Below are 144,179 nucleotides of genomic sequence, written 5' to 3' on the forward strand. Positions count from 1 at the left end.
GCAGTACTCAAGTTCCATACTACCAAGTGACTAAGAGACTATAATTTGGGTCAAAATTAATTGTCACATGGTAGGATATGAATGAAATACAAAATGGATTTGTTAAAGACAAATATTGTCTGACAAAATGTATTGAACTCTGATGAAATAATAGAGAGGGTTGATGAGGGCAGCTTCATTGTGGTTTTATATTTAAATGAACAAAAGGCATTTGTTAAATTGACACATATTATTAGCAAAATTGAAGACCAAGCTGAAGGGGCAATGGATTTGGAAGTGACAAACAAAGGAACTTCCATGTATAATCTAAGGCCACAGCCAATGGTTCTGCCACACAGTTTGCCAACTGTACAGTTCATGTTAGCAGCCAGTATCCTTAAAGCAAGTAACAGAGTTCTACTGTGACAGCCTTTGACCTCGAAGCAATAACACTAAGGAAAATTTGTAATTATTTTAAAATGTTTGGGAATCTGTAAATGTTTTTATAAATGTTTGAAAATGGCTTTTAAGAGGTAGGCTCAATTGTAAAGGGGATCAATTACAATTTTTGGATAATGAGTACAGGTCCTTGTGACCTGGTGACCCTTGACCTGGAAGTAGTACCCACAGTAAGGAAGTTACAATATAGAGGCCATTTGGCAGATAGACAATGAGGAAATGGGAGAGCAGGAGAGAGAAGGCATTCAGCAGGCCATGTCAATGAGCTGGATTCCTGAGGGGATGGAAAACACAATTAGGACTGCTGCCACTGTTTCTTTCACTTCAGGTGATTCAATGCCCAGAATTGGCTATGTCGTGTGTGAAGGTAAAAATGGTTCTGGTAGATCCATGCTACCATGACCAATGGGAGCTGAGAATTGAGAAGGTTTTAGAAAGAAGTGTGCCATTGTGTAGGGGATTACATGGACAGAACTTTACGGAATGCGAAAACTGCTGCCTGCAGAGAATTGGCTAAGTCCTTGAAGGAAAGGGATTGGAATTCTGTTTGAGGAGGATCCGAGTTGGGAAGAAGTTTGTGACTGAAATTAGTGTCATACAGATGGAGCGGGCTGCCGAGTAACACCATGAGATATCTTTGTTGTATCTGCTATTCCATAGGTAACTTATTGCTCATACCAACCATGTTTTCATGATAATTTATGTTTAATTTAGGTGATGAGGTGATGGGATGTTATTTTTTATTTTTAGAAATTTCTTTCTTCAATTTTTTGATGCAAGGTGATGGCGGGCGGGTGAATGAAAGCCTGCTCGCCATGGAAACGGCGTGTTTCCCAGGAGTGCATAAATAATGTGGCAGGTTTGGGATGATACGGCATGAAAACCCGCCATCGTGGCCAGCAGATAAAATGTTGTTTTATCCGCCCGCTACCGCACTTAGTGAAAAGCTTGGAAAATTCCACTCAGTGATTCTGATTCATGTTAAAGTTACAAAAAGTGAAATACTGTTTGGTAGTTTCTTCATTTGAGTATTGTTTGGTTAATTTTGTTCTTTTGGTTTATGGATCATCATGGGTATCGCAACCTCACATCTGGCTTTGAGATCTGGGAAAGCAATACCCCACAGCTATTGACAGATAGGTATAATAATGCCTGTAAGTATGAGGAATGCAGCCAATTGGGCTTCTCTGTCTGGTGATCCTCCAGAATGCCAAAACTTACATAGTACCATGGGATGCTTTAGAAGAATCGTCCAGTATAATGTTTAAACATAGTGCCACATATGTCTGTGTAAACGGAACTGCTGTCAGATCTAACATTATGAGTAAGGATGCCTGCCTACATTGATCATGTGCTACAAAGAGAGGTTTAGTCACCACCTCTGTATGCAAAACTAGGTGTGCGGGTACCAAAAGATGGCCTACTCATCATCTTCTCAGCACCACCCATCAGGAGATTCCCTTTGAGCAACCCATCAATGCTAGTTGCTGAAGAACAAAAGACCAATTAATATAAATACTTGTGTGGATTTGTTGGTACCTGTGAGTGGGCACAAATATCATCTCATGTGACCTAACCTGACTCGTGTGCCTTCATTAGCCCTATTCTTTTTGCAAAACCCTAAAAAAAAGGAAGATTTCCATTGGGGAAACCCTTTGTAGGTAGCAATGATGCTGGACAAGAGATAATGGTCTCGGCTTTGCAGTTGTAATGAAAACAAAACTGTCAGTGGTCACCATCATTACTCTGTGAAACTGACATAGGAACGTAGGAAATATGAGCAGGTGTAGGCCATTTGGCCCCTCGAGCCTGTTACGCCATTAAACAAAATCAGTTCTGATCTTCTACCTCAACACTATTTTTCTGCACTATCCCCATAACCCTTGATGTTTTTACTAGAAATCTATTGATCTTTGTCTTGAACATACGCAATGCTTAAGCCTCCATAGCCCTTTGAGGTAGAGAATTCCAAAGATTCGCCACCCTCTGAGTGAAAAAATTCCTTCTCATCCAAGTGCTAAATGATCTACTCCTTACTCTGAGACTGTGTCCCTTGGTTCTAGACCCTACAACCAGGGGAAGCATCATTTTCTCCATCTACCCTGTCAAACCCTGCAAGAATGTTTCATGTTTCAAAGAGATCACCTATCATTCTTTTAAACTCTAGAGATTGCAGGCCTGGTCTCCTCACTCCCTCTGACAGCAACTGCTGGTGTCTGTACGCACACAGTATAATAGACAATATGGAAGTTGCTGTCAGGGGGTTCCTGCTCTTCCACTGGATGTGCTGTTGCAGACTTCATAGATGCAATCAGCAGAAAAGTCAATGACTTGATAGGAACTTCAACCTTTTATGCACTATTCTCATTATGTAAAGCATTGAAAATGTTGCGTCCTGTTGAATGAGGTGTACCTGAGTTTATTTCAGTGTACTAAGTGATAATTAAATTGAACAGCTTTTCTGGCTCTGAAAACTAATTTTATAAATCTGGAGTCTCATTCCCTCATTCCATTATTTAAGAAATGCGCAGATTTTTAAAATAATCAAAAATATTTTAAAGAAGTTATATTTCAGCTTCTTAATCACATGTCTAAGTCCCAATATTCAGCTAGCTGTAAAAATTGTTCTCAAGTTAATTTTCAGTGCTTTTTACTACTGCATTGCTGTGTGTGAGAATTCTTCAACCTGATTGGCCGCTCAGACTGCTTAATGGCTTCACTGTTCCTGAACAAGTGAAATACTCCATAACTGGAGCCAGAATGAAATTGATATTGTAGTAAAGGAAATTGTTGTCATAAAACTTACTAGATCTATGTGTGCAGCTCTCTTTGAGGTCAATAGCATGCTGGTTGTGAAATCTAGGCCATGAATGTATACTTAGTACAAAGGCTGAAAAGAACCCAAACGCAGGCTGTCCTTTCAGTTGCAGGAAATGAGAGCAGAAAATAGAGCAGTGACTAAAATGGGAGGGTGTTCAGCACCATAAATCCCCACCCCATTTCCTTGAAGCTGACTGTCAAATAGTTACCAAAACTGAATGACTGCCAGTGGAAAATCTGAGCATCTTTTCACTACCAAAAGAAAAAGGTATTTTTTGAGCAGGAGGAGAATTAATGTAATAATGGAACAAAAAGTTACAGGACATTTTACAGAATAAGGTCACAAAACCAAAATGACTAACAACTGAAAGGAACAGTTGCAATTGATTGCTGTAGATAGATTCCAGGGCCCAGCCTGCAATCTGCTCTCGACTTTGATTACGATCATCTAAAAAGCTGTTTCAAGGCTTGAATTGGGATCCTGTTGCTTTGGAGATAAGATTGCCAAGTAAAAAAACAATCCATAAATTCTTCCATAAGGCATCTGTGTACATTTGACATATGTCAACTTATGAGCATGAAATGGGCATAGAGTTAAACATATTATTTAGAGTTGGGCTCTTATTCTCATAAAATAAGGCAACCTGCAAAAGTATGGACAAACTTGCTTTCTTCTTTCAGAAGTTTAAGCCCTGCATTTTTAAAATACAAATTGTTTCATAGCGGAATCCTCTCCTGTATAACATGCTGAGATAACTAAAATTGCTTATAAATCAAACTTTTGTGCATATCAGAAAATAACCTAAGCCAGTACTGACCTTGCCAGGAGCAAACAGGCACTTGAATGGTTTCATTATACACATGTACAGAAGAATTATGCTACAGTGAAAAAGATTATATTTCAGTAAAACACAGTGTCAGCTGATTCTACTATAGTTCCATGCCAGTGTCATAATCTTGCAATTCCCCAACCCTTCCTGTCATGTGATCCAAATCACCATGGCAAGGCCTAATAATCTTAATTTCAGTAATCAGTAAGCAAAAAAATGTCAATAACAAAAATTGTAAATTTTAAATGTAAGCAATGAAAGACTACACAAGTTATACAATTGGAGTTGAAATAATTATAAGAACTTCAAACTGATTGAATGCATTAGATTGTATATTTGCTGTATGCTGGTGCTAGCGCAATTCAGGCCTCGCTGGAGAGAAGGTGGGGAGCTGTAGGACCAAAACCTAGTTTAGCATTTTAGGTGGCCTAATAACTGAGCTAACACAATTAAAATAGATCACACAAACTTGTAAGTCGCAGTTAAGGAGTGCAAAAGGTAATTTTAACTGTAATAGAAGACTTTCACTCAGCAAGCAATCATTCTAGCAGGCCCAGGCTACGCTCAAATTGGAGAGTGTTTTGAGAAACTGTGTCGATATTTTTTAGGATACGCGAGGAAAATAACCAAAATGGTCAGCCCATCATTATGATGCTTATCTCTGTTCATGGTTTACTCTGAAGCTCATGTGACCTCACTTTCAAGTTGGTTGTCGCATTGCACACCCAGAACCAAATGTTATTCTCGATATGATAGAAATGAGATAATGCCTATCATGTTTAAATATTCACAGGAAGGCGGGTGAATTGGAGTGGGTGAATTCAATGTAAAACCAGGTACAGAGAGAAGGACCATAAGACATAGGAGCAGTAGTAGGCTATTCGGTCCATCGAGCCTGCTATGCCATTCAATGAGATCATGGCTGATCTGATAACCCTCAACTCCATTTTCTTGCCTCTTCCCCGTAACACTTGATTCCTTTACTGCTTAAAAATCTGTCTATCTCCGCCTTGAATATACTTAACAACCCAGCTTCTACAGCCTCCTGTGGTAAAGAATTCCACAGATTAACTACCCTTTGAGAGAAGAAATTCCTCAAATAAACAGAGGGAAAGAAAAATTGATTAAGTGTAAAAAGGTACAGAAGGAAAAATTTAAAAATATAAAAAAAATTAAAGTTCTACAGTTGTAAAATCTCCTAAAACCCTTCACAATCTGAAGAAATGAGACTCCACAATTATAATTGTTCACTTTCTGGGTAAGAGATGTTGATTTGCAGTCATTAACAATGATCACAATGTTAAAAGGGTACTTACTCTATGTAATACTTTCTGTGCTGAGTTTAATAAGCAATTAGTGTGAAAATGCAGCAACTTCATGAAATTCACAGGGCAGTTAAGCATGAGATCCATTTTCACAAAGTTAATAGTAAGGCAGTGTAAATTGGTCAACAAATTGTGGCAATTTGTAATTCACAGGGTACAGGTTGCTGGCTTATTTGCACCTTAATAATGACATACATTGTTCAGATGCAATTTTTTTTAAGGAAAATCTGATGCAAATATAAATAGAGCTACTGCGGTTGTACAGATTGGAATGGATTGCAGCAATATCCTTTTTGAACCAGCGCAAAAGGTTACAGAAACCCAATTTGCATTGGATATAACTTGCACTTGAAATTCTTCCATCCTTTGTATTAGTTTAGTCGATCTTGGTCAAATTGCCCTGATAATACTTCTACAGTCCAATGGAAACTCTAGGCCTTTTTGATTAATTATCAAATGCTAATCTCTCAAATACAAGACTTGATTCATATTAATTTTTGTCTTCCAACATCAAAAAACTGTAGTTTAAGGAACAATTCCTGAAATGGAATAGTAACTATTCTCTTCATAATGAAAGCTGCTAACAGTAACATAAGGGTAAATACACAAAATGTGCACTAGTGTTAAACTAAACCTATCAAGGATGAGAGAAAATGTGAATGAAGCGGGGAAAATAAACAGAAAGCTTCCAATATATAGTTTCTAACACAGTCACCCCAGCTAGGATTTCAAAGGGTCACAGGGTCAGGAGCCAGTATGAGAGGCCTTTGGAGGTCACATCAGGATCCTGATGCCTCTAATATGGTCTTGAATTTTAAATGGGCCGCTAGGGATGCGGGGGGAGCATGGGGAAGGCACTTGCCTCCAATTAACGGCACCTTAAGCTCCTTAAAGAGCCTGTTAAAGGGCCCGTTGTAAAAGGAATGAGATTTTGAAATATTTTCCTGGCAAGCCCAAACACTTTTGTACACACCAGTGCACAGCTGTTGGGTTAGCTGCATGGTTCATATTACTTGCTAGGCACAATTTTTAAAATCTAATCGGTGGGTCCAATAGGCGCCAGCACAAGCACTGCTCTTACCTGTCTCAACCACAACCACTTGCAACTGTGTTCAACCTTGAGGAACTCATCTTATTGGCAAGGCAGCAGCAGCCCACACTATGGCTGAGTCCTGCCTTTGCCGCTGGTGCCGGCAGGGAGCCCCAACCTCTTTGAGAGGTCCAGTGCCTCTAATTGGGCATCCTGACCAATTAGTCTATTTGCATTTGAAAACCCCTTTGCAATCATGACATAGCTCAGTCACAGGGTCTGAAAGCAGAATTTATCCAGGTGTCAAATTCCCAACTCCGCATTGAAAACTGAGCTCCCCAACATCACAATCCTTAATATAATCCTTCAACTTAATACAATATTTAACACAACCCATCTAGCATAATATAATGCCATCACAGTCACCCCAAGATCAAATAATTCTTAATACAATCACTCCAACATCGTGCAATCTTTTAACACAATTATCCCTAGGTTATTATAGCCCTAAATACAGCCACTGCAACATCATCCAATGTACAACTTCATCTAATCCTTAACCGGATCATTACATTGTACAATTCTTGACACAGCCGTTAAAACATCTTAGTAGAGTCACTCCAAAGTTATCCAGTCTTAATAACCATTCCAAGATTATACAATCCTAAACAGAATCACTCCAATATAATAATGCCATAGACTTAAAGAATGTTTACACATATTTGTTTATAATGTTGCTAACTCAGAAAGTGACCTCCTTGGCTGACTCTTGCCATTTTACACCCTTTGAGAATCAGTTTTTTTAAGTGTGTTGGGCTCCTTTGTATGTCCTGGAGGTGAGAATGTAAACATTTGGGACCAGAAACCTGTTAGCTCTTTAGAGGAAGCCATAACACAATGGCAAATTCATAGAACACATTTTCACAAATATATACAGATGTCAGTTCCTGAATGTCAGGTTGTTGACGCCATGGACTGCAGCCAATGGAGGAAGCAACATGTATCTACAATTGGCAACAATTCAAAGATGCAAAAACATTGATAATTATATCAACACCAAACTGCACTTAACACAATTACTCCAGCATTAGACTAACATTATTACAGAGACATAAAAGGCGTTCACGGAACTTTTAATGAATAGCACTTTAAATCCATGATTGTAAACAATTGCATCATTATTCTGTACTGCTTGTTGAATTAACCCAAATGATTGCTGTGTAGCATTATATTTATTTCATGTTTCAAAGTTTTGCTGACTAATTTAAGCACGTATAAACTACTACAGTGTGGATAGAATAATAATGTATTACAGTTTTTATTGACAATAAACTGCTTCAACAATGTGAGAAAAATACAACATCCATTTGTTCATAATGTCTTATTTTTAAAAAAGTCGTTTCCCCAATTTTTCACCTTGATCTGCTGTTTTCTTTTTCAATCTAAAAAAGTTAAATTTGGTAGCTTAAAATAAGGGTTGGCTTAAATAGTTTATCTGACCAAAAATCAAAAAAAGGAGTGATTCTGTATAATATAAAAGAGCTGACTAATAGTAGAATCTCCACTCAAAGATGTGATAGGTTCTTGGGATTCGAATGGTGCAATTAACCATGGGAGCCTTGCTCTGTAGACTGTTGGATATCCAACAGAACATATCAATATGTTACGGCCGTTAAATACACTACCACTTCTCATTAGTTTTACTTCAATCATACCAGGAATTGCTAGAAACTTATATCATATTTACATATGTGGGTTTGATGGGGTAACTTTATTCCTAAGAAAACATCATCTTCCCGAGTGATCGTGAAAAAAGACATCACGAGAGGGATCCATAGATTATATGAATTAAATAAAGGAAAACAATCTTTTCTGCTGTCTACCAGTGGAATTGCTGGTTCCTCTTGGGATCCAGATCAATTACTCATGATGAGAAAATACCCAAGAAGTAGCTCAAAATGGTTTGTCTTCTTCGAGGGAGAAAAACCTGTTAAATGTTTAAATTTCCTTTTGACTTTAAGTGTTATAGATCAGTTTTCTTAATTTCTCTTTTGGTGTGGCTTTAATCAGTCATGGAAATGAAAGAAGAGGCTACAGATAAATAGACACTTGGGATTATTGATATTGCAGGTTGCTAAATCATCCCTTTACTGGATACCATCACTTGAGAAAGAAAAAAAGGAGTACATTTCTTTTTATTTAGAATTTTCGAAAGAGTACAGTAAACACATTTGCAAGTAACACTGTGTATAAACTACAGAACGTTGTTGAACTGAGGAGCTCTGATAACTGTGGGTCTGCAGCTCATCACTAGAAAGACCTAGTAGTGTGCGTGAAGGACACAGTCACAGTCTTGAAAACTTGTCGCAATTTGGGAACACTCCATCACAAAAAAATAGAAAAAACAGTCACATCTAAAACAGTGATATTGCATCTGTAATGCACATCTGATTGGTTTCTGTACAGTTGGCTTCTTTTGGTGCCGATCTGTGGCGGTCGGTGATTAAAGAAAAGAGCTATGAGCTCAGTAAAAGTTTTTGAGTGCTGTAAACAGGCACACACAGGTCTTGGAAGTGACCAGACCAGTCACTACCAAAAGGTCTCCAAATCGCATCATTCTCAGACCTGCTGAGAGCATTCGATTCCATTATTAGCACGATTGTCTCCAATATTATAGGAATCGACTACATTACGCACAACGCGATGGCCAGGATGACGGACTGGAAAGTTGATTTTTTTTTTCTTTTAAGTCGTTGGCTTGTGCAAAATCATGCTGCAACAACAGAAGGGACTAGCAAATTCTCTTCCGTGCTGTGGAGAGAAACAGACAGAAGCAATAAGTTAGCCTTAGAGCTGACAATTATCAACATATCATTTCTACCACTGCCAAAATGTACCTCACTCTTAATTAATACTCCTAAGTTTATGTAATATTTTAATGTCTTGCTATTTTTCCCTCAGTCACTGTGGCAATTTTATTTCATACCATCACCTTCTCAGGGTTAAACATTTGTTGCTGGCCTCTTCCCTTCAACCCTGCTCAAACTTCACCTATCTTAGAATTCTGCAGTCCATGTCTTCTCCCGCACAAAGTTCCACATACCCATTGCTCCTTCTCTTACCAAGCTGCATGCGCCAGAGTGAACGAACTTTCATGATCCTTATTTTCTAATTCTTCAATGATCTCCCTGCATATGTGTTCCTATCATAACCTGTGTTCCAGTGACACCTGATGAGTGCCTGTTCACCACTCCAGCATTGGAGGCCCATATTTCAGTCACTTCACTGTTGTACTGCACCTCCACAACTTTAATAGTCTCCAAAAAACTTTTCTCTTTGATCTTGCCACACTATACATCCTAGCATTGACCTTTCCAGAGTTGAGAATTCAGATGTTTATTTTCACAGGAGAACTCTATATTAATGCATATTTATTACCATTGTTGTTCTCATCATTCCCCTACCCTAACTAATAGTTCCTTAGTTAAGAGGACATGCAGCCAACTCTTCGGCCTTTGTTCACAACTCTCTTGTACTGGCCAATAAGAGGTGTGCAAGAGCAATGAGGGTTGACTTGTCCTCCAAGTGTCCTTCCCTGAAAGAAAGCACCTCCCAAAAAGTCTGACATCGGATTAGAGAATTCAGACTTTGGCAGAAATGAAATTTGGGGGCCTGTGCTGCGACATGTGATGATGCACCCAGTGGCACTGTGTCCACAGACCACTTTGTTATCCTTTCTCAGTGTACCAATTTCAGTAAGATACAAACATGATACATTACAGGCAAACATGAAATTGGTTAGAAACAATCAAAGCAGGGAAACATTCTGTGATATGCTTGGTGATTCCATGAAGATAATTTACTTCAACACGAACACCCAGGTTACTTCAAATGCATTTTGAAATTCATTTATTTCCCTTTTAGTATCAGGTTACAGGGCAGCTTTTGCTAATGTGAATGATTTGATGAATAACTTCAGTTTTCCATGTTGAAATTAGGATGAATTGATCTGAACAGCATTTGTTGTTTTCTTTCTGTCCCATTACATGATCTTTAAAAACATCGCAAATAATTTAAGCATGTTAGGATTCTATTTTGTTCAATGTTGGGGAAAGAAAATCTTCTTTAAAATGTGTAATAAAGTATCATGTATCATGGTATTCTGATCTCATTACATTCAGATTTGCTTCAGAGCAGTAAGATCATTATGAACTACAAAATTGCTAGGCAAACATAGAGATGGAGAGGCTGAATGTGCTTGATGCATGCCTAATATGTGTAGCATTCACTGAGACATAAACCTGAGAATTTACACCAATATCTGCAGTTAGTGTCAGCGAGGCAGGTTACCCAATCCAACAACAGATGCACCAAAACATTCCCATTTACTCATACAGAATTTCTACCACCTAGAAGGACAAGGGCAGCAGATAGATGGAAACACCACCACCTGGAAGTTCCCCTCCAAGTCACTAACCATCCTGACTTAGAAATATATCGCCGTTCTTTCACTGTCACTGGGTCAAAATCCTGGAACTCCCTTTCTAACAGCACTGTGGCAGCACCTATACCACATGAACTGCCCTGGTTCAAAAAGGCAGCTCACCACCACCTTCTCAAGGGAAACTAGGGATGGGCAATAAATGCTGGCCCAGCCAGCGAGACCCACATCCCATGAATGAATAGAAAAAGAACTATTTCCATTCATTCGAATGCACCAACTCATTTCCCATTGACTCCTATTATATAGAATTCCAATGAACAAAGCCACTTCCAATGAAACCTAATTAATTTTTAAAAATTCTCACCAAGCTTTATTTTCCAGCCTTCTCTTTTTCTTTCCTCTCTGAAGGGAAAGGAAATTTACATGTATCATCAGAGCACCGGAAATATTGTAAAATATGGCGCATTGGAGTGTGGGGGATAGATGTTGACATTGTATGGCTGTGTAAAACGTATGATAATGCATTGCTAACCCATTTTACATTTCTCCCAAGTATTATTTCCATTGCTCTCAGTGGTGATAATAATTGGGAGATGGAAAATGGGCTGTCGACTCACTAACCTTCGTGCTACCCTGTTGCGCACAATCAAAATGACTGGCTAGGCTTCTAAAGGAACTTGCATCACTTTCCTTTCATTTAAATTAAAGAATGGAAAATTCAAAAGGTTCCGTTATAGGTGTGCACTCAAACTAGCCTGATCTTCTGATATTCCCCGGAAACAAACTAAAGAAAACAAGTCCTTTCTTCGGGACATCCTCCAGCACTTTGCCAAAGTGGCCACTACTCATGTTTAAATCTCGACTGCAACTGTCGAAGGTCATTCAACCACAAGGGCTTTCTTAGCTGAACCCAACACTTCCCTCACAGGATATCATCACACATTTCTGGGAGAGGGATCCCCTCCCACCCCCATAATTTGGGCTGTTAGAACAAATTGTAGCATCTCTCAGCTGAGATGAGCTACCTCTGTACAGAATCAAGATCAAAGTTGGGACCTTTAACATATTATACTCCTTTTATTAAATATAGCCAGACCAGCAGTAATTTTCATCACGAGTCATCAATATGTTTCACAGAAATAATTACTTCTGTGCAAAAATATATTTTTGTTTACTGCTTTGCTTTCAAATGATTTATTGGAATGAGTGATTAATTGGGCTTTTGGTCCAAATTTGCTGATTAGCTTTTTTCATTAACAATTTGTGGAAGTACAAGTCCAAACAAAACAATTTCCCCACTACCCCTCGGAAGCAAAGCTGCTTCACGATGGCCCACCCTGCACACGTAACACACCACGGAAGTAGACCTCGCACTCCGGAGCTGCTGGCCAAACCGATTTCCTGCTGCTCCATCAATCCCGGTAGTTAGTGGTCATTGCTGGTGAGTTATAGGTGTGCATATAACTCACAAGAGGAAGAAGACCCGATGGACCCACTGAACTTGTCAGTATGGGGTCTTGGGCAGGGAGGGGGTTGGGCAGGGAGGGTTTTAGTTGATCAGGGAGGGGTTGGGGAGGTGGGGTTTGGGTTCAAGGCTGAGGGGAGTTAGGAAGTGTTTGGGGGAAATTAAAAATGCTAAAAGAGAATACAGTAAGAATTTACTGAAAAACCCCTAAAATCTCCAGGCAGACATGGCTGCTAAACATATTAAGAGTTGAAGATTTCCAGATGAACATTGCACAGCCTTGAGAGCTAGACTGGAGATAAAACATGGCATAAAATTAGATTAAGTATGCTCAACCCTCAGACAAGGGGAGGACAAATGGTTTTAGCTTAGATTTGGGAAGATGAACAATGGACAAAGAGGGGGTTTTGATGAAACACAAACAGTCTTGAGTTGTAAGAACCAAGGTCCTTGTGTATGTGTTTTAATTTTGATTGGATAATATAATTATGTATACATGCTTTAGAATAATTGGTTAGCAAAATCACATGTTTCTGTACTCAATCGGATAGAGTTAGCATGGAACTGCTGTGTCGGTTACCGATTGGATGTATTCAAATGTACTCAAATGTATTATGATAAGAAAAAGTACAAAAGTAGTTAAATGTAATCAATCAGGGAGCTGGATCTTCATTCTTAGGAATGATTGCGGCTCCCTTGCGTATGCTTGAATAAAACCAGTTAAAAGGAAGCCTGAGTCTCTGTGGTCGTTGCGGGATCGGAGAGTGTAACTTCTCTTCAGGAGTAAGGCGGGGTTCAATCTTAGGGGGACTGACCCTTCCCCCCAACTCCGGATCCGCAAAGGGCAGCACCCGCAGATCAAACGCTCTTTCCTTCCCACCCTTTGAAGAGATTATTTTTTAAAATTGGGCTGCCCAGCTGCCCACACCAAGGGCAGAATTTTACGAGTTGACGAGTGGGGGCAGGGCGGAGCTCCCGACGTCACCCCGCTCCATTTAAATTTTCAGGAAGGCGGGGGCGCAGCAAAATCAGCTGCGCGCTCGCCGACCTCTCAATAGCCAATTGAGGTCATTGACAGATTAATTAAAGTCATTAGTGGACCTGCCCGTCCAACCTTAAGGCTGGCGGGCAGGCCAGGAGCCCCGGCGGGAAGTAGAAAAAACATGAAACCTCATCCATGGGCGGGATGAGGTTTCATGAAGGGTTTTAAAAATTTTTAATAGAGTTTTTTTGGAAATTATGAACATGTCCCAACTCATGTGACATTGTCACATGAGGGGACATGTAAGGGAAATTTTTTTTTTCTATTTTTAATATTTTTGAAAGTAGAGGCGATCTCCCTGAGGCAGCACTTAGCCTCAGGGAGATCTGTGCACTCTTTTGTGCGCATGCATGAAAGAGCGCACTCTCAATTTTAGGTGTTTCCCCCCCCCCGCCACCGCCCGCACAGGGAGCGCGTAGCACTTCCCTGCGGACGTCACGTAAAATAGTGCCATGCCTCCGATTGGGGGCGCCGATAGGAAGCGCGCCTGCACGCACCCGTCCAACAACTTCCCCCCCAAGGGGGGGAAAATTCAGCCCCAAATGTTTTATGATGTGGGCAGAGTATTACAGGCGTCAATTCCCTGATTGACCCTTGATTGCCTATTTGAATGCGGCGGGTGGGCTGCCGATTTTGGCGTCCGCCCGACCTCATTATTATGAGGGTGAGCTTAGGGGTAGGTGGGAAAGTAGTGGAATGGGCAGCCACCCTATTTTGCATGTCCCCCCTGCCGGAAACACACCCACGGGGGCATGTAAAATGCATCCAGTTCAAGGCAGTACGGGCAATGCTTGAGCAAGGATGACATTTCTCCCCCTCCAAATTATGGTGTGAATAAACGTGGTGGAGAACTTATTAATTTAGAAAGAAAATGGGTGGAATGGGCACTGGCTATATATATGATACTATATGATATAGTTGACACCTTCAGCTGCCTAGACCCTAAGATCTAGATTTCTTTTTGTAAACCTCTCCGACTTGCTATCTCCCCTTCCTTGTTTAAAATGCTCCTTTAGATTTGCCTTTTTTGACCAAGCTTTTGATCACATCTTCTAATATCTCCTTCTACAGCTCAGTATCACATTTTGTGTGATAATGCTCCTATAAAGCGCGTTGGGACATTTTGTAATGTTACAGGCACTATATAAATGCATTGATGTCATTGTTAACATTATCGGAATGGGTAGAACTAGGAAAGGGTAGCAATGGAAGGAAGAGAGGCAAATAGAAAGAGGAAAATGCCAACAAGAGATGAATGGGAAAGCGAGAGGAAGGGTACATGTTGAAAGGGAAAAAGAGATAAAAAGAAAAAAGTGAAGGAGTAGGGATAATTTTAATCTAACCTGGCCAACTGGAAACTGTCAGGAATACATCAATTGTCCGTTTCACACCATGCCCTGATTTTACTTTGCAATGACTTCATGTAAAACGGGCAGGTTATGTATCAGTTTTCCCCTAATTAAGTTAAAATTATCCCCAGGTTAGTGAGGGACCTAAAGGGGTGGAACTTTAATGGTTAGGGCATTGAGCTGTCAACCAAGAAGTCATTAGTTCAAATCCCACTATTTTGGGCTATAAAGTTTCAAATTTTGTGTATCTGCCTATTATAGGGCAGAAAGGCAGCTTATAGCTTTATGCATCATCCTCTCTATAAGAAGTTCCAAGTCTCATTCAACAGTTGCATTGAATACCAATGAGGAAATGACCAGTTTATCTATCAACTTCTTAAGGGGGAATCGTCCCAGATTTGCACTATGTTCGGTAGCGGGCGTGGCAAAGGACAGATTACCCGCTGGCCGCAATGGCGGGTTTTCGCGCCGTATCGTCCCATTCCTGCCTCATAAATTATGCAGTCATGGGAAACATGCCAGATTGCTGGCAGCAGACCTCCGATTGGACCGCCACGCCATTACCTCGCCGCTTCCTCACGCAGGGTGCCATATTTAAAATGCAGCTGTGCACACTCTTCTCAATGCTTGCAACAAAGGACTGCGCCACTGAAGATGTGGCCCCAAAAGCCAGGAAGATTGCAGCCACCCTGATTCATCCCTGGGACAACTTCTGGATGGCGTAGAGGCCCGCCATGATGTCCTCTATTCCCGGTTCTGGCCACAGCAGGCCCATCAGTCTCACCGCTCCGGCTTGGGAGGCGATGGCAGAGGTGGTCAGTGCCAATGCTGCACACCAGAGGTCAGCCATCCAGTGCAGAAAACAGAGGAATGATCTCATCCGTGTCACCAGGGTAAGTCAACCAGCTCATCAATCTCAGCTCACAAGGCCATCACACATTCACTGGCATCTCACTCATTGCCAGCTCAAGGGACATCGCCATCACTCTCTCACACACACCCCCACGTCTCCATCTGGCCTCATCTATTTCCAGAGACTGCCTTCTCATCCTGTCTATGGCTCCACTCAACACACACACACACACACACACACGCCTAGCATCCTTTTCATTTGGCCTGGCATGCACCTTGTTCACACTCTCTCCATCTGTCTTTATGCAGGGCAAGATCGCGCACAATCACTGGGAGGGGTCCCAGACCAGGGGTCGAGTGCCGGACATCAAGGTCCTCACCCCGTTTGAGAGTTGACCATTGGAGCTGGCCGGAGAGGACATTGACTGTTCCTGCAGCGACGGTGAGGTCAGCAGTGAACAGCTATGTGAGGATCCTGCACCACATCATCCCTCTCTCAACGTTACTCTGAGTCCAGTGCTCTGTAATCAATGTGGCTGTCAAGCATGAATAATCTACACTTTCTGTCCTCAGCACATCTGACATGTCGCCCTCAGGCTACCTTGAGTCCAAACCCAGCACCAAGAGCACCTCAGATGAGGACCTTGAGGGCAGCACTGTTGAAGACCCACCATGGTTTTCACCCACACCCTCCACCAGTGCAGCGACACACACCTCACTGGGACCTAGATGTAGAGTAGCCTCGGGATCACAATCTGCTGAGCACACCAAACAATCTGTTCCACAGAAGGTGGAAGGAGGAACATCCTTAGTAGCCTGGAGGACTGCTGGAGGCAAGGAATCTGCTGAGTCCGAGTCAGATGATCAGCCTCTGGACTCCGTCCTCAATCAGTTGGTGGAGCTGCAAAGACAATCACAGGAACATCAGGAAGGGATGTCTGGCACACTCCTCAGATTGCAAGGGATGACGGAGGAGTCTGTCCGAGGTGATGGCACTGGTGTGCCGACACACCGAGGTCAACACTGGCAGGATGGCGGCCGTCATGGAGGCCTTGATCCAGGACATCGATCCTGCACTGCTGCTCGGGCTGAACTCCATCGCTGATGCCATAGTTGGCCTCCAATGTTGTCAATGCAAGAGGGGTGTGGGGCAGCTCAATCTCACCCCAGCTTCACCTTTTCCCCAAGGAGTCAGCCAGGGGCTGTTAGGCACCAATAAGAAGGAGGACCTGTAGTTCCACACCTCAGGACCATCCATCCAGGGGAGTCTGGGAACATCCAGCCGATCCAAATCCCCCTCTTCCTGTGACCCCCACATCTCTAGTTCTACGGGCGGAGGAGAGTGCAGCTGGTCCACAGCAGGATACCCAAAGCAGGCCAGGGCCCCTCCGGGGGGAGGCAATGGTGTAGCGTTATTGTTGCTAGACTAGTAATTCAGAGATCCAGGGTTCTGCTCTGGGGACCTGGGTTCGAATCCTGCCGCGGCAGATGGTAGAATTTGAATTTGATAAAAATCTGGAATTTTTAAAAAATGTCTAATGATGACCATGAAACTATTGTCAACTGTCGTAAAAAAAAAAAATCTGCTTAACTAATGTCCTTTAGGGGAGGAAATCTGTCGTCCTTACCTGGTCTGGCCTACATGTGATTCCAGACCCACAGCAATGTGGTTGGCTCTAAGTGCCCTCTGAACAAGGGCAATTAAGGATGGGCAATAAATGTTGGCCTAGTCAGTGATGCCCACATCCCATGAATGAATTAAAAAATGATGTCCGTCAAGGTCATCACAGACAGGGCGTAGCAGTCAGCAGGCTGCCTCCACATTCACTATGGATGTTGGGAAGCACAAAAACGTAGCGGCAGGGTTAGGAAGGTTAAGAAGATGTAACTCTTTTGAGTCAAAACAATAAACTAAATTAACAAAAACAAGGGAGAAATCAAGCACAGCCCCTAAGTCAGGTCAGCTGTAAAATCAAGGGAAAACTTTAAAGGAACCTTACAAACATCAAACTAAGATGTGATTAAAGGGGTCAACAAAACACCCCAGTCCCCGCGGTGCCCACCGGGCACGGAAGGCCTCGATGGTGCCGGCGGACACCGCGTGCTCCCTCTCCAGGGACATCCGGCCGCGAACATAGCCGCGGAAGAGGGACAAACAATCGGGCGGGAGGTTAAGAAGATGTAGTTGCACAGCCTGGGCATGGGTGTTAATCACTTGTACATACTGTTCACTATTGTAAATAAACTCCCAAGAATGTGTCCTTGCCTGTGGCTCCTTGCAGCTATGAGGGCCTCCCAAATGTGCCTGCCTCATCTGGCCAGTGTGATGGCCTCATCGCCAGCATCCTCACCTTCGAGGACCTCATCACCGTCATCCCCTTTGATGTCTTCCTCATCAGAGGAGATGTGCAGCTCTTCCATCTCCTACTCAGCCAGGTCTTTCTCCCGTTGCTGTAGCAGGATTTGTAGTGCGCAGCAAGCTACAACAATGCGCAACACCCTCTGTAGGCTGTATTGCAGTGCTCCACTGAACCTGTCAAGACATCGGAACCTCATTTTCAAGATGCCTATCATTTGCTCCACCAAAGTCCGTGACACAGCATGAGCCTCGTAATACCGTTGCTCTGCTGCAGTCTGAGGCTGCCTCACGGGCGTCATCACCACATCCTCTGTGGGTAACCTTTGTCCCTGAGGAGCCATCCCTGCAGCCTCTGTGGACCCTGGAAGATGTCAGGGATCTGAGACCTGCTAAGGATGCAGGAATCGTGGACACTCCCTGGGAATCGTACACAGAGTGTAGGAGGTGTTTGTGGTGGTGGCACACCAGCAGAACATTCAGCAAGTGGAAGCCCTTGTGGTTGACATAGTTGACTGCTTGTTGCCACGGAGATCTCAGCGTCACGTGAGTGCAGTCGATGGCACCCTGCGCCTGTGGAAAACCAGAGATCCGCGCAAATCCCTTGCTTCCTCACTTTCCTGATCCCAGTCGAAGTGTACAAAGTTCTGTGCCTGCATGAAGATGGTGTCCATGACCTCCTGGATACACTTGTGCCTGGAGGCTTGTGAGATCCCACACAGGTCACTTGTGCAGCCCTGAAAGGAGTCACTGGCGTAAGAATGGAGCGCCGCAGTCACTTTCATGGCAATGGCAGTGGATATCCTCCATGTCCCTGTGGTACCAAACCCTGCAGCAAGTGGCACATATGACCAACCAGTTCCCTAGACATGCGCAGTCTTCAGTGACACTGGTTCTCAGTCATCTGCAGAAATGACAAGCGCCATCTATAGAACTGGTCTAGTGAAGTGCCTCCGAGCGACAGCTCTCTGTGGATCTTCAGCTGCGTGTGCAGCTGGCCCTGCTGCCCCTTCATCAGAAGGGAGGTGCTCCTTCTTTTGCCAAGCCAGGCACCTCCGCCACACTCTTGGTCTTTGCTCCCTTTAAGCCATGAGGCATACCACTAAATCACCAGGCTCCATGATCCTGATGTTCTCCTCCTGCAGGATCAAAGAGAGAGACGTGTGGGTTGGCATATGTTTCCTAAGAACCTATCTTGGTTTAGTCTGAAGGCCTCTTCACGCATGCAGGAGAGTGCTGGCCACCACTTGGAGGGCCAGTGTGTAGTGTGCTTCATGGCTGCCCGAAATCCCACCTACCTCTGTCTCACTCCACTTGACCAATTGGTGACAGCTTCGCCCACTGGACTGCATGCTGTGCACTCAGCTCAGGCGAAGGCATTCTCCTAACCCACACTGCAAGGCTACACTGTTAGCTTCAACCATGAGGGATACTGGTCCAAACCTTAATAACGACAGTGCAAGGGGCTGTGAGCGCCTCCGCCAATGACTGCGCCATGGCCAACTTTTGCAAGGGGATTCTACAACTTGACCAGTCAGACAATTGCTCTCCTGCCCCTGAAAACACGCATTGATTTGCAGTCTGCGCCTGAGGGGTGAAAATTTCTGGAGCATTTGGTGGCACTTCCATGCTTTTGTGTTGCTTGAGTGGGCAGAAGAGCTTCAGAGGCCCGATTCCAAGCATGTCAATAGAGCTGCAGCTCAATGGTCTCAACTGTGAAAGAATGCTCACTTTTGACAAGCTTTACCAAGTGCTTGGCCATTTCCCTCACCCCCCCTCCTCCCCCACCCCCCCCACACCTGGCATGTGCTTGTGTACTTCCTTCAGTCTGTGCTGCCTTGCCCCCGCCACCACCCCCAGCCTCACCCACACTGGAACCCTTGCCCCAGCACTGCACTGCAAGCCAGCCGGGAAAAAGCAGCTTGCCTGTGCCCCCCGCCCCCCCACCCACTATGCCCCAATGCGGCGCCTCTTTCTTGATGTCCTATGGACGAAGCTTGCGAGGGCTGCGCAAAAATGTGCGCACTCACCTCCGAGTTCCCCTCGAAGTTCAGCTCGCCAGGTTCACGTTTGTTAAAAGCAGTTGTGAAGCACACCGTACTGAAGTCACGCCGAGGTGGATGGTAAATTTGACAATGGGGGGGAGATTCCGGTAAGTGGGGCTTATAATGAGATGCCAAAGTATTGAAGTTATGGTTCTAATGTGCAGCAGTGGGAAGCGCAGCCCGCCAATGACAGGTGGAGCAGATGATTGCAAACTAGTTTCACAACGGCCTTCTCACCATGACGCCCGCCGCCAATGGGACTGGACAATTCCGCCCTTAGCTACAGAATTGTACATTACATGAGGGTATCCAAACAAAAAAATGAGAAAAATCATTCCAAAGGGAGCCTTCATTCACAAAATGTGTTTGGGAAAGAAAAGGTATAATTTCAACCTAATGGGATTATCAGCAAGTGAAGCTATGAAATCTCTCAACATGGTTACATAATTACATTGTGTTCTGGTACTCAATTGGAAAAAGGTTTTCCTGACTTTTTACACAGATGGTGCCTCTTTTAAATCTGAAAGATGGAGCACAAACAAAGTTTGAAATCAATCATGCAGAATGGAATCAATCTATTTTTACTGCTAAGTGCACCATCTTTAATTCAGTTTGGCAGGGGAAGAGAGAAATGGGAAAATACTGTAGATGCTGGACACTGGAGAAGAGACTGAAAGAGCAAGTAACGATAAAGAGAGATGGTAGATAAAAAAAGGGAAACAGGAAAAGAGAAATACTTTAACACTGAGAACTAGAGTAGGAAAACAGAACACTAAAGATCATGTAATATTCAGACAAAACCATTTCCACAAAATCACAAAGATAGCTTTCAATGAAGGAAGACCTCAGACTATTTAGAATCACAGAAAACACAATACAAAAGAAACTACTCAGTTCATTCCACCTATGCCAGTACTAGGTGATCAACTCCTCTCTAATAGGTCTTTGCCCTTTTTCTGTTCTCCATTCACAAGTTCCCTTTTAAGTCCTTATTCAACTCCCCTTTAAATAATGTGTTAACAGCCATATATGTAAAAGCATTTGATTTCATTCTTCCAGAATACCAACCCTACACTCTCCTTATTGCAGCATTTAGACTAGTGTCCTGTCTCAACCATCTTCCTGATAACCTTCTGCTGTAAAAAAAATACTTCCTGACATCTGTCCTAAACTTGACCTCACAACGTTGAATGAATGTCCTCTTGTCCTGCTGCCACGGTTTACCGGAAGATATTGTTTCATGTTTACATTCTCTACTCCATTAAGTATCTTAAATAGCTCTACAAGGTAACTCTGGATGTCTCTTTCTCAAATTTAGCCCAGCTAATCTAATTATTTCTCACAACTTGGGTAGACCACATTTAGAGTACTGTATGCAGTTCTGGTCACTATATTATGAAAAGGATATCGAGGCACTGGAGAGAGCGTAAAGAAGACTTACAAGGATGATCCCAGAAATGCATGGGTATACATAGTAGGAAAGAATTGATAGGCTGGGTCTCTTTCCTCTTGATAAAAGAAAGCTAAGGGGTGACCGAATAGAGGTACTTTAAAATTGTGGAAGGTTTTGATAGAATCTATGCAGTGAGAATGTTTCTTCTTGTACAGAAGAACATCACTAGAGGCCACCAACATAAAATAGTCACCAAGAAGTCCAACAGGAAATTCATAAGAAACTTCTTTAGCCAAAGAATGGTGTGAATGTGGGAACTTGCTATCACAGGGAGTAATCAAAGCAAATAGTATAGCTGCATTTAAGGGGAAGCTAGGCAAGCCCCATACCATAGTATTCTGGTCTTACTGCCTATTGCTGCCTTATACAGTTTGGGCATGATGAGGAGAGAGCCAAATATTACACCTAGATCTCTTTCATTCTATCCACACAAACTTTACTCAGCTGCTGGAGTAACTGTATTTGACTCTACATAACTTAATTTGCCACTGATCAGCCAGAAGCAAATCTGACAGTAATTTTAAAAGTCTGTACTGTGGATAAAGTGTCTTGGTTGGTGCCAGTGCATACTGGGAAATCAAGTGCACATTTCATGTGATTTTTCATTCATTATACAGCTGAAAAGCTAATGATTGGAGAACTATAGGCAGTGTGAAGTGAGCTCAAATTTCCAATATATGTTGTCAGTAGGCAAAGTTTCTTACTGGCAGCGCAGGCTTGTAAAAGTACCCCTTCTGTCTTTTTAAGGTCTTGACTGTCTCCTCTAAGCATACAAACAAATACCAACCCAGATCGTTTATGTATTACAAGATCAGAAGGTATCCTGCAAAGGCCCAAGGCCAGAATTTTTAAATTATTTTTATTAGGGTGTGGAAGTTGCTGACAAGGCCATCATATATTGCTCATCCCTAATTGCCCTTGAACTGAGTGGCTTGTGAGGCACTTAAGAGTCAACAATATTGCTATAAGTCTGGAGACACATATAGAACAGGTAAGGATAGCAGATTTCCTTCCCTAAAGGGCAAAGTGAACCAAATGGGTTTTACAACAATCAATGATACTTTTATGGCACCATTACTGAAATTAGCTTTCAATGCCAGATTTTAAGTGAATTTATTAATTAATTAAATTAATTTTTGCAGTTCAGCCACTATGTTAGGATTTGAACCCATGTTCTCAGGGCCTAGGTCTTTAAATTGCTAACGTAGTAACGTTACCATGAAACCATCATCACCCCTTGCTTTTCCATTTGCCTGAACTCCAGTTACAACTATCCTCTGCTTTCTTTCCCTCAACCAGCTAATTATCTATATGCATGTCCTGTTCTAGACCCACTGAGTTGGTTGATAAAGCAGTCTCTTATGCAGTATTTAATTATAAAAAGGCCTTTAGGAAACTTGGGTGCACTATGTCACATGTCTTTCGCCATCAGCGTCAGATGTTGCCTCCTGAAAATATCTGGAAGATTTATTGGAGCTCAACCCCTTTGGGAGCCATGTTGGCTGGCATTTATTTGGCAATTTTCATACAAGTGCACTCCATTTGTTCCTGATTATTGATTTCATTTGTTTTCTGATCATAGATATCAGGCTAATGGATGTTCAGTTGCCAAGCATGAATGTTGCCATCTTCTTAAATGTTGGAGCAACAATTGTCTGCTTTCAGTCTGTTTACCTTCCCCAGCATTCCACTTGTTCAGTATCACCCTCAGTGCTTTGCCAGAATATAATCCATTCATCCCAGGGAATATATTGGGTTTTCAACTCATTGAAGGTCATTTAACATTTGGCAATACTGCAATATGCACAATATTAGCTCAGCTAGTTTTTAAATACTGTTCCTGTGTTTTTGTTTCCATTGTCCAAAGTCAAAATTTTGAGCCTAATAGAATCTCTGTTTCATGTTCATCAAAGCCCTGAAGCAGGCATATGACACAAAATGTGCTTAATTTTGGATAGTATAATGTTATTGACATCATTTTATTAAAAAACCTTCCAGAAACAAATTATTCTTTTATTTCTATTTGTTCTTGGGATGTGGACATCATTGGCACGGCCAGCATTTATTGCTCTAACTGTATGCTTATCATATAATATTCATCCTCATGGACAACATCACACAGTTCCTTTGGGTTTTAACTTATTTTCTCGTTTTCCATTTACCTTATGGCACTGAAAGAATGGTTGCAGCTTTCCTTCTCAATTACTTTTAAATCTGCTCCAATATGTTGTCATGTATTTGGTGCAATAGTCAACTGTTTCTTCTATCTATAATCTTTGTACCTCTTTATATTTCTTTCTAAATCTCTCTCTTAATTTCACAGATCATATTTTTTAGTTTACTTGTTCATTTTGTCTCATCAGTATCAAAACATTTGAACATCTCATATGCAAACGTGTAAGAAAAAGAGAGTGGAGAAGTAGCCAATGTTTTTGAATAATGGCTAGAATCCAGCTTATGCTGATAATGGAAAGTGTTTTATGGATTTCTATCAATGTGCATCTAAAGATTGCATTGCCCATAAGAAGCCATCAGTTTGGACATAGAGATAATAAATCAGGCCTCCAAAATCTAGTGGACAATGGCTACAAGCCAAATATAATTTATGTGGATTTTCAGAAAGCAATAATAATGTTCTCTAGGCTAGGCTTTTAAAAAGAGGTGAGTTAAGGGCAATCTAGCTTGCTGTCTTGAACATTTATTTTAGATAGAATTACATTAAAATTACACCTTGGAAACAGAGCATTCAGCCCAACAAGTTTGTGTTAGTGATTTTCATCTTCACATCAACAGTGGTCCAATCCCATGTGCTTGCTTTGTTCCCTTATTCCTTTATTCCCCCTTTCCTTCAACTACTTCTCTATACTGTTCTTAACAGGTCTCTGTTTCAGTCATTAATTTTGATGGTACATTCTACAGCCTCATAACCCTCTGTGTGAAAAGGTTTCTCCTATTCTCAGTCCTAAATCTCTCAGATTTTACCTTATGTCTATGTCCCCTCATTCTAAATCCCTCAGTCACTGGAAACAGTCTGTCTCTATACACTCTATCCCATCACAAAGTAATTAAAACATAGATGCTAGTTGGTGATAATTGGAAGAAGTTCTTACTGAGGAGTAGTCATTTTTGGAGTTCCATAAAGATCTGTAAGGAATAGTACCCAGGTATGACCTTTATGGTAATTAATAATAACAACTTCCATTTGTATAGCACATTTAAATTTGTAAAATGGCCCAAGCAACTTCATAGTAGCGTTATCAAACAATATCTAACACTCCATTGAAAGATATCTGGACAAATCAAACAGATTAGCTAAGAAATGACAGATATGCTTTAACAAAATTATAATTACAAATATAATAAAGAAATTCGCAAACTAACAGTGGTACAGAATAAATGAGTATCCAGAACCAAATGGTGGAAAGGAATAGCATTTGCTGTGATTACAGGTCATTTACTGAAATATCCAATACTCAAAGATGTATAAGTCAAATCCCATATAACTCCTTGCTAAGACTACACTGTATGCTGTTTGGAATGTTACAAAGAAACAATGATGCATTGGAGAGTTTAATAAACAACAAGGCAGATTGTTAAACTCTGATGCTCAACTTGTTTCCATTAGAGAAAAGAACATTGGGGGAATAATATGATTGAGTTTAAAGTTATAAGAAATAAAGGTCATGTAGACTTGAGCAAGTTATGTAGCCCAGGCTGTGATCACACCAATAAAAAACATGTGCACACTATTAGCAAGCCTCAAATGAAACAAGAGATTAGAAGATTATTTTTCAGTAACTGCACTAGATATTTGGAATAGATACTCATAAAAAGCAGATATGACTGCATGATTAACCCCTTCAAAAGAGTTAGATAGATTTCTGGTTAACAATGGAATTGAAGATTATAATGATATGTATAGACTTTGTATTAAAGATTTGGTGGAACACAATGGTCCCTTTGTTGTACTGAGTCATCTTTGGAAAGGAACAGCTCAGAGTTGAATAGTGCAAATTGTAAGAGTGGATTAATATCTTGAAGTTTGATTTGGTTTACAAATGGAGCTATGAGAAATTTTAGAGTTTGATAGTCTTCCCCAAGAAACAATGGGAAGAATTTTTAACTAATGGTCACAGCCAAAGCAGTGGGCCCTGTAGTGGGCTGGGATCTCATTCACAGACCCAACAAATTTTGTTGTGGCTCTTTAACTGAGCCACAGCATTATGAATCCCACCTCCAGGCTCACAGAACAATTAGGCCAGTTGACACACTGGATTTGTCAAAGGAAGTATTTCTAATTGAAGAGACACCAGCAAGGGTTGCAATGGCTGCCCTGCACAAGATTGTTTGAGGCTGCAACAACCACAAGAACAGCTAGGAGATCTGGGAAGTCTGCCCCCAACCCGCCAGGTCTCTCACTCGCACCTGGAGGTCTTGCTGCAGGATCTGAGGGGCTGCAGTGAGGTGATCTTTCCCTAAGGACATAAAGAAGAGGCCAGCCTTTCCGGGCAATGCATGGAACAAGCCAAGGAAGTCAGCAGCAAGAGGGTCTAACACAGAGACAGTGCGCCAAGAGGATCCAGGACCTCAGGAGGGTGGGAAAAGTGAGTGGCATACCACTTGGTGCCAAGCCCAGACTCAGGACATTCCCAATATTTCCTGCACAACACTCCCCAGTGCAACACACCTTGCAGTTGCACTCATTTCCCTCTCTCCAGGCACCTCTTCACATCCCCATCTAAACAGCCAACACTTTCACTCATCCTCATCCAATTTCCCTCTCACACCCATGCCTTACAGTCACCCTCTGCAAATAGTTCTTTCCCCACTCCGCAAAAAACATTTCTAACACTCGAAACTTCTTGCAGGAGAAGAGCGGGCATAACTTCAGGGAGAGGTAAAGATCTGGGTGGGGAGGGGTGGGGTGGTAGTGATGAGTTGGTCCTCTAATGATAGCCACCTTGACAATCACTGGCAATACATGCGCACATGGTCCAGTGGGAAAGAGGTCTTGTTCTCAGAGGACGCAGATGTCAGCAACAACCTGGCCTGAGTCTCCTGAAGCACTGATGCTCTGTCATGTCAAGAGAGCTGATCCTTTGCCTGTAGGCATTTTATTATGGGTCTCCCCTTATTGGAGCTGCATCTCTGTGTCCATCCCCTCTGCTCTGTGGAATGGTATGTGGCTGAGAAGGCAACTGGTGCTGTCGTTGGTGTTGCTCCTCCTGCTGCTGGTACTGTTGGTGTTGGTGTTGCTGTTGCTGCTCCTTTTGTGCCTTATCAGAGATCCATGGCAGAGCTACAAAGGCTGTTCCCATGTCATGGTGAAGGCTGGAAGCAGAAAAGTGCAGCTGATGGTGAGTGAGGACCAAGGCAGGTGAACTAACTTCCAAGAATTTGGCAATCACCTTTTCAAGCAGCACTTTGATAAGAAGCACTGTGAGCACCATCCTCTCACCTGGCTATAGCTAGAGCTCTTTGTTTTCGCTGTTAGAAGAGTTTCAAGCCTGATGGTTTCACTGAGGAAGCACTCCCCGGAGTACACTCACCTCAGTGACAATAGCAAGTTGCTGACAGCTCAGGAAATAGGTGCACTGGTTGTTAAAGCCAGAATGGTTGTTTAAAACAGCTAATGAGTATTCAAATGTTGTAATGGCTTACCTGATCGCTCCAAAGGGATTCCCCACTTGGTTGCGAACCTGCTCAGGTGAAACCCAAAAGTGAGCAGAATAATGTCAGGATCCAAACCTGATGGAACTTGTTGGGCATTTAACTCCCTACACACACCCAACCCCAGCAAACCACCCCCACCTCCCCCCCAACCCCTCCTCTGCCCATAAAAAAATTCCCTAGGAGTGGCTATGCATATTTCATGACATACTTCTTCTGTGTAGTGAACAGGATTAATCTGCTGAATGCCTATTTCATGTTCCATACTTTCCTTACCCATTTTGGGGGTATCTTGACTTTGGATAATAATGTGAAATGGGTGATATTAATTCAACTGTCTCCAGACTTTCATTTCAATTGAAAGCCAAGATTATCTCTTTCTGTTTGTACCAGAAGCAGCACTAATTGCAATCCAAAGGAATACTGGAAGACAATTTTTAAGAAGTGGTTTGGAAAGTGATCGAGTGATCCAGTGAATTGTAGCACAACTGTTCCTTCATCTCTGAGGGCAGACTTTAAACCTGACCTATGAGTTGATTTCTTTTGTATTTGTAGGAGTTCAACATAAAATTATTTGCCAAGCCTCAATTTAGTTGCGAGTAAGACTGTGCCAAATGCACAAAAATGCCCAGATTTCAAACGAAATAACCTTTCTCAGAAAGACAAGGCATGGAAGTTGAAAATTTGCATTGCTGTACTTTGGGATGCTTTTCTGAGTTTGTTGGAACAAAATATAAGGATCTCTATTTAGGCTATAATATTTGTCAATGGAGTTCTTGGTGCAGTCATTTGATCCCCAAAGTGAACAACAATTCCATTCATTACATTAGCAGCCTTAACCCAATGACCAAAAGAAAGAGCAAGAGAGAGAAAGAGAGAGAGAGAGAGAGGGAGGGGTGGGGTTGGCAGGAGGAGGAGGTCAGGAAAGAAGGAAGGAATCATAACTACTTAGGGAGAAAATGTTGTCCTGCTGAAAATACATTTACTTTTATGTACAGACACTTTGTTTTATAGCTTAGCTTCCATTCTTCACAGAATCGCAGAATTTTTACAGTGCAGAAGAAGGCCTTTCAGCTCTCCAAATGAACAGTTCACTTGGTGCCATTCTCCTGCCCTCTCCCCATAACCCTGAACATTGTTCCTTTTCAAATAACGGTTCAATTTCCTTTTGAATGCTGCAATTGAACCTGCCTCTGCCACACCCTCAAGCAGTGCATTCTAGATTTTAACCACTCACTGCGAGAACAAGCTCTTTCTCATATCGCTTTTGCTTCCTTTGCGAATTACTTTAAATCTGTGCTCTTTTGTTCTTTATTCTTTCACAAGTGGGAACAGTTTTCCCCTATCTACTCTGTCCAGACTCCTCAGGATTTTGAATACCTCTATCAAATCTCCTCTCAGCCTTCTCTTCTCTAAGGAAAACAGTCCTAACTTCTCCAATCCATCTACATAACTGAAGTTCCTCTTCCGTGGAACCATTCTCACAAATTTTTTCTGCACTCTTTCCAATGCCTTCACACCCTTCCTAAAGTGCAGCGCCCAAAACTAGACGCAATACTCCAGCTGAGGCTGAATTATTATCTTACACAAGTTCAGCATAACCTCCTTGCTCTTGTACTCTATTCTTAAACAATCTTTCATTCACAAATTTACACACCTCCAAATAAATACCTTGCTGTATTACCAATCACCAAGCCAGTGACTGACTGCACTACTATTTCCAATTTCTCCGAGCATGTACATTTCTGTGTAAGTTTGTTGGAAGATTATAGGATTGCAGGAAGATAGGAACAGAAGTTGGCCATTCAGCCCCTTGAATCTGTTCTGCCATTCATTTTGATTGTAGCTGATCAATACATCAACTCCATTTTTCTGTTGTTACAGAATCCCTTGACACCCTCACCTAATAAAAATCTATCGATCTTAGTATCTAGAGCCTTTTAGCAGTGAGTGTTGAATAGTTGCACTACCCTTTGTGTGAAAACATGCTCTCAACTTTACTCCTAATTGGCTGAGCTATAATTTTAAGATTATGCCCGTTGCCCTTGATTTCTCCATAACAGGAAATAACTTTCTGTACCTACCCAATCAAATCCTTTTATCATTTTAAATAACTAGATTAGATCATCTCTGAACCTTCTAAACTCAAGGGAATATAAACAGAGGGCTGGACTTTACAGATGGCGGACTGCTCGGCCACTCCCCTCTCCCACCCATTGCAAGAGTCGGCCGGCAGCCAACGCACAGAAAAGGAGCCTGCCTCGCAGCCACAACGTGCAGCCGGCAGGCTAAACAGGCCAAGAGTGGGACTTCCGCCCCTCAGAGAGAGGAAGTCACACCCTCGAAAGCTGCCGGCTAATCTGATTGGGGGTTCTAATATCTTGGAGGGGGGTGCCCCCGATGCGCAAGCGCTACCCTTCCGCTAATGTGCTCCCCCTTTCTTCCCATCTTTATATGTTTTTTTTAAAAAACAGACTGCCCACTCCCACCTGCCTGCCCACACCAGCCATTTTTGGCAATAGGCAGCGTATTATAAGTCTTAATTGGTTTGTTAATGTAGTAATTATGGTTTTATTAAGTGTGTAATGTACCTTTGCGAATAATACTTGTTCAGCAAGATCACATGATCTGTAGTAACCAATAGGAGAGTAGCTCAGGCTACCTCTTCAGTCACTGTAGAGATAGAGTTGGAGTTGAAAGCACACGTGTAGTTGCTGCTGAGTATATTGTAAATAAGCATAATTTTTCCACCCAAGAAGTGTCTGCAGATCAACTCTATCACTAGTAGTGCAACTCGACCACCCTACAACAAACTGGCAAAGAGGATAAAACAGGATTTAACCAAAGAAATCATGTTAGAAAGAAATCAGCACTGTACCTCGCCCAGTGATTGTAAGGAACAAGCTCTGTTGGAATTGAAGAAGTTATCCTCTCTCAAACTGCCACAATTTGGGAGAATTGATCCTTTTGAACCAGAAGATTGATCTCAATACCTAGAACACCTCACGTTCATTTTTCAAGCGAACAAGATTACAGCAGAAGGGAACAAAGCCTACAGTCTGATTCAAAGTTTGATGGAACCCAGTGCCCCAGATTCAAAGAATGTCAATGAATTGGTGGATCTTGTGAAGGGTCACTTTCAACCCAAGCCCTCAGTCATGATGAAGAGGTTCAGGTTTAATTTGTGAAACAGAGCCCTGGGTGAGACAATTGCGTGCTGTGTGGCAAATCTAAAGCAGCTAATGGAACATTGTGAGTTTGGTATGGCTCTGAATGGCATGCTCAGAGATTGTTTAGTGTGTGGTGTGAAAGAGGACTCTGTTCAGAAAAGATTATTGTCTTAAGTGAATCTGGATTTCAAGGAGGAACTAGAGATAGCGCTGGCCATGGAAAGTGCAATAAGAGATTCAAAAGCAATACAGGGTGCACAAAATGGCACCTTCCTCCACACCGGGCGGGAAACCTCAACCGAAAGAGGCGCGAAAAAGCGGGACTCTGCTGAGAAGCAGGAAACAGTCCCCGCTAGCCAAAGAATAAAGAAAAATAACTTAAACAATCAGCCTTTTAATGAATGGCAGTTTAAAACAATCGAATGCTACTATTGTCACAGAAATGGACATATAATGAGGCAATGCAAGGAAAGTTTCAAGCAGGTTTGTAAACAAAAGAAGAAGCCCAATGAAATCTACAATGTAGAAGAGCCTGAAGCAACAAATTCAGACATTTACTTGTTGTTTAACCTGAAAGTTGGAAAGACAGAACCAATATTTGCTACAGTGAAAGTAAATGGCAAACCTGTTAGAATGGAAGTCAACATGGGAGCTTTCACTACAGTAATTAGGGAACATACCTTCAGCTATTTGAATAATGGTGAACATCAGCTAAGTTTAGAAGAAACAGCCGCCAAGCTAAAAACATACACAGTGAAAACATTCAAGCAAAAGGCATAAGCAGAGTAACTGTCCATTATGGAAGCTCATCGGCAGAACTACCAGTGTTAGTATTGAGAGACAGAGGACCAAGCCTTCTAGGGAAAAATTGGCTAAGGGAAATCAACCTTGATTGACCACTGAGATTTCCAAAAGGAAGCTAGAAGCATTTGTGTTTTGAAAAAGGAGTGTGTAAGGACTCAGTAACCTGAAGAAATGCAAGCAGTCCTGAGCCAAAACCTGGAAGAACAGCAGAAGGAACTCGAAGAGACCCTGCTTGATGACAGAGTTCGAGACGAGGTGAGCAACCTTCGAAGGGAAAAAGAAAACCTGTTGAAAGACCTTCACACACTACAAGATTCCCTCAGGTCAAAGTTTGTACATCTGGAAAAGTATGAAGAGAAACAGAAAGAATTTGTCACCTCTCTGAATATACTGAAGAATGCTTTGGCAGAGAAGACACAGCAATGCTCAATTTTTCAGGAGACAGCAAACAAATACTAAAAAGAGGCAGAAGAGCTGAAGAATCAGCTAAATGAAGCCAAAGAGGCTTTGGAAGCAAAAGTCGCAGAATTTCCCAAGAAACAGACAGATAATGAAATTTTGGGAGACTCAGCCACTGAACTCAGACAAGTTGAGCTTGCATCTGAGAGAAGTCTAGCCAACAGTGAAGCCAAAAAGAAGGCTGAGATTAAAGTCTGTGCCAGAAAGAAGGAGGTACATAGAAAGAAGATACAGAAATACTAATAGGGATTTAATTCTCGCAACATACGGATGCACTTTCGTAATAGGACAGGATTTTACCATCGGTGAACGGGCCCCGCCCCCGCTTGCCGACGTGTAAAATAACGCACGGTGACGCCGGGCGGAATTCCCGGCGTCAGCGTGCCCCATTTAAATTTTCGGGAAGGCAGGGGCATAGCAAAATCAGCTGTGTGCCTGCCGACCTGTCAATGGCCAATTGAGGCCATTGACAGAGTCAATTAAGTAATTAAAGGACCTGCCTGTCCAACCTTAAGGTTGGCGGGCAGGCCAGGAGCCCCGGCGGAAATTAGAAAAAGCATGAATCCTCATCCACGGGCAAGATGAGGTTTCATGTAGGGTTTTAAAAATTTTTAATAAAGTTTTTGTAAAAACTATGGACATGTCCCAACTTATGTGACAGTGTCATATGAGGGGACATGTTAGGGAAATTTTATCATTCTATTTTTAGCTTTTTTACATTTAGAGCCGATCTCCCTGAGGCAGCACTTAGCCTCAGGGAGATGAGTGCGCTCTTTCATGCGCATGCGCGAAAGAGTGCACTCTCGATTTTGGGATTCACCACCTCCCCCCACCGCCCGCACAGGGACCGCACAGCGCTTCTTCTGTGCAGACATCATGTTGGGTGGGCCAATGAAGGCCCGCCCACATAAAATGGCACCGTGCCCCCCAATCGGGGGCGCCGATCAGGAGAGAGAGAGCCTGTGTGCGCCCACCCTTCAACTTCGCCCCCGACGGGGGGAAAATCCTGCCCATAGGTCTGGCAATCAAATCGCAAATGCCAATGCCCTTAGTTGTTTGCCTTTACAAGAAAATGATGAGCACGTCCCAGTTCCACAGGAACTTGTTTTACTGTTAATTTTCTTAGATTCCTCACCAGTATGTGCTCAAAAGATCAGAGATTGGACAAGTCGGGACCCAGTCCTATCTCAAGTACGAGAAGAAGTGCAACATGGTTGGTCACAGGAGCCTGTATCTGACTAAATGAAACCGTACTTCGACAGAAGACACGAAATAACCAGCCAGGATGGCATCTTATAGTGGGGAGCACAAGTAACAGTCCCTCCAAGGGGAAGGGAGCCACTTTTAATTGAACTACACAGTGCCCATCCAGAAATTTCCCAAATGAAGACCAAAGCATGCAGCTATCGATGGTGGCCTGGGATGGATGGTGAAATAGAGAGTTTAGTAAAGCACTGTGGGCAATGTCAGGAACTGAAAAAGTTGCCAGTGACAGCTCCATTACACCCATGGGAGTGGCCAGGTAGACCCTGGGTGTGGTTACACATTGACTACATTGGACCTTTCCTGGAAACAACGTTTCTGCTCATTGTGACACCCATTCAAAATGGTTGGATGTATATGAGGTGAAGTCACCAACATCGGCCACTACAATTAAGAAACTACATCAGAGTTTTGCCATTCACGGACTACCAAAAGTAGTAATTTCTGATAACAGCACGGCATTTACAAGTGCTGAGTTTCAACAGTTTATTAGCCTCAACGGTATCACTCATGTGAAAACTGCACCGTACCACCCTTCCTTAAATGGACTGGTTGAAAGGGTGGTTCAAATGTTCAAGGCGGGCATGAGAAAACTATTTGGAGTTACAGGACTACCCTTCATACAACAACAGGTATCACACCTGTGGATTTATTGTTGAAACGCCTTATCAGGATGAGATTGAGCTAAATAATGCTGGATTTAGAGGGGAATGTGGACAGGAGTCAGGGAAGCCAGGAAACCCGATACAACTGGCATAGTCGCGTAGAGAAATTTAACAGTGGAGAGCCGGAATACGTGAAAAACTTCAGGGAAGGACCAAATGGGTTACCGGGTGAAATAAGTTTGGTGGCTGGACCTCTATCTTACCATGTGTAGGTGGAAGGCCGGATCATCTGTAAACATGTGGACCATTTAAGGAAGAGAGGGACAAATCACTAAGATTTGGTTCCACCAGTGATCATGAATGAGTTTGCGTTTCCTGTTGAGAATACTCAACCCAGAACTGAAATGCCTGATGTCCCTGTAAGAGCTAAGGATACAGGACTGCAAGTGCCCACCAAAGTATCTGATGTTCAGGCAACTCTGGAAAAGGAGGTTCCTGATGAAGAATCTGAAGTTGTGAAGTTGCGACGTTCCACACGTACCAGGAAACCACCTGAAAATCTGAACTTGTAAATTCCTTACCCAGTGTAAATATTATGTTGTCTTGAAAATGATGTACTTGTAAATATAATATGTATAGCCGAGTTAAAGGGAGAGGATTTTAGTTATTACGGTTTTATTTAGTGTGTAATATACCTTTAAGAATAATACTTGTTAGGCAAGATCACATGATCCTGTAGTAACCAATAGGAGAGTAGCGTGTGATACCTCAGCAGTCAGTGTAGAGATAGAGTTAGAGTTGAAAGCACACATGTAGTTGCTGCTGAGTATATTGTAAGTAAACTTAGGCCAAGATTTTCCCGTCGGCGAGCGTGCCCCGCCCCCCGTTCGCCGACACGTAAAATGACGCGCGGTGACGCTGGGCAGAACTCCCGACCTCACCGCGCCCCATTTAAATTTTCAGGTAGGTGGGGGCGCAGCAAAATCAGCTGTATGCCCGCCGACATGTCAATAGCTAATTGAGGCCATTGACAGAGTCATTAATTAATGGACCTGCCCGTCCAACATTAAGGTTGGTGGGCAGGCCAGGAGTCCTAGCGGGAATTAGAAAAAGCATGAAATCTCCTTCATGGGTGGGATGAGGTTTCATGTAGGTTTTTAAAAATTTAATTAAAGTTTTTTTAAAAATTATGGACATGTACCAACTCATGTCCAGTGACATTACCACTATGCCGCCATCTTCTTGGTGTAATTCTGATCAATTTGTACTGTATCCTTTCCAACATCAGTACAGTCTTCATGGGGTTCAGTTGCCAAAACTGAATGCAGTGCTCTAGGTGGGAGTTGACCAAAGCTCTGTACAAATGAAACACTGCTTCCTTCAATTGTGTATTCTAACTTCTGGAGACAAAAGCCAACCTTTCTTAGCTCTTTTGATTAATTTTTACACCTGAATGCTAGCTTTTAGCAACATGTACATTTGGTAACCTACATCCCTTTGTTCCTCCACAGCCCCTAGTCTCTCATCATTAAGGAATTATTCCAATTTTGCTTGTATGTTTGCTTAAACAACAATATAGGCATCCTTAGTGCACCCGGGCAGCTGTCTTGTACAATTGAGCCTCATTGTTCGTGAGAGCACAAAGAACCTGGAGAATTTATGATAGGGAATCAAATGGGAAGCCCTAAGCTTTCTTGTAACCTCATTTCCATTTCAGCTACCTTGATCTAGCAGGTAATGGTTAACTTTGTGTTTAGATTTTTTGTTCCATACAAAGTTCAGTTTCAGACAAAAGCACTGGTCCAGTTTCTATAGGTAGAAGAAATAATACATAAAACATTGTTTAAAACAATGAGTGAAGATTGTTTTGGATTGTTAATGAATGCTGAGATGGAGCTGCTGTGTTCCTGACATAAATATGTGTCTCAGGCTTAAGCACAAGTAACTTTTATAGTCATGAACATGTGATTGACAGCCTAGCTACATATTCCATAATTTTTAAATGTAGGAGTCTTCCAATCCACTGGATTTAATGGCTTCAGAGTGGTTTAAGTCCAAAAACAAAGAACATATTTTATTTTGATACTGACAAGGCTATAATACTCTATCACTACCTCAGTATAGCAATTTGACTATTCAAACACTGGTTCTACACCTGTACAACACAGGTGTAACTTGCTGTAACTTATATCCTATTTGCTTGAAAATTCTTATTCTGCAATCAGTTTTACATCTTCATCTTCCCCATTATAAATCAGACTTAATTACTCACATTGCAGAGCTAGATGGCTGTAATCGAAGAACACTTGGTACTTTACAGAAGACATAATTCTTAACAGAGCCATTGATTTAGTCTTCTCCTCACTGAAGATAACACACCATTTGTCAGCCACTTCTTTTTTCCCCCAATATCTGCCTACAATTGTTCAATCCCCTCTTGTTTACTGACGGCAAATTAATGACTCTGTGAAGGGCGGTGTCATCAGCAAAAAGCCTGGCATGCTTGATGTCATTTCCCAGATAATTGATCAAAATAAGGATTAGAATAAGATCCTGGGGGACTCATGCACAAGTATCCTTTATGACCAGTGAGGAAGTTTGCATGCCTACTTCAATAGTCACCAAATAAGTCAGTTGCTACTCCTTCATAGGTGAACTTAACAATGCAATGCTACAATCTCCATTCCCCCACATGTGCATATCACCAATCATCAACCTCCATGTTTATTCTGTATATATTATAAATTTCCATTTTTCCATGTGCCTTCAGGTATTGATAATATCTACATCTCCACCTCATTATTATACTACATATCTTCATTCTAATCTCCGTTCTTTCATATTTGTATAGTATACTCACAAGTGCAAACACACTTCCAGTTTTATCTGAACTTTGTGCTTATCGAAGTGAAAATTACTAGTGCTGGGAAAGAGAACACTTTCCATTTCAGTTCCCCAGTTTCAACATCAAGCACTTCTAGGCTAGGGAGAGGACAACTGGAAGGAGTATAAAGCAGCCTCTACTCTGCCTCAATGGTGCATCTCGGCTCCAACCTCAAGCTCAGAAGAATATCCAGGGTTATATCTTTTTTTACTTTCCCACAACAAGCACCTTAAAGGTGGCTTCTCTGAAAGTGCCTGCCAAATTAGTGCCAAGTTAGCGGCTGTTTTGTGCTGATACCCAAATGACATAGAAACTTTTAAGAGGCAGCAAATGCAGGAGAACTTTTATCGCATCATTCTAATCTGGATTTCAACCCAGATACCGGAAATCAAAGACCAATTTCCACGGCACTGTGCAATCATCTCTCAAATATATACTAATTTCAACTAATGCACACACAATCACAGTAAGCGATTTGAATGAAACTGGCTCTGTTCAATATACCAGGAAGATTCAATTTGAACAATGCTGCCCATGTACTAACTTGTACCAAGTACCATTCACCTATCAATCCTGTCCTCTCAGACTTACATTGGATCCCAGTAAAGCAGTGGCATGATTTTAAAATCCTCATTCTTGTTTTCAAAACCCTTTCATGCCCCTAACCCTTCCTATTTCTGTAATCTTCTCTGGCCCGCAAACCCTCTAAGATAGCTACATTCCTTTAACTCAGACTTCTTGAGCATCCCTCATCTTAATTGCTGCACCATAAGTGGCCTTGCCTTCAGTTGCCTAGACTATGAGCGCTGAGATTCCCTCCCTGCATCTCTCTACCTTGATTTCCTCATTTAAGACACACCTTAAAATTACCTTTTTGACTAAACTTTTGGTCAATGTCTCTTTATGTAGTTTCGTGTCATATTTTATTTCATAATGATCCATGAAGCACCTTGGAATGATTTACTACATAAAGGTGCTATATAAATATAAGTTTGTGCAAAGTTTTTTGTATTTTTATTACTTCCTATTTTTGGTCCACAATTAAAAAATTGTTCTCCCCTATACAACAGCCAAACTAACATTTTTGGTGTGCTGGATTATGTTTTTTCTTATTCATTCATGGTATGTGCATGGTGCTGGCTAGGCCAGCATTTATTGCCCATTCCTAATTGCCCTTGAGAAGGTGGTGGTGAGCTGCCTTCTTCAACCGCTGCAGTGCCTGTGGTGTAGGTACACCCACAATGCTGTTAGAGAGGGAGTTCCAGGATCTTGATCCAGCGACAGTGAAGGATCAGCGATATATTTCCAAGTCAGGATGGTGAATAGCTTGGAGGGGTGGTGGTGTTCCCATGTGTCTGCTGCCCTTGTCTTTCGAGATGGTAGTGGTCTTAGGTTTGGAAGGTGTTGTCTAAAGAACTTTGGTGAGTTCCTGCAGTGAGTGCATCCTGTAGATGGTACACACTGCTGCCACTGTGCATTGGTGGTGGAGGAAGTGAATGTTTGTGGATGGGGCGCCAATCAAACAGGCTGCTTTGTCCTGGATGGTATGAAGCTTCTTGAGTGTTGTTGGAGCTGCACTCATCCAGGCAAGTGGAAAGTATTCAATCACACTCCTGACTTGTGCCTGGTAGATGGTGGACAGGCTTTGGGGAGTCAGAAGGTGAGTTATTCACCGCAGAATTCCTAGCCTCTGACCTGCTCTTATAGCACCATATTTATATGGCTAGTCCAGTTCAATTTCTGGTCAGTAGTAACCCCCAGGATGTTGATAGTGGGGGATTCAGTGATGATAATGCCATTGAATGTCAAGGGGCGATGAGTAGATTCTCTCTTGTTGGAGACGATCATTGCCTGGCACTTGTGTGGTGTGAATGTTACTTGCCACTTGTTAGCCCAAGCCTGGATATTGTCCAGGTCTTGCTACATTTGGACATGGATTGCTTCAGTATCTGAATGCTGTTGAACATTGTGCGATCATCAGCAAACATCCCCACTTCTGACCTCATGATGGAAGGAAGGTCATTGATGAAGCAGCTGAAGATGGTTGGCCCTAGGTCACTACCCTGAGGAACTCCTGCAGTGATGTCCTGGAGCTGAGATGATTGAACTCCAAAAACCACAACCATCTTCCTTTCGGCTAGGTATGACTCTAACCAGTGGAGAGTTTGCCCCTGATTCCCATTGACTCCAGTTTTGCTAGGGCTCCTTGATGTCACACTCGGTCAACTGCTGCCTTGGTGTCAAGGCCAGTCATTCTCACCTCACCTCTGGAGTTCAGCTCTTCTGTCCATGTTTGAACCAAGGCTGTAATGAGGTTGGGAGCTGAGTGGACCTGGGGGAACCCAAACTGAGCGTCAGTGAGCAGGTTATTGCTAAGCAAGTGCTGCTTGATAGCACTGTTGATGACCCCTTCCAACATTTTGCTGATGATGGAGAGTAGACTGATGGGGCGGTAATTGTCCGGGTTGGATTTATCCTGCATTTTGTGTACAGGACATACCTGGGCAATTTTCCACATTGCCGGGTGGATGCCAGTGTTGTAGCTGTACTGGAGCAGTTTGGCTAGGGGCTCGGCAAGTTCTGGAACAAAGGTTTTCTGTACTATTGCTGGAATATTGTCAGGGCCCATCACCTTTGTAGTATCCAGTGCCTTCAGCTGTTTCTTGCTATCACGTGGAGTGGATCTAATTAGCTGAACACTGGCATCTATGATGCTGGGGACCTCCAGAAGAGGCAGAGTTGGATCATCCACTCGGCACTCCTGGCAGAAGATTGTTGCAAATGCACTGATGTGCTGGGCTCCTGCATCATTGAGGATAGGGATATTTGTGGAGATTCCTGCTCCAGTGAGCTGTTTAATTGTCCACCCACATTCACAATTGGATTTGATAGGGCTGCAGAGCTTAGATTTAATCCATTGGTTATAGAATCGTTTAGCTCTGTCTGTCACTTGCTGCTTATACTGTTTGGCACACAAGTAGTCCTGTGTTATAGCTTCACCAGGCTGACACCTCATTTGTAGGTATGCCTGGTGCTGCTCCTGGCATGCCTTCCTGCACTCTTTAATGAACCATGGCTGATCCTCTGGCTTGGTGGTAATGATAGAGTGAGGATATGCTGTGCAATGAGGTTACATAGTGTCCTTGAGTACAATTCTGCAGCTGCTGATGGCCCACAGTACCTCATGGTTGCCCAGTCTTGAGTTGCTAGATCTGTTTGAAATCTATCCCATTTAGCACGGTGGTAGTGAAACACAAAACAATGGAGGGTATCCTCAATATGAAGACCAGACTGCGTCTCCACAAGGACTATGCAGTGGTCATTCCTACTAATACTGTCATGGATAGATGCATCTGCAACAGGCAGGTTGGTGAGGATGAGGTCAAGTGTGTTTTTCCCTCTTGTTGGTTCACTCACCACCTTCCACAGACCCAGTCTAGCAGCTATGTCCTTTAAGACTTTGCCAGCTCAGTCTGTAGTGGTGCTACCAAGCCACTCTTGGTGATGGACATTGAAGTCCCCCACCCAGGGTATATTCTCAGTGCTTCCTCCATGTGGTGTTCAATCTGGAGGAGCACTGATTCATCAGCGGAGCAGTGGGGTGGGGAGGCAGTACATGGTAACCAGCAGGAGGTTTCCTTGCCCATGTTTGACCTGATGCAATAAGACTTCATGGGGTCTGAAGTTAATGCATTGAGGACTCCCAGGGCAACTCCCTCCTGACTGTATACCACTGTACCACCACCTCTGCTGGGTCTGCCTGCCATTGGGACAGGGTGGTTGGTAACATTGGTATTTGGGACATTATTTTAAGGTATGATTCCGTAAGTATAACCATGTCAGGTCACTGCTTGACTAGTCTGTGGGACAGCTCTCTCCATTTTGGCACTAGCCCCTTGATGTTAGTAAGGAGAACTTTGCAGAGTCGACAGTAATTTCCAGTGCCTAGGTCGATGCCAGGTGGTCTATCCAGTTTCATTCTTCATTGACTTGTTTTTAACAGTTTGACACAACTGAGTGGGCCATTTCAGAAGACATGTACAAGTCAACCACATCCCTGTGGGTCTGTAGTCAATTGTAGGCCAGACCAGGTAAGGACAGCAGATTTCCCTCCTAAAGGGCTTAAGTGAACCAGGTGGGTTTTTATGAGAATCGACATGGCTATGATCAGACTTCCAATTCCAGATATTTTATGGAATTTAAATTCCACCATCTGCCCTGTGTGAGATTCAAACCCTGGTCTCCCAGAGCATTACCCTGGGATTACTAGTCTATCAATAAAACCACTAAACCACCACCTCCCACCAAAGGCTTTTGGACAACCCAAGACAAAAACAGCTGCATTTTTGAAGCCAATTGAATGGACATGGTGGTGATAAATGGTTTTAAGAAATGACTAGCAAACTGGAACACCTAATAATAAAAAAAACCTACGTGATTGAAATAAGACTGAGGTACAGTCGTGTTGGACCTGCAATTAATTTAAAATCATTTTGTTAAATATAAACTGTGTGAGTGCTTTACAAAATGTACAATTTCAAGAGTCTCCAAAACAAAAGAAACTCATTTTAATACTTAAATTAATTAACTTCACAGAAGAAAACATTTGCAAAATTAGAGGTCTCACAGATCTAACAGGAATATGGAACTGAAGGCTCATTAGTAAGAGACAGAGCTGAATACGTAGGGGAGTACAAACATATATGATGCACCAGTAGAAACCAAAAAATAAATGCAGGTTTTCAAAAATACAACCACACATCACCCTTCAACATGTTAAACACTGCACACAAACATTTAAATGGCACAGTTGTATGCAAATTATAAAGATATAAGAGAAAATATGTTGTTCTTTAAATGGCAAATGGCAAGCATATAAATAGGCTCTAAGCAATTATATTACTGGAAAAACTAAGGTACACCTGTTTTGTTTGCTGACCAAATAATATGATATGACAATGCAATCTTTATCAAAACACGTCAATGCATTTTTTGCATGTGATGTTTCCTGATGAAAGAATTGCCCAACTCCGACCTATGCTAATGACAGTAGAATAAATTCTTATTTGACTTTTTTCTTCATTCCTCATTATATGTGCCCATGGGACACAAAACTATGCACCAGGAGCACTGAAGATGAAAATCTATCTCAGTGCTTTCTTTAAAGTGTGATTACATAGTATAATGTGCATGCTTGAAAGACAGTTATGACTAAGGCTCTACTGCAACAGGAAATATGCAAGATAACTGAAGCCAAACTTGGCATCAATATAGGTATGAAAAAAAAGACTGACATTTGTATAGAGCCTTTCACAACCACAGAACATACCAAGGTGCTTCACAGTCAATGAAGTACTTTTGAAGAGCCGTCACTGTCTTATTGTAGGAAACATAGCAGCCAATTTGCACACAGCAAGCTCCCACAAGCAGCAATATGATAACGACCAAATAATGTCTTTCCATGATTGAGAGCTAAATATTGACCAGGACTCCAGGAATAACTCCTTTACACTTCTTCAAAATAGATCAATGAGAAGCTTTACAGCCACCACCTCAGTTTAACATCTCATCAGAAAGACAACACCTTCGGTAGTGTAGTACTCCAACAGAGTACAAGCCTTGACTTTTACACTCAAGCCTTGGAGCTGATTTTAAACCACAATCTTCTGAGCCATAGGTGAGAGCATTACCAACTGAGCCACAGCTGACCTGAGCATCAGATTACCTCCATGATGAAGTTTCACACCACTCCAGCTTCATCTCAAATATAATATATTTGCAACCGTTATAAAGTGAACTTTCTAAGCTTTCATTTTAAGGGTAAAATGTTTCCCTGCTAGTTGACTGAACTGTCTTTCAATTCTGTCTTTTTATTTCAGATTATTTCTCTCTTTCCTGATGGCATTGATTCCTTGATAACTATGGTTCATCAATGTGATGTGAGCACCCTGTGATACCTTGCCAAAGTAGTCATTATTTCTATCCTAATCGGCAATATCATCTGGGTATTAGACCATGAAATGCAGCAACCCTAAACAGCTCTGCACTCTGTCAGGAATTGCTGGAAAGTGAATCAGAATGGAAATCCTGATTTATTTCTCTTAGAGCTGTTAAGACAAATGTTGGACCTCACTGGCTGCTCAACTGAGATCTGCTCTATCTGCTTCTGATCAGACCAGGCACTGAATCTGGGACATAACTTGCTCATACAGTTCAGCCACATACTGCCTTTGAAACGGAGAGAGTCCAAATTTCATTTTGTAATGTCAACAAACAGCCAAGGGGTCCTTCAGCTCATTATAATCTTTAACAATTTCACTAGCATTTTCTCACCAATCAGCAGGTTGTTTAAGTATACACTGCTTGAGCCTGATTTCAAAATGGTGCAGCACTGGTCGTAAAACATTGCTTCCAGTTTTCACCAAAGTGGAGCAAATTCTAAGTGAAACTGTAGGACACCTGTAACAAGCAACTTATTCATGGAATGGTCAATCACAATTAATGCTTGTAAAATTCATGATAAAAATTATTGACTTGCCCATCTTGAGTTAAAAGTGGAATTTCTCATTCTTACAACAGCTGAGAAAATGTTTTGTGCACTTGTATTAATTTCTTCCTGACTGCATAAACAAAAATAAATTATGAAGAAAACCACTATAGCTGCAGTACAACTCCAGAGCAATGGTTTGATCTAACCCTGAGGCACAGCACTCCATGAGGAGGCAGTCTCACTTCGCTCAGATTTGACAACACATAGGGCAGCATATTACAGAGGTGCGGACAGCCCCAAACACACGCGCACACACACCCCACCCCACCAGAAGCAAAGTTGGCGTGGAGCCGACTAACAGGATGCCAGCCCACCCTGCAGCCATAACGCGCTGCAGGCAGGCTAAATAGGCAGCCAGTTGGATTTCCACCCCTCACTGGGGAGGAAGTCCTGCCCTCGGGACCTGCTGGTCAATTGGATTGGCCGGCAGTACCAGCAGACCCAGCAGTGCCAAGAGCACATTAATGGGTGCTGCTGGGACTGCCAGCAAGCCTAAGGAAAAGGCTCTTGGATTCCAGAGCAAATCCAGGGTCTTGTGGGGGGTTGGGGAGTGGTGTGTTTTATAGAGCAAGCAGTTAGGAAGAAAAGGAGGGCACTATCTTAAGGGGTTGCCCCGATTCACAAAGGGCACCCCCGGAAAGAGTACCCCTCCCTCCTCCCTGCCCTTTTAAGAAGTTTTTTTGTGAAATAACAGCCCACCTACTCCCACCCGACTGCCCACACCAACCATGTTATGGCATGGGCAACATATTATCGGGGTCTATTGGCTTGTTAACAAGCTCAGTTGACCCATGATTATTTATTTCAGTATGGCGGACAGGCTGCCGATTTCAACACCCACCCGCTGCCCCCACCCCCACCCCCAACCCCATATTATGGGGATGGGTGGGCAGGTGGTGGGATTTTCGCCAGCCCTATTTTAGATACCTGCGCCTGCCAAAAACACGCCTGCTGGGGGGAGGTAAAATCCAGCCCATACAGTACAGTTCCAATGCTACATCAAATCTGGTTTGAAAAGTGCCCAATGACCCTTTGCATTTCCTGAGTATGCTCCAGTGTGGACACTTCTATTCTCATTTTCAACACACTTATCAAATTTGGCATCAGATCAACTGCAGAAACCGAGGCGGATTCAAATACCTGGTTCAACCTGATAATCAACCTTGTACGACACTTCATTAACAATGTTAACTTACTTTTTGTTTAAACTTACAGTGTTAGCATAGCCAGACTACTCAATATATTTTGATAGATAATATTATTAAAGATCACTTCAATTTCCCTGCAGGAAATTATTTTTCATCTAGAGCACAAGGAAAATTTATAATCAACAAATTTTTGAGTTGATAAATACTCACTTAAATATGGCGGCTTGTAAGGCGCACGTGTGTTGGGCAGAAGTGCATCATATTCTTTCTTTTCCAAATTAGATGGATGTGATTTTTCTTTTCCAAATGTAGAGAAGGATTTCTCCCCAGTCTGCTCTGGAGCTTCATAGACCTCGGTGTCAGGCACAGAGTCCATGCCGGGGACATGCAGATTGCTGCGGTAATCAGGACCTTGGCGGCCATCTGTGGGTACAAAGGTGGGCATCCAACAACGATCCGAGTGTCCCAGTGCTTTACACTCTTCTGTGCAATTGGAAAAGAGGTCAGCACCTACAAAAATAAACCAAAATAAACAGCATTCAATTATGATATTAGGAATGTTAACCTTCTTCTGAGGGGTGCAGGATACCATTTCTATATTAGTTGAGAAGGTTCTGACAGGTCTTAGGATGCCTGCCACTAGAGCCTCCAATATATTTGCTCTGACTCAGCACACTCATCCGGTACAAATTTACACAATTTATCTTTAATTCTGTTCTGTACATAGATAAACACCAAACAGTAAGGGCCCACAAAGTGATTTTCCCTTCAGGTCTCACCCCATGGTATGATGAACAAAGATCGTCCAGATACAGCACTACACTCAGAACTGCAGGGCCAAGGACATTTTAAAATTCAAATGAGCCTTTCCTCTGGTTAACAGCACTTATAGATTTTCCTATTGTAAATTTAAACATGCACTTTTTAAAGGGTATGTCTACCCTGCTTGATGATGCAGACAAGTAGAAAGGTCATGTTTGTGTCCTGCTCAATTGTGATGCTGTTGGAAGAAGGCTCTCACTCTGCTTCTCACTTATGCATAAAAACTGATTTACAGTTATGTCCAGAGTGACTATGATTGTTGATACTGCAGGCACCACTTGTAATACACAGACAGTGGTACAGTTCTAATTACAGATAAGGACTCCATGTTAATATAGCTTTAAGATATATAAGGCACTAATGAACTGATGTCATGCACCAGTGAAAATGCTTCGTTAGCTTATCTGTTACAAGAGAAGCCACAAGGACTGGTGTGCTACAGCTTCCAAAGTCACTTTAGACAGTGGCTTACTGCATTATGCTTGTGTGTTATACAGAGTTAGAATTTATTTTTTTGAAATTTGTAAATGATTTAATGTTTACCGGGTGATTATTGTCAGTTGTAGGAATATTTTCACTTTAAACATTGAGTGCACTACTTCTATTCTACCTCAACAATGTAGCTAAACTCCTTTTTCAAAAGAGTACCAATATGATATTGTTATTATTAAGCAAGTTGCATCTCTACATCCTTGTGCCCTCTCTCACCGTGGAAATGAGTACAGGAGCTTGACCATTTCTCAAGCATGTTGTGAGCTTGTGGGGGCTGAAACTTCACTTTTCCTGGGTGCCAAAACAGAAGTCGTGGACTGGCTGCCCATTATACAGTGCCCCCAAATTCCGTTTCTATTTCGGTATGTTGTGGGCAGCCAATCCCCTATTGCTAGCTTTGTGCCAAAGCCGAGGTTGAATTTCACCCATGTGGCCTCACAACTTATAATGTTGTCTCGATTGCCATGTTAGCTCCTCACAATGTACAGGCACCAACACTAAATGAATCTGTGATTAAGTTGCCATTTTCTCCCGAAGTTCAACATATGTGGATTTTTAAAAGTCTTTCATGGGATGTAGCCGTCACTGCCAAGGCCAGCACTGGTTGCCCATCCCTAATTGTCCTTGAACTGGGTAGCTTACTCAGCCATTTCAGAGGGCCGTTAAGAGCCAACCGCATTGCTGTGGGACTGCAGTCACATGTAGGCCAGACCAGGTAAGCATGGCAGCTTTCCTTCCCGAAAGGGCATTAGTGAGCCAGGTGGGTTTTTACAACAATTAACATTGGTTTCATGGGGCTGAATATTCACCTCAGTGTGTGGGTGCGCTCCCAATATGCATGAGTCTGAAATAGCGCGCGATGACATTAAGCGAGCGTCCCAACGTCATCACACACTCGCGCAATATTTCGGTTGGCGGGCACATGCAAGAGGTGGCAGCATGCCCGCTGACAATTAAGAGGCCTATTAAGGCCCTTACTCAATTAATTAAATTGAAACTTTCGCTGCCCGTCCGACTGTTCGGCTGGCGGGCGGGCGAAAAGGCCAAGCAGCCTTTACATTTTTAACGAAACCTCATCCACGGGCGGGACGAGGTTTCGGACAGTAAATAAGAAACCAAAAAAGGTTTTTAGGACTCATTTATAACATGTCCCTGCTCATGCGACAGAGTCACATGAGGGGAGATGTTTTCCTTATTTTTGAAATCTTTCCTTTGAATGTTAAAATTCTTCAGCTCCCAGAGGCAGCTCTATGCCTTCAGGGAGCTTTCACTGCATGCTCCCCTGCGCATGCGCACACTTCGGTGCTTGCCCTCCTCCCCACACCACTCCCCCTCCCCCACCCACCCCCAACCTTGGCAGCACTGAGTGTTTCAGCACACGATTCACTCTAGCTGCCCGTTAATTGGCTAGCCAGCATGAAATCGCAGTCGGGGCCCAATCTTGGGTAGTGGTCGGTTTTGCAGCCATTCCTGGGCCCACCCACCGCGCCCGCCCGACGAGGGGAAGATCCTCCCCTATGTTATTTCCCCAGTAACCTGAAACTTCTATTAGAAACCATTCAGAAAACTTTATTTATGTGAGCAACAAGGTTATAGCAGACATGAAGATCATGTCGTAATTTAGGTTGTCGAATCCAAGAAAATCAAGGGATGCAGAAGAAATCTGTGGCACGGTTTTGAAGAAGCATGCAATGACAGCTCTGCACTTTTCAAAAACAATGAGCTTTCTTCCTGAAATCTTTAACAGTTTGCATATTTTTTTCTCCAATTGAACAGCAATGCACATTTTTATTGAACAAAAATTATGCCAAAGCGCTCTTTCGATCAATACTGGTAAGATCAAATCTCACTTACTGCACAGTGTAAACCACTAATATCCAGTCCATGAAGTCAAAACTCATCAGATTATTGTGAAAATTTAGGCAATTTTCATTTTAAGATTGAAGTGCCACAATACTCAACAACAGTGTGGCTTCAGGTCAAATTTTGACAGTCTTAAACAACTTAAATGTAAATAGGACCTTAAATCCAGGTAAACATCTCTTGCTGTTTCACAGAGGTGTGAAGAAGAAAAGGTAAATATCAAAATGAGTTATAGTTTCTAAGCTCTATAGTGACTCAGTTGAGAAAAACAACAAGGAGCTGTGGCATAGAAACTGAAATATTACCGCTTCAAATGCTAAATTAGTTCACCTGAGCCAATATAGCAGTATTACAGATGACCTCTACACCCATTCTCCACAAAGCAGGAAAATCAGCTAGAGTTTCCACTTTTGTTTACTATTCAATGATCCCTCCTGGAAAATGTGTGTGTGTATGATGACATTGGTGAAGTCAGGATTGAGCTTAACTTCATAGTCAAATAGACTACCAACAATGTCTAGGTTCATAACTGAAGAACAACCACTTGAGTGAAGTGCCAGAGCTTAACCCAAATTAACCTTGGGCATTCTCCAATGTCTAATGGGAGTTATCACCAAAGTTTGTTCCCTCTCCATTGTTTCTCCATCGTGCATGAGAATGGTAATTCTTCTTGGGATATTATCTCCCAGGTACTGGCAATTCTCTAGCAACTAGCCCAACTGAACATTCCCCTATGCCAATTCCTCCTCTCCTTTCCCGAGATGGTTACTCATGATGAAGTGTGGTTCAATAGGTTCCAGCAGCCCTCCTTTCCCTCACACAAGTGCTCATTCTCTATGAAAAATGAATATTGCATTCTATTCAACTCTGAGGCATCAGTCCTGTCCTCATCCAATGTTCACATATGTGCATGTCCCAGCAGGGGTCACTGGATATTGATCAGAAATGAAAACCATGGCCAGAATTCTTAGGTCGGCAGGCTGGTGTGATCAGCAGGTCCGGGATAGGCCGGGGAACAGACTGCCGACCGCAATCGGCCCTCGACCGCGATTTCACGCTGGCTGGCCAATTAACGGCCAGCCAGCATGAAGCGTGCGCTGAGAGCTCAGCGCTGCTGGAGTGGGGGGTGGGAGGAGGGCGGTCGCTGACGTCAATGCAGGAAGGGGCCAGCGATGGAGAGAGAACAAACTTTGGTGATAACTCCCATTAGACATTGGAGGACGCCCAAGGTTAATCTGGGTTAAGCTCTGGCACTTCACTAACAGAAAGCTCCCTGAAGGCAAAGAGTTGCCTCAGGGAGCTGAAGACCTGAAAAATCAAAAATAAAGGTTTCAGAAGTTGAAAGAAAGTGCCCATGCATCATAATAAATCACCTGAAAATTTAGCTACTGAAAATGCTGTCCACAGAAATTTATTTATATTTTATTTAATCACAGAAACCCCATCCCGCCCGTGAATGAGGTTTGATGAAAAATGTTAAGACCGCCTGGCCAATTCGCCCGTAAGCCAACTGTAAGGTTGGATGGGCAACAAAAAATTGCAGATAATTGCGCCATTAATAGGCCTAATTGCCTTCTTAATTGTTGGCGGGCGCACTTCTGACTTTTGTGCGCGCCCACCGATCGAAATATTATGCTAGTGCAGGATGGCAACAGGATGCTCGCCCGATGTCACCTCACGCAATTTCACACTGGATCGGGTCGGCCAAGCTAAAAATTCAGCCCCTTGGCTAATTTTTCACCTCTTCCTAGTCCAGGAGCACTGACACCAATTGTCGCATCTTCACAACCACTCCAGCTCAGATCAGCTAACCCATTGCTATGAAATGGATTCTGCTGTATGAGTTATGTTCTGATTGGTGTATTATGCAATGAGGTCTGATGTTCAGGTATTAAACCTGTGTATGGCTTAGTAACATATTGGATGTCTGTATGTAGCCATCAACTTGTACAACCCTAGCCAACGATGTAATTTGTAATATCCCAACTCATATCATGGGTGACACCAATCAAAGCGACAGAGCAATGCATTAAACCTGGGACAATCTGGACCTGTGAGTGAATGCCGTATCATATGTTGCTTTACACAGTGAACTATCAAAAGAGCCACAAATTGGAATGTGAAAAAGAATTGCTCCTATAGAAAGATCAGTTTTAGCAGTTAATAAATGTGCAAGTTTCAAAAGACAGTCAGTACTCAAAGGTTAATCTGCTCTGTTTCATTTCAGTGATGTGTGCCAGTGGCAAAACACTCTGACCTCCACTGTGGATATCAATTTTCTTCAAATTTGTCTCCATCTATTTTCTTTAGAAAATAGAACACAGCACAGTAAGCTTTAAAAGTAATAGCAAACTTTATTAGTTTAACAGGCTTAGACTTGACAAAAAGGAAGAACATGATTACCCTCATTTGTTGGGATGGACTTCTGCTAAACACTCGTGAGATACATGGAACAGCTTGCTGTGAAGGGAGGAGTAAATTTGTGGGTACTTTGAAAAGATACATACTTACCCCTCTTGTATTGGACATGCTTATTTTTCCTTATTTGCTTTAAATGTGTATGTTACCCTTCTTACTGGGTTAATTTGGGCAGTGCATACTGTCTCAGGCATAAGGGAACATAAAATTCCCCCAGTACATGCTTGGCCCAGTCACCAGGAGATATGCAATAACAACCAGCTGTGATTCACCCTCTGATAACAGCTCCCTCTCAGTCATAGTGGAGCATTTGATTTTTACTTAACAAATCCTTAATTTCATAACTGCTATTTTCTTTACACAGAAGTCCTTGGTTTAAAATAAATGAATTCTCTTTCACACAAGTGCACCATTTCAATGAAAAAGAAGTGCAGTAAAAATGGTCTTCTAACATTAGATGGACAAAGAGTATTTTTAGAGCGCCTATCCACAAGTCAGCACAGACAAGAACATAATTGATCTTGTTGAATATTACTGAAAGCATTTCTAATGAAGACTAGGTTAAATGTTTTTGCTGGAGACTGTGCGAAGAATAAAAAAGACGAGTGGTGATTAGTTTGCAAACAAACCATCTACATTTAAATAATTGGTAGCTAGTGGACATGGTCTAGGGGAGATTACAGCTTTCATCCTTTTCACTGGAATGTCCTTTTCCCAAATTCCAAAGAAAAGTCTTCCACAAAAGATTTCAGCAGAAGAAAAGAAAGCATTTGAAAAATAAATAAGTGGAATGCTTTAATGTCAGGCCATCAAGATCACATGTCAAGTTCTTTACATAAGCATATGCACACCTACAATTACCTTTTTCCTTAATCCTCAGACATGTGCTCCTACAGTTACTTCCTTCTTTGGTTGCCTTGTGTCTATATGGTATTTTGTACGAACATTATTTCACTCAACACTCACCATACACTTTAGGTACTATACATGAAAAACATTTAACCTACTTAGGTACTTTAGAATGAAAATACCAGTTAACCTCCCATCATCTTGTGCACAGAAAACCAAGATCAAGAGTAATTTCTCAGATGGAGCAAGATTCGAAGTTGGGTAATAATTGATCCAAGACTTACAGGATATCATTTAGTTCCCATTTTCAAGTTATATATTCAGTCCTTCTTATTACACATTCCTATATATTTTACATATTATTAATGAAAATCGACTGTGAAAACTAATCAGTCTTCAATCACACCATCCCACTGTGTTGCAGTGCCTTTACAGGGCAAGAGATGTAACAACAAGAACAATTCCAAAATCGAGAGATTATACCTATCAGGGATGGTTGAACAGGCTGGCGATCTTTTCTCTAGAAAAGATAAGACTGAGGAGTGACCTGATACAGATGTTTAAGATTGATTGTGTAGACATAGAGAGGATGTTTACACTTGCGGGTGAGACCAGAAGCAGGGGCCAAAAATGTAAGATAGTCACAAGTAAATCCAATAAGGAATTCAGGAGAAACTTCTTCACTCAGAGGGTGGTTAAAATGTGAAACTCATGAAATTCACGACCACAAGGAGTGGTTCAGATAAATAGTTTGGTACATTTAAGGGGACATTAGCTTTACCTGGTATATCACCCCCGTTCCTTGGTGTACCTGGTATATCATCCCCCCTCCTTTGGTGCATCTGGTATATCTCCATCCTCCCCCCAGTGTACCTGTTATATTATCCCCTACCCTGGTGTACCTGGTATATCACCCCTACACGAAGTGTACCTGTTATATCATCCTCTTTCCTGGTCTACCTGATATATCTTCCCCATCCCCCCAGGTACACCTCCCCTCCTCCCCCCACCGTTCCCCTCCTCCGGTTACCTGGTAACTCACCCTACCCCTGGTGTACCTGGCATAGCACACTGTTCTACCTGGTATATTAACCCCCATTCCTCAGCGTATCTGGTACATCACGGCCCCTTCCCCTGTGTACATGATATATCAGCCCCCTTCCCCCCAATGTAACAGGTATATCCATCCCCGCCCCTGTGCACCTGCTAAATCTCCCTCATGGATGAAAAGGGACAGTAGCAACATAAGTACAAAATTGGCTGAGTGACAGGAAACAGAGAGTAGTGGTAAACGGTTGTTTTTGGACCAGGGGAAGATTTATACCAAAGTTCCCCTGGGATCAGTGTTAGGACTCCTGTTCTTCCTGATATATACTAATGACCTAGACCTTGGTGTACAGGGCACAATTTCAAAATTTGCAGACGATGCAAAACTTGAAGGTATTGTGAACCATGGGGAGAATAGTGTAGAACTTCAAAAGTACATAGACAGGTTGGTGAAATGGGTGGACAGGTGACAGATGAAATTTAATGCAGACAAGTGTGAAGTGATTCATTTTTGTAGGAAGAATTGAGAGAGACAATATAAAGAGTACAAAGCAGATGCAAGAGCAAAAGGGACCTGGGTATATTTGTGCGTAAATCATTAAAGGTAGTGGAACAGGTTGAGAGAGCAATTAATTAAGTATATGGCATCCTATGCTTTATCCAATAGTGGCATACAGTGCAAAAGCAAGGAAGTTACGTTAAGCCTGTATAAAATACTGGTTCAGCCTTAACTGGAGTATTGCATCCAGTTCTGGGCACCACACTTTAGGAAGGATGTGAAGGCATCAGAGAAAGAGCAGAAAAGATTCATGAGAACGGTTTCAGGAATGAGGAACTTCAGTTACATAGAAAGATTGGAGAAGTTGGGACTGTTCTCCTTGGAGAAGAGAAGGTTGAGAGGAGATTTGATAGAGAGATTTGAGATCATGAGGGGCCTGGGCAGAGTAGCTAGGGATAAACTGTCCCATTGGTGGAAGGATCAAGGTTCTGTTGGGGTGAACAGCCTGTTTCTGTGTTTTAAATGTTCTCTAATACTTTGTAATACATCATAAAAAGTTTACATAGGTGATTTCCAATATAAACGTGAACATAGAAATTTAAATTAGAAAAGAAACTATGCTTAGGCATAATATGATATCATTGACATGTTATAGATTTAACTGAATCTTCACCATCTCTTTCAAATACTTTATATTGGAAGTTCTTAACCAAGCTTCTTCCTTTATTTAATTTAATGCAGCTGAAGTGAAAAAGGAGGAAATCTGTGCATACAGTAGCCTTCCTAGTAAGCGGAACTTGCTCTCAAGTTACAGCTGCCTAAATTCAAAAATATTGTGATTCAAAATTAACAGCTTTTACCATTTGTTACATCATTGCAGAAATTACATAAACCCACCATAAAAATGCAATTGAATACAAATGGGTAAAACAAATCTGACCTTACTTTTCATGAAACAGCAATGCTAGGATGTAACCTTTTCAGTTATAGGATGGTAATTTTGTTGTTTAAATATGATTGGCAAGGTATGTATTGACATTTGATTTCATTTTGCTTTAAGTGTTCCAGATTCTTGAACATTAAGCCCACACATACTAGGCAGTGAAATCCTTAAAAGATTTGAAGAGGAATTCTTACATTGAGCTTTCAGTGCATTCACTGTTTGATGGCCACAGCATTAACTGCTACTTGATGTCTGCAACACCCTTTGGAAATAATACATAGCACTGTAATTCCTAAAGGAACTAACACCATCTAGTCATTTGGTAGTACAGAACTTGAGTATTGCTGAAAAAAGAGACATTTGTAGCTTTTCGTCTTGCCTCATCAAGACACTTCACAAGAATACCAATTTAAAGGGAGAAACAACAATTTGTACTGCATGTGAAGAGAGTGCTGATTGGTTGACAAGTGGACTCTGATTGGCAGAGGCATTGCCATGGAGAATGCACCAGTGATGATGACTAATAGTTAACTGTCAAGCATTTTTTGAAATTTAAACCAGGCAGCTTGACTCTGATTGGTCAAGGTATTGCCCTGAGGAATGAATCAGGCTGTCACTTATTTTGTTTAGCTGAAAGAGGTGCATTGTGTGTATATGTTCTTTCTGTCTGCAAAGAACAGGGCCCTGTGTATATGTAGCTTCCAGTACATGTAAAAGCACCACACTGCAAGCCTGACTGACAATCTTAAATTGGTTGTCAGCATAATTCTTAGCACACTGAGGATTATTTAGCAAACATTATCTAATCGCAGAATCACATCTAATGTTGGCCACTGTGTTGAGTTTTGCAAGCACGGGCTGGTTGAGTACAGCCTGTAACTTGCCCATTCCAAACAACAGCTGGGACATGCTGTTTGATATCATCTGCCAGTCTTTGGGATGTATGGCCTACATACCTAGCATCACACTGGCACTGAAATTCATGTACCACATTACTCATTTGTGTGATAAGCAGAATGTCTTTTAGGCTTGACGGCAGCGTCCTGTTAGTGGCAAATACCACTCGTGTTGCTGCTGCATAGAAGCAGCGTGAAACAGCTAGCTTCACCTGTTGCTCAAACTTTTGAGATACCTTGCCCTTCCAGTGTAATCTGAGGTAGACTGGGCACTTTTTAGATCCAGAAATGATGGCCTTAGGCCCGTTCATGAGTTTGTGTGATATACAGCGTGAAATGATCTGATCAGGGTAGCCATTATCCTGCAGGATACCTCTGATGAGCCCTATTTCAGCATCAAGCTTGCATGGTAAGCAAATGGCTCGGGCCTTATTTACAAGGTTGTCGATAAGACCAATCTTATACTGTGTGGAACATTAAGAATCCCAACGTGTATATTGACCAATGAAGGTAGGCTTGTGGTAGACCATGGTAGAGAACCCCCTGGCAGATTTCTCAACTAGCACGTCAAGGAAGGAGAGTTAATTTTTCTGCTCCATTTCAAAGGTGAATTTGAGCGCAAGATGGAGCCCATTAGGACATGTAAGAAAATTATTACATGCAGCTGTGGATTTAAATATAGCAAACATATCATCCACATATGGAAAATATGTGAGGGGTAGGAGGTTAGGTGTCGGTCCATCAAAGACATGTTTCCCATGGAATCCAACAAAGATTCAAGAACTGGGCCTAGAGGGGAACCAATGGCAATGCCATGTATTTGGACATACATGGTGTCATTAAAACTGAACTCAACTGCGCGAGTTGCTGAGTTCATAAATTCAATGAATACTGATTTGCGCAATGGTGGAGGGTCTAGATCCACATGATATAGTGCTGTAGCACTAATATCTATGGCTCCTTAAGAATTACGCTGACAATCAATTTAAGATTGTCAGTCAAGCTTGCAATGTGGCTCATTTGCATGTACTGCAAGCTACATATATTAATACCCAGGGCCCTGCTCTTTGCAGACAGAAAGAACATGTACATAATGCACCTCTTTCAGCTAAACAAAATAAGTGACAGCCATTTTCTGACTCATTCCTCAGGGCAATGGCTTGACCAATCAGGGGCAGGGTGCCTGGTTTAAATTTCAAACAATGCTTGGCAGTTAACTGTCAGTCACCATCACTGGTGCATTCTCCTTGGCAGCACTTCTACCAATCAGAGTCCACTTGCCAACCAATCAGCACTATCTTCACATACAGTACAAATTGTTGTTTCCACCTTATAATGGTATTCTTGCGGCGTTTCCTGATGAGTGTAACAGCATCTAGTTACAGAAATAGTACAGCACCAAAACTTCATTTTAATACTCCAAAGAAATTCTCCAAATTTTGAATACTATTAAAATAGGAGTTAATTCATTCCTGTGTTGTTTTTCAAGTATATTTTAGCAATGTAATTAACACTGTTCATTATCCATACTGTAACTAATTACGATTTCTCTTTTATTTTACTTTAACAAAGGCAGTTTTTTTTTTAAGCTGATAAATCAAATACTTGTTTTTGTTGCCATTGGGAAGTTCAAGCAACAGATCTTGGTGAATCTTGGAGTAGCTCACTCAGAAAAGTCTACCAAAATGGCACCTTTCATGAGATGGAGCAATCTGGGTATTGTTAGCAATACTATTTTTTCCTCGGTTTGTAGTTGAATTTTAAAAAGGAATGGGTGATGCAAAGTGTTATTAACCTCCGCTAACTTGATTCAAATCCAGACCAGACCCATAAGGTGAAACCCTCTGTTGTCTGTTGCCCTGTGTAAAATAAGTTTAAGCAGTTTCAAACAGCTCCAATTGGGCACAGACCCACAGAAGAAAACTGCACTAACTTGGCAAATTTGCTTACAGAAATGCAGAAAATGATAACAAAATGCCTTTTCAGAATTGGGGCTAAAGTGTACTGTTGATGTAAAACAGAGAAAGTTTTAATTTGCATCTAACTATATTGAACTTAATTTTGGAATACCCGATAAAATGCCCAACATGGAAGTGTTCCATTCTCAAGTACAAACATTGCTTGCTTTGATGAAGCCAAATACTCATAAAATAAAGTTAATTCCCTTGTTACAAAGTTTCTAAATTTGCTGCCCAATGTGCAACTGAACCACACAGACTAAACAGGTGCCAGGATTGATTCCTGGTCAATGCTGACCATGATAATCCCATCTAAAATAGCAAAATAGGTGGCCCAATTGGCCTCAGGAAAGCTGAGCTAAGAAATAGCTAGGGTGCCTCTATTCGATTGCGATCCTGTGGCTGTTGTGAGGTATATTTGTGTGGACCTTGGATGAGGATATAATCAAGATCAGCTGTGATTTCTTCCAATGCTTCAACAGTTTCCTGGTATCAATAAATGAAGCTCACACAAAGAATTGCCAGTGTGATGAGGTACCAGATGACAGCTAGCATCTGTATAACACCATAGCAAATACCGATCAAGTGATGAGAAATTCAGAAGTTGACAAACAAAAAGATAAAAAGGATGAAGAAAGAAGCAATTGGTGGCAAATGATGTCACTGCCTCACTGATGATATTGTTCGATATGATTACGGTTACAAACCGAATTGTAAGGTGACAATGTTCCTTTAGAGTTTTATCTTACATGCTGGCATTAGGATTGCCACGTCAAAGCGTCTCCTGTAATCTCATACTTAAGTTAATAAGTTCTATTGGGATTTTTTTTCCCCACGTAAAATTTGACCTTAAGAGGGCTCCATTGTAAAATGGTAAGCAACCTTGCATCTTAAGTAGGGTGATCCTCTCGTTTAAAGACACCACGGACAATTGAGGCAGCTCAAGCAGTTTCATATTTCATTCCCAACCAGAATTACACATGTTCCAAGTCCCAGGGCTGCCTGTCACTCAAAATCAGTTGCCTCAGTTAGTTGAACTTCATCAGTTCTCGACCAGACCCCTAGAGGAAGTGCTATGTGGAAGTAAAGGGTTCCATTCCCGGGGAGGGAGTATGGAGGGAGGGGAAAGAGAGAGAAGTGTCATTGTCCAACGCACCCTGCTCAAATCGCACCTCCTGCCAGCCGCTCACAGAGCTGCATTGACGGCAGTCGTGGAGAAGTCTGCATCCTGGACCGTCCTGCTCTCCCCCAGCTGGAGGAGGATGCACCTCGGTGAACGGCCTGCAAGGGGAGAAAGACAGGAAAAAATGGAAAGAACATTTTAAATAACTGGGGGCACCTTATTCGTGGGAGCACTTTACATGTTAAAATCACGGTGGAATTCACTAATCAATGTCCATTAATGTGCATAACAATGGAACACTGACATACAAAGAAAATGTCAGTCTTGAAGCTCACCGTCAAGGCACTTTTAAAAAATATATTGAACAGTTGAGAAGATTATCAATCAACTTAATTATTTTTCTGATTACTTTTGCACATTTCTAATTTGTTTTCAAATATTTAGATTTACAAGGTCCCTGTTGATGACATAATTGACAGAACTTTACAAGGGGAATTACCCTATCTACTGCTGTAAGGACATGCAGTTGTGATTAACAAGTGGTGCTAATATGCTGATGCTATTCAACTGTTCGATACCATAGGAAAATAATATTATGCAAAAAGAGCGATAAGGATTGAGCAGCCCATTTAAGATACTTCTGTGCATTTTTGCAAATACCAGAATCTTGATCGGTTCAGGCTATTCAGTGCAAACTGCCAATTTACAAAATGGCAGCAAACAAGTGTAGAAACAAAAAACATCCATGTGCACATCTTTCCTGCCATTTTCGCTGACCCACTGTACATTTAACATTCGTGGCAGAAGCTAAACTGAGGCAGATTTCCAGTATTTCAGGACTGAGGAAATGCAGCTTACTAAAATTATGAGTCACATCTGCTTAAGAACCGGTATGATGCCCTGAAGCACTCCAACCACTCGTGGAAAATGAAATAAATGTAACAACAAAGATATTTGGAGTTTAAAAATATGAGGCCAGTATCTCCTCAAAAGCAGTCCTACCATTGCTTATCAGTACTTGCCATTCAGAGATATTCCAAAAAAATGATTTGAAATTGAACAGGGAGTCTCCATTTTCGGAAATGAAATTTTCTAAGAAGATTCAATTACCTACAAAAGGTTTGCCTTAAAACAAATGTGATCACATCTCGGGTGTTCATAAAATTGATCCACTTTGTCTGTCAAATTGCGAGTTAGTACAAGCATAGGAAATGAACAGATGTATGTAATATAATTTCATACCAGCTCAAATGGCCCTGTCGCCAACCTACCAGTGCTCGTGCTACTGAAGCGCCTAGAGCCATGTAATTAAAGCTTGCTCTCTATTTACAACCTGCCTCTTCTCTCCCCTGGGACTTCTACTGAGGAGATTTATCAAGCACAATAAAAACTAAAGTCCATGCCTACAAAGCAGGTAAAACACTTACTCCTCTTACAAGCTTGTTTCAGATATCACAGTCAAGTCACCAAAAAAAGTGTGATGGCATTGAGAAAAAGCATTGTCACAGAAATTAAGCCATGAAAACTGAGCCTCACTACCATATGGTTGAGGAGCATAAGGCAAAAAAAAACAGGGGATGACAGCAGGCAATTCTGCACAAATCTAAGAGTTTTCTGTTACTGGGCTGTGCCCTCTCAATGATAAATTTTACACTTTTCGTGTGACTTATAAGTTGTTTATCAAGCACAGAGATAAGGGTCAAATATCTGTGTGACAGAAGGGGAATTGGCTAGGGAAATAGCTGGGGTATACACAGCAAGGAAAGGGCTGAAAACGATACTGTGTAGCTTTGTGAGTACTGTATTTCATAAAATATGATCACGGGGTTAAGTGTTTTACACAAAATTCATCATCCAGGGTATATTAGACAGAATGTTTTTATAATATCTATAACAAGTGATGCCAAGTCCACAACAATTCAATGAGGATAATTTCTCTAAGCATTTAAAATGTCAAAAGTCACTAATCAATGAATAATTGTTGAACTCCAGGAGACTGTCAGAGAATAATTCTGCTCTTGGAGAAACATTTACCTAAGATGACCCAATTAGAAACAATTTTGGTGATAGCATAATGTTGCTTAATTTGGACCATTTTGCCTTGAGGGTCAACTGTCCTGTTACAAATGGCTCCTCACATGTGCAGAGGAAAAACAATTCCTCTGATCCTGTATTCAGCCATTCTGCATATCCCGCTGTGCATTTTACTTCAATACAGGTGAATGGCAAGTCAATGGGCAGAATTTTGCCTTTGGCGTGCGGAATTGGCAGGGGCGGTCCAGAAGCCGACCACCGTCCGCAATCGACAGCACACCGCAGTTTCACACTGGCTTCCCAGTGTGATACCCGGGCAGCAGTGCTGAGCACTGCCAGTGCAGGCAGGGGGGAGGAGGGTGAGCAGGCCTAGCGTCCACTTCGCGCATACGCGCAGAAGAGCGCTCAATAATCTCCCTGTGGCATGGAGCTGCCTCAGGGAGATGAAGGATATATTGAAAAAATTACTAAACAGCAGAAAAATTAATAAAACATGTCCCCTCATGTGACTCTGTCACATGAGCAGGGACATGTTTTTAATTAAAAATTAAAGTTTATATCTCATTTGCATTTGCTTTTGGAAACCTCATCCTGCCTGTGGATGAGGTTTCCAAAAAAATGCAAAGGCTGCTTGGCCTTTTCACCTGCCCATCAACTGTTAGGTTGAAAGGGCAGTGAAAAATTCAGGACAATTGATAACTTAATGGCCTCAATAGGCCTCTTAATAATTGGCGGCCATGCTGCCGGCTGTGGTGTGTGCCCATCGACTGAGCTATCGCACGTTTGGCTGACATCGACGCACGTCATTTCATGCTTAGTCGGGTTGGGTACGCGCCCGTTGAGTTAAAAATACTGCCCAATGACTGCTCTTTGTTTATGGCCAAAAGTATGTAAAGTGCCTGGCAAGTGGCAATCTAATGGTAGGTCTATGAATTCTAGTGAATTCCACATCAGGCTGCCTAGTAATTTAATAGGAGAGCAACAGGATCTATCCTGAAAACACTTTGGCTTCTGGCAAGTATTTGGTAGAGTCAATCCTGTTTGATCCAAAGAATGCAGCTTGAAGTAACAATGTATAATAGGTTCATAATAAGCTTCACGATAACATTTGAACACTGTATATTCAGAATCCAAATCAACTCGGGGTAGAATTTTTGGGTTGGTGGGCAGCCGCAATCAGCGGGCCCAGGAGCAGCCGGGAACAGGCCGCCACCCACAATCGGCCCCCGACCGCAATTTGAAAGGCGCACTGAAAGGCTGGGGTAGGGATGGGAATAGGGCGAGTGCTGAAGTCAGCGCGGGCAGGGGGGAGTGCGGAAGGAAAGCTCCCTGAAGGCAGAAAGCTGCCTCAGGGAGTTGGAGAATTTAAAACCAATAAGCACAGAATTTAAAATCTGGAAAAAATTGTAAATGCATCCGAATGAGTCACGTGTGCATGGACGTTATAAAAATTCTGTGCATAGACCTTTTTTTATAGTTAATTACGGAAACCTCATCCCGCCTTTGGATGAGGTTTCCTGAAAAATGCAACGGCAGCTTGGCCACTTCTCCCACCCTGTCTTGTCCACCCGCCAACCGTAAGGTTGGATGGGCAGTGAAAAATCCCTGTTAATTGGTACTTCAATGGCCTTAATAGGCCTCTTAATTGTGGGTGGGAGCGCTGCCGACTCTCGCATGTGCCCACCGACCAAAATATCGTGCGAGTGCATGATGACCTAGGGACGCTTGCCCGACGTCATCGCGCGCTACTTCACGCTCAAGCATGTCGGGCGTGTGCCTGCACGCCAAGTGGAAAATTCTGCCCTCAAAGTTTGAAGGAAAATGTATTGTTCTTACAGTGGACTTATCTATTGTATCATTCTTTCTGTAACTAAGACGCATAACTTCCATGACCTCATATGCATCGTATAATTTGGTCACCTGACAGATCAACATGATATTTAATTACAGTTTGACGAAATTCTATGCAGCCAAAATTATTAATCTCTTTTAAAAGCCCTTCCCCTTTCTTATTTAGTTTTGTACATTTATAGCTTTATAAGGAAAGCTTTTTTGTAATGCAATCAGCATACCAATCAAATTCAAAGAAAGATCCAGTATGGCATCATTAGCTCAGCAAGATGGATTGGCCGATTAGAACATTATTTAGCTACATGGAATGGACTGGTATGATATTATCAATTTAGCAATAATGAATGAGATTGTGGCACAATTTGTCTCAGCAAGCAGACAGGACTCACTGTACACTGCCACTAAGAGCAGCTTTCTTGTATTCGAAGCATATTTGTCCACTAAGCCTACCATATGTAACTAAGTGCCTCCACTGCAAAAGAATAGAAAAATGAAGGCAGGAGAAAAAGGAAAACTATGATCAAAAAGAGCAAAGACAAAAACAAAGCAACAAAGTGGTAAGGGATTAACAATGCAATGGCTGTGTTGGTACTGAAATTGTTATACAAAACCTGGTTTCATTGTTACTAAACTCCCCTGGCTATTGTAACTATTGGAGGCCTGTTTTTATTCAAGGGATGTGTATTCAGGCAAAGAAATAAGGTACAGTGCTTTAATGAGAAATAAATAGGCATATAAATCTACACCCCAGCAACATGGATCTTTTAAAATCAATTGAAATTATAATGGTTTCATATATTAAAATTAAGAAAGCATTTCAAATTATGAAATATATTCTTAAGGAAGTTAGCCAACTCTTTGAGATTATTTTACTTTATTTCGCACATTCGTAATGACTATTGATAATTATTTGGAGGAAACTAATTTGAAGTGTGCCAAATAATGCACAGAGTAGAATTTTATATATCAAGCTCTTTGCACTGATTCATTATTGAATATTTTACACAAGATCCGTTTCTTGTAAATTACTATTATAAAACACCTCGCTGACTGCTGTTTGCTAATCTGTGCCATCATCACCTGTCAGCATATTAAAGTCACTAAATTCTGCATGAATGTATTTCAGTACAATTCTCTGTCACAGGACAGTCAACAACTCTCCGTGACGGGTGATCCCCACAGAATAAAGCTATTATATCTTTAAGAAAAACTTAAATAAACTCATGAAATCAGTCAACATGCGGTGCAGATGTGACACACAATGGGATTAGATGGTTTATGGAAAAATAAATCACAAGTGATTAGGGTTTACTCGTCCTTTGGGTTCTTGAGGCAAATACCTGACATCACTGGATGATTTTCTTTTCACTTTTAGGCATTTCGTCCATTCTATGTCCTCTGCATAAGCCAACTGTTAAAAATAACAAATCTCGGTGGTTGGCCAACTTAAGGTAAAAACTGACAATATTTTTTTTTTCATTCACTGTTACAATCAGTACCAGAAACACAATTTAAAACATTGCCCGTTCTGAGGAACGGTGTGGTTAATTGATTTAATTTGTGTGGAGAAACACTGCTCGGTTCTGTTTGACACGGAGGCAGATGCTATTGACGTGTGCTTGTTACTGCATGTTCTATTGGCAGCGCTTGTCTATGTAAATACAAAAGTGTTTTCTTACATGCAGTGGGAGCCTCGATTGACATGGGCTTTATTGGTGGCAAACGGTGAGGCAAACTCCTGCCAATATCTAGGGAGCTATAAGCCATGTTTAAAAAAAACAGTAGTAAAGGGTTGCATCAGACATGTTTAACTGGACAGCGCCCCTTTACAGCTTTTACATGTTCCAATTCGCTTCAGCCGTTTCAATTTGACTCGAGAGTGTCCGACAATTTAGCAGGAAGCAACGACACTGGCGCCGCCACGAGAAAAAAAGCAACAGATACCAAATACGTATATCGGCATTGCACAACTCTCGAATCTAACCCGGCCCGTGGCAAACTGTTAGCAAATAGAGTGTTTACTTTGGTCAGCATGGCCTGGCACTTTTGCAGTTGTTCAGTGAGGGAGGAGCTGGATCAGTGGCAATAAGAGCGCCCTGAAGTCCCTAAGTTAAATAAAAACTGGCGCTTGGAATGCAACTCTGGTCTTCAACCAGCTCCTTTCACCTGCTGGGCGTTGCGCCAGTTCACATTCTCCAGGAGCTACAAGTGTGAGTAAACGGTTAAATACCGCGGCGAGGGAGGAAGGCGATGGTTATTATCTCTGCATTTCATCTCTCTTCAAAATTACTTTATATATATATATATATGCTAAATTAAAGAAGCTCGTGCAATGCAAATGCAAAGGCTTCGATCACAGTCCTCCATCAGTAATTGCTATGCAGAAGTCTGAGAGCAAATTACTGATTAGTGAGCTGTTGCAGACTGCGGACGTGAACTGGAAACGGGATCACCAGGACCAGTTCTTTTTTTTTGGACAAAGAGCATCGGCGCGCAGGTTCTCCGCGGCTCCGATTGGGGAACCGCTTGCCGCTTGATTCTGATTTTATTTCGGTGTTGTTCAAACAGTACGGGACATTTCAACATCGGGTTTGATGTTTAAAATGCAATCACACGAGCATAATGACATTCGCTAAAACTGTTCCAAGTTGGCCAATGTTTACACTACAAAAGCCCTGCTGCGAGTCCATCGCTGGGGTTCGACCTTTTTTTTATATTACAATCCCGGTCTCTTTGTAAGGCTGGCAAATGTCCATTCTGTGCTAAAATAAACAAACACGTCTTTTTTGTTCTGAACTCGCAGCGGGGCGCAGGTCCTTGTGGGGGTGGGGGGGGGGCTGCTGCCTGTTCCGCGGAGTCATGAGCATTGAGACGATACGACTTGTGAGGAGGCCTGTGTGCAGCTTTGAATGAGGTTCCGCTGCCTATTTCCACAACCTATTAAGTTAGTCACTGTTGTGATAATCACTCTCGACCATTTCCCTAGATTTAACAAGTGACATCTTTCTGGTTTAATATTCATACCTCATGCACCATCTTAAAACAGTTCTTGCTATTCATACCAATTGAAGTTAGAGCGCTCAGACTGGCTGTCATACATCTTTCCCCCTGTTTTCAGGTCAAAGCTGATGTGATTCACTTTCTACTTATCCCCTGAGGCTTGCATCCTGGTGTTTTTGCAATATTTAAGTTAACAATCCTTTCAAGTATCTGGCTTCAATTTAAACCTATATATGCTTTCTGCTTGTCAGGATAGTCCTTACTCGATTCGAGTGCTTTGGAATAATGCAGCAATGCTTCCAATGATGAAGTTTTGAAACCCACCGAAATACGTTAGTGAAAAAGGAGCAAAGATGAGCCATGTCTGGAGGGTTAAACGTGTCCTTCGCGTTTCTCCCTCCAGGAATATAGAGCTTTGGAGGTTTACTCTTCCATTATACTCCATACTACACCTGATGTCTCTATCTCCATGATTTTCCCCTGCATTTTATTCAGGCAACGTCAGAACTCAGTCAGCACTGAGGGAAGGAGGGCATTATAAGTGCCATGCGAAAACACATGTGTCAATTTACCTTCCACTTTAAGTTAACATCTTTAAAAGCTATCCAATGACTTGCCAATGTATGAGGTACACAGGAAACATTGAGATTGTTGATGCCATCTGTATTCTGCTGATACTATATTCCACTGCACATTGAAACAAAACTGCTTTTTAGACCAGCTATTCGTGAATTTCAACAAAGAATATAAATCTTGGGAAGCCCAACGTCAGCATTTGCATGCATATATTCGTTATTGACAAGAATATGTAGCAATACTTTGTTGAATGTTTCTCCAAGAACATTCGCTGATTCTGATGTATTGTATGGCATTACTTTTGAGGGGTACGAGCCTATATTTACACCCCCCACCCCCTCAGTCCCACAAGATCAAGTACATTCTGACCACTTGGGTGGGTGGATGAATTGCACCCAAATGTAACTTTCCACTCAGTGCCAGGGAGAGTTTGGCCAATTTTGCACCTTTCTTCCTTCACTGTGGCTGAAGTCCGTGGCTCAATGGTAGGAAAGGATCAAACGTGCATTCCTTTGCTACGGTTGCAAACCTGTGCTTGGAACATGCTAAACCAGCTTGAGCAATTCCAGAACCTCCTTAAATAGATGGACTCTCGACTACTAGGTACAACGCTGTATTGTCAAAGAGCTGACTGGTCAAGGGCCTGTGCTGGATTATCTGCATGTTCTTTGTTTTCCATAAAGTGAGGGATGTTACTGTTGGGGAATTCTCCTTTTCCATGTTGTCACATATTGACAGTGTCATGTCCTCACATGGCAATTGCCCCATGAATGTTTTCCACGCAATGTGAGCCTTCCCAGCATCAGAGGTTATAGCCCCGTGCATTTTTTTTCTCTTACATGAGCCATTTTTGAGGGTTTCAAATGTGGTCTGTCTAAGTAGTGCGGGTTTAGTTGTTTTACACGACAGGCCCAATCTTATTGGGGGCTCAGCTTAGACTACCCAAATGAATTTGACTTGCTCTCTAGTTATATTCCACTTTGAATTAGTTCTCAATTATCGCACAGACTAACTTCTGGTATGCTGCAGGAACTTACCTGAATTATGAGTAATGATGTAACTCAGCTTTGGTCTCTTGCCTCCTGAACCCGCCTCTCCCCTCCCGCCCATTCGCCCACCATTGGCGCCTGGGCCTTCTGCTGGCTAGGCTCCAATTCTCTCGAATTCTCTCTTGAAACCCCTCTGCCTCCTATTCTTCTTGAGAGACCCCCTCATTTTTTAAAGCCCATTTCCTTGACAAAGCCTTACTTCTCCCTCCTAATTCCTTCGTCTTTGCTTGGGCGCTCGTTTTGCATCGGTCTCTTCCACGCTGCAATGCAAATACGAACGCTTGTTGTCATTCGGCGAAGGTTTGGCGGCAACATGGATGCAAGCTAACGCGCCTGAAATAATTCGGGTGGTTGTCCTCGTCCTTATTTTTCTGTGAGGCAATCCCAGGTAACAATGTAAATTGAGGGACAAGGGCCGTTAATGATACTTTTTGGAAGTATTTTTTTCAATCCTATCAGACAAACGCACTAACACCAACAGGAGGGGCTGCATTATCTCAAACACATTGCATTAAACTAGGTGGAAATTTGGTGCCAAAGTAACAGCTTATCTAAGCGTACGAGGGAAGATAATGTGCAACCGCTGACGGAGCACTGTTACAGGCAAACTCGCTACATAGTACCGGATATACTGGTACAACACCATCCCCAGTACCATTTATATCGGTTGTCTAGTTTAAGAGGGATGCTGTTGTAAATCTGCGAGTTCAACATTGCATGGAATATAATACGATTAAACATTTACACAGATAAGCCATTTTTTTAAAAAAAAGCACACTTGGAATTATTAAGAGATTTATATGCACGATCCTAAACTGCTTCATGGTAAAATAAAACAATTCACTAGTCCCTCAATCCGGTTGCAACCAATGTTGATCTGATATCCAGAATTACTTGTTAATCAAACGAATCCACTGGCAGCAGTTCAAGATTGTTCAATCAATGGCGTGCGGTTCACTGGCCAAGTTCAGTGACATTGTACGTGTCCTTATTTTGTTTGCTGGTTTTACAGTTACTTCAAACTGGCTAAGAGACATTCCGTAGATTTGGGAGGTTTGTTATCCTGAACAATAGTTCCCACTTCTGAAATGTGATGCAAAGGCCCTGCAAGGGTCTGATAAGTTTTGCATTACTGCCATCTTCTGTGATGTGGGTGTATTTAATAACCCTCCATTTTGAAGGAGAGCAGCAGGATGGTGTACCAAACAGGCACTTCTAATAAAAGCGAGCCTTTAAGACTCAATCCGCAGGGTTTGGGAAATTTGTAAATCAGGGGGGGTTGAGAACTTTATGAAGCAGTAACACGCGAAACTAGTCAATCCCACCCCCCCAGTAAAAAGATGACTTGGGACATTTGGCAAAGACCAGCGCTTTGTGTCCTTTCGAATTCCCTAACCCTGCCACTATCACTTTTTCTTCCAAATTCCATCACGTCCAACAACAAGCGGGGAATGATGGAGACCAATGCAAGTCCTGGAGGACTCATTTCAGATTGCATATTCATTAACGGCAGAAAAATAAAGAGGCCATTGAGCGGCCGTTAGTGACAGACGTGTTTTCCATAATGAGCAGTAGTCGTCGGGTTGGATAAAAGCAACCCAGGAAACCAAAAAAAAGAGAGGGAAATTAGACTGAGAATAGTTTCTTCTAGGACAGCTTGTGCTCAGTATATATTACAAAGAAACAGGATTCGGTGCGACGCGATGAGCAGTAAATAACAACATGCCCACTTCCTCCATTTCGCTCAACAGCACAGCGCACAATTCTTGCAAAGTCCGTGACTCAACCGTAATACGCATGAAACACACACCAAGGGTGAAATTCGAGAGCCACTGTGTTAACTACACGTTAGTCTTAATTCAATACCCACATCAGCATGTGCTGACATACCCATTCATTCATTCATACATAAGAGCAGTTTGGTGAATGAGTGAGAAACCCCAGCACAGGCAGAGGAGCCTGAATTCAACACTGCAGCTCTCTGCTGAAATAAAACAAGAAGCCGGGGGAGCTGGCTTGCTATGCTTTCTGTCAACGCTCTGCAACATGCCCTCTCCCCACAGAAAGGACGTTGAAAAAGCCACTCAGCACACTTACCAGAGTTGTGAGCTCGGTTGGTGGCATCGTGGTCACTATCCCCTTGCTCGCTGTCCCCGTGGCCACTGTCCTTCGAGCTCACTATATCCGCTTCCTGGAAAGCAGAACTGGAAGGCAAAAACAAAAACAACAGCGGCCAACGTTAGCGCCCGATATCAAATCCAAATGGGACAGCAGTGAAATCAGGCTGGCTTTCCAGCTGCCTACCTGTTAACTCGACGGGGTCTGTCCACAAGAAAACTGAGTTCGGTCCGCTGGTGCTTTGTCTGGAAAGGAGTAAAACGTCAAGTCAATAATCGTTACTTATGAGGAAGGCAATGTGAAGCGACTGCGCCGTTAGTATCGTTAACAAGCGGAAAGATTCCGGCTAACGCACGCAGTTTTAGTTGAAGGTATCACTGTGTTGAGGAAATTTAATTATTGTCCTAATATGACATTGGACCTCGTAATGACTGTAAAATTACAGAATTGTGGGGTAGTTCAAAGCTCCAATTGGCAAAAGGATCAAGACACCGAATAACATTTTAAAGGCACAAGGTAGTTTTGTTTTTGCAGGGCAGATAGTGGGACCCTTGCAGATTTGTTTCTGCTAAGAATGTTTAGTCAATTCTCAGGTCGCGTTACCCTTACACTTCTTCATTTGACCGCAGTACGTCTGAGAATCTCGAAAGATTGAAGGCTGCTGGAGCTCTGAAGGCTGTCACAGTGCAGCAGTGTGTAAACTGCTGTCTGTGCTGACATAGTTAATGGGCAATAACCAAAGTGCCAGCCTGTGCTTCCTGGTGAAGTGGTAAACCGTTTCTTTTCACGCGGAGACCGAGGGACTTTCGTTTTTACTCTCCGGTCTGTGCTGCAAATGAGAGATTATTGAATCAAGTCACAACGGTCAATTGGCGCTGTTTGCCGGCACTGGCAACAGTTCAGAATGATGGTAAGCCGCCCTTGCTCTAAAAGCAATAGCTGGGGAGCATCCAAAAGCAGCCTCCAGCGGATTTCAAATGGGAGAGAGCAGAGAGTGCAGAGTTAATAGACCTAAATATGTGAGGCGGAGAAAGTGAAGATGGCATTCAAAGTATGAAGGAGATGTGTAAGGACAAACTGTGCTGGGTAAAATGAGAGAAAACCTGTGAGTAAGGAAGGAGACAGGACAGGTCTGGGCGCAGTTGCAGTATCTTACCTCGTTTGACAATATACTCCCATTGGAAATGATGTCAGGCTGCTGGTCCGTGTACCCAGTGATGATGGCGCCACAGGGATTGTGGTCAGCGTCCGTACTCCGGGCTGGGCTACAAGGTTTCAAGAACATGAGATCCGTTTTGGCCGATTCCGGGGTCAGGCACACCTGGTAACAGTAATTCTGGCTGTGGTGCCCAAAGGTCCCTTCCTCCACCGAGACCTGAGCCGCGTTGGTGTTGCTGGTCTGCACCAGCATGATGTCCGATTTGCTGAGTTTCTTCTTCCTGTTCCTCGCCTGCCTGCAACAGGCGCAGCACTCGCCGGCCAGGCAGCTGTAGATGTTCAGCTTCTTGTCCTTCTGGCACCGAATGGCCAACCCGATCATGGCCAGGAGGAAGACGAAGGACACCGAGCCCAGGGCGATGATGAGGATGAGGGTCAAATCCAGCGAGTTGTCCTTGGGATTCCCGGCCCGGTTGCCCCGCTCCCCCTGGCGATCCACGGCGCTGTCCACGGCCAGCACAAGGATGGTGGCGGTGGCGGACAGAGGAGGTTGGCCATGGTCCCTCACCTCGATCAGGAGCTCGTAGGGGGCGCTGGGGTCCTTCTTGGTGCTGGGCAAGCGCCTGGCTGTCTTGAGCTCCCCACTCCTCCAGTCCATCCTGAAGAGCCCCAGTTCATTGCCCTTGGCGATGTAGAAAGTGAGGCGGGCGTTATCCCCGTCATCCGCGTCCACCGCCACTAACCTGGCCACCAGGTAGCCCGGCTCGGCCGAGCGGGGCACGATTTCTTTGGCGCTGCCGTTCCTGGCCACGGGCGACACGATGGACGGCGCGTTGTCGTTTTCGTCCACGATGATGATGTTGATGGTGGTGTTGCTGCTCAGGGGAGGACTCCCTGAGTCCTTAGCCTGAACCGTGAAGCTGAATTCTTTAAGCTGCTCGTAATCGAAAGAGCGCAAGGCGTACAGGTAGCCATTCTCTGAGTTTATAGAGACATAGGTGAAAACGGACATCCCCTGAATATCACACTCCAATATGGAGTAAGAGATATAGGCATTCTGCCCTACATCGGGGTCCACAGCAGTCACGGCGTAAATATAAGCCCCGGGAACGTTGTTCTCAGTGACATGCACATCGTAGGAAGGTTGCGAGAAGCTGGGTGCATTGTCGTTCTCATCAGCCACTTGCACCTTGATGGACTTGCTGGAGGCCAGAGGGGGTGAGCCCCTGTCCTTGGCCATGATGGTGATGGTGTAGGAGTCGGTGAGCTCCCGGTCCAGCGGCCCGTCCGTCACGATGGTGTAGTAATTCTTAAAGGACGATTTAAGTTTGAAGGGGACCTGGCCCAGGATCTCGCACTGCAGCTGCCCGTTCTCAGCCGAGTCGCGGTCGGTGACACTCAGGAGGGCCACCACGGTGCCCGGGGCTGCGCTCTCGTTCACCGAGTCGGACACGGTGCTGAAGCTGATCTCCGGGGCGTTGTCGTTCACGTCGGTAACTTTGACCAGCACTTTGCAGTGAGCCGGCACCGCGTTGGGCCCCAGATCTTTCGCCTGCACGTAGATCTGGTGCAGGCTGCTCTCCTCGTAGTCGATCGCCCCCTTCACCTCGACCCAGCCGGTCCTGGGCTCGATGCTGAACAGCTCCTTGACCCGGGGCGAGACGTGGTTGCTGAACGAGTAGACCACCTCGCCGTTCTTGCCCTGGTCTCGGTCGGTGGCGTTCAGCTGGATGAGCAGGGTGCCCAGGGGCGCGTTCTCCGGCAGGCTCACCGTGTAGACGGACTGTTCGAAGACGGGCACGTTATCGTTGGAGTCCAGGACCCTGATGGTGAGCAGAGCCGTGCCCGTCCGCTGGGGGAGCCCCCCGTCCACCGCCGTCAGCACATACCGGTGCACCGCCTGCTGCTCCCGGTCCAGGGCTTTCTCCAGCACCAGCTCGGCGAACTTGTTGCCGTCTCCTTGGGTCTGCACGTCCAGCTGGAAGTAACTGTTGGGGGTGATCTCGTAGGTGCGGAGCGAGTTGCTGCCCACGTCCGGGTCGAAGGCGCTCTCCAGCGGCAGGCGGGTGCCGGCGGACGCGCTCTCGGAGATCTCCACCGTCAGGTCGGACTCCGGGAAGCTGGGCGGGTTGTCGTTGATGTCCACGATCTCGATCTCGACGCGGAAAAGTTCCAGGGGGTTCTCCAGGAAGACCTCGAGGTGCAGCAGGCAGCTCGGGCTCTGGCGGCAGATCTGCTCCCGGTCGATCTTCTCGTTGACGAACAGCACCCCGTTCTCCAGGTTGACCTCCAGGTACGGCGAACGGGAGCTCGCCACCGTCTGGAAGCGGCGTGCCGCCAGCTTGGTCACGTCCAAGCCCAAATCCTCGGCGATATTCCCCACGAAGGTCCCATGCTCCTGCTCCTCGGGCACCGAGTAGCGGATCTGGCAGGCAACGCGATCGACCAGCATGCAAACCAGGAAAAAGAAGATCATCTCCACAGCGCGCGAACCACCTCTCGCCCTCTCGGAAGGAAGTTCAAGCGGTTGCTTTAGTTCTCTCTCTTTTTTTTTAAATAATAAAAAAATGTTTTTTTAAAAATAAAAAATAAAAAAAATTATCATTGACCTCGCACCCTCTCTCCTGCTTTGAATTTTTCATCACATTTGTCCGCAGGAGCCAGTTACGTGAAGCAACCTCATCGCACACCCGAAGCTGAACAACTTCTGGCTTCTCTTTACTGAGTGAACGGCTCCTTTGATCCCTCACTGTTCAGCAGTGGCCTGGATGAAGAGATTCCCGGGGGTTTTAGCTTCGCATCAACCCCTCTGACAGAGCGGCCGGTCATATCTTCGATGTCAGCAACGACAGTTGAGGCGAGAGTTTCCCATCAGACACTTTTTTTTTTGTTTTTGGAGCTCTCCTCCCCTCATCTGGGTGTCCCTGGGTCTTTTTTTTGTTGTTATTTAAAACCTCTCTTTCCTTTCTCTGCAACACCCACTCTCCCCCCCCCCCACTACCACCACCACCTTCTTCCCTCCCCACTCCCAGTCTGCCACTCTTGAGCTTTCACTTCTGCTCTCTCTCCCCCCCACCCCCGCCTCCCCCTGCTTTCTCCGTTGCAGTGACCGGCTCCTGTGCACTTCCCTCTGCTGACAGATTGCAGCTCGCTGGGCTCCAGCGCTCTGCTTTTGCGTTGCGCCCTCTTCGCGCCAGCCAATGGCAGCCCCGGGCGCCTGGAGCCGCGCTCCGATTGGCTGGCGGCGGGGCACCGAGCGGCTGTGCGTCTGGCCCGGGCCGGCCAATCAGCGGGCAGAGCGGGCGGGACCCGCTCCCCTTCCCCCCCCCACCCCTTGGCCGCGCAGTTAACGTGCCAGTCTCTCGACTTGCCCAGAGTTAGTGGGCTGCACTAGTGTAGGTGCCCATACTAATCAGACCATATCACAGCGCATCTCCACACGAAGGGACATTCTCGCTGCCATGATTTTAACCCCCCACACCCCCCTTCTCTCTCTCTCTCTCTCTGCGCCAAATGTACTTCTTGGTGTGCAGGCTGTGTGTGTATTTCTTCTCCACAGCAACCCCTGCCTGATGCACTGAAATAAAATCCCACGCGCATACAGACGAGTGTTAAATACATGATCAAAAGAAATAGGCAACAGTTATTTTACTGGGGGGGGAGGAGGCGTCCAGAATTTTTGGCATATCTCCCGCCAGCCCAGATTGCTACTTAGCACCCAATAATATCAAAATATAGCTGTGCACAAGCAGAAAGCGACACATCACTTTCCATGACAACATTTTATGTAACGGCAGTCCTTTACCCAAACGCATCCTTCAGGGTTGTTGGTTTGTTTGAATGGACGGTAAACCCCGAGTGATATTTTCAGGAATTCCCCCCCCCCGCCACCACCACCACCACCTCCACGCCCCCGACTTAGCCTCTGTGCCTCGGTGACACGTACTACATGTGGTAGGGGCGTCACTAACGGGCAGTCTCTGTTTAACCGGGTGATGCTGCTGGTGTTAGCAGCGAACTCGTGCGAACAACAGCGGAGATGAGCAAAGGCTCTGTGCGCTGCTCGCAGTTCTGCACAGTCGGTTTTCTTATCTGGAGGGAGGCGGGCTGCATCTTCCACAGTCTTGTGTCGCGCCTCGACTATTTAATGAGTTGGGATGTTAGGATTGAGGAGGGTTTAACAGTGACACCGAAAATCCACACAATAAAATGTTCGCTCCGAGAAACCAAGGTAGGATATTCCGAACACATTTGCCAGCTTGCAGTCAGCACTTCACTTTCGCAACCAGATCCGTGCCCTGGAGCTTCTGGTGGAATGAAAGCTTTTTTTTTTTGGCCTCATATTGAGCAAGTCTCAATAACAGCCAAACCGTCAAGTGCAATACGACTTGGAACAAGCATCCGAAATTACCCTCGGCGTGTGGGGCTTGCACGGTCGGAGATGTAAAATGCTCCCAGCCTATCCACATGTCAAGCAGGGGAGACGTGAGCTTGTCTGGAATGTGACGGCTGTCTCCGGGAGTCAGATAGCGTGAGGGTTAAATACCAGCAAAGGGGGAGAAATGGGGCTCCTTTCTGAGAAAGCCCGGGTAGCGTTTTGCACGCAATGATTAATATAATATAAATACGTAAAATTAAGTAATGATGCTTTCTCCGGGCCGTGCATTGATTTTGCCGAGAGCATAATAAGCTCTTTCTGGCCGTTCGCCTTATTTCTGCAGCAGATAGAGACCGATTTCTGCGGCTTTTTAATCGCAGGTCCGGTGGCGGCTGGGGGTTGGATGCGTGGGGAAGGACTCCGTAGGCGCAAAAAAAAAGCTAATTTAATTTCAGTCTCGCATATGAGATGCAGAGAGCTCGGACAGTTTATAAAAGAATGGTTTGATCAATAAAAAGTAGATTATGGTCTATCAGAATATTAATGTACCCATCTAATCAATACGTGCTCCATGGCTCCTTTTACAGACACGGTCAGAAATAGAGTCTGAACATCTTGATCCGAAAATTAATCTTCCTTTCTTGTGTGTGAATATACATAAAGGCAACTGCAATAGCTCTTTAGCGGACATTCTTTTTGAATGAATATATACTAATTGACCTTTATTTTTCGAGCACATCAAAACCCCTCCCATAATGAGTTCTTGTCAACTGCCTTTTATAGAATTAGCTGAAATCGTTCATTGGAAAAGATAGTGCTGGAATCAGCATGCCCTCACTGGGGTAGAGACACACGGTGAAATCTCTGCATGTGGCTCAATCTGCTGGGTATTCATGCCTCCTATCTGCGACTTAAATAATAGCACATACTTTTCTATAGATGTGTGAAATGTAGGGCTGTGGAGAGACACGCAGACATATCCGTGCATAATTTGGGTTTACTTTCCACAATGACCTAAATAGTGGACGTCCACATGACATACTGCCAAAACTGAAAATCCCGCACTGATGCTCGCAATTCAGACTTAGTTTGTGAGCAAAATCGATGAAGTTTGTTACTAGTAACAGACCCTGGTGGTGCCAAGCTTGGAGCTTCCCCTCCTTTGTGCATTAGCTACATGCTACAACTGGCGTGTTCAGAATCAAAATAATGCACAAGGGAAAGAGTGTTGTCAGGAGCAGTGCTTATATTCAGACGGCTCTTTTCAGAACCTTCCAGCTGATGTTTGCAACTGGACATTGCCACTGGAACATTACAAAAGAATCGTGGCAAGAATTCTGAGGATCTCCCCTCACCACTTGAGGAGAAATCGTGGCCTATTGTGGATCTATATTAGTTCTCTAAATCTGATCACCAAATTGTGCTAAATGGTTCATTCATTCACCCTTTCTGTATGGAGGCATTCATTTGATCAAATTCCATAGCCAAAATTTTGTGATCTTGCAAAGTTCTTGCAATATCACAGATTTTGGCCCACAGCATGCATCAAAAGTCTATTCCCACAGAGAGGCATCAGGTAGGTGCTGGCAGCATTTATGAGAGGCGAATGATTGAGGAGTGCAGTGGATGATTTTTGTGAGAAAGTGTGCTATTCACGAGTTGGCACCATTTCTTGGATTCTGATATCAAAAACATGACTGCAAATTTCCAGTATCCCTGCTAATGGTTCACAGAAAACTATCTGTTAAAAATAAGTGTATATGTTTCCCTTTGAATCAATTTTTGTGCTCTTTTGGTGTAAAGCTATAGGATTTCTTGCAGCTCAATGTGAAGGAATGGAAAAATAATGTACTGTCATCAAGAATATTCAAATTTGGTTTGGACATATGGGAGCTGGTCTCAAATCTATCGCAGAGAGATAAGATGCACATTCTTGAATTTACAAATCCTGAATTGAATAACTAAAACTTGGACAACTTGCTCCAAATTCTAAGTGGACATTAGTACATAGCACAGAATTGATCATAGGACACTAATTATTGTTAAATGACCTTCTAACTCAAACAAGCATACAAGAGGACTACTGTGGGAAACAGAAATACTTACTCCACACTTGGTAGTTTAATATATGGTATGATTCTACATACAGTCCACCTTTTATGGGGTATATGGAGAATGGTTATGCTGCTGCATCCTTCAACAAAAAACAATAATAACTTGAGTGTAGAAACAATATTTTGTAATACTTAGAAAGGCAGGTCATAACAGCAATTTAGAGGGAGGGAGTGAATGGAAGAAAGGAAGATAGGGAGGGACTGAAGGCAGCAACCAACACGGTGTTATATAGAGGGGATTGGAGGCACAAAAATGCAGAGACAGATGAATGGCAGGTAGCAGGTAATGAAGAAAACAAGAGATGGTTTTGAAGACAATGGCATGTTGAAGATCTGGAATAAATTTATCGTGAAAATGGTATTGTCCATGCTAAAAGTTCTGTAGTATGCAAAATAAAAAGCCACAGAACAGACACAACTGCAAACCATCAAGAACAAATAACCAATTCATAGAAAAAAGTCATAATCTTGACAGAATGAACACATGGTCGAAATATACTCATCATTGACTTTCCTGGTAATCCAATGAAAGCACACCTTGTGATCAATGCACAACAATCATTAATCCTCTAGTGTGAACTCCACTGCCCATCAATAATATGAAGCAGCAAGTAGTTGCTGTCAACACTGATAGTGACTGTCTGAAAAAAATGAACTGAAGAAGTATAATACTCCCCTGCATATATGTATTATATATATATATAATATATATATATTTTTAATAACAGTATGTAGTGATTTCTAGGTAATAATCTAATCAAGGGTTCAGGTGATCACTATAGACTGTTTGACCTTCATGCAAACTATTTGGTTAGGTTACTGCATTATGGTCATTCCCACATATCCATTATTATTTATAATCTACCATGTAATTTCATACATCTGACATTATGAAGGTTAAAAAAAATCAAAATCAGTAAAACTGAAGAGCTAATGGTTCCCTAATACTGCAGCTACCATAATTCAGTCCTCTGGCCATTATCACATTGATGTGGACTTAGAACCACTTTGCGTCAATGTGAAAATAGCAATACAAATTTTCCTACAAATCACGGCATTCAAGTTGAATACTATCTGGGAATCTTTCAAAGTTAAATAGAAGATTTCAAAACTACTTTTAAATGTCTCTATCTTTTGGGAATAATTAAGACTATAGCAACCTGAAGTCTGAAAAGAGGACAGTTGGAATTCATACATAATAACATAAATCTGGAAAGGGTTTAAATCCAATGTTTTAACCAAGAGGTTGGGAAACATTCAAACACAGCTCAAGTTTTGTTTTCATATTATGTCTATTAACATGTATATACTAGTAATATGTTGGTGAAAAATAAAGCTAATAACAGTTCAATAACTGCCATGTTATATACTGGATGTCGTCAGGTCTTATGTACCATCAGTTTTCTCTTAACAAACAGTACAACCAGTCAACAGCCCTGATACCAGCAGCAAGGAAGGCAAAATATTTTTTTAATCACATATGTACATAATTATTGAGTGTCAGCTGACTTTTCTTTTCTTTCAATGGTTTTTAAATTTTCAAAAAGTCCAAGTTTATCCACAATTTGCAAGATACCTGGGAAAGCGCTTTCAATAGTTCTGTCATAATCCTGACAGAATAGAAGAAAAAGCCTGTCATCTAATAGGTGGTCCTTTTTTCAGATTTAACCTCCAAGCTTCATCTTCAGCATATGCTCTCTTGTCAGTAAAGTAATTGGTCATTATTCCTCTGAACATTCTTCATTTTCTAACCTCCTGAACTCGACAGTCTTGCATGTATTCCTCAGCCCTCATTGCAGTCAAATCAAGACACATTTCCTACTTATGTTCATGCTTTGTCCAGAACTTGGGTAATGTGTTAACTGTGTTACTCCCTCAGTCACTTTTCATCCTTCAATCTTTTAAACATGAGCTTGGCTTCACATGAAAGCTTGACTACCCAATCTTCTCTCCTTTTTAAAAAAAAACCTTGGTAGGTGTGCTGCACCACAGATCTTGGTCTATCACTTTGGTACCACAATAATAAATGACTGGCTGAGCCTTTACGGCTATCTCATGAACTGTTCACCAATTGCTTAGACCTCATCCTTATGTCATATGCTGCCACCTGAACCAGTTAATTCAGATACAGTATTGAGACTCACCATCACTTCCTATTGCAATATATTGTGCACATTGATCACCTACCTCTTTATTGCCCTTCTTGACATGTAGAGACTTTGGTGTTTTTGTATATTGTATATAGTTTTCCATGTAAACTTACAGTAGAGATGTCATAAAAGAATGCCATGGCTTTCAGCAAGCTTCAGGCTAAGGTTCTGAAATTCCTGAACAAATTGTTTACACAAAAGCAAAGATAAATTATTAAGAGCCATACATTGCACACGTTACACTGTTACACGTTAACGGAGAGTGAATTAAAAAATGGAGCATAATCTTGGAGATTTCCATGATCAGTATATTTCAATAAGTCTCCTCGTATGATTTATTATGTCATCTAAATTAGGGTGCACTATTCAATTCACTTCCAAAATTGTATATCGCACAGTTTATTTATTTTGACATTTGACATTACCGTAAATAATAGATTCTAATGACAATCTAAAGCTACAGTTACAGTACCATTTTCAGGTCGATGCCAAGTGGCCTCAGTTGCTCAATGGCGCAAAAGTGGTATTTTATCTCCCGCTTTAAATGAAATTGCACATTTTTTTCTCAATATTTATATGCAACGTGGTTCATGTTATCGGGAAAGGGACACTCGAGCTGTCTTAACATTAGGAAAAACTGGCGACAGCGGAAGCAAAGCTCATTTGTCACTGACCTCCCTTCAACCTCGACGGATGCGTGCAGCTAGTGATATTTGGGCAAAGGCATATCACGATTCACAGTTATGGGCTCTGACGTTGGTATTTCAGCTTAACTGCGGTCGAAACTTTGAATCGCAGAACCGTTCCTTTATCTGCGAGGAGCTTGCAAATAGCCATGTGCGTTATTTGTAATAAAGTTCACCCATCCTGGAACTACACACTTTAGGGTATTCTATGCTTGAGGTAAACCCCTGATGGTTGCGAGAAGTGCTTTTTAAAAATTTATTGTTTCCCAATATCACTTCTACTGGGCTTTACGTAGGCGCCTAGTGCAACATAGCAAGCACAATAACATGTCATCAGCTACCGAAATGTTACATACTTCAACCTGTTCTTGTTCACTGATTTGTACTATTGAACGAATCAGTCGAAACACATTTTGATCGTAGGTTATACTGAATGTTTGGAATTCACAGGTAAACTATCACAAAGTGGTGGAATTGCGAAACTCTAAAGAAACGTCACTTTTACCAACCTTTATATATATATTAAAAAAGTGAGATACGATCTCTGCACAGATACAGACGGTCCTTCAGATTTCAGTGATCACACTTAACACTACATGTTGAAATTAGCTTGGCAAACGCACCCAGCATTATGTATAGAAAGTGAAACTGATATTGCCATTAACAATAACAGATTGCATTTATGCAGCGTTTTGGGTAAAACGCCTCAAGGCCTTCAAAGAAGGTAATGAAACAAAATTTGACACTCAGTCAAATCAGGAGATGGTTAAAATGCTGTCTTAAGTTGGGTTGTAAAGGAGGTGGAGCCGTTTAGAGAGGCAATTTCCAGGGCCCCGGGTAACTGAAGGCACAGCCAATAGTGGAATAATGAAAATTGGGGACATGTAAACAGTTGCCAACTGGGGTTAAATGTATTCCTGAAGATTCCATAACATGGCTTGTGCCTACGCTCCAGCCATTCGTCGGCCAACACATCCCTCCTTGTCGCGCGCTACTTTCCCAGGTTAACTGGAAAGCGAAAAGATTCAATACCCAATTGGATGATGCTGTCAGCCAAACAACCTCCCGCCCCCTCCATTTTCAATATTTTTACATCTGATAAAGAAAAACGTTGAAAGAATTTTTTTTTTTAAAACACCATCTTTTTTAATGTCCCGATGATTTTTCTCCGGGGTTGCACACGACAGTGTCCTGGAGATTGATTTTTCAATTCCTGGAGGCTCCAGGACAACCCCGGAGGGTTGGCAGCCCTAACCTGAGGCCAGAATGAGGCGAGTGCAGAGATCTCAGAGGGTTGTGGAGCTGAGGGAAATTACAGAGATATGGAGGGTAAAATACTGCAGATGCTGGAAATCTGAAATAAAAGCAGAAAATGCTGGAAATACTCAGCAGGGCGGACAGCTTCTGTGGAGAGAGAAACAGAGTTCAGGAATTTTAGCTCTGTTTCTCTCTTCACGGATGCTGCCAGACCTGCTGAGTATTTCCAGCATTTTCTGTTTTTACCTATGGGGGTTTTAAAATAGTATTTGAACAAAGCTGCCTCTCAAATTGCTCTAACATCAAAAAATGTACTGTAATAAATATTTCACTGAGGAATTATGTTAAGTATCAGTACAGGGTGGTGTACAGCAGCATGCCTTCCACTGAAATTTCTTGCAAATCTCTAGGTACTTAAACTGTGTTAAACAGCAAAACTGAGATGATTTATTACTTTGCTTTTTAACAGTGATCGTCACTGTCCTGTACGAGATAAGAAAGTGGCTGTTGTCACTTTTAAATGGCGGCGTTCCACTCTGTCCCAAGAAATCAATCAAGCTGTGTTAAGCAGCATCTCCCAAAGGATACCACACGTCTTCTCATTAAATCCGTGGGAAGTGCATTGTTATTGGACACACATTATTGCGGCACAGGTTAGAGTTCTGTCAGAGGTTGCTTACAAAGAACAAACAACTTGGTCTCAGTTTTAAGACATCCCGGGAACCGGTTTAGCTGAGGGGTTTCAAACGATCCGACACTTTCCAAAGTTAATCGATGCCAAGCCTGCCCCGCGGGGCACTGAAATGGGCCCTAACAGATCAAACATACTGCCATTGCAGTTTCGATGCCAGCTTGGGGAATTACGACTATTTACTCCACGTTCGTGTTCCCATCTGACTCCAAAACACAACAGTTTGAACTTCCCCCTCGGGACCAATCACTTTAATTTGACACTCTGCGAGGAATAATTCCAATTCAGGGCCAGCCAGGCTGGACTCTCTGCACGCTTTACAATAGGCAGAGCTTTTTACGACGCCCGGAGGAAGTCTGTGATCGCACCAGCACATGCGAGGCAGGGGCAGAAGCGCTGACAAGTACCCCACCTGGGTGGGGTAAATTTCAGCCGAGGTTCGCCGCTCTTCCACCGTAACTTCGACGAAAGAGCCGCGAAAAGACAGAGTAACCTGTGGCGAAGCTCTCAATTCTAGCCCGAAAATTTAAGCTTCTAGTTTCTGACAACCCAAAGCAATAAGCTCACTCTAATCGCTAACCCGGACTCAAAACCTATTGACAGGGCTGTTTGCTGATTTTAGGGGATTGCTCTAATCCAAACCTAAATTACAATGGTAACTCTAACATCACCCCAGAGACAAGGAGGTCCCTTTCCCACTAATACTGATCCTTACATTGTCCCTTTTTAGGAAAGCAATAGTATACAGCACAGTAGCAGCAGTGTGTACCATCTACAAGATGCACTGCAGGAATTCACCAAGGCTCCATGGGCAGCACCTTCCAAACCCACGACCTCTGCCATTTAGAAGGACAAGGGCAGCAGATAGATGGGAACACCGCCACCTGGAAGTTCCCCTCCAAGTCACTCACCATCCTGACTTGGAAATATAAGCTGTTCCTTCACAGTCGCTGGGTCAAGATCCTAGAACTCCCTTCCTAGCGGCATTGTGGGTGTACCTACACCACAGGCACTGCAGCGGTTAAAGAAGGCAGCTCACCGCCACCTTCTCAAGGGCAATTAGGGACTGGGCAATAAATGCTGGCCTAGCCAGCGAAGCCCACACCCCATGAATGAATAAAAACAACATTGTTGAGTTTCTGACCTGAGGGGCTGTTGTGTTTCTGATCTGAGTTTTGTCAGCTGGAGAGGGGCTGGTGGGGAGCTGTGACGTTATTCAGCACAGATCTGGACGGTTACATGGATGGTTCATAATGGGGTGGCCCCTGGAACCTCTTGGTAACCCGTGACCGATAGTAGGGGCTACTTGGAAACAAGCCGTGCGTGCACCGTCTAGTTACAGACGCCTGTACCAACTATAGCAGCACCTTGTATCAACTTGGCATCGACGATGCAATAAATAACGCAATGTGTTTCCCAACTTAGTGCGTGAATAATGGTGCTTGGACCAGGAACGGAGAGATTGCAAGCAGCAATCCAGGAGATAGATTTTGAGGTTTGAGAGAAGGAGCGAGCGAGAGAGAGATGCAGAGGTGAGGGTTAGAAAGGGCGTTCCAAACAAATGAGTTCTGGTTAGCTGAACGCTCCGCCACTAGTGCTGGGGCGAATGGCTGAGAGGAGGCTGCACAGGCGGATGGAACAAAGAAGGAAATGTAGAGTCCTTGTAGAACATTTCGGGGGGCAAGGCTGTGGAGGGATTTATAGAGGAGGACAGGCAACTTGAACGAAATACTCTGTTGAGTGGGAAACCTGTGAAAATCGACGAGGAAATGAATGGAATGCCAGGGAGAATTAATGGAGGACGGTGGGCGCGTACCCAACCATTTTAATGAAAGTAGTTAAAGAGGTTACCTGGTAATTCCAATTCCAACCCTTCTCCTAATAACACAGCTTCCCTACACCCAGAATGACCAACTGCCATTGCTGCCGACACTTGTCCCAACTAATGCTCCAGACTATTAAGTGAGGTTCCAATTGAGGCGACAACGATGGAAATTCCCTTCTGTAAACTGGATCAAAACTGTGGTAAAATCTCGACACAATTAATAGGGCGACACATTTAAACTCAGGGGGGGTGGGAAAAAAACCACAGATCCCTGCTTTTGGCAAATCAAAGGGACTGACCTATAGATCGAAACGTTATTCTGGTCATAGCTATTTTTATGGTAATGGTAGAAAGTTGATTCCCATGTTTCAACTCTGGCAGAGCAAGATAAGCGGGAAATCTGTGCCGCCGGTGCTGGTAACCTGGATCCAGGCACAGGTCCCTGTAAATGCTGCTGGGATGCGGACCAGCTGCACAATGTTCCACACTCGCACGCACACTACGGAGCAGCCACTGGCAATCCACCTGGGATGCGGCCGAATGGTTACAACAGGAGTAGCAATAAACAAATGCGCCATTCATCATTCACAAGTGTAATGTGCCGTTTAAATGAAGGAGCAAAGGGAAGCAAGGTCAAAACCCGCCCAGCAAATTCGATCGCTGTTTATTCGCAGAGGACAAATCAGCTCTTATCTCGTAGAGGCTCTGCCAGAGGATTAAGTATTTCCCCCCTCCTCCTTACACAGAAACATTCCCACCCTTTATCCTGTGGTGTATTCCCCTGCTATAATAGGTCATTCACCAATACAACAACAGCTTGCATTTATATAGCGCCTTTAACAGCGCAACACGTCCCCAGGCGCTGTGTAGGAGAGTAATCAGATAAAAAATGACCGTTGAAGAGGATCCCTGAAAAAGGTGTAGGTTTGTGGTTCAACGTTATTTTCTTTATTGATTGACTTTCATTACTTCTTAAACTGTACACTTTCCCAGCAAAACGGCTCTTTCACGAAAACAAAAACTGGGTTGAATGCCAAAACCGACCTGAAGAATTATTCACTGGAGTGGCGACTTTAGAATCTACTCGCTGGCGAGTTCAGCGAGACGTTTGGCCGATTTCTTCAACCAGCCGTTTCCCCCTCAGCACTATCCCCCCGCTTAAGAGGTTTAGCTTTTCCCCATTAACTTGGGCAGCAGCCAGCTCAAGGGCACCGCGTAGTTTGTGTGCTAGTTAGGTCAACGCCTCCCATGCCTGTCCTGTACTTGAGTACCACGTCTGCACTAGTTTCTAGGTGAACATTGCGGGCACATCCTCAAACCACCGGAGTCGTATTACATGAATTAATTTACTATCATTTAATTTTTTTAAAGACTTTATCTCTAAGAAAATTAATAACCAATATTAGCGGAGGGTAAAAAACTGAAATCAATAATGTGACCAGGATGGTAAGGAACAATTCCAAGACGCCAGCTCAAGAGCCGTGAAAACAAGAGATATTGAGATCAAAGCATGGACAATGGTTTTGGTTAACAGTGGTCCATCCAGTTAGGTTTGCATCAAACTCAAAGGGGATCATTTAAACTGGTGGAAATTTCATATAAAGTTGTAAACGTTTTTCAAACAGATCAAAAAAATCAAAGTGTCTACATTCACCTAGAACCCACAATTCTACATTCACCTAGAAATCCGAGTGTCCACTTTCATCTTGAACCCCCAGTGTCCAGTTTCACCTAGAACCCCCAGTGTCTACATTCACTTTGAACCCCCAGTGCCTAATTTCATCTAGAACCCTCATTCATCCATCAAGACAGTGGAACCTTGCTGAGATAACCAACTTCTGATAACATTAATCCTGCTAAAAAGACATTGCTATTTTACAAAGGGATGTTATTCCTTGCTTGGGATTGGAATGAGCACATGTTTTATTAAAGCAAACTGTTCATTTCATTTTTGTGTTCTCACTGCTTTCCTTAAAGGCACAGACTGAAGATTTTGGAGGGTGGACTTTGGCTCTGAGCTAGCACTCTCACCTCTGACAGGAGTCTGAAGGTCCTGGATTCATAATAACATAAGAAATAGGAGGGGTAGGCCAGACAGATGCTCCTGCCCCGCTCCACCATTCAATAAGATCATGGTTGCTCTGATTGTGGCTTTAACTCAATTTCCCTGTGTGCGCCCCCCCCCGCCATAACCTTTGACTCTCTTGTCAGTCAAAAATCTAACTTAATTTTGAAAATATTAATTGGTCCAGCCTCCATGGCTCTCGGGGTAGTGAATTCCGAAGATGTATTTCTTCACACCTCCACCTTAAATGGGAGACACCTCCTCCAGAGTATTGAGCACACAAGGATCATGCTTCTAATGAAATGCTGAAGGAGTACTGGACGGTTGGAAATGCCAACTTTCAGATGAAATATTAAACTGAGGCCATGCATGGTATCTCAAGTGAATGCAAATCATCTCATGACCAAAAACAACAGGAATTTCTTCCCATTGCTGTGGCCAATATTGATCCCTCAATCAAAATTGATAAAACAGATTAGACCAAATTTTGTGGTCAGAATTACACTAAAAGTGTCTGTTTTCACCACCACATTTCAATGCAAATGACAGCAAGTTCAAGAGTGTGCAAATGCACAGAATAACACAGATATCCAGAAATGGCTGTCTGTAACTCTGTGCTCCTCCAAAGGGTGCAGTGTTGAGGTTCCCTCCATCCCCCACCCCCACCCCCCAACAGAGTGCAATCCCTTAGCAGTCAAGGATTGATGAAAACATCCACTTTTACGTTATTATCTCACTGTAAAATCTTGAAATGTATAGGTGTAGCTGCATATGAACAACATACTAACTTCATAATTACTGTAAAACACTTTCACGAGCCCTGAAAAGCCAATTTTCTATTTGTGGAACGTCAAATGCCTCTATTGTGGTAAAACCTTCTACATAGTTTAAAATAATAATTTTGAAAGTCTATTTATAATATTTAGCTTCTATCTTAATCCATAATCAAATTAATTTATTTTGCTACCTGTAAATGTAAATTAAATTGAAGGCATTCAGTGCTTTTGACTTTCTGCTTTACTGTTGAGATTACTTCAAAGTGATTGGTTGCTTACCCTCCTTGCTGATATCACTGCTGCTGGATACCTGGAATTCCCCTTGACTTGTTGCTAGATTTTAACTGGAAAGGGGAAAATCTACTCCACAGGGATGGATAAATCTTAGTGGGGAGCTTTCTTCAAAATCAGAACTGAGTGCCATTGTTTTGCAGCTGACTATAAAATCTACATGATCATATTTCTATTTGTGGGACCTTACTGCACACAGATTGGTGGCTGTATTTCTGACATTGCAACTGTGACTACACCTTCGAAGTATTTAATTAGCTATAAAGCAATTTGGGACATCACAAGGTCATGAAAGTTTTATGTAAATGGGAGTTATTTCCTTTGTCATTCAATCTTTCAGAGAGCATGGAAGTTGCTTTGGAAATAATTAATATTAGCATGTGTTCTGTGAGCAACAGTGTAGGCAGACTAGTGGATTATGGGACAGCATAGCCCAGCCCTATCAGGGTTCCATATGAAGACTACACAATTGTACTTTTCAGCAGCCAGTAGCTGGTGAATGAGTTCCAGTGGTGGGGTGGGGATCCTAGTTGATTTTGCCCTTCTAAATCCTATTAATTCTGAGACCAAGTGCAGCGCTTTCACAATCGATTGGCCAATTGTTCAGGCAACAGCTCAAATGTAATTTTTCATCCTTGTGTTCACATCCCTCCATGGCCTTGTCCCTTCTTATCGCTATAACCTTCTTCAGTCCTACAACTCTGATATTTTTGCACTCCATCAATTGTGTTACCCCAATTTCGAACTCTCAAGCATTGGCAGCTGTGCCTTCAGATGGCTAGCCAGTGAATTCTGGAGTTCCTTCACTATTGATCTCTTTTCCTTAAAACCGACCATTTTGACCAAGCAGTTCGTTGACAATCCTGATATCTGTTGATGTGACTCAATGGTGAATTTTGTTCAACAACTCTCCTGTGAAAGCATGTTGGGAAACTATAAGATGCACTGAAAGTTGAAGCACAAGGTTGTTGTTCTTCAATATAAACTCATGGAACAACACTTCATCTTTATTTTGGCACTTTACAGCCTTCTGGATTCAACAGCATATTCAACAATTTCAGATCCTAGCCAATGATACCATTTTATTTTCAGAAAGCCACTGCTGCTAATGATTCTCCTTGATTCTGCTTTTGTAAATCTTCAACTTGTCTAGGCCCATCTTTTTGCTTCTTCTCTGGTTTCTATCCCCTTTTGCTTTGCACCACCGTCCTCTTAATCACTGCTGCCTCTTACCCTTTCACAGGACTTCTCTTCTGTTCGTTCCTGCCCGCCTGCCGCTTTCCCTGCCTCTGCGCTTGCTTAACACCTCCGTTTTCCAGTTTGGATGAAAAACCACCAACCTGAAAGGTTAACCCTGTGGGTGGAATTTTCTGAGCCCGCTGATGGCAGGCTTGACAGGTGGCATGCATGGAAAATATGGTGTGACCTGCTTCAGGACAGTGTGAAGGCAGGTCGTGATTGTCCGCTCAGCCCACTGATGGCGGGTCATGTTTCCTACCATCGGTCAGCGGGGAACTAATTGTAATACATCAGCACATAGTTAAAAGGCCATCCTGCCAGGCTCTTGGAACCCCGCCGTATTGTCTGTCCACGTCAGTGGGAAAGCACGCCGATGTGTTTCACAATGTGAAAGCAGGCAACGTGCACTTGGTGGCCTTCACTTTGGAGGAACTGAGGTGAGTGGGCAGCAGCATTCTCCACAGCTCACCCATTGTTTACAGGCCTCAGGGGCACAGAGGGGTGCATGGGGGCAACTGATTGCCTGGCCCCAGAGACGACTGCTGAAGGTGGAGGGTGGGGGGTGGCGGTGTCCGGGGGCAAGTGCTGGCCAGCCTCAGAGGCGACCATTGTCGGTGGGTGGGGCAGGGGGGGATCAGTGCTGCCCTGGTGCTGCAACCCGCACACAGGCAATCAAGGTGGGGGGGCAGTTACCGACCAGCCATGGCTCACTGTTGCTCCTGGGCAGCATGTACAGGAAGTGGCCATGCATTAGGGACACCTGTATAAACTGACCGTGCCTCTGAAACTGAGACAGATCAGGCGCAGCCACAGTGATATGTTTGGGGTCGGGTTCCTAGCCTGTCCACCCATGCAAGCATCGTGGAGGCACCAAAGGGCCACCAAGCGGTCCATACCTTACCCATCCCAAGGATCCCCCCAGCACAGACTTCGAATCCACCACCACTTCATTGGAGCGCAGAGCAGTTGGACTGCACATGTTGTACAATCTCCTCGCCAACGCTGGCCATGTAGCAGTCACTGCTGGAGGCGCTCACAGCCCGTTGCAATCTCAGCCTCCTGGTTTGGAACAGTGTCCCCCATGTCGCAGGTAGACAGGGCAGAGCCATGCTGTGCACTCATCTCTGGCCATTTGAGGGGTGACCATCACTCTCCGGGAATTGTTAAGGGCCGGTTACACAGGGCCAGGAAAGGTGCTAAGTACAGCCATGATAACCATGTCTCCCTCTCTTTCATGCTGCAGGAGGACCACGTCAGGACTATGGATCCTGGTGACCTAGCTGTATGCCTGATGGTCTACAGAGACCTTAGAAGACGGAGTAGAGAGAGACTGAGGCTACTGGCCGTGCAAAGGCAGGAGCAGCAACCTTATGAAAGAGGGGCAGCATGGACTCCTGTACATGCTGCCCAGGAGCGACAGTGAGCCACAGTGAGCCATGGCTGGTCAGTGCATGGCAACACCCAGGGTCTATAGACACCACCTGCCATTCCTGCAGATGACTGAGAACCAATGTCGCTGACAACTGCGCATGTCTAGGGACCTGGTGGCTCACATCTGCCGCTTACTACAGGACTTGGCGTCAAGGGGACATGGAGTGCATCCACTGCCAGTGGTTGTGAAGTGACTGCGGTGCTCAATTTCTATGCCAGTGGCTCCTATCAGGACTCCACGGGTGACCTCCACAATCTGCCACCCACAATTGCATCAATGAGGTCATGGATGCCATCTTCTCCATGGCACACGACTTTGTGCATTTCACCCAGGACCGGGACAGCCAGGATGCAAGGGCCATTGGATTCGCCCTGATTTCAGGATTCCCACAGGTGCAGGGTGCAGTTGACTGCACTCATGTGGTGCTCAGGTCTCCATTGCTACACTCAGTGGACTTCATCAACCACAAGGGATTCCACTCACTGAGCATGCAGCTGGTATGCGACCACCAGAACCGTATCCTGCAGGTATGTGCACAGTTTCCAGGGACTGTGCATGATGCCTACATCCTGAATTGCTCGCAGATCCCTGCAGTCTTCCAGGGTCACTGAGGCTGCAGTGTTGGTTTATTGTGGACAAGGGCTACCCACAGAGGCCGTGGCTGATGACACCTGTGTGGTGGCCTCAGACTGCAGCAGAGTGAGACTATAATGAGGCTCATGCTGCAGCTCGCAACTTGGTGGAGCAGACCATTGGGCTACTGAAGATCCGATTCCGGTGCCTGGACCGGTCTGGTGAGCCCTGTGATACAGTCTGCAGAGGGTGTTACACATCATCAATGTTGGCTGCGCCCTTTACAACCTGGCACTGCAACGGGGAGAGGAGCTGATTGAGGAGGAGCTGGAGGAGTTGCACATCTCCTCCAATGAAGAGCACGCCGATGGGAATGAGGGTGATGGGGTCCTCGATGGTGACAATGATGGGGATGATGCTCTCACACTGGCTAGATGAGGCAGGGGCACTCAGGAGGCCCTCATAGCTGCCAATTTGTGGAGGATGATGATAACATGCAGTGCGGTGTCCCCATAAACCCTCACATCACGGTTGTAAATGTTTGACTCCAGCCTGGCTTAATGCAGTGCCAATACCCTCTGAGAGAATGATCCTGTCAAGGAAATGTAGTGGTGGCCCTGATAGGGAAGATTATGATGACATGCATTGAGGACACTCCATAAATCTTCACAAAGCCTCTGAGAATGTCTAACTCCTGTCTGGCCGAGGGCAGCTCGCTTGCGCTCTATGATCAGTGCCATCTCAGAGACGCAGCCATGAAACTTTAGATGCATCTGAAGCTGTGTCCGCCTTCAGCACCTCAGACCTTAAGGGGCTGATGCACAGCATCACTGGTCACAGATGCAGAAGAGATGGTGGCCAACACCACCTTAAAGGTGCTGAGAGCACACAGAGAGAATGAGAGAACTCTGTGGCGCATGCCCACTACATTCTGGCAGCAATGACCAGCACCGCCAAGGTGCAGGAATCAGTAATGTTGACAGGGAGTGTGAGGCTGGACCATCACTGTGGTCTGAAGGCTGCACAGAGCACAGGGAAGAGGCCCTGGACTGAGACACCTGCCTTTTATATTGTACAGAAAGGTTTCACACCTGAGTGAGAAGAACACTACTCATCAGAACAAGGAGCCATAGGCAGGGAGACATTCTGAGGAGTTTATTAACAATATTGAACAGTATGTACAAGTGATCAACACCCATGCCCAGGCTGTGCAACTACTATTACCTAACCTTCCTAACCCTGCCGCTAAGTCTTGGTGCTCTCTAGACATCCACAGCAGAGGTGGAGGCAGCCTGCTGACTGCAACACCCTGTCTGCGATGACTTTAGCAGGCATCCTCTGGAGAGCTGAAACTTGGTGGGCCCCAGCCTGCTTTCGAGGTCCTGCTGTGTGGCAGTGGCACCCTCCTTGGTCTGTGAAATGGGAGCCATGGAGGTCACAGGAAGAGGGGATTCAGATGGGCCGGTCACTCCCAGAGTCACCTGGGTGGATGGCCCTGGAGTGTGCACCTGCTGATCTTCCTCCTTGTGGGTGTCCAAGGCTGACTCAGCTAGGCCCCTGGCTGACTGCGAGTGGGAGGGGTAGCTGGAGTGAGATCGAGCTGCCCAGCACCTCTCTCACATTCACACTGTTGGAGGCCAACTATGGCATCAGTGATGGAGTTAAGCCCACACAGCAGTGCAGGAGTGACATCCTGGACCAAGGTCTCCACGGTGGCTGCTATCCTGCCAGTGTTGACTTCAGTGTACTGCAATGCCGGTGCTATCACCTCAGCCTGAAAACGGATGGACAGACTCATCCATCATGCCTTGCAATCTGAGGAGTGCAGCAGATATCCCTTCCTGATGTTACCTAGCTTGCCTTTGCAGCTCCAGCAACTTTGACATGACTGAGTCCAGACGCTCATCATCTGACTCGGGCTCAGCAATGTTCTGGCCTCCAGCTGTACTCCAAGTACCAGGGACCTGGGAAGTCCCTGCCTCCACCTGCTGTGGATCAGAAAGTGCAATATGCTCACCAGATTGTGATCCCAAGGCTACTACAAAGCTAGGTCCCACCGAGGGACCTAACAGAGTGTCTCTGTGCTGGTGTGGATGAGCATTGCGACAGGCCTTCAGGGAGGGTGCCTTAAGATTCCTCTTCAGGGGTTTCTTCATGGCTTGATTGGAGGCCGTGGATCATGGACTCTGTCAGCTATTTGGCAGATGTGCCTGTGAAAGCAAGGAGAGATAATTAGTCCATGGCAGTGGCCTGTGAAAGAGGACACATCACTCATGGCATGGTTGTCTGATGGATGTCGCACTGCTGGATCTTCACTTGACAGAGCACCACCAATCTCACCGTCAGCACAGGACCAGTCCCAGTCATCGCTGGCCAGCTGGATGGCTCTGTTTTCGAATTCTGTCAGGACTTTGATCTCCGGCATCCCTTCACCTGTCTGCGACCTTTCCCTCCTTGTTGTGAGCCAGTTTGTCCTGCATGGATAGAGATGGGGAGAGTGTATCAGGATGCCTGCCGGGCCAGAGATAAGCATGCCTGGCCTGTGTTGGTGGTGAGTGGTCCCATGGATGGGATGAGGACAATGACAGTGTGTGTAAGAGACTGAATGGTGATGTCCCTCACACTGGCAGTGAGTGAGGGTCCTGTGGATGTGTGATGGGTTTGTGAGTGTGTGAGTTGGGAGTGATGAAAAGAGTGACTTACCCTGGCAGAGTGGTGATCACTCATCCTTTTGCGGCACTGGGTGGCTGTCCTCCTCTGCAGGGCGTTCGCGCTGACCACCGCTGCCACCACCTCCCAAGCCGGGTTGGTGACTTTGCTACCCACCCTGCGGCCAGAGCGGGGGTAGAGCAAATCCCCTCAGGCCTCCACGGCATCCAGCAATCACTCAAGGGACCCATTGTTGAAGCGGGGGGGGGGGGGGGGGGGGGGTGCTGCAGTCTTTTGACCTGTGCTGGCCATGTCCCCCGGGAAGCGGTGGTGAGCTGGTGGCAATGAGCGCTTTGCCGGCTGCTGCCTTCTGGAGATGGCCGCCAGCATGATGTAACAGCAGGGTGATGGCAAGTGGGCAAATGAGAGCTCGCCTGCCATGGAAACGGCGTGTTTCCCGGGAAATAATGAGGCAAACTCGGGAAATACGGCGCGAAAACCTGTCATTTTCCTCAGCCGTTACTTGCCCGCCTATCACACTTAATGCAAATCTGGGAAAATTCCGCCCTGTTTATTCCTCAACAGATGCCGCTTGACCTGCTGAGTATTTCTGGTTGTTTTGTTTTCAGATGTTCTGCCTTCCCAATTATTTTTTCCCCGACTGTACCTGTCCTTGTTCTTCTGCTGAGCAACGCGCTCCCGCTGAATTCAATACTGAGCAGAGACAGAATCTGAGAGTTTATGGCTCAGTCCCACACCAGGCAGTGTAATTGCTCACCGAGCCACTGGGATTGACTTCCCACTGTGAGAAGGATGATTGACATGCACAGCGCTGGCGATGTGAGTTGGTTGAGCAATGAAAATTGCAGTTAAGTGGAGGGACATTTCATGCTTTGATCAGGAATTTTCATTAATGGGAATGAATTGCAAGTTCTTTGGTCGGGCTGGAACCTGTGCTTGGGCTCATCAGGCCTTCCTTTCCTCTCCCCTGTATCTCCTTCAGACCGTCTGAGTATTTAGAATTGGCTGAATCAGACTGCTTTCCGAGTGAACTGAAGTAGAAATTCTATCTTTTCTTTAACCCCGAGTCTCACTTGTACTCAGCCTCGCTCGATTTCCCACTGCTCAGTGGAAGTGCCCAACATTTGGTTGATTTAACCCTGTAAATCCCGAAGCGGGGGCTCATTCTGCGGTTGAATTGCTCCCTAGCGTGAATTTGCCATGGAGTTGTATAGAACCAAAAGTGCTCCACAGGGAAAAAATCCCACTGCCTGGTGTGTTTGGAGAAGGGGTGAATCTATGGGGAAGGGACAATACAGTTACTTTTACCACCGCATTCATTTCTAAATTGTGTTAAAAGGGAATTCAGATAACTAGCGGATTAAATGTCTTGAGCAGCCCAGCTCCCTCATGACCGAAGTGATGGAACAAATGGGTTGGGTTTCAAAGAAGTAACATCTACTCAGTTTAGTATCTTGCAAACCCGCAAGGTCTAGTGCGCCCTCAAACTGATTTAAAAGTGGGAGCTGCTCAAAATATATCCCTACAAGGGAGCTAGAACAGAACAGACAAGTGTACCGTTTTTAAATATTTTCATCAAGTGAGCAATTAGATTCTCTTTGCATTGATTCAAGTCCAAGAATCTTGGCCAACTTTCAAACCCAACTCAGTAAATCAGCAGCAAATGATTGTTTCTTTAACTGCATTTTCAAAGGGGTGGAGATGCGTTCCGACTGTGTATGGCCGACCCGAAAGGACTGAACCCCATCATTCAATGGTCCAAATAAATTCAGATTAATCTGAAGAATGGTTATACAGACTCGAAACGTTAACCCTGTTTCTCACTCCCCAGCACGCCAGACCTTCTGTGCTTTTCCCAGCACTGTCTGTTTTTTATTTCAGATTTCCAGCATCCGCAGTATTTTGCTTTTATCGGATTAATTGCGTGCCCGAGCCTGAAAAAGCCAGCGGGAGTAACTCCGGGATGTACTGTTTGGTATAGAATCCTTTTAATCCGGCTCGATGGCTTTGTACTGTCTCCAATCTGCGATGTAAATAAATGGGGAGGCGGAGACAGACCAGGATTGTGTCAGAGCAAGAAACCCAGTGTGGTCTGTTCCTATTAGGAAATCAGCCTGTTTTATCACATGCACTTCTAACATTGCGATATACATATTAAAAAAATCTGCTCTAGATAAGGCAGATGGACTACAGTTGGCATTTTTGGGATCGAAATAACGAGGTTGTATCGAATTACTCAGGATCTCACGAGCCGGCCATCAGAGAGGAAAAATCTATTAATTGCGTTTGATTTATATCGACTGTGTCGTGGTTACAAAGCAAATGTTTCACCAGGGAAGTATTGGTCAAATGAAAACTGCTCTGGAGTGCGATCTAACGAAAAGGCTACTGACTACAGAATGGCCCTAGTTAGAGTTATTCCATACACAAAATCTGCAACCTCCCTTCGTCACCACCACCTCATTGTTGCTAAAGTCATAATCTCTGTTTCTGCACATTTACTTAGGTACACAGGCTGTAATTGTCTCTGGTGACCTCTCAGACTGAGAAATGGTGTACAGGTTGTAAATCAGTTTTCATGTTCGGGCCTCCCACTTGCCCTCAAGACAAAGCTCCCAGTATAATAACAAATGTTGCATTGGAAGAATAATCGTAATAGCTCTAACATCTAGGCGCTCCACATGTATCAGCGTAAAAGGAAAGAAATAGACTGTCTATAAAATGTGTTCTGGAAATGTATTTATTGTTGCATCCAAAGCTAAAATTTTCACCGTCACTTTAAATGCCATAAAACAGGTGCGTTTCTAAGTAGCGATAGGATAATATGGTTTCTCTTTCTCTCTTGATATCCTCATCTGTTTTCTCTTTCCCATTTGTTTAAGTTTGAAATCAGAGATAGAATAAAAATATCCAGTATATGAAATATATCTGTCGTCTACACTTTCACCACTGGAGATTTATTGGGATTTAATGAGGATTTAGCCACAGTGAGCATGTTTACTATGATTTATAAAAAAAAAGGAATGGATTCATTTGTTCTTAGAATAATGTGTCCTGATTCTTCATATTTGACCAATGCACTTGAAACCACAATTCATCTCTCTTTCTTCAAAGGCCATGCACTAAGAAGGCTTTGGCGACCATGGACTTGCATATGTTGGTCCATGCGTATGCTTGGCAAGGTACTGCAATGGTTTTCCATTGCATTCTGCAGGTTCAGGCTGGCCATGAGACTCTTCTGCTCTTATCACCTACCATCGCTGTATTGGAAGGATTTTCCGGTTGTTAAGCAACCTGTTTGGCCATGTTATGAGTGCACCTTCTATGACCATCAAGTTGTGGAGTGGGACTTGAACCCAGGGCTTCTGGCTCAGGTAAGGATGCTACCACTGCGCCATAACATGCCCTCAGATGACATATCAGAACACACAAAACAAGCACACTGTCGGTAGAAGTTGAGCACATTTAGTTCAGATAAATGAAGATACATAATACTATAATTCCTCGACTGGTGGCATAAAATCATTAGTAAATCACTCTCTGGAATGAGCATACTATGATCGCTAAGCACAGGGGAATGTGGCCTTGGACGGCAGCCTTCCAGCCACCCTGAAACATTTTAAAGAGAAGTAATCTCTTATGGTTTGGTTCAATTATTATTACACTTTAAATAAGATAAGGTAAATGTAACTCAAAAGTTGTTGGAGTGATTTTCTCTTTTAAATGATGGGTAATTCCTGTACCTATAGCTACCACTGGCAAAGTAAAACAATGTTCTGACCTTTTGAGAAAAATGTTGTAGCTTTCCTCGCATTCTTTCAGAGATTCCCTGAGTATATGCCCCTTATTGTTAATTCACCTACTAGTGCAAACAAATTTTCTTACTTATCCTCTCAAAACTTGTTCATAATTGTAAAAACCTCTGTTCACTCCACCTTAATTTTCACTCCTCTAGCTACCCTTAAGTAAATGGAGAGAGCTTTGCTTTGAGCCACTCAAATTTAATGTTTAGAGAGCACAGCTGAGAATGCCAACATGCTCAGCCCATTTAAATCATATCTGGGTGAGTTCAAAAAAGTGCCCAGGTAAACCAAGGGATATCCTGAACACCTATCAAATCAAGTTTGACGCTGCATTTAAATTATACGTCATGTGATGTGAAATCTAATGGTACAAGACCGTCCTGTCAGTAGTCTCACACTGCTCCCCTACAGAATCAAGTTGAGCACTGAATCTGGAGTTAAGTTGCTGCCTTAAACCACATGACGTTCACAAAAAATCTTGCATTTATATAGCACCTTTAGTGCATAAAACATCCCTGCATGCTTCACAGCAGCATTGCCAGACAAAGTTTAATACTAGAACACATCAGGGGATTTAGTATAGGTGACTGAAAGTTTGGCCGAAGATGTATGTTTTGAGGAGTGTTTAAAAGGGGCAGAGGGAGAGGTAGAAATGCCGAGAAGGTGAGGGAGGGAATTCCAGAATTTAGGACCTAGGCAACTGAAGATGTGACCACCAATGGTGGAGCAAAAATAATCTGGAATCCTAAGATACCAGAGTTCTTAGAGGGCTGTAGCGTTGGAGCAAGGTCAAGCTGAAGCACTAAAGTTGCAATATAAACTTACTATGAGATGTGTTGGGATTTGAACTCTATATTAAACCCCAGAATAAGAACATTCTTGTCAGGGTATAGCCTTATTGGCAAAAAGGACAATCACTAATTTAGAATGCAATCTAACAAGGTTTATTTATCAACACAGTTTAATACTTAACATTCCTCTAGTCAAGGCATGATACACTGTCTTACCAGTGGATCCCCAGGCTTCTGGGGTCTTCTCTTTTTGATTCCTGGGACCTCTGGGGTCTTCTCTTCTTGGTCCCTTTGACCTAGTCTTTTAACTGATGAAGTGTTAAGGATTCTACCTTAGACAACTTAATTCTACTATACATACAGAAACCCCCTTGCAGCTTTAAGACTTCTAATTTCCCAGTCTATTTATTTTACAGCCATTTGCTGAATGCTTTCACTCCCTCTCTCTCTGTCTACAGTGGCTGCTGAAGGCCGCTTTCACTTTCACCTTTAAGCAACTATCTCTAATCCTAATACTGAATTATAATACAGATCTAATACTGATACCTTGTACTTCTAACAGCAAATCCCAAACCTATAATCACCTCTGGGTTTCTTGTGGCAAACCCCGAAACTATATGACAATTACCTTAGTCACTACTGAGTTTCTTATGGTAAACCCCCTAACATCTATCTGGACTCCAAATCTTGCCTATTGACTTGGACAACAACGAACTCCCAAATCTCTCCCAGCAAGAGCCCCCTTTTAACAAGTGTCCTAAGGCTAATGCTTCCCCCGGCAAATGCAAAGACCCCAGTGCTGCTCCCCTATTTTTATAGCCTTTTTTTCAGGCAGCTTTTGCAGCATTCAGCATAAGTCTGAGCACCTGTGAAATACAATTAATAACTTTTCTCAACTATTTGTAACGCCTGACCAATGGGAAATAAGCTTGTGGCCTCCCTTCAACAACAAGCCTCAGCTCATACCCTCTATTTAAAAATTTTGACCAATGGAAGAAGTACTTACGGCTCCCATGCAACAAACTAACCTTGACTTGTACCCTTTCCTTACAATTCTAGTCCTCAGGCCATTCTTCTAGCCAATCAGTATCCCAGTTTTGGCTTCTATTTACTGCCAATGCTGGACTTCACTAGAGCCTGGATGCAACATGTAGCCCAACTACAACTCCATTTCACTTCTGTATTTGTTTTCTCCTTTAAGCTACATTAAAGCATTTTACACTTAAAGAGATGCCAACTTAAAGATTTCTTACCAACATTCTAACAATGCATGCAAATTAAGACTTTCCATTACTAAACTTATGTACAGTACAATTTGATAACTTAAGCCTTATGTGTCAATGAAGTGAAATCTAGCAGATGAGTTAAGCTTAACTTTAGACAAGGACTATATACTGATGCGATTGTTTCATTTCAGTCTTTGCTCACTGATAGTATTTGTATCGCTGTCTCAGAAGGTTGTGGGTTCAAGCCCTACTCTGGGACTTGAGTAAAAAACCTAGGCTAATACATCAGTGTGGTACTGAAGTGCATTTGCATTGCAGCCGGTACTAACTTTCAGATAGATATTAAATGGAAACCCTGTCTGCATGCTCAGCCAGAAGTAAAAGACCCCATGGCACTGTCAAAAAACAGCTGAGTGCTGGTCAACATTTATCCTTCAGCCAACTCCAAAAAAACAATTCAACTGGTCACATCTTATTGCTATCAGTGGGATCTTGACACACGTAAATTTTCTGTCATGTTTCCAACAGAAAAAAAAGTGCTATAAAAACAGAAAATGCTGGAAAAACTCAGCAGGCCTGACAGCATCTCTGGAGAGAGAAACAGAGTTAATGTTTTGAGTCTGCATGACCCTTCTTCAGACCCTTCTCCAGATGGGTCGTGCAAACTCAAAACATTAACTCTGTTTCTCTCTCCAGAGGCGCTGTCAAGCATGCTGAGGTTTTCCAGCATTTTCTGTTTTTATTTCAGATTTCCAGCATCCGCAGTATTTTGCTTTTATTTATATATATAAAAAGTGATGTCCCTTCAAAAGTAATTATTTGGCTGTGAAGAGCTATATGATATCCTGAGGATGTGGAAGGTGCTTCATAATTGCTCCTTTAATGGTAATGCTTTGGTGATGTCATTGTGAGCTTTATTTCCTTCAGAAACAGTTCTCTATGTTTGATAATATGCTATGATCTATATGAAACATAAAAAAAAGTCTTTGGACATAAAGTCAAGTGTAGTTCATTAATACAATGCAGTTTGGGTGCTTGTTTGCATGTGACTTTGTAATAACTATAGTCCAGTTCTGATAATTTAGTTATCTTTGTATTGAGAAGTCCAATAATTTGAATAAGTCAATATAAATGACAATAGAAAATGGGAATAAAAATTGAACGAGCTTAAAATTTGACCTAAGAAACATTGAATTAAGAATAAATTGTAGACAAAACTCACACATACAAAATCTGCCCTTGTAGCATAAACAGAATACTGCATCAACAATAGGAGCCTGCATAACAACGTAAGTGATTGTAAGTTCTTCTGTAATATTGAAAGGAAGCTCAAAATAGTGGTACTTCATATCAGCTGCAATATAACAGAAACTGCTCCAAATATAACATTTTATACTTTAATTTTAAAGTTAAAATTACTTTGCTCAGCTATCTTCTAAGGTTTCAATGTGCATAACAAACCAAAAGGACAGCTGAATTGTGTGCAGAGTGATATGTGTTTAAAGGTATTGCCAATCTTGTTCCTGTATGAAATAGTTTCAGGTGTGTGACAGTACAACTTGTGCCACCAATGCAATTGATGAGAGACTTCTTCCAATAGGCAGTCACCTATCAGTTAAAATTACCCCAGGGCACTGTGTGGAGGTGTATTATTAAAAATGTTCAGGTCCTAGTGGAACCCCCAGGAGCTTTATCAGCTATTATTTCAATGTTACATAACAGAACCACAAATCCTGCCTATACTCTCCCTACATTTTTTGCATGTGCGCACCAAGCTTTGACTGCAAATTGAGGCTTGCTCATGCATCAGAGTGTACATGTACTGAGCTCCTTTGGCACTAAGTTCAGTTTGAGGTATATTATAACCTAGGGGCTACAGGTGCTGACCTGACAAACAGTATATACATATTCCAGTTTTTCGTGATTTAAGAATGGTGTGGAGCAGGCATTAACCTGGCACCTTTGACTCAAAGCAGCTTCCATATCATACACATTTTTTAAACCAGTAGGCGCAGTATTATTGCATCATTAAACTGGACATTTTCATGAAGCTCATTAAACACTGAATAACCATGGTGCTCATTGACAGCATCTGCTCATTAGTAACAAGATTAAGGATGTTGTTTCCTAATGTGCTGACATCTAGTTAATGAGACTTTCATAACACCCCAAATTTTTTTATGTGAGTGGTATAATTTAAACTAACTTGCTTCAAGATGTCTGAACCAGAATGAGTTTTAGTTAATAAATATTGAAAAACTATTGCTAATTGAATTTGTACTGAATTCTAATCTTGTTGTCTTTTATATTATTGTTAAAGTGGTTTATCTGTTTAAAAGAATTTCTTATACTCTTTTCATACCACTAAGCATAACATTGTAAAAACACATTTTAGACATGTTTTGTTTAACACATGGAACTTCATGTGTTATCTGCAACTTGTCATCTTTCACAAGAATATTTTGCCTTACATTCATTGCGGCACTATAATTAGAGTTCAAGCCTTGGATATATTGCAGGCCTCGTCATTTAAAAAGGTTGTATTCTTCATAAGGTCAATATGCTTGTATGCAATAACTAGTCTTCTGCAGCACTTAACACTTCCTTTCTGCAACCAGATTATTTTATGACACTGGTTATGTTATAGATGCTGGTTTTTGACCTGTCCTAGATTGCATGCTAACAACACCTTGCACAGTAGCAAAGGTATTTTAAACATCTATGTACCTGCACAGTTCCTCTTCCTGGTTAATGTTACAAGAGTAAGGCTGGTATGCCTGTTTGCTCCTAATTTTAAAAAGATTTGGAAATAAATAACTAAGTCCCCAAGAGTTTCACTGGGCCTTTTTACTACAGTGGAATTGGGACACCCCCAAGGTGTTTGAACACCTAGAAGAGATGGTCATATAACTCTCCCTTTAGTGTACTCAGGAATTAGGCTCCAAAATCATACTGCCACTTTTACACCAATGTGCATTCAAAGCCATTTTACATCAATATGAAATTAACAGTATAACTGAAACCAAGGAGCTTGTGACCTTGTGTTTCAGAAGATCATAAGATTAATAGAGATTATGAAAGTCATTCAGTCTACATTAATTTGTCCATTAGAGAGATCTTAATGCCTCACCCCAACAGTACCATCTAATTATTTCTTAAATTACTCCATGGTTTTGCTTCCATTACTCTATGTGTTAGTTTACTCAACAGATTAGCCATACTTAGTGTGAAAAACAATTCCCTGATATGCATCCTAATACTATTTTTTAACTAGTTTGAACCTATGTGGCAATGTTCTACACCCACAGTTTAATTTAAAGTGATATTCCGAGTTAACTTTTAAAAAATATCCTTACAACCTTATATCCTTTACAAATTCACCTCTCACATGCTTCTGATCTGTGTGACCAGCTTCTTTTACAACTAGTTATATTACAGATGTCAATCTGCAGTAGTTCATCATAGCTTAGACTATTGACATTAGGGATCAGCTTGAATGTCTCTTTTGTTCCTTGGCAACCAGGAATCAACACAGTATTCAAGGTGCAATCTAACTTAAACACTATAAATTTTGATCACTGTCTTCTCCAATGTGTATTTTGTTATTTTGCCTATGTAGTTCAACAGCCTATTGGCTTTGTTGATTGCTGCTCTGCATCTATTGAGGCTCTTAGGTCCCTTTCAGCTTCATGCTAAGCTATTTTGATATTGTTAATAGAAGTTGCATGTTATATTTTATCCTATGTGTAGCATTTTACAATTGTCTGCATTAAATTTCATCTGCCATTATGCTGCCCACTTGCATATTTTGTCAAATTAATTCTGTAATTTCTCTACTGTTCCTTCCAAATCAATTTCTCCTTTTACTTTGGTTGTATCTCAAAATTTGACTACTTGCAATTCAGTTTCTGAATCCAGGTCATTTAGGAAAATTAGAATATCCCTAATAAAATTAGATTCAGCACTGAACCCTGAACTCTTTGAGCCTTTTGAGGACTTCCATCTCATTTATAGCAATGTTCTTGGGGATAATTTGCATTTATGCAAAATGAACAAAATCAGATTTGTCACCCATTAAACGCCCACTCTTTGTTACTTTCCCTTGATTTTAATACAATCAGGCAAGATATAATGGCTAGTGATCCAACATCACCCATTTTCCACCATTGCCATGAGTTAATATGACCCAATTGATTTTACTTGTCATACCTTTGGGGCGGATATGTAGCCTCATGTCATTCCTTGTGAATGCATGAAGGAGGCAGTCATTGAATATTTAATATGAGGTTCAGTTTTGATCCGATTTGTATCTTCTATGATTTAACCCTTTCCTCCCACTGCCTTCCAGGTGTGATAGTGGAATATTCTTCGCTTCAGCTCTTTTTCCACGCCTCTCTGCTCCTATGATCATCCTTTTTACTGGGTTGCTCCAGTTCTTCTTCACTTTAATCTCAGTGTGAGCATTCTCCTTTCTCCTACAGCTCTTTATCTCATTTGTAATTTGTTAATCCACCGAGGTTTACACGAGTTTAGTAGGAGCTTTTATATCCGGTGTATGCATATTAAACATTTATACCTTCAAAGGTAGCCCACTGTTGTTAAACAAACGCTCCCAATCTGAAATGTTTAGCTGTTCCCTCGCTTAATTAAATTGAAGCTCTTTTACAGTTATATTTAAATGGCCCCTGTTTTGAGGCATTTTAATTCCCAGATCGTACTACACTTCATTCTAATTCTCTCGCCTCTCCAGAGGGTGCTGTCATTTTTATTATGTACCTATGATACCCACCCCCGCCGCCCCCATCAATACCAGAAGCGACGCGCGTCTGGTGAGATTCATCGACTCCTTGGATCATAGAAGATGGCCAAATATTACGGTGACCAAATTCTGACCCTAAACCGCTTAGGATTTCCCAAGTTTGTATGTGGAAATATAGTTTGTGGCCTGGGTGTTCGTGTAAATGTGAGTGTGAGCAAACGTTTGTGCACGAGTGTGCGAGAGTCTGGGGAAGTGTGCGAATGTTGGTTCTGTTGTATCTCGCTCGTTGCTGCACCGCTTTCCAGTGTCCCATCTGTACTCCATTCTATTCTGGGTTTCGGATGTGATAATAGCTGCCGTTAGACAGCTGGAGGTGTTTGCAGTCTTTAGTACCCTTAAACTGCGATTGAAAGCTTGGGCGCTTGGTGCGCCAAAGCTATTTTATCTTTTCGCGTGATTTGTAAAAGCATATGCAGCACTCCTTCAATGTCTTTCTTGTGGAAATAGCCCCACTCGCAACGGGACAATCCAATGATCAGAGGAACCCATTTGCCTCCTCTTTTGGGGGAATAATTTTTACCCCTTTTTGAGGGGTAACACAAATATCACTGCTGTTCAAAAGTCAGGGGAGACTTGTTCACGCCTTCCAAAGCGCCACAGTTCAGTCGTGTGTTTATCTATTCGATGTGGATCTTCTTGAACTTATGCGGAATACCTGGTAGAGACTAACGCAATGAGGAAATGGCCTCAGATGATGCTTCCTCCTCCCTCCCCCTGGACCATGACCCCACCACTGAACATCAAGCCATTGTTTCCAGGACTGTCACTGACCTCATCTCCACTGGAGATCTTCCTTCCACAGCTTCCAACCTCGTAGTCTCCCAACCTCGGACAGCCCGCTTCTACCTCCTACCCAAAATCCACAAACAGGATGGGACAGATCGATCGTGTCAGCCTGTTCCTGCCCCACCGAACTCATTTCTTGCTATCTTGACTCCCTTCTCTCTCCCCTTGTCCAGTCCCTTCCCACCTACATCTGTGATTCCTCTGACACCCTACATCATATCAACAATTTCCAGTTCCCTGGCCCCAACCGCCTCCTCTTCACCATGGACGTCCAATCCCTCTACACCTCCATCCCCCACCGGGATGGTCTGATGGCTCTCCGCTTCTTCCTCAAACAGAGGCCTGAACAATCCCCATCCACCGCAACTCTCCTCTGTCTGGCTGAACTTGTTCTCACACTGAACAATTTCTCCTTAAACTCCTCTCACTTCTTCCAAATAAAATGTGTGGCTATGGATACCCGCATGGGCCCCAGTTATGCCTGTCTCTTTATGGGGTATGTGGGACATTCCTTGTTCCAGTCCTAATCCGGGCCCCTCCCACAACACTTTCTTCGGTACATCAATGATTGATTCGGTGCTGCTTCATGCTCTCATCTGGACCTGGAAAAATTTATTAATTTTGCTTCCAATTTCCACCCCTCCATCATTTTCACATGGTCCATCTCTGACACTTCCCTTCCCTTCCTTAACCTCTCTGTCTCAATTTCTGGTGATAGACTGTCCACCAATATTCATTACAAGCCTCCCGACTCCCACAGCTACCTCGACTACAGCTCCTCACACCCCGCTTCCTATAAGAACACCATCCCATTCTCTCAGTTCCTTCACCTCCGTTGCATCTGTTCTGATGATGCCACTTTCAAAAACATTTCCTCTGACATGTCTTCCTTAACCGAGGTTTTCCACCCAGGTTGGTTGACAGGGCCCTCAACCATGTCCGGCCCATCTCCCATGCATCTGCCCTGACACCTTCCTCTCCCTCCCAGAACCATGATAGGGTCCCCCTTGTCCTCACTTATCACCCCACCAGCCTCCGCATCCAAAGGATCAACCTCCGCCATTTCCACCAACTCCAGCATGATGCCACCACCAAACACATCTTCCCTTCACCCCCCCGGTGGCATTCTGCAGGGATTGTTCCCTCTGGGACACCCTGGTCCACTCCTCCATCACCCCCTACACCTCAACCCCCTCCCATGGCACCTTCCCATGCAACCATAGAAGGTGCAACACCTGCCCCTTTACATCCCCTCTCCTCACTGTCCAATGGCTCAAACACTCCTTTCAAGTGAAGCAGCATTTCACTTGCACTTCCCTCAATTTAGTCTACTGCATTCACTGCTCCCAATGCAGTTTCCTCTACATTGGAGAGACCAAACGCAGACTGGGTGACCGCTTTGCGGAACACCTTCGGTCTGTCTGCAAGCATGACCCAGACCTCCCTGTCGCTTGCCATTTCAACACTCCACCCTGCTCTCATGCCCACATGTCTGTCCTTGGCCTGCTGCATTGTTCCAGTGAAGCTCAACGCAAACTGGAGGAACAGCACCTCATCTTCCGACTAGGCACTTTACAGCCTTTCGGACTGAATATTGAGTTCAACAATTTTAGATCATGAACTCTCTCCTCCATCCCCACCACCTTTCTGATCCCTCTTTTTTCCAATAATTTATAGATTTTTCTTTTCCCACCTATTTCCATTATTTTTAAGTATATTTCCATCCATTGTTTTATCTCTGCCTTTTGGCCTATTTCGATCCCTTCCCCCCATCCCACCCCCACTAGGGCTCTCTGTACCTTTATTATCACATTCCTTAGATAATATCACCAGCTTCAACACCTCTTTGCCCTTTTGTCTATGACATCTTTTGGTTATCTCCACCTATCACTGGCCCTCTATCCAGCCCTACCTGTCCCACCCCCACCCCCCTCCCCCTTAAGCCAGCTTATATTTCACCTCTTTTCTATTTTTCCTTAGTTCTGTTGAAGAGTCATACGGACTTGAAACGTTAACTGTGTTCCTCTCCGCAGATGCTGTCAGACCTGCTGAGATTTTCCAGGTATTTTTGTTTTTGTTTTGGATTTCCAGCATCCGCAGTTTTTTGCTTTTATCAGATGATGCTTGCTTGGTTCATCTGATCAAAGGATCTAAATGCCACCTCCTCCTTTTGTTCGTTCCCTTTATCTTCTGTCATCAGCGCGTTTACGGGGGAGGAGGGTGGAGGGAGCTCCGGATATTCAAATTGAAGAGGGCACTTTGCAAATTAAACAACAGAAACAAATCATCAGCCAAGTATTTTTTCTCTCTCTCTCTCTCAAGTAAGGCGTCCACTGACAAGAAAACTCTGCTGGTCGCTGTTCCCCTGCAACAGTTGACTTTGGCATGTTGCTTATATACAGCCTGGGAATGGCGGCGTCATCTTGTAATCCTTGGAAAGTCAGGTGCCTGGGGACAAAATGAACCTGACATTACAAGATATCAGGCACCCCAAAGTGGCTAGGAGATGGCAGCTTTAGCTGAGAAAATAATACCCTGGAAATAAAACAATCGACCCAAAGGGTATGTTTATACCTTCGATGGTACAAAACAAGATGATGGGCACTGCCTTTTAACATGAAAGTGTTATTATGCATCAGTTCTATACAAAGTAGGATGCTTGCATCTTGTGAAGCGCGTTGGGAATAGGGTTGCCAACCCTCCAGGATTGGCCTGGAGTCTCCAGGGCTTGAAGATCAATCTCCAGGACACAGCTGTGTGCAACCCTGGAGAAAAATCATTGGGAAATTAAAGAGATTGTTTTTTTTTGTCGTTTTCTTTGAACATTTCTCTTTACTATATGTAAAAATATTGAAAATGGGAAAAAGGCTGTTTGGCTGGCAGTCAAGCATCATCCAATTGGGTAATTAATCTTTTTGCTTTCCCACTGGTGTAGGAAGGCAGAGCGTCACAAAGATGGATGCGTTGGCCGACTAATGGCTGGAGCATGGGGACAAGTCATGTGATACAACCTCCAGGAATACATTTATTTACAGTTGGCAACCTAGTTGGGAAGAAGGGAATATACTGACTTCCACGTGCGTGCTCCTACTTTAAAATATATTCACGAGTCAGGGAAACCCAATAGATCACAAGCTATGTGATACAGACCTTCCACAGAAGCAAACACTTTTTTCTGGTCAGTATCCATGGAGATTCTTGGTATTTGGTACTTGGTAATGTTTCCCTCTGTAGCCTTCCACTAGGGAATTTTCATTGGAGGTGCACAATGAGTGCAGTTGATGGTCACATTAATTCAAAAAGTTCAACAGATTTTCCTCAAATGAGTCCTTAGAGGGTCTGGAAGTCTAGGTTTGTGGAAGATTGTTCCTTGCCCTTAATTGTCCTTGAGAAAAAGGAGTTAGCAAAGGGAGCCCATTAGGAGCTGTTGGTTATGAACTCTTCAAGCTCCATCACATTTGGGCTTCATGTACTGCTTAGAAATACTTAATTGTCCATTCCAAATTTTATTGAGGCATGTCAACCTGTGGACCTTCCTTCAGCTCTGAAGACTGTGCTGGCCTAGCGACATTGACCAACTGGCAGAAATAGAATTGCGAGTATTTGTTTATAACAAAGCAACCTGCCCGGTATTGAACTTTCTCAAGGAAGGTAATTTTTAAGCAAGCGGCTCGGCCGTACTCAAGGTGTGATCTGACTAGTACATCATTTCCTTTACTGTAATTGAAGAATGATGGAAGATCCGGTCCCATGAACTCAAGCATTTTGGATGCCTTAGAGGCTGCTTGTTGACTTTTTACATTCCACTTTAAATTATTTTTGATGTGGATTCCTAAGTAACGACATTCTTTAGTAACTTCAAGGAGGGAAAACATGCACTGTGTAGTTGGGTACTGATGGACATCGAGTATTGCTGATTCACAAGATGTTACATTTCTCTATGTTGAATTCCATTCCCCATATATTGGCCCATTGACAAGATTATTTAGTCCTTCCTGGAGGCTAACCTCATCTGCTGCTTCAATAATGGACCCGCAGACTAGGTGTCCCAACTCATCTAATGTAACTTTGGCAGAAGAGCAGTGGAAAGATGGGCGGATGGTATAAATGCAGTTTATGCATTTTTTCCCCCCAGAATTTCCATGGCACTTCCAACAGTGTCATCGACTGATTTGGTAAACCTCAGTGGAAATTTGCTTACAATGAATCCTGTTTTACCACACCTCAGTTTAATTTTTAACTCTTAAACTTGAAAAGAAATACTAAACTTTGGAATACATCAAGAAGAATGAACAGTTTGGATTGACCAGATGCACTAGCACCATTGGAGGATGTGTGAATGGTGGAGAAATGGATTGTAGATAATTATGCATTTTATGCAAGAACTCTATTTAAATAGCAACAGATAACCTGAGCATCTAGTGAGACCCTGATGTATTTTCCATATATTCCTTGATTCATGGGGTTTTAATTTTGTGTTTTTAGTTTGAGATTATTCGGCATGAGACGGAAGGAACTTTGGAATGTTTTAGTCACGTGATTTTCTTATAGTCCTGCATGAACTCTTTGCTGATCCCACTCTGGTCTGTTCCATATCTCCGTCCATTCCAGGAAGCCCTTGCGCCACCAAATTCTTGCACTCTAACATTCTCTCCCTTTTTGCTATCTCCCTGTATCTTCAAAACAACTTTTTTTTAACCACACAGCCAGCCAGGCCACACCAAATTTCCCCTGTAATTTATGTCACTACCTCTCCTGTAAACCACCTCAGGACAATTGATCATACCACTTCCTATGAACACTAGTTGTTGTTATGGTAATTGTGTGAGCTCCTTTTGTGGTGAAATAGGAAACATAAGCTTAATGTGCAGTGCCAGCATATTGAACTGGATATTGCAGGACACTGAATAGCAAGTTGTGGTCTCATTATCGTTCACCCAAAATAATGGTGTAGACTTAGCTTTTACAATGCATAGAAAATACCGGATACCCCTTAATAAATCACAACATGGTGATTCAGTCTCAGCATGTAGGCAATACACTATTCAGTGAAAGGAAAATCAATGTTTGAATTCGTCCTTTCGGAGCTGACATTGGATTACCTTCTTGTATTCACTGCTATCAATCTGATGATATACCTTTTAGCTTTATATGTGGAATTTTTTGAGTAAATTTCTTCTTTTTTCTCTTCTTATGATGTTGGCCAGCTTCTTTCAACCCTATAACTTTTCAGTTCCTTTTGTATGAGACACGTGGAATCTCAAGTTTTATAAAATAGGGTCAACCAGGTCAGAAACGCTATCAACTTCCATGAAGATTTCATCAACTTTGTTTCCAACTTCCACCTTTTCCCACCTTCACATGGTCCATCTCTGGTTCTTCCTACCCATTTTTGGTCTCCATTTCTGGGGATTGACTATTAACAAATATTCTGTATAAGCTCACTGACACATGACATCTTCCTTGACTACTTTTTCTCACACCCTGCTTCCTGTAAGGACTCCATTCCATTCTCCCAGTTTCTTCACATTTGTTCTGATGATACTGCATTCCCATTGTCCTCACTTTCCACCCCACCAGAATTCATATTCAGCAGATCATCCTCCGCCATTTCCAGCATCTCAAGTATGACGTCTTCCCGACCTTTCCCCTACCCTTTCAGCATTCCGAAGGGAAAGTTCCCTCTGCCACACCCTGGTCTGCTCCTCAATCACCCCTCAACACCCCATGTCATTCTCACAGCACTTTTCCTTGAGAGTGCAGGATATGCCCTTTCACCTCCAATGTCCCAGAACTCCTTCCAGATGAAACAGTGATTTATGTGTGCTTCTTTCAATTGGGTGTACTGTATTTAGTGCTCACACAGCAGCACAATGAAAAGTGCTCTGTTCTACACTGGGGAGACCACCTGTAGATTGGGTGACCACTTTGCAGACCACCTCCTTTCAATCCTCAAGCATAAGCTTCCGGTCACTGGTCATTTTAATTCTTCACTTTGCTCTCACAATGACCTTACAGCCCTTGGCCTCCTGCAGTGTTCCAATGAAGCTCAATATAAGCTTGAGAAATAGCACCTCACCTCTTGATTAGGGACTCTACAGCCTTCTGAACTCGACAGCAATTTCAGGCCACAACCTCTGCCCCCATTCTTTTCCCTTTATCTTTGCACGTTTTGGTTTTAATTTATTTTCCTCTAATGTTTGCTTTGAGGCAGCAGCTGCTCATCATTCTGTCAATCACACCTCCTCTAGACACATCTTTTGTTTCTTCACTCCTTTTAGCCTTGCGTCACTAACCCGTTTGCCACTTAATCCCTCCTGCCTTCCAGACCTTCCCTTTTGTTCTTTTTCTCACCGCCCCCCACCCCCCCCTCTCCCCACCCCTTTCACTTCCTTAAACACAATTACATTTTCAACTTTTCCCCAGTTCTGGTGGAAAGGCCAATGACCTGACACATTAACTCAGTTTCTCTCTGCACAGATGATACCTAACCTGCCGTGTCTTTCCAGCATTTGCTGTTTTTTTTTCAGATTTGCTGCCCCCACAGTATTTTGCATTTTCAGAAATATCATTCCCTTGTTATTGTGGCTGATAAAGAACAAAATATTTTGTATCCTCTGTCTATCACCAATTCACACAATGTAACCCTTGCCAGAGTCTGTCCAAAACCTAGGCCTATTTTATAACATCATAACCAACAACCCTTTATCCCCTGTCACATTCTCCAACAGGATACAACCTATTCTTGCTCAATATTCGTTTTCATGTTATTTGACGCCCAGGATAGTGACAGAGCTAACAAAATAAAAGATGTAATGCAACCTTTGATTATATTCATAAAGTCCAATTAAGATAATAGGTAGTTTCACTTTTCATTTGGTAACTGATGTTTCTGAAGTTAAAAAGCCTTTCTTTTCTCTCTGTATTATACAATATCAGTGACAAAGGTAAGTCATTAGAGATAGGGTGTAAGGAGATAATGCATGATGCAGACATAATCCTGGTTTAAGTTTATAATTCCAAGCACCATTTCCAACCACTCGCCTTGTGCTGTATTTCCAACTAAGACAGAATGCAGATCAGGGAAGGAGAGTACTTCTTTGGAAATTAATTTACCAGACATGGATGGATGTTGTAATATTGATACAGAGTGTGATTCTGAAGGGGCATCGACACTACAATTTTAGTGTAGTTCAGGTTGGACATATGTGTGAGATGTTAAGATCCAAATTGATATTGAAGCAAAGCAAAGTGAGGACCGCCCCCCCCCACCCCACCCCGCCACCGTCCTGTGGGGAGCCTCAGTTCTCCTTGTGAGTTAACTGAATCCCGACTGCATTTGCAACTAAGAACTGTGCTTCCATCTCACAGTTGTAGTCTAAATGGGTCCTATGGCAGTCTTAGGCACATACATATCACTTGCCAGCTATAGCTGTCCAATCCATCGCCTCTGTTAGCACTGCTGTTAAGTTTATTACATCCAAGCACAAAAGAGCCCCTGGGGCAACAAAATGTTACGGTTAAAGGGATGGGAGACTACCTAGCAATGATAAAAAATTACTTGTAGACGATGCATACTCATGCTGCACGGTTTATTGCTTGTAGCACTGCCCGCTGCAAGCAAGCCACCTAGCAGCATGGGAAGATAATCGGACTTAAAAGGTAGGAACAAAATGCATGTTTTTCGAATCTGCTGGATTCCAACAGGTGCTTGCCAACGATGTGTTTCCCTGTGTCTGTGCATCTAATCCTGCCCACTCTAAACAGTGGAATGCAGAGTGTTCATGGCAGTGTGATTTAACTAGAGAACCCTCGTACCAGCTCTTAATACGTGACAGAAGCCCCCCCCCCCCAGTCTCCGGGACAAAGCCGCGGCCCGTTTGATGAGAAAGAGCAGCCCTGAGAGCCGTATCGCAAAAAAAAAGAGTTGGCTGGATTTTCAGGCCTTTCGGTTGAAACCTTAGAATGGACATCCGATTGGAAACAAAACAAAAACAGAATTACCTGGAAAAACTCAGCAAGTCTGGCAGCATCGGCGGAGAAGAAATCAGTTCAACTGATTTTTGTTTTGTTTTGGATTTCCAGCATCCGCAGTAGCTTTTTGTTTTTATCCGATTGGAAATGTCAATTATAATGCAAAGGTTTTATGTAACGAATAGTTACATAAAAAGGCCGCTTATCATGAAAAAGTCACTGCGTTCAGCAAAATGTAACTCGAAGGAAAACTGGCACGTATGAAGATTAAAATAGGCATCAAAAACCTTCACGCACAGGGGATGCACAAGTCTTTCCAATCATGATTGATGGGGCTGCAAAGCGGAAAAAAAACCCCAGGCAGGGTGCATCAGAAATGGATCAATAGCGCCACCCAGTGTTGCCAAAAGGAACTGGTGGCTGGTAAACTCGTTAGAACTCGAATATTATAGTTTCGGATCGATTATGGGAAGGGTTTCCATCCGACCCCACCCCTTTCCCCAAGGTTAAAATACTTAAAAACGCAAAATCATTTTTTTTTACAGCTCTGTACATGCCTTAGCAATGCACAGTCCTGTCTGTTCAGTACCGCCTCGAGGTGTTCGCTTCTTTCCTGATGGGCGGGTCTCACACTCGGTGGATGGAGCGGGTTTCCCTGCCCTGCCCACACGGGGGTCCAGGTACCTGCTGGCGGTGCAGTAAATGAAGAAGAAATAAAGCCCCTGCACTGCTCAGGGAAACTCTGCATTTGCCCTAGCCAGAGATTTGACAGGCGCTCTTGTTCAGTTACAAGTGCTACAGTGCACTGAGCCGGCAGCCTCACCAGCTGCAGAGTGTCTGTAATGCATGGGAAAGGCTCTGGAAAACACTGGGTGTTTACGGTACAGAGAGAATTTACAGCATCAAAGGTGGGTGGGGGGTGTTCCATTGCAGTTAAAATAACCTTAACTAAAATCTAGACCAGGTGCGGTCACTGACTGTCACCAAGTGCCATGCAAATCAGGACATCTCTCCGGGGGATTTGACAAAACGGTTCTGCTTCCCGATGTTGCAAAACCATCGCAATGTGCAGGCTGAAGCCGATCACCGCACTGCCGGGGTTATTGCTGTTCTGGCTGTTTGGTAGTCGATCCCAGTGCAGAGTGGACCACAGCTCAGCCCTCCTTCTCCTGCACCCATTGCACAGCCAAGTGGCAATGCCCTTCTTAGGGTCAATTCTGCGATGGTGACCAACCGTCTCTCTGCTGAACCAGGAATCAGCTGAATCCACCCTCTTGCCCCCCTCCTCCCCGCCCAGCCCACTGCCCCTTCTCCTCCCCCTCAGCCGGCAAAGGGTGTAGCCTCGCCTCTCCCCACTTCAGGCTGCAAGGGCCCGGGGAATACGGGCTTCCACAACCCAGGAACAGGTTGGAGCGGCGGGTGGTAAACATCAGCCCGCTGTGTCACAGCCTCGGGTCCCGAATTGTGTCATTCACATCCCTGGTCTCCAAGCGGTCATTTTGCCCATTTGATTCTGATGCCTCAAAGACTGATTGCACTGTTAACAGTTAGAAAATGAAAGCTGCGTGGCGGAAGCCAGGGTATCTTGCCCGTCATCTGCATTATTCTGCTGCAGCGGCCAATGGGCCCCAGGACATTGATGGGCTGACTTTTCCTTTGCTCCACACATGCTACAGGATCGCTATTCGCTGGCTTGATATCATCAATGGTACCTTGCCCTGTTGAGAGCCTTGCTACCTGGTAGAAACAGGAGGCCCTCTCCAACACTCCCCTCATTCCCATTGGGAATAGACAAACCTTCTTCCCCGGCAAACATGGCTGTAGTGACCTGCCTGGTGCATGAGCGCATGGTCAACTGGCTTATCCAGCAAATATCACTATCAATGGCTCGAAAAAATATCCAGCAGCAAAGAAGGTGCTGGATATTGCTTGCAGGCCAGGCATCAGGATACAACACAACTCAATGCTGAAGTGTAGACAGCGAAGCAGATATACTCCAACATACTCCAGTAACTGTGCCTGGGCTGCACAGCAGAAAACGTTGTCTCAGATCTTGAAAAACTCCTTCTCTTGCAGGATCGGGCATTCAGCACATAGTGCACTGAGGCCACTTCCCCTGATTCTGTAAGCTTCACATACTGCTGAAGAGAGGCAGCAGCATGATCACAGCACTGGCCCTTTAGTCAGTCTGATTACTACAATGGTGCAAAACCCGCAACCCTAAACCATACACTTCTTCTGGATGCTGCTTTCGAGAACTCTCTCACACCTTTTCGAATGTCAGCTGTGTCTGAGTGGTAGTACTTTCACCTCTAAGTCAGAAGGTTGTGGATTCAAGTGACTTAAGTACAAAATCTAGGCTGAGAGACTACTGTACTAACAGAGGTGCTGTCTTTAATGTTAAACTTGAGGCCATACCTTCCCACTTGGGTGAACGTGAACGGTCTCATAGTATTACTTTGGAGAAGAGAGAGTTCTTCTCAGTGTCATGATCAATATTTATCCTTCAGCCAACATCATTAAAAACCAGGTTATCTGGTGAGCATGACATGACTGTGGGACCTTGCTCTCTATTGCCACAATGTTTTTTCATTAAAATGGTGACTATACTTAGTTGGCTGTAAAGCACTTTGAGACATGTTGAGATTGTGAAAGACACTATATAAATGCATGTCTTTCTTTTAAAAAAAATTCCCCTGACAGCCTTTCTGCAGGATTTTGGCCGAGGACCCAGTTCTCTTGTGAATGACGTATTCCAAATAGCCATCCTCTGGAGCCTATTCTGAGTGTGATAGCACCTAAGCCTTAGTGGCCAATACTTTTTAAACCTGTGAATAGTGCCAGATGACACATTTGTTCAACTTACAGATCATGCTAATTTATCATACATAGTTGCAAAACTACTCATGCTTTTTAATCCTGCAGTAAATCTTGATTGCCCATCATCCCTGTGTTTCTCAACTCACATTGGTTCCCCATTCCTCAATGCTTTTAAATAAAATTCCAGGTTATCATCTTTTATCCTTTTATGGCCTCATACTATCTCTGAAATCTCCTCCAGTTCTTATCCGTTCTGGACATCCTAGTCCTCTAGATCAAGCTTCTTCTGCACCTGCACCTCTCTCCCCTTACCCAGCATGCCTTCTGTTTCCTGTACACATATTAAGTGAATCACTTTGGGGGTTTTTTCCATGTTAAGGACATAGCTGTTGCACAATCTTAACAAGGCAGGAATTTACCCCTGACCATAAACATTGCACAGAAAAATAGATTCTAATTTCCAGTTTCTACTTTTTAGCAAATTATTGACAAGTAGCTAAAAGTAGCTACATTAATAAGCAAGTTATTTGAAAGCTAAAGTGAGAATCTGACTTTGAAATTTAAAAGACCCTATTTTTCCCACTTTGCTCTTCACCTTCGTCTATTCCTTCCCATTTCAGTCCTTCAACTTCATGTTGCATATAGATTTTGAAGCTTGCCAGTTGTCAGTTCATCCTCTTGGGTGCAACTGTTTCTGTTTCTAGAATAAACTATTAACACGCGCCACACATTAAATCCGCAACACTTTCTGTTGGTTAACAATTCCATATAGAACCTGCTTTGACTTGTGCCAATCATAACAGAAAAGATACTTCCTCCACAGAAATGTTATATTTGCATCATCCAATTCAATATGCACATTTGTCATAATGTACTAATGTAACACAATGACAAAGAAAGGCTGTTGCTCCACACAACAATGCTAGCACATTTCTTCAGTATTAACTCAAGATACGTCTGTGTACATTAATATGCAACACACGCATCTTTTGCTGTAAATTCTGTCATATTAATTAGACTAGTTGAATAATATTGGATTTACTCAAATGCTATTGGTGAAGCCTGGTCCAAATGGAGCTGATGCAGTAAGCTATGTAACTTATCAAAATATGCAATAAGATTTAATTTAATTTTTGCTAACCCCTGCCCCAATGCACACAGAGGCTCAATAATATTTTTAGTTCATTGGAAAAAAAAACTTTCTTCCATGTTAAACCTAAGTCAGAATTTGGGAATAACATTAATGTTTTTCCAGGTCTGCATTGTAATCTGGACTCATTGGAGCTTGACAATATAGATATCATATTCACTAAAGTTTACATGCAAGTGTGCTGTAAAAGCCTCCCAAATTTCCCTGATGGAAATGTTTAACAAAAAGCAGTAGCATTTTTGTTCATATATTGGGAAATACAATTTATAGTATTTACAAATGTTCACGCCTCCCTCTGGGTTTGTAGAGATTGATAGAAATGTTGGCTGAAGCACAGAATGGAACTCAGCAGGTTCCTTGATAACCATATGCACTTATTTCTGTCGCCCCCTATCAGAAGAAGCATTTTTTGCACTTAATTTCACAGCTAATTCATCTTATTTAAAGAAAAAGCCTCTGTCCTTTCTTGAAGTCTCTGAAAGGTGTGTCATAGGCAATGAAAACACCCCACCCCCCCCGTTTGTATATGCAAATTATGGCTTTGTGGTAGCAATCTTATCTCTGAGTCAGAAAGTTGTGGGTTCAAAATCCACTCTGGAGAGCTAACCACAAGATCTAGGCTGATATTCCTATGCAGTACTGGCCGTCTTCCCTCTCAGATAGTTGTCTAAGATAACATGGTGCTATTTTGCAGAAGATCAGGAGATTGTTCTTTGGTGTCTCAGCCAATATTTATCCCTCAACCAGCATCACTAGCATAGATTACTTGCTTATTATCTTACTGTCGACTGTGGGACCTGCAAATTGGCTGCCATAATTTCTACATTACAGCAGTCACTATACTTCACTGACTGTAAAGTGCTTCAGGATGGCTTGAGCTCATTAAATAAGCTATATAAATGTAAGCCTTTCTTTTCCTTTGTTCAGTTGTGAGCCAAATGGTAAATAACCACATTAAGACCGTGCAGCTGAGATTGCGTACTTTCTTGCAGATTTTCATGAAAAGTGATCACAAGCAGAATCCCTGGTCAATTTTCTTCTTCTTAATCCAGGAACAAGGAAGTCAAGTTGCAGTAGGCACCTCGCTGGCATCAACCAATTCAGCACAAAGCCGGAATTGAATGTGGGGCTTTCTTGCTTAATAACACTCTGTATTGCTTAGTAACAGACCACGTGATGCATTTAACTGCTATGCCATCAGAGGGTCAGAAGCTCAAATGCTTTTTCTTTTACCTTCATCTATTGTCAGAGATCCTTCCAGTCACAGCTTTTGCAGCAATGTCGAAGTGAATTTCCACTGACACGATTTCTTTTAATAAGGTACTGTAATTTTGAGTTGCACTTCATATCTTCTCCATAATTGCAACGACAACATACATTTATAGAGTCATGGAATGGTTACAGTGCAGAAGGAGACCATTCAGCCCAACATGTCCACACCAGCTCTCTTCAAGAGCAACTCTGCCGGTTCCACACCCCTGCCCTTTCTCCATAGCCCTGCAAATTCTCTCTCTTCAGGTCCTTGTCCTATTCCCTTTCGAAAGCCACGGTTGAATCTGCCTCCACGGCACTCTCAGACATGCATCCCAGATCTTAACCACTCGCTCTCTATAAAAGACTTGCTGCATCATGGTGTTATTGCTGCTTATACCAATCACCCTAAATTGCTGTCCTCTGGTTCCCAACCCTTTGGCCGATGGGAACAGTTTCTCCTCTGTCTATACACCTGACGATTTTGAACACCTGTATAAAAATCACCTCTTAACCTTCTCTTTAAGGAAATTAACACCAGCTTCCACAAGCTATCCACCTAACTCAAGTCTCTCATCACCAGAATCATTCTTGTAAATTCTTTCAGCACCTTCTCTAAAAACTTCACACCCTTCCTAAAGTGTTGTGCCGAGAATTGTACACAATACACCAGCTGAGGCCGAGCCAGAGTTTTATAAAGACTCATCATAACTTCCTTACTTATGTACTCTATGCCCCTGTTTATAAAGCCCAGTATTCCACATGTATTTTAATCACTTTCTCAACCTGCCCTGCCACCTTCAACTATCTGTGCCAGGTCTCTCTTTTCCTGCACCCACTTTAGAATTGTTCCCTTTGTTTTATATTGCCCCTTCTCATTCTTCCTACCAAAATCCATCACTTCACATTTCTCAGCATTAAATTTTATCTGCCACGTGTCCACCTCTTTCAACAGCCTGGCCATGCCCTCTTGAAATCTAGCACTATCCTCCTCACAGATCACAATACTTCCAGGTAGTGTGCTGTCTGCAAATTTTAAAATTGTGCCCTGTACACCCAAGCCTAGGTTATTGATTTAGATGAAGGAAAGCAGTAGCAATCGCTGGGGAACTCCACTGTATATTTTCCTCCAATCTGAAAAACAACCATTCACTGCTCCTCTGTGCTTCCTGCTACCTGGCCAATTTTCATACTGCCACCGTCCCTTTTATTCCATGGTCTTCAACTTTGCTGGCATGCTTATCATGTGGCACTTTATCAAATGCCTTTTAGAAGTTCACGTACACAACATCAACTACATTACCCTCATTAACCATTTCTGTTAGCTCATTAAGTAAACACACCTTGCCTTGAATAAACCATGTTGGCTTTCCTTAATTAATTCTTAGTTTTCGAAGTGACAGTTAATTTTGTTCTGGATTATCGTCTCTCAAAGCTTTCCCATCACCAAGGTTAAACTGGCTGGCTGGCCGGTAGTTACTCGGCTTATCACTATAGTCTTTTTTGAACAAGGATGTAACATTTTCAATTCCCCAGTTCTCTAGCACCACCCCCATATGTAAGGAGGATTGGAATATTATGATCTTTCCAATTTCCACACTTAGGTCCCTCAAATACAACCCATTTGGTCCTGGTAACTTATCAACTTTATGTTCAGCCAACTTTCCTGATACCTCTTTATCAATTGTTAACCCATCTAGTATCTCAGTTGCCTCCTTTTTCACTATTACTTTGTCAGTATCTTCTTCCTTGATAACAACAAATGCAAAGTACCCATTTAGTACCTCAGACATATCGTTTGTCTTCATGCATATATTCCTTTTTTGGTCCCAAATTGGACTCACTGTGAAAATGCTGAACACACTTCAGAGACTCTTTCCCCTCTCTGTCCTTTAAATCATTACTATCCCAGCCTATATTAGGATAATTAAAGTGTTGCATTATAACTATAGTTTTTACACCTCTGTGCACCTTTAACATAGAAAACACTTCAAAGCTCTTTGGCGGAGCTTGGGACAGAAGGCAAATAAATAAATGGATAAAAGGGATAAGGCATGGAACACCCAGCCAATTTGGGCCAATTAGATGGGTTGACCAGAAGCTTGGTAAAAGGACAAGTTTTGTAAAGGGTTTTATTTGTGGAGGGAGAAATAGAAGATTAAAGAATTTCAGGGAATAAATAACTGAGGGCAGGGCCGAGTGCAGCTGAAGGCTTGGTAAATGAAGGGTATATGGAGGCACAAAAAGTAGCAAGGACTGAAGTGAGGGGGAGGGTGGTGGGCATAATGCACTATAATTTTCAGACATACACTGGGGTGAGACAGTGGAGCAATTTGAAAAGTGCAATGAGGTTTTTAAGTTGAATCTGTTGAATGTAGATCAGAAAATACAAGGATAATGAGCAGGTGCGACAGGATAAATGCAGCTGCTTTTTACATAAGTTGAAGTTTATGGAGAATGAGGGGCCAACAAGGAGTCTCAAGTCTAGTCTAAAAGGTGACAAAAGCACTCCTGGAAGTAACGTTGCTAGGGTAGATCCAAAGGCAGGTGATGTTTTGGAGGTGAAACATAACAATGAAGCCTCTCAACTTCCAAGAATACTGCAAAATAAATGGTGTAATTTATGCTTAAGCCTGACAGTTTAGAATTGATAACCACTAAATGCAGCTGCTGTGCTTACACATACAGGTGAATTTGCATTGTATACTCTTAAAATCCGTACGGTAGATAAAGAAAATATATAGCACTATACTTAAAATTACAATTTTCAAAAGGCCCTATATTAATACAATATGTGAGTTCATGGGACTATTAGAGAAAATGTGATTTTATACTTAATCTCTCATGAATAAAACAAAACAACCTCTTTTATACTTTCCAATAGGTGCTGCGATTTTTTCCTGGCTGCAATTAAATCGCCTTGAATTTAATGTTGCCTTTAAAATCCTTTTACCGTTTTATATAATAAAGTAAATGTACCGGTATATGAAAACATATGTTAGATTGTCAGCCAGCCTGTGCTATGCCTTAATTATTTTCAATGTCTTAATATAGCACGCATATTGTCATGGTTTTGGATTCCTTTTCACCATTCAAAGATCTCACGATAGTGTACATGTGTACATGTGATTATATTAGTGAACATGTGATTATAAGTGTGATTCCTTTCATTTTCTGTTCCTGTAACTGGTATCAAGCAAGAAATTAACATTAATTTGAACCCACAATACTGGGTTAAACATAGGCTTGTGTTATGCTTTTATAGTTGGAGCAGAAATTTGCGCTGAGTGGGTGGGCGCGCGCCCGACAAGGTAAAATTCCTGGCCTTGGAATTGATGGAAATCTTGAACCAAACTAGAATGTCGGGAGTATATTTTAATTTGCTGAAATATGCAATATTAGAGTAGTTACTGCCTCAAAATAGGGCCCCTTTAATATCAGTGATTGGCTGGTGGACATTTTGCAGGGAACACAGAACACCAGCCTCCTTCAGACAGCAGGGCCCTTTAAATATGCAAATCCAGGTTTTATCATGTGCAACAAACCACAATGGCCATTTTAAAATAGAACTGGTAAGAGTTGACGCCCTCTGTTCTCCAAGCCGTTTTACTGGCTGCAGAACCAAAGAGACCCAGAGAAGGTAAATTTTAGATGATTCATTAAGGCCAGGAGGAGAAGCAGTGCTTCTCCAGGCCCTGCCAAAAACCCTGGGCTCCTGCTGACCTGGGCTCCTTCCCAGGATTTGATTGCAATGCAATGCAGACACCACTGCCCCCCCCAACCCACCTCCACAGAAGACTGATCTCGTTGCCATCCCAGTGGCTTCCGACCTGCCTGATATTGAGTCAGCTTGAACCCAGAAAGCTACATCATCAAGCCGGTTTGGCAACTGGATCTTTGCGGTTCCACTGAAATGTATTTATTTATTTAACAAATGCAAGTCCCCGAAGCCCAACGATAGCCTCCTCATTTGCTGAGTTTAAGGAGGTTAGACTGTCACTTAGTCTGTAGAGGGTATACTCCTCAGTAATGTCCAGCACTGTTTCAGTCTTTATATATATGTCTGTATATAAGGGATTTGTACTGAGGCCCCATTGGTGGAGCTTGGCTCCACAAGGGCCCTGACTTATCTTGAACTTGTCAGTTCATTTTCCAAATGAGGTTTGTCACAGGGGACTTGTTATTGACTCCCCTTGTTTCCCATTCATTGATCCAAAGGATCTCTGCCGGTAGATCTTGCTCAGGAAGGGCTCTTCATATGGGGCGCTGAGATGGAAGGTTGGCAGTAGGTAGATTGAACGGGTCATCATGGAGTGGTCAGTGAGGTGCAGGCCGAATGATGTCAACCAGCTTGTGAGTTTGTGTCAGTCGGCAGATGTGTGGCAGAGTGATGTTTGCGAGGTCAGCAAGCCAGGGGAGGGGTATTGAGGGGGTGTTGAGCAGTTATGGTGTGCATTGTTATATTCAATTGAGTGTCAACAAGATGTGTGTCTGATGACCTTTGCCAGACAGGTGCAAAGTACTCTGCATTGGAGTATGATTGGGCAAGTGCTGAGGTCTGGAGTGTTGTGACAGCAGCGCCCCACATAGATGCAGCAGGTTTGGTTAGTAGGTTGTTTCTGGTTTTGGCCTTTGCAGCTGTTTTATCCAAATGTTCGCGGAGGGACAGAGTCCTATCTAGATCACTCCCAAGTATGTTGGGTTCAATCTTTAGTCTCTGGCCATGCATGTAAATATGCTATTCTTTTTTGGCACTGGCATTGTTGAGGTAGAATACACTGGATATGGCTTTAGAGGGATTTAACCTGAGACTTGCAGAGCTCTGAGATGCAGAGGGATGTGGGTGTCCTAGTGCATGAATCGCAAAGGTCAGTATGCAGGTACAGCAAGTAATTAGAAAGGCTAATAGAATATTATTGGTTATTGCGAGAGGAATTGAATACAAAAGTAGAGAGGTCATGCTTCAGTTATACAGGACATTGGTGAGACCATGTCTGGAGTACTATGTACAGTATTGGTCTTTTGTTTAAGGAAGGGTGTAAATGCATTGGAAGCAGTTCAGAGAAGGTTTACTTGACTAATACCTGGAATGGTCAGATTGTCTTGTGAGGAAAGGTTAGACAGGCTAGGCTTGTTTCTGCGGGAGTTTAGAAGATTAAGAAGCAACTTGATTGAAACATATAAGATTCTGTGGGGTCTTGACAGGGTGGATGTGGAAAGGATGTTTCCTCATGTGGGAGAATCAAGGGGTATGAAGAGAAAGCAGGAATGTGGCGTTGAGATAGAGGATCAGCCATGATCATATTGAATGATGGAGCAGGCTCGCAGGGCCAAATGGCCTATTACTGCTCCTAGTTTCTATGTTAATCTAGAACTAGGTGTTACTGTTTAAAAATAAGATGTCACCCATTTAAGACTGAGATGAGGAGAATTTTTTTCTCTGAGGGCCGTGAGTCTTTGGAATTCTCTTTCGCAAAAGGTTGTGGAAGCAGAGTCTTTGAATATTTTTAAGGCAAAGCTAGGTAGATTCTTGATAAGCAAGAGGGTGAAAGATTATCAGGGGTAGATAGGAATGTGGAGTTGAGGTTACAGTCAGGTCAGCCGTGATCTTATTGAATGGCGGAGCAGGCTCAAGGGGCCAAGTGGCCTACTCCTGCCCCTAATTCGTATGTTCGTATGTATCTTCATATGTTTGTATGTTCATATATAAGCACAATCTGTTGACGTTTGAAGAAGCACAGCTGAAGTAAAAAAACAAACAAAAATACCATGGAATAACAGTTTGCACATGGACATATTAGCCAGTCCTGCTCTGCACATTCAGATAAATTGCATTTCAGTCTGACATTGAGCAATGATGAACTCATAGAAACAATTATAGTTTCTCTGCTGCAGACAACCCATGAGCAGTGCTATGGGACACTGGGACCCTCAACAACTAATGGATGTAATAAATAATTGCCTTATATATATTTCTATTTATTATACAAAAACTGCTCAGTGCATCTTTAATATCTCAAAAGTACAGATTTTATGAATTAATGGATGAATTAAGGACAATTGACTTATAGACTCAAATGCCCAATATGTGGTTTTTAAAGGACCATTCTTGGGATATGACGCTAATAATGCTAACATTTGCTGCCCATTCCTATTTATGCTTAAGAAGGTGGTGTTGAGCAATCTTCTTGAGCCGCTGCAGCGTGTGTAGTCTGTGGGTACTCCCACGGTGCTCTTAGATAAGGAGTTCCAGTATTTTGACAAGATGATGATGAAGGAATGGTCATGTGTGTCCAAATCAGGGTGGTGTGTGACTTGGAGAGAAACTTGGAGGTGATGCTGCTCCCATACGCCTGATGCCTTTGATTACCTGGCATATGAAGCTCTGCTTTGAGAGTGCAAATTTATGAAATCCACATGAAAGAAAGTAAAAGGTAAGTTGTTATTTCATGCTGTTTTCCTCTGAGTTGCAGCCAAATATGTGCAAAATATCTTCCAATCTGCAAATTCCCTCATCACACAGCAATTAAACTCTGTTTGATCTCAGGCTGTGCTTCCTTAAAGCAGCAATACTTTATGGCCTTAACATAGCTTCAGCATCACTGCATTTCAGCAGTTAAATAATACATTTGAGCTGAAAATACTCAGCCTTTGTGGCTCGATCCTGTCACAACTCTGGAAAGGGTGTTCCAGAAGGGCTGGAAATGAGTTCGTGACCCATGTACTTTTGCTCCCAGCTTTATGTTGTTGATTCCTTGGGGCCTTATAAGGGGTGAAGCCAGTGGCAGAAAAGGAGCAGAGAATCCACATTCCAGGGAGTTTTCATATCCCCAGGTCACAGAGGAATCTAGTAGAGTGGCAAAAACAGCATATTTGCAAGGACCAGGTGTTCCAGGCCACCAAAGGGCAGTTTTTGATTGTGGCCTGGACCCCAAAAAAGAAGAAAAAAACCAATGCAAAAAAAATTAAAAATCAAGGGAAATGCCTGACCACATTTGACTCTTCCTGGAAGAGGGAAGAATGACAACCCCTCAGAACAACCACAGGACACCAGATATTGCAGCTTCTGAGAGCACATGAGGTGCATCCATAGAGGTGCAAATGGGATTGGGATTGGGATGCAAAATAGGGAATATCTCTTGACGTTGGGAAGTTTACTGGTTCTGGTTGTGGAAGATCCTGGTAGGTAGGATTTGCTGGGATCACAGGCCCATGACTTTTCAGGGCAATTGTGTATTACACAGTACTATTATTGAAAAAAAGACATGTTGAAGCTTTTCATCTTGCACGCATCAGGACACTTCGCAAGAATACCAATATAAGGGGAAAACAACAATCCATACGGTGAGGAAAGAGTGCTGATTTGTTGGCAAGTGGACTCTGATTGGTAGAGGCATTGCCATGGAGAGTGCACCAGTTGATGGTGATTGAAAGTTAACTGCCAAGCATTGTTTGAAATTTAAACCAGGCAGCTTGACCCTGATTAGTCAAGGCATTGCTCTGAAAAATGAGTCAGCGAATGGCTGTCACTTATTTTGTTTAGCTGAAACAGGCGCAATGTGTGTCCATGTTCTTTCTGTTTGCAAAGAACAGGGCCCAGTGTATTAATATATGTAGCTTCCAGTACACGCAAATGTGCCACATTGCGAGCCTGAATGACAATCTTAAATTGGCTGTCAGCGTAATTCTTTGCACACTGAGGATTATTTAGCAAATGTTATCCAATCGCGGAATCACATCTAATGTTTGACACAGTGTTTTGAATTTTGCAAGCACGGGCTGGTTAGATATGATCTCCACCTTGCCCGTTATGAACAGGGCTGGGACATGCTGTTTGATATGATCTGCCAGTCTTTGGGGTGTATGGCCTACATACCTAGCATCACACTGGCACTGAAATTCATGTAGCACATTACTCATTTGTGTGATAGGCAGATCATTTTTTGGTTTGACAGCAGCATCCTGTTAGTGGTGAATACCACTCATGTTGCTATTGCATAGTAGCAGCGTGAAACAGCTAGCTTCACCTGTTGCTCAAAGTTTTGAGATACCTTGCCCTTCCAGGATAATCTGAGGTAGACTGGGAACATTTCAGGGCTGAAACATCACAGCCTTAAGTCCGTTCATGATTGTGCGCAATATACAGCGTGAAGTGATCGGATCAGGGTAGCCATTATCCTGCTGGATGCCTTTGATGTGCCCTATTTCAGCATCAAGCTTGCATGGTGAGCAAATGGCTTGAGCCCTATTTACAAGGTTGCCAATAAGACCAATCTTATAGTGTGTGGAACTGTAAGAATCCCAATGCGTACATTGGCCAATGAAGGTAGGCTTGTGGTAGACCATGATAGGGAACCCCTGGCAAATTTCTCAACTAGTATGTTAAGGAAAGGGAGTTCACGCAGCAGTGAAATGATCTCCCTTGACATACAAGTTGAGAAATCTGCAGGGGTTTCCCTACCATGGTCTGCTGCTAGCCTACCTTCACTTGTCAATATAACTGTTGGGATTCTTACAATTCCACTCACTATAAGATTGGTCTTATCGGCAACCTTGTAAACAGGGCTGACCTATTTACTCATCATGCAAGCTTAGTGCTGAAAAGGGCCGCATAAATGGCATCCTGCAGGATAATGCCTACCCTGATCAGATCATTTCATGCTGTATATCACACAGTCTCATGGACGTGCCTAAGGCCATCACTTTTGGCTCTAAAAAATGCTCAGTCTATCTCGGATTATCCTGGAAGGGCAAGGTATCGCAAAAAATTTGAGCAACAGATGAAGCTAGCTGTTTCCCACTGCTAGTCTGCAGCAGCAACATGAGTGGTATTTGCCACTAACCGGATGCTGCTGTCAAGCCTAAAAGACATCCTGCTTATCACACGAATGAGTAATGTGGTACATGAATTTCAGTGCCAGTGTGATGCTGGGTATGAAGGCCATACATCCCAAAGACTGGCAGATCGTATCAAACAGTATGTCCCAGCCACTGTTCACAACGGGCAAGGTACAGACTGTACCCAACCAGCCCATGCTTGCAAAACTCAAAACACAGTGTCCAACATTAGATGTGATTACGTGATTGGACAACACTTGCTAAATAATCCTCAATGTGCTAAGAATTACGCTGACAACCAATTTAAGATAGTCAGTCAGGCTCACAATGTGACATCTTTGCATGTACTGGAAGCTACATATATTAATACACAGGGCCCTGTTCTTTGCAGACAGATTGCACCTGTTTCAGCTAAACAAATTAAGTGACATCCATTCACTGGCTCATTCCTCGGGACAATGCCTTGACCAATCAGGGTCAAGCTACCTGGCTTATTTTTCAAAGAATACTTGGCAGTAAACTGTCAATCACTATCAATTGGTGCACTCTCCATGGCCATGCATCTACCAGAGTCCATTTGCCAACCAGTCAGCACTCTCTGCTCATGTAGTATAAGTTGTTGTCTTCCCCTTGTATTGGTATTCCTGCGAAGCATTCCGATGAGCGTAAGACGCAAAGCTTCAACATGTCTCTTTTTCCAGCAATACTCAAGTTCCATACTACCAAACAACTGCATTGTATTATGCTGTTTTCACTAATCATCTTGCAATTAGCAATGCCACTGGGAATCTTTGAGTGTTGTGGAAGAACTCCTGTGGCATTGCTCACGATGAATTAGCAGCTATACTGCTGTAAGAGGGAATGCTGGGGTATGGGGAAGAGATGCTGATCTCTCCTGGGAGAAATATCAAAAATGTTTTTATGAGCTCTGTTTAGAGACAATGGAGTATGACAATCTTTTGATTGTGTTTTTAAAAGTATAAATATTGTTTTCCCATGCATGTTCACTGATATACTACAGCCACAAAATGATGAAACTCCTGCCTGCCTCTTGGGAGGAAATAGTTATTTTTCTAGTCTATCAAATGGGCATGCCTTCCCATTTGTTTAGCGATGTGTTTACTTTTATAGTGAGGGCCAATGTCTCTATAACAGTACTTTGCTCTAATAAAAGTCACCGCTTAAACCTTTCTGCAAACATAAACAATAGTACTCTTCCCAGATTTTATTACCTATATTAAAAGATCTTTTTCCCCTTATGTCGAGCACATACAAATTAATCAATAACAATGCAATGTACAATATAACTAAGAATTCAACAAAGACTAGATTTCAAAGTATAAATTTTCAGTTGTCATGTAAAAAACTTGCTTTGTTCGCTAAATTAAGAGCCCTTTCATTGACCCTAAAATTGCTGTCAAAATAACAGCAAGGGTAGATGAGCAATTAAACCTGGAAATCAAGAAATTGCTGTTAGAATTGCACCACTCAGTTGTTAGCTTCGCAAGGGTTGCATCTCGGTACCTGGCTTCCCATTTAGATGCGTTGAACAACAGGAAGTCCCTGTATTGCATTGCAGATAAGTAAACTCAGGACAAAAAGTTAAGTCAAGTCATTTCAAGTCTAAGTACCATTTTAACAGAGCAATAATTGTTAATTACTACCATTCAACCTCTCTGGCACTGAATGTGAGCGATTACAAAGGTGAAATCTGATTTCTTCAGGTTTAATTGTGATTGAAGATAGTTTAAAGAATTAAAATGATCATTTTTAACATTTTTTTCTGCATCTCCTTTCTCTATCTTATTAATTCAATCTTTCTTTCTCTCTTTTTATTTCTCTTTCTATACCCGATTTGATATTGAATTCACTCACTCTAACTGACACTCCTTTATTCAAACATTGCAGCTAGTCATTTTGTAATCCTTCTGATTGATTTGTTAAGGAGATACATATTTGCTTACCATCTTCACTCAGACCCCAGGTCTGCCCATCGAGGGTACATCACAGTTTCCACCTCACACTTCCAGTAATGTGCCACATAAAATATCATGGAGGTTAAACAGGCAGAAGCAGTAATAACTAATGGCAATGTTGCTTATAAAAACAAAATATGCTAGAAATACTCAGCAGGTCAGGCAGCATCTTTGAAGTGAAAAACTGTTTTGCTCTCCACACTTGCTGCCTGGCCTGCTGAGTATTCCGAGCACATTTTTGTCTTTATTTCAGATTTCCAGCATCTACAGTATTTTGCTTTCGTATCAATAGCAGGCGCTGTTCATTGAACGGTTGCAGAATTTTGGATCGCCATCCTTTCTGCAACGGTTGAAATTGAAGAGTTTATGTTTTTTCCTTGTTTTGATATTTTATGCAAAATAAAGCTTACTAAAATTGTCCACAAAAAAAGTCACCCCAATTCTTAGTAATTCTGCATTGAAGCAAGAATAGGCTGGGTTTAGAAATAGCAAGTTTTGGCATACTCCATGAATGGATAGTTTTTTTTTTGTCAATTAGAAAGAGAAATTGGAAAGTTGTAGATGGGCAGTTGTAGCTCGTTACCTCGATGAGTCGTTTATCTGACAGTAATGGCTTTGCGTAGTCTCATGGATTCAAGGCTCAGGCTCCTCAGAGAGATACAGATGAGGCCTTCAATAGAAAATGCTGATAGAGTCAATTCAAACAAAGATGCTATTGTATAAGTCAATTTAATCAGCGTTTTGTACATTTTGTAATTTTTAAGAAATGTTTTTGTTCGACCTCAACTCAATAGAGAAAGCAAGGTGGTGACTAAAATGATTTTCAAAAAAAAAAGAGCATTGTTTTTTCCTCTTTTGCTCTTTGCTAATGGCAATTATTTGCTGATTTCTTAATCATAAACAGTTTGAGATTATGTTTGATTGTTCTGATGACTGCATTCTGCATATTGGCTGGTATTTTATGTGTTTGCTTAGTTATGATTATCATTGTTTCATAAACGCATTTTGACCAATTAAGACAAATAAATTTGCATTGGTTACACAGTGTAGACCTGCGTGTGACAGAGAATTGGGATACATGAAAGATGTTGAACAAAACAAGCAGCGGATACAAGACTTTAATATTTTAAACCCTCCTCCAAAGACTTGAATACATTTTTCAGGCTGACACTTCAGAATACTACTGGGGGAATATGGCACTGTTTGCAATTCTGTTTTGACGTGATGTTAAATCAAGGCTCCCTTTTCCTCTCAAGTGGACATAGAATATTCCACGGTATTATTTGAAGAAGATCAGGGGAATTCTTCAGGTGCTCTGGCCAAAATATATCCATCAAGCAACACGACTAATACAGGTTATCTGGTCATTATTTCACTTGTGATAGTTGGACATTGCTGTTTGTGAATTGGCTTTCATGTTTGCCTACATTACGCCAGTGAAGACACCCCAAGAGTACTTCATTGGCTGTGAGGCTCTTTGGTTCATACTGAAGTCGTGAAAAGCACTATTAAAATGTAAATTCTTTCTTTATACACATTTTGAAGCATTAACAAACTTTAGCATCCTTTGAGCCTCTCTACCTGAGGGATTTCAAAGCTATAAAACAGTAATGCATAAAACCTAGATGGCTTTATTAAATTCTGAAGTTACTGATACAAATTTGCTGAACTTATAACACAGGTGGCATTCCATTATGAGTCCCTAAGGCTCTGCTTGGAGATTAGGGTCTTGTGGATATGATATATGAATCCTGCTGAGTTGTTCCAGTAAAAAAAATTACAGTTTTTACTCAATAGCATGCTAATTCTCAAATGCAGGGTCTAGGAACATAGATCATAAAGAGGTCCATTTTCAAAACTCTTACTCACATGTCTGGGAAATAATGGATCGATATTTCTTCCTCAATGGACTGTGAATGGGAGAAAAAAATCAGTCAAGATCACTTTAACTGCCAGGTAATGGACATTTATAACGTTTGATTTGCATGCTCAAGTTTTGTCAAATGACCTGAAGAGATTAAGGAGATATTTCACATAGATTAATTTTTTAAAGTTTTGCCTGGTTATTCAGCCTCCTTAGAAGATTAAATAAATCAGCTAAAGTGCGTGCATGATAGCACAGATACTGGGAAGTCTATGGAAGGAACAGAAACAATGAGATAAATCGGGGATAAGATTGATGTTGGGCACAGTGCAAAAGTTGATAATGAATTGTTTTTCATCTGGCTCAGTTGCCTTTTCCATCAAAAATTGGGCCTGATGTAAAGCAGGCTGCCAATTTGCTATTGCCAGGTTTACTTTACCAAAACTAAATTCACATCAATGGGCTTTACTTGCTCCATGCTTGTTATACTGTACCAAAGTTGATACCATCACTGTATGTAAAAATGAAAACACGGAATGATCATTTACGTGATCCATAAGACAGTTCCTTCATGTGCATGCTTTTGGAAGACCTACTGTGACAATTATTTTGTAATCTATATTGGGTGTTCAAATTTCAGTCAGACAGTAGTCAACATAAATAAATGCGCTTTAAAATATTCTCTCAAATGGAGATATAAGTCAATTAGATGGGACTAAAAAAAACATGTGCTCAGCCCACAATGCAAAAGGAGGGGGTGAGAACTCTAAATAGCATACAGGAAATTGCTGAAACAACGTAAGATATATATTTAAGATGAAAAGAAAACCTTAAAAGAGGAGCATAGTGAAGATGTTATGCATAACAACATTCAAAAACAAATACTGACTTTCTATCCAATTCCTAGTGTGTCAACTATGCTGAGTATTTTGAAAGAGCATGATGGAGGTAACCAATTCTAACCAAAAAATGGCAGAGTCCTATGCACGACATAGGCTCAGATTTTCATAGTAAAAGGAGTGTACCAATTGAAACAGGCAGATTGTTAGGCTGCCCATTGGTAGGACCCTGTGGAGGTTGCCGTGACTGATCACTGAGGTGACTCCTATTCCCATTTTCAGGCTGTTACATTGACTGAACATATATTGTTTTGCAGGCACCGACTGTCACCTCTACCCTATACTGGAACTGAAAGGCATTCCACTCCTTTAATCTCCAGCTCTTGTGTAATGAAAGGCAGCACATCATGCAGTCGCTGCTCGGGTGACCAGACACCCTGATTTTGCCGGGATTTTCATTAAACACCCTGGTGTCCTGACAGTTTCCTCAAAATGGGTCATATGTCCTGGTTTCCAGCTTTCCCATATATCCTGCAGGAGCAGAAGGAGTTAGTATTGAATTTAGGTTTGTGCGTTCATTCTAGATCTGCCACTTTACCCTGCAGTTGGCACAGTTTGTGTGCCCTTTTGCCACGCAGTGCGACATTACATTTCCAGATAACACGTGGAAAGCACTTCTGGGTGAGGCAGGCAGGAAATAGGGTGGCAGGAAAGTGGGCGGCGCTTGTCTGAGTTGTTTAGATCCGCAGAGAATGGTTTTCTCAGGACTTGGCAGGGCATCAACTTTGAAAAGAAGGAAAGGCACCAATTTATGGCCACTTGTTTCTGCTAGTGCAACGGTGCAGAGAAGTTGCTGTAACTGAGGAGCTGCAAAGGAAAACCTGTTCATGTTGTGAGGGGGGCATTACCTCAGGGAGAGTCCCAGTTTTGACTTTTGAAAATCTGGTCATCCTGATCCTGACAACAGTCATGATGCTTTTATTCTGCGGCAGTCCACCATGCCAGCTACAATTCAGCTGCCACAGCAAACCAAATGGTGGCTTCTGGGAAAGAAGGGATAACCACTCACGTGGCTGATGACTCTAGTGCGCAACCCATGTCCAACACACATATAGTGAAAGCCAGGATGCCACATGAAACATGATATAGCGGACCACTGACACACTGAAACAATGCTTCCAATGTCTGACTGCTCTGGAGAAGCAGGTGGCAAGATTCGTGGTGGCCTGCTGCATGCTGCATGACATCATCATGAGGGGACAGTCCTTGCCACCGAGCAGCTCTGCAGCAGGAACATGAGGGATGCATTAAAGATGAGAAAGCTTGTTTCCACACGTAAAGAGGATGAGAAAAAGAAAAAGAAAAATCACAGATGAAGGAAGTCTGAAATAAAAATTGGAGGAAGTGCTGGAAATACAGCAGATATGCCAGCACCTACAAACGAAAATGACAGGTTAATGCTTCAGGTGAAGACCTTTCACAGTGAACTATGAGGAAAGATTTAAAAAGTATAAGCCTGAAAATCGAGAAAAAAGATATTTCATGGAAAAGCACTAATTTACATTATCTTTAATGTCAGAGCTAAATTACTTCAAATTATAGCAAGAATAAGAACCAGAGACACAAATTGGTGAGCAGTCAATTTTCAACGGATATTAGGAATAGAAGTAAGAATACTGGAGTAATTCAGAATGAAATGAGAAGGTAGGATAGTTAACATACTGGATGAATGAGCTTTGATGTATTGAGTGGCTTTTTCTCATCCTTGGCTTTTCATGCATTCTATCTATGTTCTTAAGATTTAGCCTCCCTAACTCAACAATTTCCCAGCCTCTGCAGGGGACTTCAGCAGCTAAACCTACTTTTGAGCACCACTAACTTGACCACCTTCTACCCTATATTCTCATCTTTTGGCCTGTGTTTTTTTTACAGCAGAAAGAAACATCCAAGTGTCGCACGAGTGAACCTCCTACTGACTCCTTATTCATTGTTGGTTTGTTTGCCTTATTGCCTTTTGCTCCACTCGTCTCATTGGTGATGCTCTATCCCTCTTCATTAATAAAATTTATATTATTCAATGCCTGAATTCTGTTTGGCACTTCCAGATCCTGCTGAACCACAACATTCCTTTAATAGAATTGCATTGAATTTACAGCACCAAAACAGGCCATTTAGCCCAATTAGTCTCAGAATCACAGAATCTCAGAATCACAGAGCAGAAGAGGCCCTTCAGCCCATCGAGTCTGCACTGACACATGAGAAACACCTGACCTACCTACCTAATCCCATTTACCAGCACTTGGCCCATAGCCTTGAATGTTATGACATGCCAAGTGCTCATCCAGGTACTTTTTAAAGGATGTGAGGCAACCCGACTCCAACAGATATATTCATGTTTATGTTCCACATAAGCCTCCTGCCACCCTACATCATATAAACTTATCAGCATAACCTAGCATCCCTTTCTTCTTCATGTACTTATCTAACTTCCCCTTAAATGAATCCATGCTACTTGCTTCAGCTACTTAAATGTGTCTCTAAGTTCCACATTTTAACCATCCTCTGGTAAAGAAATTTCCCCTGAATTCTTTAGTGGATTTATTGGTGATTATCTAATATTTATAACCCCTACCCTTTGCCCGACTGCTACACAGCCACCACCCCACTATCTGTCCCTACATCCTCTATCTTTTCCTTGAGAAACTCTTATAGCTGATCCACCCTGTTATTTGTTCCGGAACCAGCTTTGTTTCACCAATGAGCTGTTCACAGTCATTGATGACCCTGCACAAATGAGCCCTACCCTCCAATGTTGTTGTCTATTTGTTCAGAACACAAGTTCTGGCTGACCTCCATAACACCAACTACAGCAAACAAGACCAGTATACACGTGGGCCTTATTTCACATGGTAGCTCCCATGTTACTAATGGGATGACATTGTACTGCATCGTACTATTAATAAGTATGTTAACTCATTCTTATGAAATTCCTCTATAAGCCATATTAATCAAGTTTTCTTTTGGGATGTGGGCTTCGCTGGCTGGGCCAGCGTTTATTGCCCAGCCCTAGTTGCCCTTGAGAAGATGGTGTTGAGCTGCCTTCTTGAATCACTGCAGTCCCTGTGGAGTATGTAAACCCCACAGTGCTGTTAGGAAGGGAGTTCCAGGATTTTGACCCAGCAGCAGTGAATGAATGGCGATATTGACCTATTTCAAACAGGCACCCAACATCTTTATGAAAATAGTAACTGAAACTATTTTACACGAATGCATTAATACATTCACTATTAATATGATTTTATAAAATCAGTGTGATTTTATAAGGCTCCAAATTAAAGAGTAGTGACAATGGCATGAAAACTATCTTGAACTACCTCTCTTTAGTGATGGGTTGAAGGGATAGGTGGAATTCAGCGAATAATTATTGAATTTTTTACCAGTACTAACCTTCCACTCAGAGGCCAATATTTTTCATCTTTAGAATTTACTGCTTCTGTCAATCGAGCTGGTGGGTGCACCTTCAGTCAGATTTGTCTCATACAGACTCAATTATCTCGTTAGGCTGCTGTCTACTATCATGACTCATGACAACTGTGTGGTTTTCCAGCAAACAATCTGAGCACCAATATAATGAGGACTGTTCCTGGACCAGAGTGACAACTGAGGACATCACGGGAATGTTGAAAATGTGCTTTAGATGCCTGGATCAATTTGAATGCATTCTGACTTACTAAGAAGCCTTATTAGTTTGTGATTCCTATACCTTTAAACCTAGCATTATGCTTCTGCTAGATGCTGCCTCCATGGCATTAATTCTATGCTGCAGTAAAAAAACTCCAGGAGTAAGGTGGCCCTCTTGTCTCAAGTTGGACCTGCTGCGCACCGTACCTTACACACTGCAAAGCAAAATACTATGGATACTGGAAATATGAAATAAAATAGAAAATGCTGGAAAAATGCAGCCGGTCAGGGAACACCTGTGGAGAGAGGAGAGTTAAATTTTCAGTTTGATGACCTTTCATCAGAACTGGCAGAAGGATGATGGGTGCCTGATTGCGGGAGGTGCAGCAGATAAACTGCATTCAGTAGGTAGGTAAAGAAACACTTACATCCTGGAATTAGTAATCCTCACCTCCTTTTAGCCGCCTAATTTCCTGAGGTGTGGAAATCCTGGCTGGCCAGGGTTAAATCTAAAGTGGTGGTTAAAAATGAGGCACCCAGCCTCACTACGATATCTAATTCGTCAACCCGCCTCGTGGGAGTGAATTGGTTGCCCACCCCCATCCTGTATCTGTTAAAAATTGGAAGTGGGCGGACTAGAGGCAGGTTGGGGTCAGAATTTAAATTTTTAACCATTGTCATGAAGCTATTAATGTATATAATATTATTGGAAAATATTTTTCTTTTAAAGTAGAAGTTTATCTGTGGGTGTGTTTTAAGTGGATTAAAGCCTGGGTGCTTTGATGTGTACTAGTTTTGATATGTAAGGGAGATAGTGTGCATTTGCATTTTTTGAATAGAGCATTCAGAAGTGGGGTGAAAACTGATGCCTTTCTAGCAGCTACCAAGCAATATGTTTATATTACCAATAAAATTGGTACTATGAAAGGGGTTTTGTTGTTAGAGAGGTTTAGTTCAGAGGTTGTTGATACAATGAGAATTAACATTCAATGGGCAGTGGCAGGTAAAACTTCAGCAGTTTCCGGGTGTGCAGAGCAGAGACAATGTGAGACCAAAAGGCAGCTGTAAGCCTCCAACTGGCTCCACAGGAACCAAAGTGAAAAGAACTTCATTTTGAATTCATAAGGTGAATGCTTTGCCTGGTGTCTGGTTAAGTCTATGGGTTGCTGTTGTTTGAATGGAGATTAGTTTGGGAATTTGTTAAAAGTTATGATAGTAGTAATTTGTAGCCATGTGTATGTATATTTTAACCTGTGTAAATTAATAAAATGTTTCATTTAGTTTAATGTAAAACCTCGAGAATTGGTGGTCTGATCCCTGAATTTAGAGTCACATCTCAAACATAACACTTAAAATTATAGGCTATGACAGTTGTTTAAAGTTTTCCTCTGGGGTTTTTAAATAACTCTGCTGTACCAACTGCATCGGTCATAACAACCATTTACACCCTCCCCCCCTCCCCATCCCCCAACGTGACCAAAGCCACTTGTCTTTGGGGGCCAAAATTCCCCTTGTTCATCTCTGTTTGCAAATTGCTGGTACATTTGGCAATTTTCATAATGGGTGGAATCATCCCAGATTTGCACTAAGTGCGGTAGTGGGTGGTAAAAAGGATGTTCGACTCACCTGCCACAATGGCCGCTTTTCACAGCGTATCCTTTCATTAATTATGCATTCCCGGGAAACGCGCGTGTCGCTGTCGGGGCAGCCTCTGATTCACCAGACCCGCCGTCACCTCAGGCCTTCAGTAAACCGGGCACCATATTTAAAGGCCCCTCCTGCACCCTTCAAGGGATAAGAAGCTGTAGGGCCCTGATGGCTGCCAAAGAGAGGGAGCATGCTGTTGCCAGATTTAGTGACACCTCCCTCGAGCACCTACTGGATGCAGTGGAGGCCCACCGCAAATTCTTCTAACCCCGCTCTGGGTGAAGACCAGCAAGCAAGGTCACCAATTCAGCATGGGAGGTGGTGGCAGCGGTGGTCAATGCCAACGCCCTGTAAAAGAGGACAGGCACCCAGTGCGGGAAGAGGATGAATGGTCTCATCCGTTCTGCCAGGGTAAGTCACTTTCCTCATCACTCTCAACTCACACGCTGACAAACCCATCACACACCCTCAGGGATCTCACACTTCAAAGGACAACACCACTAACTCTCACATAAACCCTCACGTCTCCATCACCCTCTGGAGCTCGCATCCTAATCCCGTTCATGGCTCCGCTCACCACACAAACATTCCACATCCTGCTCACACTCTCTCCATCTCTTTTCACGCAGGAGAAGCTGACTGACAACAGGTCCCAGACCAGGGGTTGAGTGGCCCACATTGTATGCCTCACTCACTTTGAAGAGTGTGCTGTTGCACTGACTGGTGATGACGTCGACCGTGCCTACCGCAATGGTGAGGTCAGCGGTGAACACCCACTCGAGGATCCTGCACCACATCATCGCTCTCTCACTGCAATTGTGAGTGCTCTCTCTCCTGCTTTTGGCTCTGCTGCCATGCACTTATTATCTCTACTTTGGTTCACAGGGAGCTCTGCCAAGCGACCGACACCCTCAGCCAGCCAATCCCTCAGCTCCATCCACGTCCTCACCTCCAACAAAGAGGACACCCCCTCCATTGAAAAGCCGGAAATTAGCAGCCTGGAAAACTGTCACAGCACTTACCCACACCCTCCACCAGTGCAGAGGCACACACCCCAGTGGGAACTAGATCTAGAGCAGGCTCAAGTTCACAATCTGGTGATCACCACACGGACACGTGTCCAGAGCAGGAGGAGGCAGGTTCAGCTGAGCTCCCGGCACTCGGAGGACTGCTGGGGCAGAGGCATCTGTGAGGTCTGAGTCAGGTGATGAGCACCTGGCTTCAGTTTGCAATGTATCGTGGAGAGTCAGCAGATGGCGAGGGAATATCAGGCAGAGCTGCTGGAAACCCTCAGCAGGAGGAGTGCATCTACCTGCCCTCTGATGAAGTGGTGCCCACATGTGCGCATATGGAGGACTCCATGGGAAGGATGGCAGACGCCATGGAGACCCTGGTCCAGCAAATTCGGAGATGTGTGCAGACCTGCGCTCCATCGCGGTAACCATGGGTGAGTTCCTGCAATAGCAACGTGAGAGGGAAATGGGGCACCTCGATCAGGCCGCGGCCCTCGGGCACCCGAAGGGAGGAGGAGCGGCAGCTGGACATCCCTGGGCCATCCACTCAGGAATCTCAGAGGCTGTCCTCTCCCTCTGAGTCCCCTATGCCTGTGATCTCCTCAACTTCATCCTCTGTCACAGCAGAAGGAGCAGCTGGCCCACAGGAAGAGAGCCAAAGCAGGGCCCCGGCTCTCCAGAGGACCCACGCTGAAGTCATCAGAGGCAGCAGGACCAATTATTGCCTAGGCTGTGTCCACCCCTGCTGCGGATGTCAGGGAAGCACCTAGAAGAAGTGGTAGGCCTGGAGAAGTTAAGAATTTCTATCATAAGCGGAAGCACGGGTGAACACATTTTGTCACTTTATAGACTGAAAATATATTCACTTTACTGAGTAATGTGTAATAGTGTCTTTCAGCTTCACTTACAGGCTTTGCAAGTCCTCCCCCTGCATTCCTGCCCCCCTCAACTAGCAGTTCAACACACAGCCAGTCTAGGAGTTATTCTGGAGGGAGAAGTGTGTGTATGGCAGTGCCTTTTGGAGCCTCATACGAGCACTCTCCCACACACATGGATCCTTCCTCCATCACACTCATCTCAATGTCCTGAGCATTTTCAATGCTGCCTGCTGGGGTTTTCTTTCAGCTGTCCACCTGAGCTGACTTGTATCATCAGCCATCCACTGATCACAATCCCATGCAGCAACTGTGCCCGCCCAACGCGAGGCTCCTCTCACTCTCGATTTCAGAAACATGGTGGTTATAAAGTATGTTTTCAGCTCCCCCGCCCTTTCCTCTCTTCCAGTCATTCATGCCCTTTCTTCCATCGCTGTTGACACCCCCCACGACCCCCCAGCATCACATTCCACCTCTCCATTATCACTTACCAACCAGAGCCCTTTCCTTTCCAGGATGTCCAGGTGAATGTGCACGTTCATTATCTTCCCAAGAATCCCACCCCCTTCCACACTGAACTCCCCGACCTCCCCCTTCCCACCTCCAGGGTTCGTGTCTGCCTCCGAGTCCCCACCAACCACCCTCACCAACGCTTCTACCACTAATGTTGCACCCGCATCCTTCCACCCAACTGGCTCACTCTGCCCTGTCTCATATTCACCATTCCCTCCTACCACCCCCACCCGCAGTTCGCTCCCCAGGACACAGTCGTTGAGACTCCACAGACTCCTCCCATGCACATTCACCTGGACATTCCCCCCACCACCACCACCCGCCTTACTTCTTCATTGACCCCTACCCCTTACTCCTTCCTCTACCCTTACTCCTTCCTCCACCCTTACTCCTTCCTCCCCTGGGCTCCTTCCTCCCCTGGGCTCCTTCCTCCCCTTGGACTCCTTTCCCCTCCAAAGTCCTTCCTCCCCCCAGATTTACTCCTCCCCCGGACTCCTTCCCTCCTCCGAACTCCTTTCCTTACACCTTCCACCCCTTACACCTATCTCCTCAGTTGCTACATTCTTCCCCGTTACACCCTTCTCCCCCCATACTCCCTCCCCCTAACTCCCAACCTAACTCTTCTGACACTATCATTCCCCCTTCCAACCTCAAACCCCCCCGACACCATTTTTCCCTACCTCCAACCTCACACCGCCCCCCCTCCACACATCCCCTGACACCATCGTTACTCCTGTTCCCAACCTCACACCCCCCCCTCCCCACCCTCCCTGGTACACCTTCCGCTCCTGGTTAAACCTAGATCTTCCTCTCCCACCCTCCGGTACACCTTCCTCACCCAGTCAAGCCTAGATCTTCCTCTCCACCCACTCGATGATCATCCCTAGCAATCCATGGCCAAGACCCTGATGTCCTGAAGCAGACCATTGAGCATAATCTGCACTGGACTAGCCATATAAGTACTGTGGCTGCAAGAGCAGGCCAGATGCTAGGAATCCTGCAGCAAGTAACTCACCTCCTGACTCCCCAAAACCTGTCCACCACCTACAAGGCGCAAGTCAGGAGTGTGATGGAATACTCCCCACTTGCTTGGATGAGTGCAGCTCCCACAACACTCAAGAAGCTTGACATCATCCAGGACAAAATAGTCCGCTTGATTGGCACCACATCCACAAACATTCACTCCCTCCACCGCCGACGAACAGTTGCAGCAGTGTGTACCACCTACAAGATGCACTGCAGAAACTCACCAAGGCTCCTTAGACAGCACCTTCCAAACCCATGATCGCTACCATCTAGAAGGACAAAGATGCATGGGAACATCACCACCTGAAAATTCCACTCCAAGCTACTCAACATCCTGACTTGGAAAAATATTTCTTCAGTGTCACTGGGTGAAAATCCTGGAACTCCCTCCCTAATAGCACTGTGGGTGTACCTACACCACAGGGCCTGCAGCGGTTCAAGAAGGCAGCTCACCACCACCTTCTCAAGGGCAATTAGGGATGGCAATAAATGCTAGCATAGCCGGCGATGCCCAAATCCCATAAATGAATAAATAAAAGACCCCAGACATTAACGGTGACCTTCCACCTTCTGTGAGCTGCTTCGCGGTGGAGCCATGTCCATGAGAATCCACCCAGCGTGCGATGCAAGTCTTCCTCCAGGGTCCGGTACTGTAGGGCTCCAACATCTTTTGCTCCTCAGACACCCGTGATGTGAGCAGGGCCCTAACGGTAAGTCCCAACATGTTCTGGGCCGCCGTGTTTCCCCGCCGACATGCCCGTATGATCCAGTGTGGGTGGGGGGGATGATTCCGATGAGCAGGGCTTATAATCATATGCAGATGTATTAAAATGACGTTCCCAACATCCGGTGGCGGGAAAGGCGTAAAACCGATTTTTGGACTTCTCACCACGATGCCCGATGTCAACCAGAACGGAAACGTCTGGCCAATATATATATTCACACGTGACTGCGCCGATCTTCCGGTCCCTTCATCATTGGAGACCGGACGTAGGACCCAAGAAACGCGTTGTGACCCCACTGAAGTCCCAGCATGCTGACTCCGTGGGAATTAACAATAGATTAGAAAGGCCTTAACAAGTTTATGAATGTGAGGAAATTAATTTTAAGGGATAGCGCAGGTTAAAGGGTATTATGAATACCAGCAATATTTCTCGCCAATTTATGCACTGCAGCTTTTTAACTACGATTTACACTGTCTGTAAATATTGAACAAAGTGACTTCTGCAAAACTACAGGATTTTTCGGATGACAGAGTTTCCTGCCCTGCCACCCAAAGAGTCAGTGGGGAACACATCCCAGCCAATCACAGCAGCCGTACGGCCATTTAGTGCTCCGACGGGCATTAATTGGCTGGAGATGGGACTTCTGCCCCTCACTTGGGTGGACGTTCTGCCTCAGAGAGCTGCCAGACAATCTGATTGGCCGGCAGCTCTGTAATCCCAGCAGCAGCAGTGGCCAGGACTGGGACTACAAACCATCTCCACATTCTAAAGGCAGAATCGTACAAGGTTTGCACTAAGTGCGGTAGCGGGCGTGACAAAAAGTGGTTTACCTGCCGGCTGCAATGGCAGGTTTTTGCGCTCTATCGTCTCCTTCCCGCTTCATAAATTATGCAGTCACGGGAAACACGATTTGCCCACCATGCCGTTACCTCACCACTTCCTCACTCTAGGCGCTAAATTAAAACCGCAGCCGCGCGCACAGTTCTCAATGCTTGCAGCCTAGGGCTGCTTCAGTGAAGACATGGCCCCCAAAACCAAGAGTGCAGTCCCTAATTCAGTGATGCATCCCTGGGACATTGCTTTGATGCCTTGGAGGCCTGCCACAATGTCCCCTATCCCCGCCCTGGCCACAGGGGGCCCATCAGTCTCACCACTCTGGCTTGGAAGGTCATGGCAGAGGTGGTCAGTGTCAACGCTGCAGGTAAGAGGTCAGCCATCCAGTGCAGAAAATGGATGAATGATCTCATCTGTGCCACCAGGGGGGGTAAGTCAACCATCTCATCACTCTCAACTCACCCACTCACAAGCCCATCGCATATTCACTGGCATCTCACTCATTGCCAGCTCAAGGGACATCATCACTCACTCTCTCACATACACCCACACATCTCCATCTGGCCGCATCTCCTCTGGAGATAGCCTCCTCATCCCGTCCATGGCTCCACTTAGCACACACGCATGCCTGGCATCTTTCTCATTTGGCCTAGCATGCACCTTGCTCACACTCTCTCCATCTGTCTTTACACAGGACATGCTCGCGCACAATCACTGGGAGAGGTCCCACACTGGGGATGGAATGCCAGACATCAAGGTCCTCACTTCGTTCAAGAGTCATGCGTTGGGGCTGGTTAGTGAGGACACGGACCATTTGTGTAGTGATGGTGAGATCGGCGGCAGGCATCCACATAAGGATCCTGCACCACATCATCCCTCTGTCGACGCTACTCTGCATCTACTGTTCTGTGTGAAACATGGCTGCCAAGCACTAATAATCGCCACTTTCTCTCTGAGGCACATCTGCCACGTCGCCCTCAGGCAACCTTGGCCCCGACTCCAATGCCAACAGCACCTCGGATGAGGACCCTGAGGGCAACACCATTGAAGACCCGTCGTGGTGCTGACCCACACCCTCCACCAGCGCAGCAACACACACCTCAGTGGGACTTAAACATAGAGCAGCCTCAGGATCACAATCTGGTGAACACAGCACACAGTCTATTCCACAGCAGGCGGAGGCAGGGACATCCGAGGTCACCGGCACTCAGAGGACTGCTGGAGGCAAGGAATCTGCGGAGTCCGAGTCAGATGATGAGCTTCTGGACTCGATCCTCAATCAGTTGGTGGAACTGCAAAAATAATCATGGGAACATCAGGAAGGGATGTCTGGTGCACTCCTCAGATTGGAATTCAATCTAGAGAAGTGTGAGGTAATGCTTTTAGTGAGCACAAACAAGGCAAGGGAATATACAAATGGCGATAGTATTTTGAAGCATGTAGAAGAACCATGGGAGGAAGGAGGGTATGTCTACAGATTCCTGAAGGTGGCAGGATAGGTTAATAAGGTGGTCAAGAAGGTATAGGTATGCTTTCCTTTATTTGCTAAGGCCTAGAGTATAAGAGCTCAGAGTTTATGCTAAAACACTAGTTAGACCACAGCTAGAGTATTGTGTACAGATCTGGTTACAGGAAGGATATGATCACACTAGAGAAGATACAGAAGAGATTTATGAGGATGTTGGCAGGAATGGAGAACTCTAACTCTAATGGAATATTGGAATAGGCTGGGCTTGTTTTCTTTGGAACAGCGGAATCTGAGGGAGGGTTTTAATTGAGGTATATAGTGTTGTGTGAGGCATAGATACATTGGATAGGAAGGACATATTTCCATTAGCAGATTGATCAAAACCCAGGGAAAATAGATTTAAAATAATTGGTGGAAGGATCAGAGGAGAGTTGAGCAGAAATCTTTTCACCTCGACAGTGGTGGATGTCTGGAACTCACTGCCTGAAAGGGTGGTAGAGTTAGAAACCCTCATCACATTTTAAGAACACTTGAACATGCACTTGAAGTACCGCAACTTACAAGACTGTGGACCAAGAGCTGGAAAGTGGGTTAGACAGGATGACTTGGATTTTCACTGAGTCAGGTTGACTCAGGAGCCCTTTAAAAATGGCAGATGGGTCCTGATTCAGGGATTGCCAAACCCACTCCTGGGCTGCCTAATTTTCGGAAGTGCCTTTAGAGGGTGCGGGCTCATTCCTGTCAAAAGCTCACATCCTGCACTCCGAACCTGGCTGGCTCCATTGCGGAGATAGACACGTCTTAGTCCTCTGCAATTTTCATGGAGTCAGGCCAACTTTTAAAAAAGTCATGGTTCATGGTCCCTTGGAGGCATCATGAACCCTAGTCTGCATGAGGGGAGATCTTAAAAGGTAAGTTCAAAAGGTCCCCCTCATCCCCCCTATGCCAAATTGCACCCCCATTCACCCCTCTGCCCCTCATGCCATCTATGCCAAACTCTGCCCTTCCACACACACCCATATCCCTTCATGCCCTCTCTGACAAGCTGTGCCCTTCCACCCCCCACTGTAGCAGCTATTCTAGTATTCTAATAGCTGACTGGGCTCTCAGCCAAGCATACATAATGAGGCTTGTCTGAGAACCCAGATATCCATTAGGGTTTGTTGAAACAGCTGCTCCCTTGAGGAAACTTTGTTTGCTTGACAGCTCAGGCTCTCTGATCTCTGCTGTCAATTTCACAGTTTTTTTTAACACAAATTAAGTGGTTTCAAGGGTTTGTGGTTTGTATTTTTTGAGACTTCAAAGAGGCTGGAAGTTAAACACTTTTATTAGCTTTTCTCACAGACCTGTTTTTAATCACAGGAGAAAGTTATCAATCAGTTACTTTTTCAAAGCTATTTTTTTTACCTATTCCATTATACACTATAGTGTTCATTGCTTCTAGAAAGTGTACAGTGGGTCAATGGGCATGGATGCGCCATAGATTGGAATAGGGGGTATGAGGGCTCAGAGGGGTTGAAAGGAAGGGCAGAACTTTGCATAAGGGGCATGAAGTGCCATATGGGGTGCATAAAGGAATGTAGGGGGCATGTGAGGCCATGAGGAATGAATAGAGGGACATAGTGGGCATGAGGAGCCAAGGAGGGGTGAGTAGCGGGGCATAAGGATCATGAGGAGCCATGGGGTGTGGGTGAGGGACATGAGTGACATGAATGGGCCATGTAGGGTGTTTTAAGGTGAAGGGGGTGTGAGGGGTGAGGGATGGAGGACCTTTGTGTTTTTATTTTCACTGGGGCAAAGGCCCATGGCACCGAAGCGGACCTTTTAAACAGTCCATCTCCGTACCCAGCAGCCCCTGTGGTTGCCTCCGCACTTCTTCCCGGGTCCGCTGACCCGACTCCAGCCCACACCCGCCCCCGAACTCCCCCTCCCCCCCCCTCCCCCCTTCATCAACGGCAATGAAGATCCCGTCTTTCTCCTGATGTGGGCAGGCTGAGCCAGGAATTTTCCCAACCACCCCATACCTGCCTGGAGGATCAAAATCCAGGCCAATAACTCCTTTCCAGCCAGCATGGATAGAATGGGCCAAATACCTCCTTTGGTGTTGTAATTCTTTCTATGTTTTGATGTTTCTAAAGTTAAAATTTGCCCAGAAATAAAATACAACTTGGAATTATCACTGCAAATAGTTTGTTCATTAAAAAAATGAGGATTGATATTTTGAGTGACCATGTTAATACATTGAAGAATTTTATCAAAAGCTATAGTGGCTGATATCATCCATTACTGATCTAAGATTTGTGTTAATTTACTGATAAATGAATACTAAAAATCAACACCTGACATATATATGCTACTTTATATCTTCTTTTCATGGGGGAGAATTTTCTGTTCAGCTGCCCCCGAACACCGATGCGTAAAATGACGTGCAGTGCTGTTGGGCCTACGTCCCGATGTCACCGCGCGTCACTCCGATCTTCCGTTCGGTGGTTGGAGTCAGCTGCGCACCTGCCAAACTGTCAAAGGCCTGTTCAGACCATTAATAAACCAAAGATATTGACTGGGCTGCCCGTCCAACCTTAAGGTTGTCGGGCAGGTGAAGAGCCCAAATGGCCTTTGCATTTTTATGTAACCTCATCCACGGGCAGGAAGGGTTTATTACATTAATAAAATTTTTTTGAACATTTCAAAAACATGTCAAGGGGACATGTGTAAATTATTTTTTCCTTCTTCATTTAAAATCCTCATTATGAAATTAATCTCCCTGAGGCAGCTCTGTGCCTCAGGTAGATTCCTGCGCTCTTTCGTACGCATGTGCGAAAGAGCACAGGCCCCAACTTTCCCTCCTCCCCCCACCTGCACAAGTAGCGCTGAGCGCTTCCGGGTGTGCGTCATGCTGGACGGGCGTTAATTGGCCAGCCCATGTAAGATGGCGGCGCGCAGCCGATCGCAGGTGGCGATCAGCTCCCTGCCCGCTCCTGACCAGCCCGCCCGATGGAGAAAATTCTCCCCATGGAAACATGGCTCACAAGTTGGACTTTGTCCTATCCCCACTGGCGCATGGATTTTAAACCATGGGATGAAGGACCCTATGTCTGTCGGTTATATTTTATGATACTTATCTTAGGCCCAGATTCATAAAGCTGCCCCTAATTTGGCACTCCATTATCGGCAATCTCATTCAAAGAGCTGCTGCTTGGCTGATGTGGAAAATGAAAAATTGCTGACTTTGTTCTTTAGATCCTTCTGAAATGATTTCAAGGCATAAAGTCCTTGAATAGAATGAACATTAAGGAGACAGTTTTCCAATTAGCTTTGCCAGTTATATCAGCATCGGATCAAGCATGCGAGATTCAGGAAATAAGGCAAACAGCCCTTAGGCCTAATTCTAACATAGCACAATTTTCTGGTTGGC

General features: G+C 43.4%; 1 protein-coding gene across 2 annotated transcripts; it reads right to left on the reverse strand.

Moving 5' to 3' along the window:
• Positions 1-7,560: 7,560 nt before the first annotated feature.
• Positions 7,561-71,261, reverse strand: pcdh10a (protocadherin 10a). Of its 2 annotated transcripts, XR_013576174.1 has the most exons (6): positions 68,697-71,261; positions 67,727-67,785; positions 67,520-67,626; positions 56,946-57,070; positions 44,213-44,512; positions 9,191-9,254 (listed from the first exon to the last, which is right to left on the reverse strand). XR_013576174.1 is itself a non-coding variant. In XM_078538614.1 (5 exons), exons 1-5 carry the CDS (start codon positions 71,172-71,174, stop codon positions 9,235-9,237), a joined length of 2,964 nt encoding a protein of 987 aa, XP_078394740.1. In that variant the 5' UTR covers positions 71,175-71,261; the 3' UTR covers positions 7,561-9,234. The 2 variants fall into 2 exon arrangements, 1 of the variants encoding a protein (XP_078394740.1); XM_078538614.1 differs by lacking the exon at positions 56,946-57,070 and having other exon boundaries at positions 7,561-9,254.
• Between the last annotated feature and the right edge of the window lie 72,918 nt (positions 71,262-144,179).

The sequence above is a fragment of the Cetorhinus maximus genome, chromosome 1 (genome assembly GCF_964194155.1).
Source record: "Cetorhinus maximus chromosome 1, sCetMax3.hap1.1, whole genome shotgun sequence".
Lineage (NCBI taxonomy): Eukaryota > Metazoa > Chordata > Chondrichthyes > Lamniformes > Cetorhinidae > Cetorhinus > Cetorhinus maximus.

What these genes read in the sequence shown, in the direction of transcription:
- pcdh10a (XM_078538614.1), bottom strand. Translation starts at nt 71,174, where the DNA reads ATGATCTTCTTTTTCCTGGTTTGCATGCTGGTCGATCGCGTTGCCTGC. An exon ending in GGAGTATATTGTCAAACGAG is followed by an intron (nt 67,786 to 68,696) that starts GTAAGATACTGC and finishes ACTCCTTTCCAG; the next exon opens with ACAAAGCACCAGCGGACCGA. An exon ending in AGACCCCGTCGAGTTAACAG is followed by an intron (nt 67,627 to 67,726) that starts GTAGGCAGCTGG and finishes TTTGCCTTCCAG; the next exon opens with TTCTGCTTTCCAGGAAGCGG.